This window comes from Amblyomma maculatum, chromosome 1 (assembly GCF_055883805.1).
Source record: "Amblyomma maculatum isolate TAMU_Amacu chromosome 1, ASM5588380v1, whole genome shotgun sequence".
Classification (NCBI taxonomy): Eukaryota; Metazoa; Arthropoda; class Arachnida; order Ixodida; family Ixodidae; genus Amblyomma; species Amblyomma maculatum.
The window spans coordinates 202,382,493-202,514,252 of NC_139344.1; the positions used below are offsets into that span (position 1 = coordinate 202,382,493).

General features: G+C 45.0%; 2 protein-coding genes, 1 long non-coding RNA gene and 2 pseudogenes across 4 annotated transcripts; 4 read left to right on the forward strand and 1 right to left on the reverse strand.

Moving 5' to 3' along the window:
• The first annotated feature begins 7,591 nt into the window (after positions 1 to 7,591).
• On the forward strand, positions 7,592 to 49,778 carry LOC146205366 (uncharacterized). Its single transcript, XM_084590023.1, has 5 exons — positions 7,592 to 7,689; positions 23,180 to 23,299; positions 36,292 to 36,437; positions 37,799 to 37,869; positions 44,316 to 49,778. The coding sequence occupies exons 1-5, from the start codon at positions 7,647 to 7,649 to the stop codon at positions 44,404 to 44,406; spliced, it is 471 nt and encodes a 156-aa protein (XP_084446149.1). The 5' UTR covers positions 7,592 to 7,646; the 3' UTR covers positions 44,407 to 49,778.
• A 1,064-nt stretch (positions 49,779 to 50,842) lies between these two features.
• On the forward strand, positions 50,843 to 55,999 carry LOC146205367 (uncharacterized). Its single transcript, XM_084590024.1, has 3 exons — positions 50,843 to 51,576; positions 51,650 to 51,811; positions 52,113 to 55,999. Exons 1-3 carry the CDS (start codon positions 51,031 to 51,033, stop codon positions 52,617 to 52,619), a joined length of 1,215 nt encoding a protein of 404 aa, XP_084446150.1. The 5' UTR covers positions 50,843 to 51,030; the 3' UTR covers positions 52,620 to 55,999.
• A 12,421-nt stretch (positions 56,000 to 68,420) lies between these two features.
• Positions 68,421 to 81,451, reverse strand: LOC146205368 (uncharacterized). The gene is made up of 4 exons (XR_014703191.1): positions 81,412 to 81,451; positions 75,933 to 76,130; positions 75,118 to 75,172; positions 68,421 to 68,622 (listed from the first exon to the last, which is right to left on the reverse strand). It is a non-coding gene; the product is annotated as an uncharacterized LOC146205368 (long non-coding RNA).
• Positions 81,452 to 85,007: 3,556 nt separating this feature from the next.
• On the forward strand, positions 85,008 to 86,507 carry LOC146205369 (uncharacterized; annotated as a pseudogene). The gene is made up of 2 exons (XR_014703192.1): positions 85,008 to 85,223; positions 85,845 to 86,507. The product of XR_014703192.1 is annotated as an uncharacterized LOC146205369 (transcript).
• A 731-nt stretch (positions 86,508 to 87,238) lies between these two features.
• LOC146205370 (uncharacterized) lies at positions 87,239 to 88,499 on the forward strand (annotated as a pseudogene).
• Positions 88,500 to 131,760: the final 43,261 nt, after the last annotated feature.

The window sequence follows — 131,760 nt, forward strand, 5'->3', positions numbered from 1 at the left end:
ACTAAAAAATACTGACTTAAATGTCAGTACAGTAAGTAGCCTATACGTGTCAATTTTTAGAGTAATACAAAATGAAAGAGCTAAATGATGTAAATACCAAAGCCCACAATATAGGGAAAAGGCAGGTAACCTAGAATCAGTTTTACATGTGCATTTAACAGGGAACTGAAAGGGAAATGAGCGGCTCGTTATGAAACATGAATGAAAGAAGCCAACTGTTGGTGAGGCCAAGGAAAGCATAGGTGATCTTCTTAATTTTGGTTTTTGCTATATTCCGGAATTGGGGCTGAAATCATTTTGGAAAGAGAGGTAATTCACTACAAAGTATAAGGAAAAACAACGTGCAGGTGGTGGGAACTGAACTCATGACCTCGTAATATCGCGTCCTGTGCTCTTAACAACTGAACTATGTCGACGGCTGTCTAACCTGCTTCTTGTTGGGTATCAACGTTGCCTGTAAACAAACCTTGAGAGTGTTCACCAGCGCCACCCTTCTTTCAGTTCCCTACTAATAGCTTATGAGGTCTCTGGCAGTCTTCAAGCCACAGGCAGCATAAGAGGGTACTTGCACAGCTTCTGTCCTCTCTGTCAATCACGTTCTACGTGAAGCTGGTGGTAACACAGGACATTCCACGTCTGCCGCTAAGGAGGGTGGCGCTGGTGAACACTTTCAAGGTTTGTTTGCAGGCAACATTAATACCCAAACAAGTGGCAGGTTGGACAGCCGTCAGTATAGCTCAGTTGAAAAGAGCACCGGACGCGATGTTCGGAGGTCGTGGGTTTGGTTTTCACCATCAGCGTATTGTTTTTCTTTCCACTTTGCAGTTAATTATCTTTCTTCCCAAAATGATTACAGCACTAATTTTGATCTATAGCAAAAACCAAAGTTAAAAAAAAAAATACCCTACGTTTTCCTTGGCCTCGCCGACTGTTGCTTCTTTCATTCTGCACACGCTGGCACACATAGCTATGTACAAGCTACAGAATTGTGACATTACAATCTCTGCTACCCAGATTTGCACTGATCAGCACCTCTGCACACAGAATTACTAAAATTTTCTATTTCTGTGAAGCCTCATCTGAGAATATTTCAGGCTAGGCTACAGGCATTAAGATAATCTCATTTTGAGTGTGTAACTAAGGTAACGATGCTTACAAGTATTTCAAATAGTGCTTGCTACAAGTCCACAGCACTCTACATCTGTACTACTTCCAATGGTCAGATGATTTCTCATTGTTCTGTGTTGCCTCGTTAATCCTGCTCGAATTTTCGTACTGGAGCCATACAATTGTTTTCTGCAATTATCCACGTAGACGGAACAGCGAAAACTTCAGCCCCATCTTGAAAATGCACAATGCTAAACATTTTAGAACCTGAAAGCACGCATTAAAAAACGCAAATCTTGAAACCCCAACACCAGAAGTACACCAAAAGTAGTTTCACTTGAAGCTCAGGTTCTACAAATCCTTCTGTAATGTTGCTAGCTGGCCCACTACTATCTGTAACTTCACCCTGGTCGCTCTCGTTGACAACATAGTCCAGTTCTTTCTCAATGGCACTAGTTTATTCTCCTTCGCCTCTGCTGGTTTCTGACCTCGCTGAATGAGTTCCTCTCTTCATTTTGCCAGTGAATAATGTTCCTGATCATTACGCGTTAGTACAGAAAAATGAGTGCATGCTATTTCGCAACACCAAAACATTAACGTACCATAATACGTTAGCATAAAAAAATGAATGTCGCTGCTTGCTGCAGCTACAAAAAAATGAGTTCCCACCACTGGTACAGTGTAGGTGAATAAATATCAGAAAAGGCACTCACCGTCACAGTTATTCGCCGCACAGTTCTACTGTGGATGATGTTGGGCAGCATTTTTTCTTTTCCTCCGTGTTGGGCGGGAATGGTTGAAAGCCAGGCAATAGCCAAGCCAAGTCAAACAGAGGCATTCACGATGCCACTGGCGATTAGATTGACTAGCTAAGCGTTTTTTTATGCGAACATAGAAAGTAAATCTTAAACACATGGCACAATTAACTCTAAATGCTCAGAAATGCATCAAAGTAACAAACATTTTTTGTTGAGTTAATGAACTTTTAGAAAAAAAAAGAACAGGTTTCGGTGTCAGGTGATTGATTTTTGGCTTACTCATGGAGTCCTATCATTGCACATTAAAGAACACCTGCAGCACCACTGCAGTGTCTTTCACTGTGTGCATGCAACTTGATGGCACCATATATATATATATATATATATATTAAGTGCAGAGATAAGTAAACGGAGCACGCTTTTCGTTTCAAATTAAAATCACGCCTTCTGTAATGGAGATAAGAAAACAATATTTGTCTAAGAAAAGGACACTGACGTCTACTATAGGGACCGGACAGCTGAACGGGTGGCGCCGCCTCTCGGCGCATCGCTCAATCGCCGGAATGCGCCGACCCTTGCCAGCGCATTGGAAGGTACTGTTTGTCGTTGGTTTGTGTGGAAACTGGAAATCCTAAGGTTTAGATGACGTGCCTGGATATATCCTCAAGAGAACAGAAAGTTGGGGTAGTTAATTGTGTGAATATGTCCAGTGAAATGAAGTCTGGTCGAACAAGGCTGGCGAAACATGGTGCGTTGTTGGCTCCACTGGCAGCTACGCAAACTCGTCGGACGTTTTCAAGTCGATTCATTTCTACGGGTTTCCACAGAAGCGTGAGTGGCGGGTGACCTAAGCATGGTTCTTTGAAAGGCAAAGTCACGAATCTACGTATTTGGTTACTGTGTGGTCATGGAAAGCGCCGAATGTTTAAAATTCCGCTTGCTACCGGATGCTCTGTGCCTTCTGTTCCCCAGGAGTGACGGCACGAGAGTCTCGGAGCCGAAGCCGCACTCCTTCATCTGTAGTCACTTTATTGACAATTGGAAATTGAAGTAACCCAACAGCGTAAGTTACAACGCTAGCATTTCCCCGCCTGTGTACAAGAAAACCCCAGCACGGAAAAAGAAAAGGCAGCTCCACCATTGTTGTTCGGGCTGCGTTATGATCTTCAGTGATGGGCAGAGACAATGTTTGTGCTGATACTTTCGCTGACATAGTCATAGATAATTTAATTTTTTCTCTTAACAGAAAGAGCAGATAGGAGACATGAACAATTCCTATTGCCATAATCTTGTCATTTTTCCTCTTTTCGTTTGTCAACCAATGAAAATGCGCTGAGAGCTCTGCGTTGATACTCTTAGAATTTGTTAACATTTGTTCGTGGCATGTCCATTTCGCCTAATAAAATCGCTCATTTCACAGCTCAATCAATACCGCATGGTCACAAAATCTGCTATCGGCTTCATATAAAAGTCGAACAAGAAAAAAAATACAATTTAATTTGTGGAAACGAGCATAAACGTAGCATTTTTTTTATTTCGAAGGCCGTGTAGCAGTTTTTTTTTTCGCATTCACGTTGCATCTGACACGGCTTTACGTATTTTCTCAGCAGTGTCCATTTCCTGGCCCGCCTAAATACATGTGTTTCTCATCGGCGTTTTAGTGAACTTGAGATTTCCTGATTGTGGCGTAGTATGACAAGACCGTTTTACCTCTCTCAGAAATTGCTTCTAGGTAGGGCCAATGTAAGCAGATTTAGCAGCAGTCCGGCAAGCTGCAGTGACAAAGTTGTAAAAGGAATGGCTTTCAGTTATCCGGATTCCTTTGCGTACAAATAGAAAACTACATACATGGTCGTGTCCCCTCACACTCATCAGGTATCGAGGTCAGCTAGGTATCGGCCCCGCAAGTTCGTGGTACGCTGAGAAAGTAGACCACCTTAGCGAACGAGCCATCAGAGGGATTCATTTAACAATAGAACGCTCTCTTGGTTGTCGGTGGCTTATCTTACAACACATCACACTGTTTCTTTTTTTCGATTGTATTCAACAGTTTGACAGTATTGGACTATTGCCTTCAGATGTTCAAGGCAGGTGCGGTCAATCGCATTGAACTTCCTGTGCTGAGCTAGCAGGAAATTTTTTTTTTTTTTCACAACCTCCGCAGCATGTCGGGAGAAAGGCATGCATAGTATAATATTTTCTAAGTCAATTATATGTAGCAGCTCCGACGTGTTCAACAAGAGCATTGCCGTATATGTAAAAATGATGCTGAGGTGGTATTACTCATTTGGCTTATATTATGATTAAGTTTGATGGTCTCAAGGCCGGGTTCAGTGAGCTTTGTAGCGTAATTGTGCAGGAAGTCCTGGAAGTATATGTGTGTTTGCTATTCCAACCATAAATAGGATCCTACTTTTGTCTTGCTTGTTTATTTTTCTCCTTTTACAGCTCTCGTTGCAAGGTTGAAACTGGAATGTCATTTGCTATTTTTCTGCACTGAATCGTTTGAGCCTAGCTATTACCAAAAAAGACAGATGCAGCATCTTTTTCATTTTACATGAACGCTGACCATTACAACTACCACTACTACACGGCTCGGCGGTATTTGATCTTCAGGCAGATTCCGACTAGACCTAATATAAGATAGACGCGCAGTGCAGGCGCAATTCCCGTCTTCGAAGTCGCCTTATCAAGTGCCTAACGAAGGTGTTCCTAGCGCTTGGTGAAATCACGCGTGTGGCATTTTCGAGTATATAACAGAAATACCATGCGCCGGGCGGTTTAAAAAAAAAAAAAAACACGCACGCACGCCCTGCCGAGAACGGCCCTTTTCTTTTTCAAGATTTCCCCGTCAAAAAATACTCCTTGCGATTACTCAAAGCAGCTCAAAGCTCTCAAAGCCACACCGCAAAACGACGGGTTGGGACAGGCTCAAAAACACCTCGCAGAACGGAAACGACTGCGCCACTCAGCTGCCTCGCCATTCCGCTATTTCGGCACTTCGCCGCGGGCGGCGCTGTTCCACCGAGGCGACGGTGGCGCCATACAACGGGCGCCCGGTCCCTATAGGTTCCCATATACCACGACTGCCAGTTTAAATTATGCAACGCGGGAAAAATTTTAGAAGCAAATAGCGGGCTCCGTCTACTTTTGTTTTGCAGGGGTATATATATATGCGTGCACCTGACCACCCATACCAGTCACACCGTAGCCCCGTTTCGTGCAGCTTGAAAGAAAGCAGTACAGTTGAACAATGAAATTATTAACTTGTCCGTTGCACCCTACGACGCAAGTGGAAATAGCAGCGGGAACGATGTTTTGGGACGGAGGGTACACGGCAAGATCAATGCCGCATGCTTTGAACATTTCGCCGGAAAACAGCCGCAGAGCCTTTTTTTAGTTTTAGGCTACTGCTGGTTCACAATGATGTTTATGATACATGACTCTTTTCACGCTCACGAAGGGCAGAAAGAAGCATGAATCGACGGAGAAAGCCTGCGAGATACATGCTGCAGCATAGGCAGAACTGCCGTTGTACTACCCAGTCAGGCTTTTCTTGGCCGCCACGAGGCGGCGCCACCCTATTCAGGACTCCAGCACAAGGTTCCTATCATGCTCAGTACGAGCGAGCACGTGCCCTAGCGCACTTTCACTTTTTGGGGGGATACCTTTCTGAATTATCAGGTGAGTGTGGCTGTTACTGCAAGCCTGCATTACTACCACTCGCTTGTTCTCACCCTCAACCTCATTTGTTCTGGTCGTGATATTAGTTCCGGAAATGATAACCACAGCCATGGCTCGACACCCAAACTTCATGCTCAGGATTGTAGGCCTGCTTTCTGAAATCGACTATATCTCGTGGGCCACTTTTGCAGCATCAGCTGCATCTCCTACAGTTTAAGTGGGCACTCTTGGGGAAACCAGGGGGACCCCCATGAAGCCCCCATGAGCTCACCGGAGCGCTGTCTTGGTATTCTGCGCATGCATGGCGGCCTGGCGCATCAACTTGTACCTCTTGGTTCTAGGCTCACTTGCAATGCTGGCCGTGAACAATCACTGAATGAAACATAAAAAAAAAATAGTTTTGAAAACGGCAGATTTTGTTGCGTTCTTATTTTCGTTCACAGAAATGTTCTCATATTTTTGCAGATGCACAGAAAAAAAAAAAAAACAAACTTGCTGTGGCAGAAGTTTGGTGTGAACCAATGCATCGTCACAGTGTGTCATCACACACCATGTGATGGGCGCATAATAAACAAGGCAGATAGGAAGAAAATTGCATGCGGCCAGATGTAGAATTCGAGCCCACAGTGAATCGCGCAGCTTCGTTTTCCTGGCCGCTGCATTGGGCAGCTAAGCTATCGTCGCAGCGTGGCATTACCTGTGCTAAACAGCAGCTTTCTTGCTCTGCGCTTTGTCACCTTGATCAACTTTCATTCGTGCTAAAGTAAATAAAGACCATGCAGCCACTTGGGCTGTGCACACCTGCCAAAGATTGAAGATGTTGCACTATCCACTTGGACAGCCATCCCGGGCCATGCCACAAACGTTAGTGGCTCTCTGGACTGATCTACGCCATCGCTACGGGAGAGCGCAGGGATGTAGAAAAACGCTGGCCACCTGCGCTTGCAGCCTAGATCCGCAGCCTTCTACTAGTCCACACAGGAAACTGCTGTCTACCTAAACGTTTCGCATTAAAAAGCACAACAACAGGTGGCCTGTTGTAGATGCAGGATCTGCCCAGTCTACTTTTGCAAAACCTTTAACTTGTTTGCCCCACAGCTGTGGCTTTTTTTGCTATTCTGACACTGCTTACTACCAGGAACTCATGATCAAGCAAACGTAAACGGCTAACTGCTCATTAAAGAGCTGCTGCTAACTGAACTTTCTAGTAAGCGGCCAAGGGGTGGGCAGAAATTTCTACAGTTAAGTTTGTAATCCCAATTCTCGATCTTTTACTCACTCCTTCAGGGAGGAGGGGGGGTGCTGAACTCGTCTTGGAGGGATATACTGATGTTACATATAGCTGGGGTGGTTGTGGTGAAAGCTATTGGTTTCATGCCTTCAAAATAAAAAAAAATTTTTTTAATAATATGACCTTGGTTCACACACTCTTCAGAGCTTGCATATTTTGTCTTCATAATCGCAATCTTTATAAAAGTGTTGTGTACCTGTATACATTGAGTTGCGATGATTTAAGTGGGCTATAAGTTCTACATGTGTGATGCAAAAATGGTCAGTCTTTTTTTTTTTTCTTTCTATTATTATTTCAAAGCAGACTGCATTATGAACTCAGTTATGAAAATTAAGCTTGAAAATTATTACATCCAACCATCTTCTGCTGTCGTGGTGCACTGGTTAGGGCGCTCAGCTACTGAGCCTGGGGATCCCGGCCGCAGCGGTTGCTTTTTGTTGGCGGCGAAAAGCATTATGCCCGTGTACTATACAATACAATGCATGTTAGAGGATCTAGGTGGCCGAAATTGCCTGTAACCCTCCACGGCGGCGTCCTTTATAGCCTGAGTCGCTTTGGGGTGTACAACCCCATACATACCATTAACCACACTCAAGCCATATCTTTTGCATTTATAGGTATAGTTGCAATATCACAGTGGGATGAGCATATTTACATTACTAGTGTTCCTCTCTACTGAAATGGGCTCCATATAAAACCATGTACAATGTTTTATCATGTTACAACTTCCTTTACCCTAATAAATGCCTGGCTTTCTTTTATTTTTCTCCTCTGTCTAGGGCTACACACCTCTGCACCTGGCATACATGTTCAACCAGTACCACATAGCAGAGTTACTTCGGGCTTACGGTAAGGCAATTTGGGGGGTTTGCTTTTATTCTAGGGATTGTGCACGCTGCTACTGACAGTTTTGCGATGGCCGTTTCATTTTCTTCCTGCTTTTTTTGTGTCAGCTGTCTATCAATTTAGTCATCTTACGTAGCACATACGAATGATAGCTTATTAATCTCAACTGTGACTAGGGAGGATATGCTTTATGCAGAGAAAATGCGGGGTTGGTCGAAATTCTTATTCTGTATAGTGAACCATCCAGTTCTGATGCTCGACTATACTGAGAACAGCGCAGTTGGAAAAGGTGCCACCCATTTACTTAGATGAAGCTTTCCTATGAATTAACTATTTTGTTTGTGGCTTCCTTCAATCCTTTATGCAAGATTTGCTGAATAGAATTTGTTTTGAAAACTTGAAGGGGTGCATGCAAGAAGGTTTATTGACATTTATTGCTTTGTTAATGCAAGGGGTGGTCCCAGGGCTAGGAAACTACTGTGGAACCTCCTGTACAAGATTCACACAAAATGGTTTTAGAGAGAGATTCACAACAACTTCATTGTTAATGAAAAAAAATCTTTAACATAAACACTTTTATGAGTAACCTGTAATAACCATTTTTACTTGTGTGGTGATCACATCTGTGACGAACAGGAAGAATAAAAATGAGAACAAGGAAAAAACTAGGTTTACAAGCAAGCGCAGCACAAAATGCAAGCATGAAAACAATTCATGAAACAAACAAAAGTAGGAATACTGAAAGAGGAGGAATTAGAATTTACAGTATATTATATTTGACTTTGTGCTATTGCAGTTGACAGGTGTTATTTTATTTTTTTGTTAAGTAGCTCAGACATTCCACATGATTTAATTTGGTGGTAAATTTGCCACAATTGGCTTTAATTCTGGGATGAATTTTGGGTGAGTGGCTAGCAATTTGTTTAGCGGTAACCGCATGAGGCGGCAACCCCTAGGGATCTGTCGCGCAATGTTGCCGCTGACGCCTGTTGTTGCCGCTGGTGCATACTGCACGAAGCGACGGGGCTCAGCGACAGAGAGGCGCATTTTCAGCGTTGCTTTGTTACCTTCGTTTGGTCAAGGGGAGTACAGTTACGCTGTATTGCGTTTATAACACTAAACAGCATGAAGTACGATAAAGCACTGATAACATTTCTTGTAATGCACTGCATTAAAAAAAAAAAAAAAGTTCACAGTGCAGTGGTGCGCTACTACACTGCGATGCAGAGTTGCATTGCAAGCAGTGACTTTCTCCTGCTCCTTTCGAAAATTAACAATATCTAGCCAGACTGGCCTTTTTTTTTCCTTTACTACCCTATCAAGCTTTTACTGAATTGTCTCAATGTCTCATATATGCACGGATCAGACAAAGTGAGCGTCTGCAGGTTCTTCACTCCAACCAGACTATAAAATCACATTTCGCTCAAAAAAAAACAAAAGTCAGAACATAAGTTGAGTACCCTAAGGCCTTCCACGATTGGCTGCTTCGCAAGCTGCTTCCAGGCGACACGTGAAATTTTCTAAAAACCCAGAACCTGAGCAACTGCGACGAGTGGCAATGCTTTGGCGGCCCTCAGCCTACCGTGCGACGTCGTCGTGCGGCATGTCGCCGCGAATTGTCGCCTCATGCAGTTAGCGCTTTATGGTTATCTAGCAAAGTATTCCTTATGATGTTGTAACAAAATTTTCTTTTTAAGACCACATAAATGATCAGTGACAACTTATGCCAGACAGAGATATTGCAACTGTAGTGTAAAGAGAGGCACTGCAATGTATTGGGGGTTAAATCTAATGAGCTTTAGTGCTTGATTTTGCAACTGCGCAAGATGTTCAAGGTCCATGGCATAAATGTTCCACCGTGAGGAAGAGTAATGCTGCTAGTTAGCACTTGAGAGATTTCATAATGTGTTGTTGCTTTGTTGTTAACCTTTTAGCAAACACAAGCGTTTTCGACATTTTTATCATGCCATTTGTATCGCCTGTTTGTGATTAGATGAATAATGACAGATGACAGTTAAAACAGGACTATGTGTTTCAAGGCCATATATTAATTTGATTGGCATGTATACTAGAGCTAATTTTGTTGTATAGCTTGTATAATATCCATTATGATGCAGAGCACAGATCAAATTTATTTAAGTAGTGCATTAAACGAGTTGCAATAAGGTTCTCAGTTATTTTATTGAATAAGTTAGCATGCAGATATGTCGGCAGTTTAGGGACGCCGCCCTTGCACCAAATGTGCCAAACTGCGCCAGCCTGATGAAAATTGGGAAAATTGTGCCAAACTGCTTCAAACCCTCTGCTGTTGAAATGGGCAGTCCTTCCTGCGCACTGGCTATAAAGCCAGGCATAATGTTAGCTTTCAGCACAATTTCATAATTTTGAGGCTCATGAAGGCCATTTATAACTGATGTGGCTGTCATGCAGCATTTCCTCGTCATGTCTTGAAGTTTGCAGTATATAGACTAATAAAAGGAATGTCACAATGCGGACTTCCATGGTGTACTTTCTGTGGCATATGAGTGAGTCATGTTTGGTCCAGTGCAGCTTTTTGTTCGTTTTAGAGCCCCAGCCATTTTGCTCGCTTAGAAAGCATGAGCAGCAAAGACATAGAGATGGAGGCCGATTGACTTCCTGAGGGTTGCATGTCTAGAATTCTTTTGTCTGAACGATTCCGACTGATTGGTCATTCACCCCTAGCGAGAGTCAAATGGTCGAAGGTTGCGTTTAAATATTATGCAAATGTAATTTTATAATTCCCACACACAGGTATCGTGATTTCTACATATACGGTACATTACATCTGCAAGAATATTGCTTTTGCTTATCCCTAACAAGGTGCAAATATAGGGCGATGTATAGGCAATGTTCCACGCTATGCAGTCAGGTGTTTGAACCAAATCAATGGCAGTTGCTCCTTTAATCTACCTGTGTAATTTATTCTAAAAGCAGTGTAGTTGCTTGGGTTTTGTGGCAAATTTTTTTAGCTGTTTAATGAAATTTGCAGTTTGAAGAAATTTGTGATCGATGAATGCAGTTCAGGAAATCACTATAGTAAGACTGAACACACTGCAGTGTGCAGGACGATATCGCGTTAGGTCCGGCACTATGGTTTAGGCATAGTGAGATCATATATTACATGCTGCGAAGTAGAACTCGGCATCCCGCTCATCTCCGCTTCTGTCTCACGAGCTTCACATATATAACTTGGATAGCCTTGCAGTGAGCTGTTCTTTAAATCAGTGGTTTGTGGCTCGAATATACACCAGATTGCAAATTCTAGTGCTCTAAAGTTTGCTCCAAACGGCGTTAGTGTGACCGAGTAATCCTCCTAACTCGGACAGTTTAGCTTAGCTACAAATACTGATTTCAACGTATGGCAGGCACATGTTATCGCATTTAAAATTGATAAAAGACGTGTTCGAGACTGTTTGGTACAACTGTTTATTTATATATATAAAAAAACAAAAATCTTGTAAGCATGATGCATGCATTGTATTAGTCTCTGCAAAGACTTGGTTAGTGCTCAGTATTGTCAGCCTTATTTTTGGAAAATGTAGCGCACTCATTTTGCTTCTGAAGAAACAGCTCAAGCTTACTTTTTGAAGAACAGCAATCGTCACACAGATAGAGAACAAGGTTTGTCTACTGCGACAGTGACATTAACATGCAGTCTAATTCTAGGTGGTATAGTAGATGCGTCCTCCACGTCCACCGTGGAGAATATGGATGTTAGCGAGAACTTGCCAGCATCTAAAAGTCATGCATCCGCAGCGTCTCCGCGGAAATCCAGCATGACAAGAGTGGCGATGGATTCAACTCCTGGTTCGCCACCGCTTCAGTGGCGGCAATACTCCCGCGCGTTACCCCTCCCGAGAATAAATAACTGCCCAACTCCCTAGTCTATTACAGTGGCATATATAATACAGTGGAACTGTAGAGGTTTACACAGAAACTATACAGACATAACAGATATACTCAAAACAATGGCACCCACAGCTGTGTGTCTATACAGGAAACAAACCTCGGGCCACAGCACAAAAACATCTTAAAAAAATATAACATTTTCCTGAAAGAGTGCGTACAAGCTAGCCGACTCTCAGGAGGCGTCGCTATCATAACACAAAGCGACATCGCTGCAAGAGAGGTAGCATTAAAAACAAACTTACAAGCAGTCGCAGTAAACAATCAGCCAAAAAACAATAACAATATGCTCTGTGTACATACCACCTCACTATACAGCTACCCTACACGACTTAGAAGAACTTATTAAACAATCGCCTGAGCCATATGTAATAACTGGAACGCACATTCCTCTTTCTGGAGCAGTGAACACACTGATTCAAGAGGCCAAATTATGAAAGATTTCATTTTGCCAAATAATATATGTTTAATGAACACGGGGAAGGCTACTTATTGTTGTCCTAGCTCAGGAAAATTGAGTTGCATTGACCTAGCTTTTGCATCATCTATTTTTATTGATTTTAATTGGAATGTTTTACATGACCCCATGGGAAGTGATCACTTACTAACAGTTTTAACGCTATCATCTTCTGCACCCATCATCCCTACAAGGCCACGGCGCTGGAAAATTCACCTTGCTGACTGTTCAGTTTTTAGTGAAAATGCTACTTTAGATAAAGAATACCCCTAAGACCTCGCCATAGAAGCATTAAATGAAAAGTTCACAACATGTATAATATCAGCAGCAATCCGCCTTTTGCGCGAGTTTTCTGCGCATGCGCGAAGTCGTAGCGGCGACCGATGGAAACACATTGAGCGGCGTCGACGGCATTTCTCGGCACCGCCAGTGCACGGGGCCTGGCGGCACCGGGCGGCACGGTGGCTGTCACAGGCGTGGCTGTGACACCTGTCACCACATCTGCCGCGTACGGTTGCCACTCTCTAAGCGCGCCAAGATGCAAGACGTGGTTTTTCAGGTTTCCTTCGCCGAGCCGCGGCCAACAACGACGTGAAGCTACAATTAGGGCCACCAAGCGTCAAGATGTGAATGGCCGACCTTAGCTACCTACTGCGTACTCTCGACTGTGTGAAAAACACTTCGTTACAGGTATGTATGCATCTAAAGGAAATGTGCATAATGAAAAGTATCTACCGGAGTTTGCACCAAGCCTGTAACCCACCAGTGATAGCCGCAATGAGCATTTGTTCGGCGCGTCTGATGGCAATGTATTTTGTCATTTGTTTTCTTTATGTGCGAAGCGGCCGGGTAGCGCAGATATCACAGGTGGCTGTGTGCGCTAGACCGTAATATTTAGCATGTTTTATCGCGACTGCCGCCTGACTAAAAAGAAAAGAAAAATTGGGCGTTTGTTGTGATGCACCACCGTTCGCGAGCCGAGTGGTTGAGCTGGTCATGAGGCTCGCGAACGGCAGTGCATTAAAACGCCGTATTTCTTTTTTGTTAGGCAGTCACGATAAAACATGCTAAATATTACGGCCTAGCGCACACAGCCGCTTGTGATATCTAAGCAACCTAGCCCTTTCGCACATAAAGAAAAGAAAGGACAAATTACATCGCCTTCAGGCCCCGGCGCAACTAAAGAAATCACGCACCGAAAAAATCCTCATTGCAGCTATCCCTGGTGCGCTACAGCCTGGGTGAAAACTCCAGTAGGTACTCTTCATCATGCATATTTCGTTTAGATGCATACATACCTGTAGTATCTGTGTTTTTGCCGCTCTGAGCATATGACGCACTTGACACTCTTGCACAACGCACAGTTTATTTTTTTTTAATTAAAGGCTCGCCTTCGTGCACGCCAAAGCATCCGGATTTTGTTCCTTTGGTGTACGCAATCAGATGCACTTCGTTAGGGAGCTTGATAATCGTCGTCTACGTCCAACCGTTTGCAACGACAAGGAAACCGCCCGGCACAATAAATGAGTCTCCTTGAGGGTTCATGCTCGTTCACTTGCAGAGTGGATCGCTCTGGACGTAGAACAGGGTTCGTTCCTGACCGAGATGCGCATCCGATATGTAGGAGATTCACATGTGTCACCAAGTTGTTGATTCCGCAGAAATCGCAGCGGAGGCAGAAATGAACGTTGGAGATCTTTTCACAACAGAATGACCATTCTCTGCGCACTGAGAACCTTTTCACCACTGCGACCTCATCCGTTCTGACTCCTGAGGCCAGAAACCGGCTACAGCTCTGAATCATCCATTGCCAGAAAAAGGCAGCGCGTTTCCTGCAGGTGTGCATTCCGGCCGGGACAATGCCCTTTTCACGGGGTGTGTATATGTGCCTCTCTGCCGATCTTCGTGGATGAAATCCTATAGCTGCACGGTTGTAGATGACGCGAGGAGGAAGCGACGCCCATTGCACCATGCCGGCGCCGCGGTGACCGCATTGTGCTCGGTAACTCAAGACACCCCGCGCATATGCGCCGCTCAAAGTCACAGGAGACGATTCCACCTAGCTCTGCAGCATCAACAAACCCCTGGCTGCTTTGCCCTTTGAGATCCCTCTCTCTCTCTGCCCCCACGCTCTCCTGTCTGCCGAAAACCTGCACGCTGAGAGAGTCTCATTCTGTCACGTCGAACACGGCCCGCGCTGCACGCTCTTACAATACGAAGATAGTATATGCGTACGTGCGTTATGAGTGGATTGTGAAAACGCTCTACCTTCCCCCATACTGCGTGAACATGATATGCTGCAATCACTGTCACTACTTTCTGCTCCGAGGCTATCAAAGGGAGGAAGCTTTCGCTTTCTACCAGCGTTGGCGTGGCCATTTCGTATGGTGCGCTTTCGCGTCGTCTGCTACACTGCCGCTCAATGTGTTTCCCGCCCGCTCCCGCATGATGGCGCCACATCCTCGCGCAAAAGGCGGATTGCAGCCATCCCACAAACTTCAGAATACTCACACAGAAAACATAGTCTGGTGGACAAATGAACGCAAATTGGCCAAAAAACAGCAAAATAAATCGTGGGGCACCTTCGTAGGTACCCCACCATAGAAAACCTACATAACTTTAGAAGGGCTAGAGCTAAAGCACGGCACACCCGACGGCAAGCAGAAAAAGCTTTATGGCAAAAATATATACTCTATAATAATTCCGTCACACCAAGAAACTATGGGAACGGGTTCACAAATTCACTGGCTATCACACTCCGTTCACATTTCCTATGCTTACAATGCCTGGTACACAAACTACACTTGAAGAGCAGGCCAACATTTCGGGCGAGCATTTTTCCAAAGTGCCCAGCTTATCCATTTACACCTAAACATTCATTAAGTGGAAAACTATAGAAGAAAAACAGACTTCCTTTCAGAGCAGGCAATCATGGAGTACAATCAGCTGATTACTTTGCAAGAAATAAACAGAGGGTTATCTTTAGGGGAAAAAACAGCACTGGGCCCAGACAATGTACACTACGTCATGCTTGCCTACCTTTCTGAACCCGCTGTTGAAGCACTGTTAAAATTATTTAATAAAATATGGATAACCGGTAAGATACCTGAGGCATGGAAAGAAGCAGTCGTAGTGCCCTTCCTTAAAACTGGCAAACCGTCAAATAATCCTACCAGTTACAGGCCAATAGCACTCACCAGTTGCATAGCCAAATCATTCGAAAGCATTGTAATCATCAGACTAACCTTCATACTTCAGTGTGGATATAAAAAAGCCTGTTCATCTACAGATCACCTTGTCTGTCTCGGGAACACTATCCGGGAGGTGTTCATCCACAACCAATACTGTATCGGGGTCTTCTTCGACCTGGAGAGGGCTTACGATACCACGTGGAGGTTTGACATCCTCCCTGACCTAACAGATCTAGGTATGTGCGGCAGGATGCTGAGCTGTTTGAGTGTCTTCCTGGCCAACCGTACATTCAGAGTCTGACTAAGGCGCAATTTTCACAAACACTTTTAGTCAAGAGAATGGTGTACCCCAGGGGTGCATCCTGAGCACAACCCTCTTCGTAGTCAAAATGAACTCCATAGCAAAAGTCATCCCTAAATCCATAATGTACCCTGTTTATGTAGGTGACCTGCAAATAGCGTGCACCTCTGCCAACATATCTGCTTGTGAGCGACAGATTCAAATGACAATAAATAAACTGGCTACCTGGGCAGATCAAAATGGATTTAGATTCTCTCCTCAGAAAACAGCAGCGGTCCTGTTCTCTTTGAGACGAGGCTACAGGCTGACCCCACACTATATCTTAATCAAACCACATTACCACTCAAACAAGAACATAAATTTTTAGGCGTCACTTCTGATAAAAAGCTAACATTTTTACCACACATACACGAAAACGTTGGGGTTCTGACAGGGCATGCTTACTTCATATCTATTGTTCCCTCATTCATTCTAAGTTAGATTATGGGTCAATAGTATATGGCTCAACAAGACCATCTTATGTAAAACGATTAGATCCAGTCCATAATCTCGGTTTACGGTTGTCATCAGGGGCTGACAGGACATCCCCAATATCAAGTCTGTGTGTGGAATAGCAGCATGAACCGATGAACAGCACTAACATGCACATATGTTCTAAAAATCCATTTTCAACCGAAACACATTTGTTACAATGTAGTTAGAACTGCACTTCAAGAACAATCTTCAACAACAAGCCCCGAGCGATAAAGCCATTGCTCTTGCGTTTGGAATAAATATGCCAGGACTTATATGTAACAAATGAAATGCCCAGTATTTCCACAAACCACAAACCACGAACCACTGCCTCCATGGTACACCTCCCTGCAGTTTTTGACCTGACGCTAACAAAATTATAAAAAATGCGCACTCCACATCAGCACATATTGCAAGAATACCTGGCACTGAAAGAAAAATATACGAACTACACTGCATTTTACACAGACGGTTGAAAAACTGATGAATATGTTGGAAGTGCTATAGTACAAGGTGAAACAGAAGAAATAACAAGACTACCTCATTGTGCATCAGTTTTCACTGCAGAGTGTTACGCTGTTTGCGCTGCTGTAGAGAAAATATGGAGTGAACACATCAAAAATAGCATCATCTACACAGATTCTCTAAGTGTCGTCACCGCAATAATCTAAAAAAATGTAGTTGAACCGCTGATAGGTAGTCTAGTACACAACATAGTAAACGTCACATCACAAAAACATCAAATAAAATTCTGCTGGATTCATGTTGGGATAAGGGGCAATGAGAAAGCTGACGTATGTGCTGCACAAGCAAGAACCGTGCAAATAAAACATGTGAACTTGCCTCACAAGGATTGTGGAAAGTTAGTACGCAATAAACTAAAAGCCAGGGTGCAAGCTGCTTGGGAAAACGAAACAAATAACAAGCTGCATTCTGTAAAGCCCATTTAGAAGAATGGAAATCATGTCGTCACCAAGAACGTTTTATCGAAGTTATTTTATGTCGTCTACGCATAAGACATAATTTTCTCCTGACAAAAAAAAGACAAACCACTGTGTGAAATGTGCAGAGATGAGCTCACGGTGAATCACATTTTAATCTCATGCCCGCGACTTGAGGAAGAAAGTTGTCATGAAACGGCAGCCGTATATACTACGCCGCACCCACGACACGTGTCTAGGAGAAGAGATATTGGCAATGGCTGTCTTTTGGCAATTATGGTGTTGGACAAATGCAGTGCGTCTGCGTTGCCTGGCTGTTGTGGCAGGCTGTTGTGGCACGCATGCACACAATCTCACGAAGGGGTGAAGGGCACTGCCACATTGGGCACTGGGCTGCTCTCATAGTGCAGGTTGATGATTGCCTACCTGAACAGCCCAGTCTCAAACCGGCTTTTCTGAGCGTTATGAAAAGGTGGTTAAGTTTAAGAATCCAACATAAACGTAACTAACTGTTTCTCCCATCTTTTTTTTTGTAACTAGATATTTCGCTCACTTCAACATGACTTTTGCACATTTGAGTTGGTGTCGGATGCAAAGCTGTAGTGGATGAATCTTTGAACAGAACTATCCCACGTAAACATGATGACAGCTCCAGAGTGACTGGTCTGACTATCGACGTACAAAGCGACGATGCCACGAAAGCTGGGATGGATATCCAACCCACTGTAAAATTGGCAGTCGGTGCAGGAGTGTGACAGCAGTTATATAAGCAGAATGATGGAAATTTTAGTGTAGCAAGACAATAGTTGCAGCCATGCAATGTGTCGTCCAGCTGCGAAACGCAACACAATCTAGCTAAAGGAAAGAAAACTGCAGCACATATGAATAGGTACGACGGCGGCTCCGTCACTAGACCTTATGCAAAATTGCTGCCGTCTATGGGACCTTCAGCGAACCACGCTACACGACGCCATGTTGAAGAGTTGAGTGAGTCGGCTGCGCTTACGGCTCCTGCCATTGCGCTAGCTGCGTCTGCTTTGTGCTGTAGTTTCCGTGCTATTTGTTCGCATTCAGGGCAAAAAAAAAATAATGGAATAATAGACTATCTACTTTTCCACGCTGCCTACATTACAATTTTACTTCGTGAAGCGATACTGCACTGCCAAAATTTCTTGCGAATGGTGGCATCAGCGTAGCTACAAATGGCAAAACCTTCGTTACTGCTCCGGCGCATTCCTTAATACACTGCTCATATACGCATCCATAAAAGTGCAAAATATATTGATATTGCTTCCGGGTGTAAAACATGTCTGCGATGTCATTACTCTGCGTCAGCCGCCGCAGGATGTTTTCGAGTCCAGCACGGGCAAGGCTCAACTTGTTACTGCGCCTGGCACTTGGCCATGATCATTGTCGTTTCGTATTGTATGTTGTACGAATACGCGTACACAAAGGAGCTTAATATTGTTTTTTTTTTTTTAAATATAGGACTGATGCCTAATAAACACTGCGTTCCGATGGACCTTCACAATTCTCAGTACAGTGCGCGCACTACTGTTCCCATCCTCTGTCTGGACGTTTAGCCGCTGATGTATCTTGTTAGCATGTAAACAGCCATATATAGCAGATCTGATATTCTATAAGCTATTGGCTAAAACCCCCGACCGCGTGAATTTGCCGGCGAAACGTAACAGGTCAACGACATGATTCCGTGCACGCTGATCCTCCTCAGATATGTAGCTCCTGTTGCCGTCACATTGTGGCTCTATTTCGTGAAAATTAATATATTAGCAGATACTGCTGTCTGCGAAGTCACATCGCACAGGTCTGCCTTATACCCAGCCGCAATGTCAAGCTCCGTCGTGGACGCGTATTCGAGCAGTGCTTTTTGCAATGCGCTGTTTTTGCAGCAAAGTCATTCTCCTCTCCAATGCCGCATTTCTTTTGATTTTTTTCCGGTAATTTCTGACGGAAATGAAGTATTTCAATTTTATTTTTCGTTGTCCATGTCATGGATGAGCTCAGTAGTGAGACAGGAACGAACTATCGGAGCCTATTCAGTCTGTATAGCATTTGAGAAAAGCTGTTTTTTTTTTTAAGTTCCGAGAGAGGGTGCGAACAAGGTTTTAGTGGCTTTCTTTGCTTGTGAAGATTTTGATTGAAAAAACTAATAGCATTGCATTCTCATGCAATATTCGACACACGACAGTCTTCACGAAATCGTTTTGTGAAAAAGTAGCGAACACATGTGGGCTGTCTAATGTCGAGTGGCGGTTTTCTTTTTATAGCTGTTAAACATATTTTGCAAAGTCCGAATTTATGGGGAGTGCAGTCAACACCAATGTCATCAGTGTGGAGCAGTGATGCATGGCATTTTTTTTTCTTTCTTGCCATATTGCAAAACGGCAAACATTATTTGCCAGCAGCAATCCAGGGAAGTAGTAGAATGTACATAGCAAGGAGCATACAGAAAATGCGATGCATACATTTATAGCACTGGGTGTATTTAGACAAAATAAAGTTGGAAGACTTGTGTGCTCATCCTTGTTTCTACTGCGATAGCCGCAGTATCAAACCTCACTGCTAAGCGTGGTAAGGCTCGCTACAAACGATATCGCTCTGTGGATAGTGTCAAATGGTGGACAGTTTCAATTCTTGCCTCATTTCACTGTTTTGATGCAGGCACCAAGAAGGTTAAACGAAAAAATAGCACTATTAAGCGATATGGATGGGAGAAAACAAAACTGGCGTGGTTCAAATTAAGGCGTAACTCCTTTTCGATGCACCTCGCATAACTCGCTAAGAAAAATTCTCGCACTAATATAAAAAATAGTAATGAATCGAATGCGTAAAGATGTTAGAATGCCGCGCTGGAATTTTAAGAGAACAGTCTGGTACCTTTGAAGTGCCGAAACGTGTTCTATCTGGATACCTGGACGTACACATATGGGCAAAATCTGTTGACACCTTGTATGCATGAAACCATAAAAGCTGCTATGAGTTGGCGCAACAAGGAAATCGGGAGCAACCTTCTTAGATATCTTTACGCGGAAAGGCGATACGCAGTCCGTCTACGGACAAATGAATTTACAGTGGGGGATATATTTCGTCTGCCTTAGCATCGAGTACGGATTTGCAATCTTCCAAAGCACGCTAAATAAGATACCATTTGACAATTTTGGCGCGCTGTTGATCAAAAGTGCACCTAGTGCGACAGCCATGCGAGATAACATAAGCTTCAAGAAGAGAAAAAAGCTCAAGGGATATAACTTGCTGCTTTTTTTCTTCTACACCCTTATTTTAGTTTTGCGTACAATAAGGGACATAACAGTATGCCGATATCTGCGACAATGAGCATTAAAGCAGACGACCACGCAACCCCTTACTGTGCCGCTTGCCGCTCCTCAATTCAGCTACCCTTAAACATGGCGGAAACGCGCACGGCGGCCAATAGATGGCAGCAATTTTGCATAAAGTCTTTTGAACATGTCTGGATTGCGTCTCTTCCAAATAGTGAAGAATTTGCTCTAGGCACATAAAAAAGTTATCCTCAGTAACTGGGTCTCTCTTGCAACCATGTCTCTTGTCACGAGATTTTGCTTAAATGGAATAACCATGGCCACCCCATTCATTTATAACAAATGGGGAGACGCACAGACTCGCTGCCGCATTGTGAAAGACGCACACTTTCTGGAAATGTGAAAATCGAAATGCATCTCCCAGGTCCTCACAACCTTCCCAAAAATCTGTTGACCCTGCTATAAAACGGAGAGCCCATAATTAAATTGGTGGTAAACTGGCGGCCAAGTGGGCCCCGACAGACTACAACGTCAACCAGTGCGTGTGTGCACCCAGTTTAGGAGAAGGGTCGTATGTGGAAGAGGTTTCAATATTTTAAGTTTCAATATTAGCCATGAGGTATGCGTTGCTGGCCCACCCGTTCTGTGGTGTGCGTCGCCTGCCCAGTTGTATCTCTGCCTTCTGTGCTGCTGCCACATAAAACAGCGCACAGTTAGCAGACATGCAAAAAATCCATCATGCGCTGTTGTACGTTCCTGAAGCGGCTAGTCCTCAGAACAAGTCTTAGCCATGTGATAGATACTATCATGCTGGAGAGCTTAGAATGCGGCTTGATAGTGTCCTCCTTGAAGGGACAAACGTGCATTATTGATGTTTGAAAGAAATAGAAATGCCATTTTGATTGATCTTTGTGGGGCAAGCCCACTTACTGCGAACTTTGTATATAATGAATGGAATCCGTCTGACCATCAACTTTGTTATGTGTGAGCTCAACTGTAGTGGTATGCACAAGTGAGTGTGATTTTTATGCTAAAATGATCATGCAGCTATATAACATCTTTTTTTTTTTTTTTCGAGCTACTGCTGCAGTGCCTGAAGAAAAAAGAAACGCAGTTTTAGAACTAAGAAATTTTTCATTCTAATATCTCTTTTCTTTGTGTTGGGGCTACTATACGAGAGAGATGTATCTGAGGAAAATGGCTCTATATTCATATGAATGTGTTGCCATGTTGCTAGATGGAAGTGTATGTACCAAAAGGATTGTGTACTGCCATTTTGAAACATTATCACTTAGGGTAAAGTGGCTGTGTGTGAGTTGACCGTTTAAAAAAGAACAGGAAAAGTCAGTGATGACAGTGTCAGTTCCAGTGAAAGGTTCCACTGGTGTCCTAGAACATTTTGTATTGCTACAGAGTTCGGTAAGTATCTTTAAGAAACCAACCCAAGTAAAAGAAAAGGTAAACATGCATGCTCGGTGTCCGGTTACATGAATGCCGAAGACATGCAGCAGTTCCCAAGCTTGCTTTTGGTGTGTTGGTGCATGCTGTGTCTAACATGGTCAAGCCTGATTGCTAATGTCTCGCCTAACAGGCGTTTCTGTGTTAGCATTCATTCAGCTGTTGAATTGCACTAGTAATGTCCGATGGGCCTTTCTCAGTTGTGATGCGAGCTCCAGAACATTTACTGTAGTCTGTTAGCAGAGCTTTTCTGCAGCTTTGTGTAGATGCTTCATGGCTAGTAGTAGCTAGTAGTTGCAACCCCTGGGCTACCACACTTACCCACCACCCACTGTTGCTTCATTCTTCCAGCATTGTCTACCATGTGTGCCTTGCCCTACTTTCTTAAGAAGAAAACTAGTCTGGATGCATCCAATAGATTACTTGCTTGTGTGACTCTCTTCAACCAACATCAACCAGTAAGCTTCACAAGAGCAAGGTGCCGGGCTAGTTGGTACTGCATACCTAAAGCAAGGCAGCGCTCGTGTTCATCCTTCTTCCCGTGTTTCATCTACTTTCCAGCACTGTTCTTTACGTATTCGTACACTACACTCGCTTGAGTATCAGCAGGGATTTCGGAATTTTTGTTTTGTTTTTGATTTTTTTTTTTGCTCTATTTTTCTTGTGCACTGTGATCTGCAGCAAAATATGCTTTTATATTTCCTTGAGTCCGCTATGCTTTATGGCATGAAGAGTGGCTGCACATATGGCTACCAAGTGATGGCATTAACAGATCGGGTTCAGCCAGCTGTTCTCTCTTTTTTTTTTTTTTTTTATTGCAGCTCAAGTTCTGAAAACCAGTATAGCATATTTTTTGCTTGTGATTTCTTTTTCCAGTTTGAGCCAAAAGCTGAATCCTGAGTCGACGTTATTAAATTTGTCCTGTCTGAGAGGTGTCATGTTTAAACTTTCAATGCATAGTTGGAATTCGTTTTCCTTTACTGGAATTTTCTTTTTTTTAATATATTGAAGGCGTCACTTGAAAATCATGCTTTTTCACTCGAGTAAACATTATCTAACTGGTATAGCAGGTTGTGAACCATCAAGTTCATGCCTTTTCTTGTGTTTAAATAAAATAAATCTGCTTTTTAAGCGTTGTAAATCTCTGGCAGTAAAACAAATAGTACAGTCAGCATTGTACTAACCTTTTTGATTTTTAGTAATGAACCATTAGTGCTAATTGTCTCTACTCTCTGTCTTGCATTCAGTGTTGCTCAAACCAGCATGATCATAGTTCTTATTGGGCTTTTCATAGAACTGCTGTGTCACTAATTCTCTAAATCAACATTTGCTGCTTTTCAATGAACCATCCATACTGAAAAGTAGCGAAGGTTTACAATGCCTTAATTGCGCATTGAAACATGCAGGAGCAGATCCTAATATCCGTGACCACAGCGGACGCAAGCCATGCCAGTACCAGAAAGGCGGAATTCCGCTGCCAGTCAAAGCCACGGGGTCATCTGGTGGTTCCAGGAGCGTCCCCCAACGTAAGCACCCGCCTCTGCCACCTGAGCTTGCTCTGTCCTCTGACATGGGTCCTCAGGCCATAGCCCCGGCCAAAGGGATCTCACGCAGCCAGTCCTTCCTTAGTCAGACCTTTCGTCGTGCCACCAGGCCTCATGTTGGGCTCAGGGCATCTGCAAGACCCCGAATCAAGTCCATCTTCCAGTAGACAGGGCTGAACTGCACCTGCTGTCTCCATGCACTGTATAATGCTCGCAGAGTCATTTTCTTCGCTGGCCGCCTTCTTGCATCATCTCTGAAATTCGCATTTTGTGTTGAGTGCTGGTGATAGATGACGGTGCTTATTCATTGTGGTTAGTCTTCTGCACTTGTTGTCAACTCATTTTTTCATGCCGCTGGTCTGGCAGGTTCTGCTTAGTGGTGGGAAGAGGGTGCAGTCAGCTGAATATGTTACTGTAAAAAGAAAAATGGATGGATGTTTTGTTTTTTATGTGGTGGCTTTACATATAAAGGGAAGGTTTTGCAGAACTGGAAATGTCTGTTTGTGCAGAGATGTGCCTGCTCGCGATAATAGCAAAAACAGTACGATCACCAGTGAGAAAAAATATCATTGTAAATTATCAAAACTGTCGCATCAACTTTTGACTAGCGTGAGCTGTACTTTGTCTAGAGCAGCCTTTGTTCTTGAGGACACAAAATCAATCACTTTTTAATTTGGAGCATCAGGGGTAGTGTAGTGTTCTTTTAGTATTGCTTTATGTGCAATTTCTTTTCTGTGCAAGCATGTTCTCCCCGAAATGCAGCTATTGGTTTCGCAGCTCTCGCAGCATTGAAGAATGCACCTCTGGAGTTGAATGCGATGAGGGGCAAGAACTGCTACTGTCTTTTATGCAGACGGGCTCACATGATGGCCGTGGGCAGTTCTGAACGATGTGCAGCCGTGGGTGTTTTCCTTTTTTTTTTTAATATGCCATCACGGTATTCAGTACTATAATTGGATGCAACTCACGAATGCTGCGGCACCTGCCCCTCAAAGGCGTCCCTCCAGCCATCGGTGTCAACTGGTTCAACGTTGGGGTTAACACCTTAGTGTGAAATTGCAAGTGAGTTGGAGACATGCTCCTTAAATTGGGATTAACCGCGACGGCATGAGAATCGCAATCAATGCCATGGCTCCTTCTTTTAGGGGTAATTACTGCTGTGTTCATGAGTTGCATCAGACTATAGTTTTGATCTCCTTCTACCGCATGTCATAGACAAGGTACCTCATCCATAGCAAAGGAGCTGAAATGACTTGAGAAATCCTGCAATACTTTTGTTGTTTCTTTTATTCATCCTTTATTTTTGTGGCGTGGGCTCGCTAATGTTTTTATTTTTATAATATTCCAAGTTGAAAAAGCAGTCTGGCCTTCTTTATTGCTGACAGAAAATGCAGAAAGAACTTTCTACACACGTGCGTAGATGTTTCACATGTGATGCTTTTCAGAATTTGATATATTCAAAATCAGGATGCATACTAGGCGCTTGCTTTCGTGTGCAGTTTTTCACATTTCTACATTACCTAGCAGCAAATTATTAGTTAATAGAAAAAAAATTAACTTCTCGTTTATGTTAGGCATAGAAAAATGTGTGCATTGAGCATGACTGTAAGTCATATTGCTTTGACAGTGTTCATTTTTATTTTTTGCCTTGTGCATAGGAGCATTTTACATATAGTAAGCATTTGAGAAACCTTCTGTGGTCAATTTAATGAGATGTAGCACTCTTGTAAAGTCATCATTATTTTTGCTTGCTTCTAAATGGAATCTTTATTTGTACATACCTCTGCAAGCTACTTAACCAAATCGTTGACTCTCGGCAGGGAATCCTGCAAGTTAAGTGAGGCGTATTGTGCTTTTATTGGACAGCTTTGAATACCTCTCGTTAGTCAGAGTCGATAATTCATCGTGTTAAGAAGCACCAGTTTCGCGCTTATTGACGACAGGTCCCTCGCGACTGTGCAGCATGTGCTTCGCAGCTTGAAGCTGAACTACGGGTTGCAACTTCACAACGTACAGTTCAGCAGAAAGCTTAATGGCGGAAACTGTGTACCGTAAATATACTGCAGGTTTCAGCAAGGTATTACATAAAAGTGGGCTTTTTGAGGTAAAAAAATGGCTTCAGTGGTTCGAAGTACTTGGTGTGTCTGATGTCCTTGTATGTGGCTTTTGGAAGCTGTGAGCATCTGTTCGACGCTAATGAAAGAAAAAAAATAGTAAAGGGCATGGCATATACTGCTGGTATATATTGTTTGTCACATTGCTTTTTTCTGGCTACTATATTTCGATTTCCACTTGTGAGCTCTTCTTTCCGGTAGTGAGTGCAGGGCTGTTTTTGCTGCCACTCAAAAGGCATCTTTATATTCAGGAGCGCGAATTCACATTTTGCCAGATTTTTCAGCATTTGGTTTCTGCAACAAAGCACTAGACTTTGCCTGGCACTAAGCCTGCTCCAAAACCTGGCATAAAGCCCGCTGCATCATTCCCGTTGTCGTGGTCTCATCCGAGTTTTGTTGTCAGTGGTCCGAAACCAGGCAACAGATTATTTTTGAAGTTGTTTAAAATCTACTACTTGACGCACCTAGTTTCAATAGAAATTAGTACAGAGTGGTTAGTGCATGAACATGAGTTCTAATTCTTTATAATTCTTTCTGTCTGGGGCCAAAAAAATTAAAGCCAGTAACACAACAAGGTGCAGCTAAACTGTCTGGCGTCACGGTGTCTGCATGAGCTATTTTGTTTCCTGTTTTTGGTACTGTACATGCAGAGAGCCGAAATTCATATTTCAGCTTTGAGTCAGTCATATTTTTCAAAGTCTAGAGGTTATAATACTATAGTCAGATAAAACTCTATACTGCAACCACAAGCATCAGTCGATTTTTATTGCCTTAGAGGTAGCCTATGTGTAATTGCCTGTCAGGCTATTGGTAAACTTCCTGTTCCACTAGATTTATAGGGGAATAACCACAGGTCAATTCACAGAAAATGTTTCCCAGAGGGCCTACTTTGAAGGAAGTTTAACCCTTCATGCTTGAATTGAATGACGCTGTCGCAGAAATGTTTAGGTATGGATGTTTAAGTGGATGGAATCTGGTGCCCATTTCCAATAGGGATGAAGGAAGAATTGGCAGTTTTTGTTGATTAACGCAAAATTATGACAGGAGTAGTGTGCTCCCCCCTCTCCCTCCCTCTCCCCCCCCCCCCCCCCCTTTTTTTTTTTGGCATTTGCCACAGCATCAGCTGCTCTCGCAAGGACATCATCTCTTGTTTTTATCCAGGGACTGAAAATAGCCAAACTCCCCCTACGTTCACTTCTCGCTTGGCTGTGAAAGACTTGAAATGGTTTGCCGGGTTCACAGTATAGATATCAGTGTTAACATCTTCATGCTAAAAATAGGCAAAAGCGCTTGGAATGCTTTTCTTTACCTCAAAAAGCCGTTTTTTAACTTTTGTTTAAGGTCCTTGCTCAGATTGCTTACATGGTGTTTGGATCTTTGTATTTGGCTGTTAACTTTGTCGTAGTTCTTTGTGGAAGAACTCTAGTGTGACAGATTGCAGTAATGTTGAGGGAAAAACCTCGAGCACTGTATAGGTATTTCAACGCACTCTTTTTTTCTTCGGTTTTTATGCCCATTTGACGTTGCATGAGTCATTGTTTATACGAGACATCCTGATATCCTCTGTTGGAATGCATGTAGAGTTTACAACTGCTTTCTGCTTGTTTTTACGAACATGTTATTATACCCCCCCCCCCCCCCCCCCTTTTTTTTTTTTTTTTTTTTTTACGTGACTGCTTACTAGGGCCATCTTGGCTGATGGTTAGGTTGTGCTTGAAATGTCTAGGTAAGGTTGTATGCTTCAAGAGTTTAATAGTATGTTTCTATATTTCATAAGAGTTTATGACTGTTGATGATGTGTAACTCGCTGGAATTTTATTTTCACAGAAGACAGATGTTGTTGTTTCCTGCATTTGTTTTGTTTGCTTTCATGAGGTTTATGATAGTACTATGCTTTCTAGGACACTCAACCTTAAAGTTGAAATAAATATACAAATGCTAATATGTATGCACTTAGGGGATGAAAAAAGAAATTTTGTGAGAAACCACATTTTTCTTTGTTTCTGCAGCAAGGAAGGGGTGCCTGTCTACAGCGTGTACAAGAAATGCATACTGCGTGCTCTTACTCATGGCCATTAGAATGATTTGAAAGTGCTTACAGCACTTTGCTATGAAGCATAAAATTAACTCGTTGAGTCAGAGGATCCAGATTATTTGTATTATATCAGTGGCAAGTGTTGTTTATTATCCTGTTAATTAAAGCTTTTATTCATAATTGACGCCAGGTGCTCTTGATATCATTGTATCAGTCATTTTGTGGGATACTTGTTATGTATCTATAGGGGAGATGTTCTAGTGTGTCTTCTGTTTTTCTGCATACGTCATTTCGCACATCATCTTGAGCTGTTTGTAACAAAACAGACACAAGCACATTCAGAGCATGTTCTCATTTGTCCACGCTGTTACTTGTGGATAAGACAGCCACAGTGGGCTGTCTTGTCTGCTCATTATTTTTGGAGCATTTGCAAGACTTATTTTGCATCAATACTTTCTCTGCACTTACATAAAGACTTTGGTTGCAATGCCGAAGTCATTCTCTCTTAGAGCCAACTTCGTGCCTTTCTTACTAAACAGTGTGTCAACAACTAAGTGGCAAGCTAATTAGTTTGCTAATTACTCCTTTTTGAGTAAGAAGTACAAAAATTAAAATTGTGCCCGTATTGACCTGTGTATTGAAGATAAATTGCATTGATATTTGCTTGAACTCCACTTGGTCATGCCTTTCATGAATGTGATTGTCATTTTGTAAATGATATTCTGCTTCAAAACTCTGTTGGTCATCAGAAACAGTTGTCTTCGTTGGTTAAACTTCCAGGAAGAAAATTTTTTCACTGAGAGAGAGAGAGAGAGAGACAAACTTTTATTTACAGCAGGGGAGACATAGTCATACAAAAAAAAGGGCATTTGTATAATTCCTGTACCATTCACTTTCATTAATTTGACTCCTCTTTGTAACTTTTCTATTTAACTTGCATTCCTTGAGTACCTACCTTGGATGTCATTACAGCTATTAAGAGAAATGGAGAATAATTCAGGTTTGCTTTGTTAAGAAAGTCAAATATTTTATTGCATTAGTAGTCAAGGAGTGCCTGTGACGCACCTATCTGTGCAAAGTGGGCTTGCTTATAATTTTCTATTCTGTACTTATTTCACAACCATATTCGAAGTGTTCGTAATGTGGGCTATTTCTTACAAGGTCACTGAGACGTTTTATGCCTCTGCAAGTTCTTCACTTGAATGACTGGCATTCCAGACGTCTTGTCACATCTGCCTTCAAAAGTGGCTTCTTTTTTCTTTTTCTACTTGTGCCTTAGAAGTTAACCTTGCATAGCTTCTATCCCAATCATTGATGTGTACTTGCAAGTTGTCTCTGATCTGTATGCATTTGATTTCTGGAGAACTATATATAGACAGGCACTCTTTGCTTCGTGCTTTAGTGTACTAACCCTGGCCAGGGACCGCTGCATTGAGACCAATGACAAATTTCTGCAGAGCAGCATATGGCTTTTACTAGCATTTATTCTAATGGTTTATTTTTGTTTTGAAGTGCACTGCAAGCGAAGCAGCTTTGGACAATATTTTATGTGCAGCAAGCTATCTCTTTTGTTTACTTTGGAGTGCATCCTCCTTGAATTTCCTTATCTAATGCTAGCACAAATCTTGAGCAGGACACCTGAGGTTATGTGTAAGTAATAAAGCTCATGTTATAAGAAAAGGGTATGAGCAGTTCTGTAACATTTTTATTTGCGCTGTAGATTACCTAAGGCTTGGTTCTTCATATTTAGATTTTTTTTTTATATGCGGCCTTAATACTTTCTGTAGAAGCTGTTAGAACAGGAAAATTTAAATAGAGTCTGAGTTGTGGAAATGGAGATTGGTTAAAACATTGCACTTAATGCTTGAAAATTTGCTTTGTTGTGCCTCTTTAAATGGAACAGTGTAGGTGGCAGGTGCGGTCAAATCAGCTGCAGGTTCTAAATCTGGAAGTTCTCCCGTAATTGTGACGTCATCATCAGCATACAGCTAATTGTATGGTATTGAGCCATATGAACATTATGAAAAAAATTCCCACAAGCAGTTTTAACAGTTGTCCTGTTGGATAAGAGCATCATTCCATTTTCCTAGCAACATAAAATTTTTTTGTTGGTGAAGTGCTCATAGTTTGTAAACGACAACTTTGAGACTAGTTGAGCTGTTTGCAGATGCCCTTATTTTTTTCACAAGATCTCATTTCTGCCCTGCCTTCTTATTGCTGTTGCTCAGTGCTGAAAATTTTGTTTGGGGAAACAGTGAAATGCTTTGTAACCAACTTTAATATTTTGCTGTTCAAATTTGTTATCTTTTAAAGACATTGCATTATTTGTCATCTTGTAGTCCTTCTTGACTTCTATATTTGTGCTGTTACATTTCTTAGCTAAGCGCAGCTCACCTTCATTAATAGTAGTTATGAGTGAGGGCAGTAAAGCAAGAAATGTTCTGATATTTTTTAAAAGCTTCAGTGCCTTGAAGAAAGTTGCGTTAATAGCGTTATGCACATCATTAGCTGCATGCATGTCTCACATGCATACAGATGGTAATATTGCACTCATAATGGATCTAAAAATCGAATGAAGTTTTTGCAAGCCATTTTCACCATTGATTTTGTAGAAAAAAAGGGGTAAACATCTGTACCAGTTACTTGGTAAAAAACACCTCAAATGTGGCTTCTATCCTTACTTTAGTCTTTTCAGTGTACAAGAAAACTTGCATTAGTTTTGAAGCTTGATGAGGTTCAGTATTTTTCATTTTACTTTTTCCTGTCAAAATTTTATTATGTAAAATTTTTTTTTATTCTCTTATGTATTTTTTATTGTTTTTGTTTTCTCCTTTTTGTATAAGGTTTAAAACTGTTCAAAGGTGACGAAGTCTTTATGCCTGACACCTCCTGTCTTTATTGTCATTCTATTTGGTGTGTATTCTGCTTGTATCTTTTATAAACCACATCCATAATATGTAGTTGTGAGATGTGCTTCTGTATACATTGCCTTTTGTGGTGTTTGTGAACTTCTTTCTAGAACAGTGAAAGATTATCAGGAGTCTGTTTTAAATATGGAAGTCTGGGCAGAGGATGCCATTACTATGTCCAGTCTTGTTAATATATCTAGAAATGGAATATAATGACATCACCAGTCTTGGTTGTCTTACCTTTATACTAGTTGCTGTTAACAATTTTCAGTATCCAGCCATTATGTATATTTCAACCAGCCAGAAATTCTGAAGGGTATTGTAGGCATAATGCCTAAAACTAAACTGACAACTTTATGAAAAAAATTTGTTCTTTGTGGAAAATATTACAATGCATACTTATTCAGAACGAGGACAGATGTTGCAGTTTCTTTCTTAAACAGCGTAGGAGCCATAATTTGGACATAATGGTCCGTTTTTGACAAAGTTCTTGTGTTAACAATTTTCAAAACTAGGAATAATTGCCATGAAAAAAAAACTTCAATGCCTTTTTTCTATGTGCATAATTGGCTCAGTTCAACATTTGCAGTCAACTGATTCGTTACCAGTGGAAAAATGGCTTTATTATACGCTTCGAACTAACTGTTTTGCTGCAAATTATATGAGAGACAAAAACAAGTAACAAGTAAAGTGCATACCAGTGATGGAAATAGAATGCACATTAGAAAATTATCTCTTTTAACACACTCAGTGTGAATACTGAAAAAAAAAAAAAAATATCCAGGAAGCACAAATTTAGTTAGATAGGAATAAAAGATTTGAACTGACAAGATAATAACTAATGAAAAAATGAGTAAAATAAGTTCTAAAACATGCAAAATGTTCCAAACCTTTTTTGAAACATTCCAACAAAATCTTGAAGTTATGCCTCAAATGCGTTTGGAGATAAAAAATTTTTTCCTCATTCTACCCGAAAGAAAGACTATAATTTCAGCGTTCAGTTTGATATGAATTGTACTCTTTAAGAAAACAAATTTAGAGTACAATTCTTTTTTTTTTTTTTTTTGTTTACTTAGGTAAAGTTTGATAACAGTACTTTAGGTCATTTTCACTTTTAACTAAGATCGCTTTTGAGAACACCGAAAAAAATTACAGAAGCACGAAGTATAGCCACCCTAACGTTTGTGATGAACCCTTGATAAGAAGACTAGAAACAAAACACGATGAAATGAAATAAAATACAGAGACATTTTCGTTGACCAAAAAAGTCTATTGGCAAAGAATTCAATGGCTGTACTGCCGTTAACACATCACGAGCAAACGCGCAAGCTTTGACGATGTACAGACGCGAAAGTGAACCTGCCTCTGCGGGTTCACTGAACCCTGCTGCATTTTGTGGATGCTTCACCACATGGTCCTCACAATCCCTGCGATGCAGCCTTCTCAAATAGTAGCGGGATGAATAAAGTCCGAAAAATTGAGTAATCAATCACATTAATCCATCCAAAAGTTCTGGTGCTCATATACCTTACCTCTATGGAGAATATTGCGAAGCTGCGAAAAATTCGGACTAATGAGGACGTCCGAAAAATCTTGAATTGATATTTTTGGTCGGTGTCTGTAAATGCATTGCTTGTTGGTGTTCAGGAATGTGGCATATAGAAGAACTACCGCAGTGAAAAACAGCTTGAACAAGTCTGCTGCTTTGGAAAACCTTATACTGATGCTCCGTAGAAGCCAGAATTCCTGCTATGGAGTGTCAATCTAAGGTCGATGCCTGAACTTACACCCGGCCAAAACAAAATAAAACTCTTCTTCACGATGGCAGAAAAACGTCTCCCCCGTTTACTGCTGAGGCACTAGAATTGACAAAAGTATCAATCGTGACATATTTGCCTGCAGTGAATGAGCTCCAAGGAACAAGCAAATGAAAGGCAGAAGCCGAAATATATGCGCATGCAGCTGTCAACGTTAGGGCTGTTGTTGCCGAGTTTCAATATTGTAATCTAAATCCGAGAATGTGACGTCTTCTGAGCTGCAGCTGCTGACAGCATCCAACAGTTCTGCTACGGAAGCAACAAATTCGCCTGAAACTGTTCTTTTTTTTTTTTTTTTTTTTTTTTTTTCTGCGGGCGAGCTCGAGGTTGATGCCATGTTGGGAGAATTCCACGCTGCAACTTGAACATCAAAGGCATTTGAAAAATAGCCACCATGTGTAAAAAAAATACAAACCACCCCGAAAACAAAAGTATAATGTCTAAAGTACAAACTAGATGGCGCAGCAGGGTTGTTACGGCGCTGGTGGCACAAAATTTGAATTTCGAGTTTTTCTATCACCGTTGATCGAGTCACGTGGTAACGAAAGAGTTGAGGCAGATGATTCTACACACTTGTATTCAAGCAGTTTGGGTAGGTCATTTTTTTTTTTTTTTTTTTCATCAGAGAAATGCATTTAAGGAACTTGAACAGTTTCTTTTTTATCCTGTAAAGTTTTTATTACTCATTTGGAAGAGCAATAAAAACTTTGCAATTCAGGAGCGATTTTGTCCTAATAATAGATTTAGGTATAGGTGTATTTTGGAAGTTCATTTGTGGTGTCATGTCACATGGCCTATTAAACTTCAGTGATCTCAATGGTGCTACTTCACAGGTTGTTGGTCCATTGTGCATGAATGATATTGCTGTGAAAACAGAACAGGAGCAATTAAACGTGTGCCCTAGCTTGTACAGGCTGTCACTTCCAGCATGGCCACTTACAGCTTGTCAAAAAAGCATTTATAAATGGCCTCCAAAATTATGAGAAAAACAAGGTACTATATGATTCCTTTATAGACTATCATTAAGAATGAGCCGTGGGGAATAGAGTAAGGGTTAACAGAAACATTTGCATGTGGATGGAAGCATGCAGGCATAGTTGAGAGAAAAGGTTGATGTTTGTTGGAGGGGCATAAAGAGGGAACTTGAAGAATTTTGAAAATGTGTCAAAGTCTAGCAAGTTGAACAATATTGAACGAAATTATGAATTACAAGTGAATCAGCAGGTATCAAAGGCAATGACACACAAAAGGCTGCAGAAAGATGCACAAAAGAAGGAAAAGATTAGCAGTCGCCTGGTCAGGTTTTCAACATATTAGCATGAAGAAGCTAGAGAATAATGTATTCTTTTTAAGGAACTGCTCCAGTTGCTTCCATTTTGCATTGTGTAATGCCTTAATTGTCTTGATGTACCCAGAAATGTCGAGTACTGTCAACGGCTGTATCCTGCGAGAGTTCAGCCATGGTACAAGTGTAAATTTGGTGATTTTCATTTCTGCTTGTAGAACTACATGAATTGCTAAAGTGCTATTATCAATTTCTTGCTGGCGTTTATAAATGCAAGCATTACAAGCTATGAACAAGCAATTTTTAAGCAGCATAGTGTGTATTGTATATGTTTCTTGTCACCATGCTCTTTGTACTGTACTTTTTTTTTGTGTGTGTGTTCAGTGATCTCATTCAGGTATAAATTTATGTTGGTTAAGGCTGGTCCTAAGGATACAGAACACATTCCTTCAATAGACCTTTATTTTTTTATTATTTTACAAAATACTGGATTACACAGACTATCCTTTTAAAAAAGGCAGCATATAATTTGATATTGATGCTCCAGTACCTGGTTGCTTTTCCTTTCTGTGTTATGTAAGATTGGTCGTTGCTCTCCTGACTGTCTCATGTTTTAACCCCTATCATGAGAATGTCGAGTTTGAAAATAAAAACATGCATTCTATTTTTGTGATGATGTTTTCACTTTGAGTGTCGCAAGCTTTGTGACTTGGGGCTGCAGTCATGAGCAGGTGTGTATTGTCACTGTGGAGGCAAGCCTTATATCCAGGCCCATTCTGTGACACATTTTATGGAAGCTGCCACAATTGGCACTTGGGCGTCATCACCTTGAGGTAAGGAATGCCCTCAGCACTGTGGAATGTGTCCTCCTTTTGCCTTTGGTGCTTTGTCTGTTTTTAACCATTTCTGCCTCCTGCATTACATTACAGTGCACCTGATCGTACCATGTCATTGCTGGTTGTTTTGCTGCACTTTTTTTTTTTTTCGAGTTTTTGTGTTCATGCAGGCGTCTTTCTTTTCTTTTATTTTTGCATGCTTTTGATGGTGGCAGCGTTGGTGTACCCAAAACCCTCTGTATTGCACCCACGACTAAACCTTCAGGTTTTTGGCTGTTATACTCTGTGGTCAACAGATGTTCTCTAAGATGCTGTTGCGTAGATTCAACCGGAGTTGGCTGCCTGAGCAGTGGGAATTGGCACCAACTTTAACTCGAGAGAGTGTCATTACTGCACCCCCTTGCTTCATTTCTATTCCTGTACCTTGAATGCTGTAGCAAAGGTTTTATTATCGTAGGCAAAGTTATTGTTCATTTACTAACGTGTTTTGCACCATAATACATTTTCGGGAGACTGTCTATTTCTTCTAATACTTTTTCATTGATTTTGTTTTCTTGAACACAAAGCTATGATGTTAAAGCTCACAGTAATGGCCTCATGTAGCATTCCCCTTTATTGCAAGAATTATTGTTCTTGGCTGTGATTGGGGCAGTGCCAGCTCTTTTTTCTAGTTACTGAATATTTATTTTAAATTTTATAAATTCTTTTATAAATTTATAAATTTATAAATTATTTTTATAAATTTATAAATTTTATAAATTCGTAATTCTTTTTTTATTATTTTCAGACCTTGCTGTGTGCCTTTTTCAGCACTTGATGTAGTTCTTTTTCCTGGCATTAGGGGGTAACTGCAGAAGCTAGCGAATCTTGCTTAAATTTGTATTTTTCAGTACTTCTGGGCCGCACTGTTTTGCTGCAGTTCAATAAGCATGCTTTGGATATACTTCTCATTAGATTACAAGCTATTCTTAGATTCAGAAAGAGTCTTGCACACAGAACCTAATTACCTTCCTCGCAGTGATGTTTGGAACACTCTTAATATAGGCACTTATTCATAAGCCATCACAATTTGAAAGCTGCTCATTCGTTGTTCAATTATTTGAAGACTACTGATGCAGCTGAAGCTGTCTGTTTTTGTTGTTTTAGTCTTCCAAACATTAGGGACCGTACGATGTCATCAGCACTGCATAAGGCCCAGCAGTCTGCACTTTCCTACACATTTTGAGATCTGTTTTTCAAAAGTAAGAGATATTTATGCAGTACCTTTCTGTAAGCTTTATTTTTGCTTATTTTGTTTTTTGCAAGTTGTCTGTGGCTTCACTGGTTGGCTGCAAATCTTCTACAGTTGCTTCGGTTGTACTGCATTTGCATGCCTAAGTATATGCGGGAAAGAGTAGTTGAAGCTGGTTCTGTTATCTCTGGAATTGTGTGTGGCTCTGTCTCCAGTCAGCCAAGCTCCGAATGCATTACATGAGTCGTTACATGGGAATGCTTTGCTGCTTTTAATGAACCAGTGTGTTTTCATTGCTTTTTTTTTCTTGCTTTGTGCCAGTGCAACTGTGAATTCCTTGCGTGTGCTGCTTTGTGCAGAGCTTGCTTCGTTTGCTGTAAGAACTTAAGAATGTTGGTTCCCTGCTTGATGGGGTATGGCGTTCAGCTGCAGAGCATGAATTCATGGCTGGCTGCATTTTGATGGAGCGGGAACACAGAAATGCTTGTTTTGAGATTCTTTTTTTCTTGTTGTTCTTTTAAGAACCCTAGGAAGACAAAATTGATCTGGAAGCATCCACTATGGCAAGTCTCGTCACTTAGCTGTGGTCTGAGATGCAGGAATCATTGAATTGTTTTTAAATTGTTTTGTTTATTTCTTGAACTCTACATTTGCTTCAGCAGAATGTAAGAGCTGTTGCTGGCTTTTTTGTTGTTGTTTGTGTGAAATCAGCAACTCTCCTACCTGGTTGGGTTTCTTTCTTCGCAGCCTCCCGGAATCTCGACAAGGACCTGGGTTTCATGCGGATGGGTTCTTTCAACAGTAGAGTGAAGCGTACAGCAGCAGCTCTTACAAGTCCTTTTGGCGTCCAGAAGCTAAAACCTTGGGGTTCAGCTGACAGCGTTGCTGATGGGGTGAGCATTATATTTCTAAGAATATTATAATAAAGAATCCTTAACCCTTTCGCTGTCGGCGTTTCTGGCTGTGACGCACCCCCAGTGTTGGCTTAGTTTCAGGGAACAATCATAGCGATTTATTTTTTATTATGATTGCTATACAAATAACATAGTCAATGAAATGTGCACATTTCAGTGTTCTGCTGGTGTTTTAAATATCATTATCAGCCTGATTATAAATTAGATAATTGAGGATATTATAAGAAAAAACTGCTCGATACTTCTTGAGAGACCGAATCCGAGCTCGGCTCACATTTATAATCAAAAGAGCTATCGCTCCAGTACGCAGTCGAAGGTCCCGCGCGGTCAGCCATCCGAGAGTAACCGCGCGCACGGAGGGCGCACTTTCGGTGACCGGCACAGCGGAGATAAGTCGCACATTGTGAAATCAAAATAACAGAAGGGAGATGGAATGAGGCTAAAACAACCTCCTTTGCTGCTGCTTGCCGCAAGCAAGGGCGCGGCAAGAGAGAGCAAAAGCAGCGGTCAGTCATGGGTCGACCTATTGGAGAGGCAACGGCGTGGGCCCCTGAACGCGACCCGTCGTAGCAGACACGCCAACAGAATAAAAATAAAAACCTGCAGACCTGCGGCAGATGGCCGAACAATCCTTGAACCCGTAACTGCACGCACGCGTCACGAAACCTGCGTGCCGCATGATCGCTTAGTGCGATAGAGTAGCGCACACAGAGCGACCACGCCCCCCAGCAAAGAAGGTGGCGGTGGTGGGTACGGTCACTATATACTCTTCAGTATATACGTTCCAACACAACGCGGGGCGAAAATACGATCTAGTAGAAAGGTTCGACAGATGGTGCAGCCTGTCCAAGCGCACCAGCTTCTCGCTCAGGCGCATTTTGAATCTACGATAGAGAGCGTACCGCTACATCGGTGACACTGTGTAGAGGAAGCGCGAAAACGTACCGGTACGTTCATGACAGCGAAAAGGTTAAATCGGAGTGTGTGCATTTGTAGTCAAGAAATAAATTCACATTTGAAGTATATGTGCTAAAATTGCTGCTGAGGGCGACACAAAAAAAAAAATAACGTCCAGATCTAAATTGGCTGCTTGCTTGATGTTTTCTTTCAAGGTAACCAAGTGTTGCTTTTATATGTAAAAAAATAGTACAGTAAAGTGAAAACGAAGTAGGTTAGCTGTAATTGCTGTTGCGTACATCGTCACTACTGAAACCGCAAATTTCATTTTAAGGTGACGAACAGTCAACAGTTTTTGCTTGTTTTTCAGTTGCTAGTTAAGTTTCAGGAATTGTAGGCTCCTCAGAATGCTTTCATTTCCAAACTCACTGTGTTGCTTACAGGCACCTCCCATGGGACCACCAAAAGGAACGGTAAAGAAGAAGAAGTCAAAGAAAGTAATCGACTTTTCCAGGTAACGCTGCTGTTTGCTGCTGTTAGCTTGTTACAGAAATCATTGTTCAATTCAAACCATTCTTTCAAATGCTCGTGGTAAATGTAGCATTCCCGGGCACCAGTTCTATCAGGATTGTGTGCTGATACTGTGATTGTCACATGCAAGTCCCGTGTGCTGCAGTTATTGTGGAAGTAGCCAGTGAAATACCTGCCATTACTGATGTATCTTCATAACAAACGCTACATGAATTCACACTGCATCAAACTGTTTTGCGAACCATGTTCAGTCGTGAGCAAAACTGGTATATAACACGCAGCCGGTGGCGGAACTCGGGAAAACTGCACTTCAATGCCATTTAGCAATAGCTATCTGGGATTGAGACAATCGTGATGGTGCTCCATTTTATCGACATGGATGTGTCGCTGTCGCTGTCGCTAGGTTACATTTAGATATAGTTTTTCTGAGTTTCATCACTGGCTGCATATTGTATACCACTTTTGCTCATGACTGTATCCTGTCGATAAAGTGTCGGGAAAAAATCACTAGACCCAGGAACTCTCGGAGCTTGTGTAGGGTAGTGGATGCTGGGAAGTCCGTAACAATTTGGACGTGCGAAGGCAATGGACGAATTCCTGCGCCGAGATGTGGTGGCCGAGGCACTCAAGCTCAGAAGCGCCGAAAACAGATTTCTTGGCTTTGACAATCAAGCCAAATTCCTGAAGGTGTTGAAAGAGTTCCTGGAGGTGACACTCGTGATCTTGGGGAATCAATGTAGGCAAATGCAGTCGAGAGCCCACGTGTTACTTCGGCAATGAATCCGGAAAGTTAGAGCTGCGTTGCGTAGCCTAAAGAGCATGCACACATACTCTAAACCGGCCGAAGGGTGTAGTGATGGCCGTCTTCGGGATATCGGCCGGTTCAACTTAGATTTGATGGTACGCTTTTACAAGGTCCACTTTACTAAAGATCTTGCATCCGTCCAGATGTCCAGTGAAGTCTTGGATGTGTGGAAGGGGATAGCTGTCGTGGACCATGTGAGTGCTGAGAGCCCTGTAGTCGCCGCATGGACGCCAGTCACCCGGTTGTTTTTTGGGCACCAGATGGTGCGGTGAGGCCGAAGTGCTGGGCGAAGGACGAGTAACACCCTGCTGCAGCATGTGTTCGAATTCCCGTTTAGCAATCGCCAGACGCTCACCATAGAGGCAGTGCAGACAAGCTGTGAGGAGTGGACCATGCATGACAGTGTGGTGGGTTATACCATGCTTGGGTGGTTGGTGGAGATTACAAGGCTTCGCAACCTCGAGAAAGTCTGTGAGGACTTGGGTGTACGGGCATGACAGGATCAGTGTGCGGACGCCAGTGTAAGCGACAGCCAATATAACACCAGTGATGGAAAGGCACGTTGTGCTGGCGATGAGACGGTGGCGACACATGCTGCCGTCCAGATAAAATGCGTCAGGAAGTGGGATCCTTGGATGGGTTGGTGGACATCGGTGACGATGAAGACCCATCGAAACATACACCACAGGGCAAGGTCCAGAGTAAGGGACCGGAGACCGTACATGGCGATAGAAGTTGAGTTGGCCGCACGGAGAGTGAGCCCAGGTGACTTGGAAGTACACTCAGCCTTGGTGGACGGCAAAATGCTGACTTCGGCACCAGTGTCGATGAAGCGCAGGCCGGAAATGCGGTCCATGACTACGAAAATGTGGCCAGGGTGAAAGGCGAGGGCACGTGCCACCGTAAGTGATCTCGCAGCGCGTTTTCCGACCATTTGCATGGTGGAGTGCATTGGCGGGCGCGGTTTTGAAATTTTCAGTGATACCAGCAAATACGCTGACTGCGAAGACCGGAAGTGCGCAAGCCTCTCAGCTAAGACGCATGGCGGTGAGGACTTGAGGAGAACCCATGCTGGACATGAGAGGACGTCCGAAGGGCATTAAGAGAAGCAGCCAGCTGATCGATCCGGGTCTCTAATCGTGAAATGACGGATGACTCTTTTGGAGAGGAGAGGGCGGTAACAGAAGGAGAAGTCGCATCATGGCCTCGATCAGCTAGCTGAGCGAGGCGGTCAAGGGTCAAATTCCCCGCAGCAGTCATGACGAGGTGGGTGAATTGCGGCAAGCGCTGCAGGAAGAGCTCTCGCCACTGTGCATAGTTCGAGTCGGCATTGCTTTCGCCCAGGAGCTGCCGCATACTAGTGAGTAGCTGGGAGTGGCAGTCTCCCAGCTCTTCATAGGTGAACTGCTGGAGACGTGCAGTCTCAGACATAGTGGTGCGGTCCAAAATGCACTGCGTAAGTTGCTGGTACGGAGATCGCCCACGGGTCTGAGGATGACATTCGCCACCTCTTGAGTCATCTAGCAGGCAGGTTGGAAAGTAAGTAATGAAACCGAGATGCATCCGAGATGATGTGGTGCAGATGGAAGATGGCTTCCACCTGGGTGAACCAGATCTGCGGATGCTTGGGCCAGAATGTCGGCAGGTGGGCCTGGATAGCTGCGACGTCCCGTGGGCACTAGGTAGTGTCAGGCGGAAGATCGCCTGAGGGCGGTAGGTTGCTGGGGGTCGGTTATTTCATAGGTTGGAGTCACCACTGTAAAGAATTTACGGGGTCGCAGCAGAGCATCAGAACAAAACAACCAGCATGGCAGGCTTCTCGAACCGAATAACGCGTTCAGTGCTTGCGCACAAGCATGGACTAATCATTTTTAAAAATGATGATTCGGCTCCTCTACGGAGGCCTTGTCAATGCTTGAACCTGTCCCGCCATGAACAGACCCGACCAGACAGGTTTCTGTCAAACCTTGGATTTCATTCCTGAGCTCTGCATCATACGAGTGGTTTATTGGAATTGATCTTTTCGCATTACAGTCCCTGCGGAAGGTATTGAAAAGCTTATCGATAAGCTGAAATTATCAAGCAGCCCTGGTCCCGATAGCATTTCTGCCAAGATACTTAAAGCAACCAAAGTCACAACCAGCCATGTATTGCAGATATTTGCCCAGTCCCTCGCTCAAAGCGCTCTTCCGACAGACTGGAAAATTAGCAAAGTTGTCCCGGTATTTTAAAGTGACCTGTCCGATTCGTCAAATTATCGCCCGATATCCTTAACATGCATCGCCTGCAAAATAATGAAACACATCTTTTATTCTCAAGTTGCCCAACACCTTGATTACAACTCATTGTTCTTCACTAATCAACACAGTATCGCCCTGGTCTTTCTTGTGAATCGCAGCTGTTTGCATTCACCACTGATCTTCATTGGAACCTTGATTCATTTTTTACTGATGTTATATTCTTAGGCTTTTCAAAGGCTTTTGATTGTGTTCCTCATTTGCGACTCATCTGTAAACTTTCTTCTTTCAGCTTGGACCCATTAATCTTATCTTGGATTAAATGCTTTCTCACCGACCGCTTTCAGTTCACTGTCATAGGAGGACATTCTTCAGCCTCAACTGAAGTTCTTTCTGGTGTACCACAAGTCTCATTTCTTGGCCCGCTTCTTTTTCTCATCTATATTAACGACCTCCCCTGTGGCATTTCATCGTCAATAAGTCTCTTCACAGATGACTGTGTCCTCTATCACCGAGTTTCATCTCATATTGGCCAGAACATGCTTCAGGATGACTTAACTTTAATAGAGGACTGGTGTAATAAGTGGCACAAATGCCACAAATGCCACAAATGCCACCTATTGGTGTCATGGATAGGTGGAACATCGGCGTGAACGCCACGCCCCAGTTGATGTACACCTCCCCCTCTAGGCAACATACCTCAGGCTGCAATTCTTACCCGTTTTGTAAAGGCCGCATGCTTGTTTTTCTTTCTTTTTGCACCCTCATTTCCTTGATATCGACAAAATGACTGCGTTCGCATACAATGCCCTCTGAAAAGAGAGAAGAAACAGTATGTGTGAAGAAGTTTCACACGAAAAGCTTAGTTTCTGGCTTCTGCCAAAACAAGGGTTGCCCAATTTTTACCCCCTTCCTGCCAAAAAAAATGAAAAATTGAAATGAATAGAATTAAAATAGGACAAATATATTAAAACAAAATAATCAACAGACAGTGAAGAATATATTGTTAAGGTTTAGAAAAACAGAAAATAGTCATTGAAATTAGCAGGCAGCAGTTAACTGCAGCAGTTGAGTCTTTTATGGTGTTAATTTTTTTTTTCACTGTCTGCTTCTCTATTCAAATGTTGTTTGTTTTTTCCACCTTATGCTCGAACATTAATTATACAGCTAATTGACATTTTTTCTTCCAATGTCATATGCTGTGTTTGTTTTTTTCTCTCTCTCCGCGGTTTTTTATATATTTGATGATTTCCCTGTAACTCCCCCTCCCCCATCAACAGTGAGGGCCTTTAGGGTTATTTTGTAAAAATAAATAAATATATAAATAATTAATAAATAATAAAAATAAAACTCACTGCTACTACTAAATAGTATCCAGACGTTTGTGACCTTCGATGAGGACACATGGAATCGCTAGATTTAGTGTACAGTTTTGAAAGAAGACAGTAGTTAATGACAAAGGGGATAGCAGGCGTGAGGCTCACCCATATATACTGGCCTCGTCAAATCTGAAATTTCACTTTATCTGGATTTTGTCAGTATCTGTTGCTGCATTTTTTGCAGTTAACCTTTCTTTAAATGAAAGTATTTGCAGACATTATTGTTGTCTTCGTAAATACTTTATAAATTCCGTGCCCTCATTTTATCACTTTTTGTTGCTCAGTCAGAAACGACTATTTGTAAATCTTTAATTGGGCAGTGTTTCTGAAGTTCATCTTCAGAATGATGTTTTGTACTGCTTGATTTCGTTGCATATACTTTTGGTGCGCTTTATGTAGAGTGGCATGCCTATTGCCTGAAGATACATTTAATTTGTCCTACTGTGCTGAGGCTTGGGGGAGTCACAGCATAGTAGTGTACTTCCCTGTGCCAAATTTAGTTTGTGCTGCCAACTTTGAAGGGTTTCTTTTTCGGTAAAAATACCTCAAAGCTTTTGGGCGTAGAAAAATTAGTGCGATTGTTTTTGCCACATAAGCTGTCAAAAAGTGCTAACCTCAGACAATGACTATTGTCATTCTAAAAAATAGCGCATTTCATGGCAGCTTTGTGTTAGTATCTGCAAAATCTCAAAACATCGCCCTCTGCATGCGAAATAATTCTGCATGTCATCTTGAGGCCAGCTGCGTTGAACTCGTCATATGTTTCATAGCAGTCGAAACTGGCTTGAAGTAATAGTGTCTTTTATCAGAGCATTTGGTATCTCTGTAATCTGAGAGTGGCTTGTTGGGCTCACTCTGCAGCTATGGCATTTGGTTATGCATGACAAGATGCCCCTGCACCTTCAAATCAAATCAAAATCATTTTATTACTGGAATTCCTTTTGGAGACAGGGACTAAAAGTGAATATTACCTGGCGAGGCCCCTGCTTCCATTTAGTTGATACAGAAATTGCGATTTTCGCCCGATATTTTTCTGCCGCAGGGGGTGGCAGAAAGTTAGGTGGGTGGATGAGGTTAACTGTTTCGCAGGGGTCAAGGACCGAGTTAATTGGAGGAGTATGGGTGAGGCATTTGCCCTGCACTGGGTATAGTCCAGCTGATATGATGATACAGAAGAAAGATATGTTACAATTCTGCAGATGACAAGAAAAAGATAAATAGAGCATCTATACATAACGTTTGGACAGAAATCATATACTCAGATTGTCGCTGTTCACTTGAATCCTTCTACTATGCCACACCTCATAAAGCAGCTGTCTCAACTTGAGCGTATAGAAAGTTAGAAACCCATTAGTTGCAATATAATCAAAGGCGAGAAAAATGTAGTCGGTAAAATGCTGCAAGCATCCATCTTGAAGTTACATTGAAAAGTTTGAAAAATATGGGGCATGCTCTTGTTTAGGCTTATATGTTCTATACCTCTTCTTAATTGAAATAGCTGGGTTTGTGCTTATGTTTCATAGCGGCCTTAGACAGATTTTAATGTTCTGACATCACCTGATTTATTTCTTTGCACTCTTTGGCTGATAATGACCCTCACATTATAAAAGCTCATATGTTGTCATGCTGAGGGGCTTGATTTCTTTGCTGGAAAGAAGTATGGTGAGGGTACGACAGGTAAATATTTTTTTTTATAATCTTTTAAAATGCTGATAAAGCGTGAAGTTCATCGTGTTGCATGCTTTCTGGTCACTATCACAAATTTTATGTAGCTGTATCTTTTGATTGTATCCTGAAAAAAAAAAAAAAGAAAGCTTTACAGCTGATTAGGAGATTAATTATTGAGAAACGTAATACCTAGATTGTTGCGTATTGTCATGCCATAAAACAGGTATTCAGACGTTACCTCCGTGCTCTAATGCCTTCTCTTGTGCTTTCTTTGGTAGGCATTCCTTGCTGGGAGCTCACAGGCCCACGTGCATAGTTATTTTTATCCATCTTTTTGCAGCTCAAGCAGCTCCGAATCGGTGAAGCCAAAGTTGAGCCTGACTCCAAAGGAGGAATCTGATTCAGACAGCGTCTACGGTTTTCCATCATGACCACACCTACGCTGTGTTGTCATTTTGAGAAAGAGTTGGTAAAAATCCATTTTGGTTAATGTGATGGGACACTGACACTGTGTCTACTGCCGCTGACCTTGCATGAACTTGTGAGAAAGCAAATTCAGGTACACTGTGCAGGAGGTTAGTTGTAGTAATGTGTACTATATGTAAATCTCACTGTTTATGTGTATGTGTTCAAACAGGCATGTTTCTTCTTTATGAACACAGTCACTTTTGTGATCCTGTATTGTTGGTTGTTTTTTTTTTTTGCTTTCATTGATGTAATACGCTAGGCCCACATAGCATTTGACAATACAGCATGCTGCATGGATTTTGCTGTTGCTACGTCTGTCTGGCTTCATGAATTCATCTGCAGTAGCAGCTGTTATAGATTGTGGGGCTGAGCAGAGTGGATTAGGGGCTCTAGTATTGCTCCAGCAACCTTGTGTATATATCTAGGACAATTTATTTACTTTTATCTATGACAGTTGGCAGACACAATGCTTTTGAGATTGCATTTTCAGCAGTGATGAGGAAGAACAACACTGCTAAAGTCGCACTTGTTTGCTTTTAGTTCATGTGAGAGTGACCAAAATACTTTGTTGTTTTACCCACCAAAATAATGATCTACACAAGCGCTCAGCCTAGCCACTGCAACTTTCAGCATTCTGAATGTGTAAAAACTTTACTTGCTTTATATTTGCATGTAGAAGGAAAGTTTTATTTTTATATATAGATTTTGTATGCATTTACAGTGAAGTAGTATATATACACCTTTGTTAGCTTGCATGGTTACTGTTTTCCGTTCAGATCACTGGTATAGTTATAACGGTTTAAACTAGTGGAGTCAAACGAAAAGCGTATGGTGCAGAATTGTGCAGAAATGCTGGTGGACAGTGTATTCATATGCTTTTAGATGTCTACTGAATACTGTTGCATGATGTGGAACTGTAGCACTAGAAATGCATTCAAGGCACATGGTATATGCTTTTATAGGTTATCTATTTTTATGGAACATTTTACATTCCTCAATCTAAGCATCTCATTTTTTTCATTGCTTTGTTGTTTGTTCAGACAGCCCAATCCCAACAGGTGTACATAGACATAGCAGTTGCTTAAAAATGCATGTTAACTGCAAATCTGCAAAATGCGAAGCTTTCATTGCTTTAATTGTGAATCAAGGCACCAGTGGTTTTTGCCATAGTTATGCCACCAGGGTCAGAAATGAACTACTGATAAAAAGTATCTTTGTTTATTTTGAGCAGACTTTTGGATCATTTCAGCTTTAGAGCAAAAATATGTATAAGTAACTGCTTTGAATGTAGGAATAATCGCTTGTTGAGGTTGGTATGCAAAGCAAGCTTCTACAGTCTTTACTCTTGAAAACAGCAGAATGCTTTTTGTGCATATGTGCGTGCGCGTGCGTTAGAGCACTGCACGGGCTCGGGTCGGACTGAAAAGGGCTGTTTTTACCGGGCCTGGGTTGGGCTCGGGCTTGATGTTGTGGGCCTGGCCTGGGCCCAGGCTTGAAGTGGCGAGTCCAGGCTGGGCTGGGGCTGGCTGTGTACGGCTTCTTTTGAAAATGAAGCGCTAAATGCGGTCCAGTGGTTTATGAATAAACCACTGCTAGTACTTTTGTTGACATCAAATGAGAGAAAGCTCATTTGTAGACAGAGTTTAATCAGTGCCACTCACTGGTTTGTCCAAGTAACTTTGGACATGCACGCCTGATGGCGTTCAATGACACAAACGAAAAAGTTAAGAAGTGAAAAACCGAGCAGCGTGCTGTACTGCATTGCAGGTCTTATGGAGCGCTGTAACGCGTGACACGGGCTCATTTGCACGAGCCGTGCCTACTAAAGTACACAACACCATTAGCTTAAAATTTCTCGGCTGTCAGTGAGTGCACTCTATTAGATCTAACAGAAATTGTTCTGCATGTTTTTAGCTTTGTGCTACCACTAACGAATGAACATTTTTGAAGCCTCATAAGAGCCGCTAGAGGACCTTCAATCGATTGCTTGGCAGGCAGCTGTCTGTTCAAAGGCAGTCTTTGATTGTCTGCCGTCACCACCCCCCCCCCCCGAAAATATCCTATTATATGAGAAACTGCATTGGATAAGTGTGTATTGCTTTTGGAATCTGCATGTTTTAAGCAAAGAACTTGACCCAATAGCTAATTTCTAATAAGGAGCCGTATTTAAAATGCCTGTAATCCATAGCTTTTAAACGTACAATGTGGACGGTAACTTTAAATAAAATGTCTTCTAAAAAATTTCTTGACCAAACCTTTGCTTTAGCGGGTACTATATAAATGTGCCCTTCTTTACTGAGAAAAATATTAATGCGATAGCATTAAGGGCCCCGTGTCGCAGAAAAGTCGGTGTCGTCGGCGGCGGCCGCCGTCCCACGTCGTCCGGCGTTGGCCGTGAGCGAAAAATCCCAGAAGCATTAATAAATGAAAACGAGTAGGAAAAATCGCTGACCTGAGGAATCAAGCGTGGGCCTCCGGGGTGCAAGACGAGCACGCTAACCACTCCGCTACGCCAGCTAGATGGTTTGAAATGAACAAAGGCGCGTCTATTGATTGCGGTGTTATCTCAGAAATGTCCCTTAGAGAAGTGTATTGTGGCGTATAATAATAATTATGAACATGTAAATTACAGAACACGAGCAAGTGGCAAATTACTTTTCCGCTGTACTTCCTCTTCGCTTGGCGTGCACGTAGCGCCATCATGCGTGTAGCGCACGGAATAAGATAGACAGGGCATGGCCTCCGAGATCTTCATCGTGCCGGCTCGGATTGGCAACTTTGTTGCCGACGAACTACGACTGCAACTTGAGGCCCGTGCGTTTCGGCAAGGTGGCTGGCAGCGCTTCTACGTCCCGGAAGGATTAATAAATAAAAATGAGTATAGCAAAACACACAAGGAAATGAGTAGACGGTGCGAACGGGGCGCGATAATGCTATCGCGTTCCATTCTTAAAGGCGAAGCTTAAGTGTCCTCCAATTTTTTTTGTAAGGTTTTTCTCTCGTCTTGCTTTATTCTTATGTACTGGTTAAGCAGTACATTTTCTAGGCATCTGTGCAGCTTTGCCGAGCCTGGGGCTGGCTTGGAGCCATAGACCCAGACTCGGCTCGAGCTTCGAAAGGGCCTGGGCCCGGCCCGGAACGTCGGGCCTGTGCAGTGCTTTAGCGTGCGGGTGCAAGTTACTTTCTTTTAGCAAGACAGTTTTCATTTTACCTGTTATCGGTTATGCGAGTGTGTTTGCACAAAAAAAGAAACTGAAGCAATTTTTCACTGTTTGTAGGCCAGTGTATCAAGAATGCAAAGTGAGGAGGGCGAGACATTGTGTGTTTAGAGTGTGTCGTGCTTTTGCGATACCTTGCACCTCTAAAAAATGAAGCCAAGAGATGTGCATTTAATTCAACAACCTATGGAGGGCAGCATGTCATGGAGAGCCGGGCCAGTAGTAAGGGATACGTAAAGTCATGTGATATTTCCTGTCCTCTCTTTGAAGGAATAGTAAGTAAATTCAGTCTTACTACACCTGAAGGTATATAATAATGTAACAGACGTCAGCATGTGAATTATGATTTTCTTTGGTGAGTGAGAGATAAGTATCTAATTCCTAGGACTGTGGTAAGGTGACCATTAAGGGAGCGCTAGTTTTCATGTGGAGCACCAAAGCATATTGCTGGCCTTGCTTATTGCGAAGCAGTCAGCCTTCTTGGTTATACACCCGCAGCTCTAATTAGGAGCTGGCGGGTGCCATACCACCATACCAGTGCCATACCACCATCACACACGTTGTGTGTGATGGTGGTATGGCGCTGTGAAAGTTTATGCGGGCAGTCTTTGGAAATGCTTTTTAAAATCAACTCTGTTCAGCTATTATACAAGAACTATAAGAACAAGAACTGGTTGGTGGTTTATGTTGCCGAGAAAAAGTATGTCAAAATCATAGGTCATCTTCCAACACAGAATGTTAAAAAAAGTCACTTCATTCCCAGATCAAACAAATAGTCATGACAAATTGTTTTGGTGGGTGAGAAATTATACTTGTTAGAAACAAAGTGGTACATCAAAGGTGAAAACAGTTTCTTACATGACCATAAAATTTTGGCCAAAGGTGCCAGTGTAACTGAAAAACTACTGCAATGTTGGGGAATTTTAAAGTAACAGGATCATTGATACAAATTGTCTAAAGTATAGCCCGCTGTCTACTAGTTTTTGTCAGTAAGGTTAGGTGAAGTGGTTAGCTCCACTGTGATTTTGTATCGGTCAAGCTAGTAACGGCATCATTGTTACATTCTTCATTTCATTAACAGTACGGCTAGCTTTACCTTTTATTGCATTTCTAATTCTTGCCTTCTTAATTTGTCATGAAGCAATACTAGTAGAGCAATTACAGTAAAGTGAGTGTTCTTCATGAAAACGGGTATTCTGGACGCGGTTTTTGTAAACAAGCCAAGTAGCTTAATGCTGCCACCTCTGCTAGCTTGATCTTCATAGGTCTTGGTGTCATTCCTGAGGATTGTACTGTAGAAACTTTGACATGATTGTGTCCTTCGCACTGCATCTAGAAATGTGACTTATATAGGTTCCTTTTGAGTTTTCTCATCTGTCGGAAAAAGCCACACAATCGTATTTGGAATAAACTGTTGGATAAAGAAGTACAAAGATCTCTGAACACTTTTGTCTGGCCATCTGCTTCCCTTTCGCATCTCATATTTTTCAGTAACCATTGCATAGAAGGAAGGTGAATACTGTATGTGGTCTGCAAATCATCGGGATGAAATCATTTTTTCTTGACTAATGAATTGCAATGGGCAAAATTTTGTGACAATATTTTTAATCGTAAATAAACGGAAGGTGTAACTGATGAAAGCGGGAGACCTTGTGGCATTTTCCACCTGTCGTTTGACTTTTTGCGCTGTTTATAACTATTTCTGCTATAGTTTTTGCAATTCACTGCTATTAACCATACAATGCCTTTCTAAGCACTGGAGTAGGCATTAGTGTGGTATGCTGTAATGCTTTGTTACTATGTTATGTTACGGAATGACAAACTGTGCAAATGAGAAAGAGTGATGCTGGTAAACAATTGATGGCAGTGATGAAAATGCTGAAACTGATTGCCAGCAAACAAATAAAAAAGTTCATAAATGTCACTCTAGCTGGCTTGTTCTTAGCTTTGTCTCAGGTTACGTCACTGGAGCAATTTATCCTGCTAACTCAACCATAAAATTTCTTTCATTGTATTACTGCCTAACTTGTCATCTTTTGATGCTTTTTCCACATGTTGCATTGCAATTTGGGTACTATATTGTCTTATACGAATAAATTTCATGCATTGTGATACTAGCCAATGTGTCGGCCTCCCATATTGTTAGCATGATGCCAGCTTGAAGGCAGAAGTCATTTATGAAAATCCACGGTATATATTCTGCCAAGCTTTCTGTCATTGTTGCTTTATTTTTAAGCAGCGGGTAATAGCTAGGTGATCCGGCACAGCCGGCATAGCTGACTGGCAGGGCTGCGACAGCTGCACTAATTGTGCTGGTTTCTTTAGGAAACTGCAGTCTGACTAGCATGCATTATGTAGAAAGAGGTTCCCCAGCAGAAGTGTAACTTAAACGAACAGTTCATGAAGAGCGGTGCACCACAGCTAGGTGAAACTGTGAAATATTATTTCCTACTGTATAGTGCTCCTAGGAGTATGTTTAAATGCTTACTGAAATTAGCTAGGTAATTATACAAAAATTTTATTTAGTGAAATTTAAAGTAGTAGAAGGGTTAAGGAAACAAATTCAGTTTTTTTTTTTTCAGCGACATAACTATCTTACGTGGTTGTTCTCCCCAGTATTAAAAAAAAGCACTTTAAATAAGAAATCAAAATCATTACTTCACTTCAGTGCTAATGTATTGCAGCAATACCAAATGCATTTTCAGTGAATGAAGCATGTGCGCTTACCAGCATGAAGTGACTATCCGATGCTGCTGTAGTCTTGTGAGTGCGTCGTCACATTTTGCCGGAATATGGAAAGTGTGCATCTGTGCAGCCAGTAATGGGCAGGCTACAAACAGCCAATTCAGACGTAGGTTTTCACCTGTCGTAGGGAGGATATTTTTGCAGGTCCTGAATGCGCAATCAGGTGACACAAAAGTGACGTAGAGCTACGTCACTTCTGTTTTTTTTTTTTTTATTATTCTACTGGGGTAATTAGAAAAGTGCTTGGCCGTCGAAGCGCGGCTTCAAGCTGGAGGAGGGAGAGCATCTAGCCATCCGCACCACGGTGTAAGAATAATATACTAAGGTGTTGACACTCTCCTCCCGCCGCGAGCAAAAGCGCGGCCCGCTCGCGGTCTGAAAATGTTCGGGGGCGTGGCCATGGCAACCGGTCGCTAACTTAGAGGGCGCTGCGAAACGCGGGCCCACGCTAGCCCGGCGTGGCGCGGCGGCGCGGCACTTCGCACGGGGTTTTGCATATTTCGGTGTGCGGCTGCACTTCCGTGCTGTTTTAAACGTGTTCTTTTATTTTGCTTAAACACCGTCTGTTTGCCTACCGTCAGCAGAGTAGCCCACAACGGTTAGTGTTGCGCAAAGTGATGCGCAATGGGAAGAAAGTGCTTCGTGCCAAACTGTAATTCGGGCTACCGGATTTGTGCGGAGCGTGTGGCGTTGTTCAAAGCTCCGTCCGACAATGTTCGTTTGGAGAAGTGGCGCCGTGCAATTCCTAGGGCAGACCGGATGTTGCCCACGTCTGTGCTAAGCATTTTGCAGAGGACGCGATATCCCGGGCATATTACGCGGAGCTCCATGGAGGAGTGCTGCTCGACGCGTGTGCTTTCCAAAGATGCTGTGCCTACTTTATTTCCGAACTGTCCCAAATACCTCACGCGGCCAGAGAAACCTAGGAAGCCACCTCGGAAGAGGGAACCTCAGGCGCAAGCACCCAAGAGACGTCGGCCGAATGTCGACGACAACGGTGCGATGCAGCCTCTCCAAGCTTCCTTGCCTGCTGCGATGCCTGCAGAACTTGAAACTGCCTTAGAGCCAGAGGTTAAGCGACAGCATCTTGGCTCTGACTCTGCCACTCTGATGCCATGTCTGGCTTCTACAAATACATCATCTAGTGATGCTCGACCAAGTGAAATGCAGGTAAGCTACTCGCTTTATGTGCGCTCGTTTTTTTTAGCTGCAAACATTTTATACACAATTTTGTTTCATGCAGATTGACAGCACGATTCAGGACTACACTGCAGACGGCACCGTCGCTGCTACTTCGTCTGATGATTACGGTTCTATGAATCCAGAAGCGTACCTGAAAGAAGGGAACATGAATTTGCTGCACCACATTACACTTTCCTTCGCTCAGGAGAGAGAAGAATGCCAGGTAAACTAGCTTTGGCTCTGCGATGACTCCGTCCTTTTCCGGTTGACAGAAAACTGTACTCAGTGTTATTTTTATTGGCATCCTGTCATATCTCACTATATGAATTACCTGCATCATTGTGAAATGAGCTCTATCAGCAATCTGCATTATCGGTGTGGCAAGTGAAATTTTTTTTTCCGGTGCAGTTGTCGGGGCTATGTAGCTCGGATTGTTGCCGCAAATTGCTCGCTTATTCCGATATTCTAGCTTTGTTTAATATATCATCATTAGATTAACCTTCCTGCGCACTTTTGTCATCTAGATTGGCTGCCCAGCAGGCGACGACATAGCAGCCAGTTCCTGTCAAGTCAGCAGCGTTAACAGGATTCCTGCTGAGCCAAAAGGAAACGCAGAACACAGCAAAGACAAGGAACAGCACATTGTCACACCTTCGTCTACCCTGGGCAGAGAAGAGGCACTGTCATTTTCACTGCTTTCTGAACACGCATCAAGTATTCAACTCCCCAGCAAAGCATGGGCAGTGCAAGTAGTCGAGAACTTTGGACTGCATGCTGTGATTTTTTCTGAAGTGGCTTTGCCAAACACTCTAGACTGTAACCACCCAGCTTATCTCCTCAAAACACTGCAGGTAACACCTTCCACTGACTGCTCTATTTCAGTGAGGACATTTGTTCATGGCCGCTCTGTAACTATCGAGAGTGTGAGCAGTGACAGAAGTCTGCATTCTATAAGTACAGTAGAAAGTGGTCTTCAATATTTTCATGACCTGCATGTGTGCCCTGGTGGCCCCCTCCAAAGAAAAATTTAATAACATCCATCCAGAGTGTGCATATGTAGACATCTGTGGAATGTGGCGGCACAACAAATGTACACTGCTTACTGGGCTTGTGAACGATTGAAAGATGTGCTGCGTATCCATCATGCCAGGCAAAAGAAAAAAGCCCAAGTAAGGCGTGTTCGGCTCCTAGCAAGTCCATCAAAAAAAGCCAGAGTTGAGACGATACGCAAAGCGAGAATTGCCTGTTATAAATCTAAGATAAGGCTTCTCAACGGGAAAAAGAAAACTGAAGCAGAACTTGCTAAGTGCCAAAGAAAGCTAAAGAATCTCAATGAGGAAACCACTGAACGTCTGCTTAAGGAGGCAAACCTTCCCTAGGCTCAGAAGCTCGTTTTCAAAGAGTGTGTGGCAGCCGAAAAGGTTCACTCAAAAAAGGGCCGGAGGTATTCTGACAGCTGCATACTGCTTTGTCTGCTCCTGCATATTCGATCACCTGCAGGGTACAAATTTCTAATGGAAAACGAAATTGTAGCATTGCCATCGGTCAGAACAATACGTCGTTACATGGCGACGGTCGGCTTCAAGTCTGGATTTGACAGCAAGTTCTTTGCTGCTCTAAAGAAGAAGTCGGCGAAGAAAGACAGTTTTCAACAACATGGTATAATAATGTTTGACGAAATGCAAGTCTGCAAAATCAAACGCGTCAATTCAAGTACAATGACATATGTAGGATTAACTTCAGAGACAAAAGACTCAGGCGAGCTTGCTGACCATGCTCTGGTTTTCATGTTTTGCCCTTTTGGTGACAGCTATGCCCAACCAATTGGAGTCTTTGCTGCCAAAGGTGCAACAAAAGGCACCGTTCTTGCACAGTTGCTACTTCAAGCACTTGTGCTTATGGAAGAAGCTGGTGCCAAACTTCATGGATTTGTTTGTGATGGGGCATCAACGAATAGAAGTATGTGGAGCACACTAGGTATAAGCGGAAGTCTTCAAGACTGCTGCAACTCGTTCACCCATCCAAGTGACCCTACAAGAAAGGTGTTCGCCTTTTCGGATGCGCCACACTGATTTAAGTGTTAGGAACCGCCTCAAGCAGCAGAGGTACCTGAAGAAGGAAGGCAAATGGATTAGATGGGAAGATTATAGTGCAGTTTATAAGGAAGATCAGGACAAAGCTGGAGGCTTACGAGTGTGTCCAAAAATAACACACAGTCACATATATCCAACTACATGTGAAAAAATGCTCGTGAAATTGGCAGTGCAAGTGTTCAGCCGCTCCATGGCATCGGGCATTAAATTCTACAGAGAACAAGGTGTCCGCCGCCTGAGTGACAGCGAAGCAACTGAGGAATTTACTTTATTTTGGGATGATCTTTTCAATGCACTAAACTGACGTTTTCCGGCTGAAGGCATTACAAGGCAGAATTCAGACCTTGGAGTTATCAGCCGCGGCATTCAATGGCTTGACAGCTGGGAAAAGGAACTTGAGTGTGGCTTGATAACAAAAGACATGTTTCTCACTAAGAGCACATCCGAGGGCCTTCGAGTAACACTAAAATCCACAAGAGACCTTTGCAATGTTCTCTTGCAGGATTTGAATTTTAAATATGTTTTAACAAGCAAGATGAACCAAGATCCAATTGAACGCTTCTTTGGAAAGATAAGACTGGCTGGAAGACAAAATGACCATCCCTCAATGCCTACTTTTTTTGCAGCTGTATCAGGCATTGTCTATTTACACCCTTCTAAAGCCTCCTAAATTTGGCAACTGCAGAGTAGATGAAGGAGAAAAGCCACTACTAGATGTATCCGATTTCAGGGCTCTGATAAGCACAAACAATGCCAAAGCGTCATCAGCCGACATTGTAGATGATGTGAAGTAGAAACTAGAGAGCCGTATCTGCGTAGACAACTGGGAATGTGATGACATCATCAGGCAAACGAAAGGGGCAGCAGAAACTGAAGTTGAAGACTGCATTTTCTTTTATTTAGCAGGATTCATAAGCAGAAAAATGAAAAAGATCACCAACTGTCCGACATGCAAATCAGCGTTCAGTTCAGAAACGAGCATTACTCCTGAGGCAGCACTGACAAATGCAAAGAACAGAGGAGGCCTTACGCTTCCAAATATGCACCTTTATAATTTACTGAAGCAAACTGAACGTTTGTTTGCAGCATATGCAGACACCCAGACCGTGTACTGGGACACAATTGATGGTGTTCTTGACACCTACACCATTACTTTTCCATGTGATGCGCACAAGGAACAAACAGTGGCTCAGTTGCTTCACTGTTATGTTAGCATGCGGATGAGGCAGCATTGCAGGCATGTTAACATGACCATGAAAAAGGAGGCTCAAGAAAAATAGAAAATGGCTAAGCTTTGCTCCTCTTAGCTGCAATTTTTATTTATATGCTCCTATGTACAGTTCTTGCGACTTTTCCTGGGTACATTAGATAAAAAACTGCTGCTATTGCGCAGTGACACTGTGTATATTTTTAACATTTCGCCCAGTGACTGCATCTTTTGTTTGCACTGGGCAAATGGTGTGTAATAAAGTTCTGTAAGTTTTCATTTCGTTTCTTTTAATTGTGGGAATACTTGACAGTTTAATCTTGTGAAGTGGTGCTTCCCTTGTATTTTTTCACTCCATTGTTCGTTTTGAAAACATACTTAAGTAGTGCCGAAAATTGGGCGAGTTGGTGTAAGTTCATAACAAAAAAAAAAAAACGAGAGCACCCGCCTCGCATTCGGGAGGTACCGGATTCGATCCCCGGTGCCGCCGGGTATCCACCGGTTTCCAATGGGTACAAGATTTCCCCCGGCCTGGTTGTCGGCTGTTCTGGGGTGAAATGCTTAGGAAAAGGGGCCATGAATAAAAAATGTTGGTTCAAGAATAAAAAAGGGCCACATAACGGGCGTTTGCCGCGAAAGGCGGACTTATTGTTGACCGATGGCGAAACGGATCTCTGTCACAACGGCGCAACTATTTGGGCCTATAACCCCTTTCCCAAGCATTTCACACCTAGGAGCCTAGCACCAGCCCAGGGCCAAGCTTGTACCCATTGAAAAACCGGTGGGTACCCGGTGGCAACGGGGATCGAACCTGGTACCTCCCGAATGCGAGGCGGAGGCTCTCGTTTTTTTTTTTTCGATGCACTAAACCGCAAGGCCACCACTTCGGCTTTTTTTCTTTCATCAAGAAAGCGTTCTTGGCTGAACGCTGAGCCCTGCACACTTGAGTCCTTCAAAATACATTTAGCCTCCAGTAGAAACGAGCTTATTGAAAATTATGCCCGTTCTATGATAATTTGCATCGGAATAAAAATGCCGTTTTCTCAAGTTTTCGTGTTGGGTCCATGTTGTTGGGTCCATCCGACGCGCCCTTTCATCCCTGTGACACATTTCCCGCATGAGAAAGTTTTTACCTAATACGCAGCCTCTTCACAACTTAAGTCGTAATAAGCCGCTCTATACTAGTGCGCTGCGCCTTGAATATTGTCCCACTCAACGAAACGATGTTTGAACGGTCTTCATACAGAGTGAAGAAGCAACGATAAGCGTGAAGCAAAAAATTTCCTGTGCAATAATATTCTACCATTTTGAGCGGAAGGAAGGGAACACGAGGACCCCCATTTATATTTATTATGCATATAAATTGTTGGAAACAAGAATTGAGCGCGGAAGAGAAACTTGAATGGGATTCAAGTGCTGCTCGACCGTGTTCGTATCATTAACTGCTTTACAAAGATAATTTCCAACAAAGTTTTAAGACGGGCACACTGCTGATTTTAATTTCAAGCAATGAATTTCCTTAGCGTTTTGAATTCAAACTACGCCAGCAAAGCGAAAATCAAGCTTGGGCACCGGAATCACAAGGCGCCAGCACCGCTCAACTGGGCCCGCTGGCATCCGCGCCATCTGTCGGCTTGCAGCCGAACTGCAAGGCGCGCTCCGCCACGGCTGAACATTATCTGGACGCTCCCGCGGGCGCAGTGTCAACACCTCAGTATTCTTGCACCGTGGTCCGCACTCAACAGCATGCTTGCTTTCTTCTGTATTTTTTTTTCCCCTCCTATTAGTGGGGAAAGGTTGAAAGGAGGGGTGGGCAGGCTAGCCAAAGTAGACAGCGTAGTTTCAAACGAGTGACGGCTTGGAGCTGCCCTCGGCAAAGCAGTGTGCACGCTTGCTTCCTTTCTACGTTTTTTTTGTTTTTCCTAGCTATGAGGTATAGGCTGGTTTGGCCTGAGCGGCAGCGGAGAGGGGGCTGAAGATTTGCTGTGCTCGTGTACTTGGCTCAATCGGCCGTTTTGCACCTTAAAATTTACGCCTCAATTATGTGAAACAACTATATATATATATATACGTAGTGACGTAAAATTGTTTGTCCATAAGATAAGTACCATCTTGTATAATTTCACAGCTTAATTCCAAACATCGTTTACACGCAAGATGCTCTCATGCAGTTAAAGCTATTTGCTTTTTGCCACTACAAAACTGCATGTTTGTGGGCGCGCGTGTGTGCAAATAACTCATGCGCAGGTACTTAATATATTTGCGGCCCCGCATAAGGCCAGTACTCTTGCACGTTTTCATTGTAGTGAGGAAGCAAACTCGCAATCCCTGCAGCGCGCTGCGAAGAAGCAGACTCGCGACTCGAAGTCCCTGCGTCTCTTCGAATACCAGCTCTAACCCCGCCAGACCACCGGAAGAAAGAACAAAAGCAAAAGACTGCGAACGCACAGAATCTGTGCTCACTCCTTCCCCGGGGGAGGGGGGGGGGAGGGAATTCTGTTTTTCTACTGCCCATAGTCATGTCAGCACTGCTTGGAGCCATGGGGGAGGGGAGAAGACTGTTGAAGGAGGAGCCATGGCGTGGGCAAAACAAACTGCCGCGAGCGCTTCCTCTTACAAGAGAGAGAGAGAAACATTTATTATCTCTTCCTCTTGCAAGGAAGAAAAAAAAAAGGACTCTGCGAGATACGCGTACGTGACGTGTAGGCTACGTCACCCATGTGTTGCGTGATTGCGCATTGACGACTTGCAAAAACATTCTCCCCCTGTAGTATGCCTACAACGGTTGCAGCACCTATGGGGCTGAAACGTGGAGGCTAACGAAAAGTGTTCTACTTAAGGTGACTACGCAGAGAGCTATGGAGCGCAAAATGGTAGGGGTAACATTAAGAGATAGGAAGCGTGCAGAGTGGATCAGAGAAATAACTCGAGTTAATGACATATCTAGTGGAAATCAAGAAGAAGAAATGGGCATGGGCAGGACATGTAGTGCAAAGAGAGGACAACCGATGGTCGCTTACGGTAACAAATTGGATTCCAAGGGAAGGAAAGCAAACCCGGGGGCAACAGAAAGTTAGGTGGGCGGATGAGGTTAAGAACTTAGCAAGGGTCAAGTGGATGCAGCTAGCACAGGACCGGGCTAATTGGAGGAATATGAGAGAGGCCTTCGCCCTGCAGTGGGTACAGTCAGGCTCATTATGATGATACCTATAGTGCAGCCCGTCTGAGTGATGGCCGCTCATTTGGACATGGTCGGCGCTTGCTTCATTCTTTCAAAACCTGATTTGCAGTGATGGCCACAGCTAGGGTCCCTAGAAATATTGCTAGTCTGTCGTCCGCCGGCCGCGGCGGGGGCTGCCGCTGAATGATTGCCGCGGTGGCGCTGCGGTGAACCGGAGTGCGCCACTGCTGACGGAGCAGACGACGCGCGCGCCCGTGCGCTTCGAAATGCATTCGCTGCATGCTCATTGTCAGGTGCCTTGTACATGCGATGCCGCTCTTTAGTCTTTGATTTCAGTTTAGTCGTAATATTGAATTTGCAGCGGAGTTGTTGGCATAACCACGGATGCGACTTTTTTTTTTTTTTTTTGTGAGCGAAGTTTTGCGCGCATGCCCCTGAGCCGATGTAGAAACGAAGCTGCTTTTTATACCCTATTATCCTGCTGAAGCTATCGCCGTGCCATATTGTAATGAAGACTTCTGAGGATTTTGTGCAAACAATTGCGCTTGCATGGAGAACTATACTAGACGCACATTCTAGGCTCCAAGAACCATGTGTGCGAGCAACAGAGCGCTGTCGCCGGCGTTTTCATTCACGCTATAGTTTCATCTTAACTTCTTCGGACGTTTAGCTAAGTTATAACACGTACGTAGAACTAGAAACTTTCGGATGCATGCACAATTAAAGCACGCAAGATGGGAACCCGAGCCCTTCAAATCGCACCGCGCTTCAGGCAAACTGCTGATAGGCATTCTTTGGTACTTAGGAAGCCTAGTAGCCACTCATCAGAGTATGCCATCACTTTTGTTGACTTGCGTTTAGCAACCTCTAAAACATATTTTAACAGCCAGCTGTCCTCTGGCTTACAATACCAATACAATACAATACAAACTCTGTCCTTGAAGGTGTTCATTTTCATTTTTCATTTCACCGAGAGCTTTTACCAGCTTTGCCACCTTGTCCTTCGTACGACAAACTGCTCGAGGCATAGAAGTCTGTTTCTTAATTTTTTCTTCTTCTTGACAGGGTGTTCTGAGTTAACTTTCGCAAGTATTTGCAGGATGTTGCATCAGAAATAATGGTACAGTTCGTCGCAAATTAAGCAACGCCCATTGTAGGTGGGAAAGGTCTTTTGTAATAGGCTTCAATCCGCTGCCAGGACACAAGCTGAGTTTCGCAATGTCCTGAATAAGATTAATTACCTCTTCTGTCGACTTTACAGCTATCTCCTTGACTTTGTTTCCTCGAATGCACACAGCAGCATTCATGGCAGCTTCACCACTGCGATGGAACGGAACTCGCCGATGGCAATTGCCTCCGGAGATTCGTCCTCGCTTGAGTGGCACTATGCGAATGTTCATTGTTCAACATCAGAAAGATCGACATTTGTCCCCAGTGGCGGTGGCATGCAGCTTTCTGCATTCCTGGAGCAGGCTCACGTCACACGATCCACCACCGCTGTATTCTTCAACTGGCTCCACTGATGCTTCAGGATCAGTGCACTTTTTTTCTTTCTCTGCAGGTCTCCCTGCTGACTGTTTTTGCTCGTACAAGTTGCGCTCCTTTCTCTTGAGAGGCAGGGGCTTCAACAAGTATTTTGGAGTGTCAGGAAACAGCGCTGAGATGGCATCCTTCGTGAGTTGCGTAACATCCCGTGGAATCTCAATTACCTTTACCTGTCTTAAAACTTCGCTCAATAAAGCAGGATTTGAAGTGTCGCTCACGAACGTCGACACTATAGCTTATTCGTGTTACAGTAATGTGAAGGCAACCCCGATCCGGATCATCCGATATTTATATATACCGATATTTATATCAACGTCCAGGATTTCCTGTCTGCAACTCACAAAATAATGAGGAAGATATTCACCACTTGTGGGTTTGCCCGCCACTGAAGCCGACAATATCGGCACCTGACGGCAGTGGGCCTTTCACCGAGCAACCCATCTTCGTACATTGCTTGCACGCAAGGGCCTTATCATCGTTCTCTCTTGAATTTTGTTAGAACACAGCCAGTCTATTTTCTTTCATTTATTACGCCTTTTAATTTTCGTTTTGCATGTTCCTTTATGCCCTAGCTGTGACAATAAACAATGTTATTGCCTTTGCAGCCGCGCTTGATGTTGCGCTCCCACTCTTGCCTCTTCCCTGCGTCTTTCGGTGTCCTGAAGAGAGAACATCTCACCTTGCACGAGCGCTACCCGGTCTTGCACCCGGGCAAGAAACACGTGCTATCACGCTTACCCCGTTTTCTGGACATGACGCGATCACATATCCATAAAAAAGGCACACTTGCACACATGCTAGCTAATTTGCGCGCATTCCGGCTCGCGAGCGAAAAAAGTGCACGTGGTGCACGAGCCTTGTCACGGCACCAACGGATCAGCGCGGCGCAGATTCGCAGTACGGCACAACCGCCACGTACAGCACCACGTACACAACGCGACCACGCTCCGAATGCGTACAGCGCCCCCTGCGCTTTCATCCGGGAAGCGGCCAACCGGTTCCATAGGGAACCCCGCTCGGACGGCAGACTAGCAAATACTTCTAGGGACTCTACCACAGCTGCTCGTCTTTGTTTGTTATTGTTTTTTTTATATTTTGTGAGCGGTCTTTAGATGTTCGAAAATGGACCAGGTTGGAGATACATTGGAAGGAAAATCGTATCGGTTGTTTCTTAACCACTTTATAACTAATGCCCTAGTTTACCTAGTTTACCTAGCCAGCTTACCAGTTGTTACGTTTAACCACGGTTAATGCGAATTGCAGTTTTTTGTTGTTACGGTATGTGAATAGTACTTTTTTGGAACCCAGTCGGATATTAATAGTGTACCTCCACTACTGAATCGAATGTTTTTACTAATATACTCTACTTCTGTAAATAATCATACAAACATGCAATAGCATGAACCATTGAAGCGATGGCGCTGCGGTATGTTCCTCTAAGGGGCCGCAACACGAATTCAGTATGTTAATTCTATGAGCATCAAGTTATGCGTGTAGTAAAATTGCCTGTTCACATTGATGAGAATAAACTAGAACCCCACTGCCTAAGCCTTTCTGTGCCATGCAGTGTTAGTCCATGTATGAGCATTACAAAGATGGGAGTGAAAGAAGGAATATATAAAGAGGTATCATAGTAGAGGGCTACGAATAATGTCAACCCACTGGGGATCTTCAACACGCATTGACATCTCGCAGCACACATACACACGTATGTCTGCGTTTCGCCTCCATCGAAGCGCGGTCAGGTTCGAACCCCGCATACTCCAATCCAGTAGCCGAGCGTCTTGATCACTGAGCCACTATGTCATGCTTAAAACCCAACCATATTTTTAAAACCTTTTCCTAGGCTGAAAAAAGTTTTTTTTTTTTTTTCAAAATTTCAATGTTTTTCAACCTTCACATCTCTCTTGAGAAAGGGGAGTACAGGATGGCGTACGTAAAGGAGAAGGGGGTAATAGTAAGAAAAAGAGAGGAGACGAGAGAATGCGCATTTTTCATTTGTGCCAAAAGGTTGACTCGATTGCTGAAGGACTTGTGTGGGGAGGGGTATACTGGAGGCCTACGGCAGCTGCTTAAGGTGTGGACATGCTCCATCATAAATCCCTAGTGAAAAGCCACAACAGCCAGGTTTAAAGAATGTGGGACTAACAGCTACGTTGAGTGCGCGGGCAATATGACAGTGCAAGGGAGCAGCAGGCGAGTCAGGTGTGCAAAGAGCAGGGACCTGGACTCTGCCTCATACAAAGTTAAGGATTGCAGTTTTAATGTAGGAGCTTTACTAGCCCCGTCGAGCTAAAGTCATCGTCGCGACAAATTTGACCTCGGGCACAGCGTGAGGAGCAGGCGCCTCCCGCTTTTTCACACGTGCAACGCGAGGAGCAAACGGCTTTGTTTCTTTTGCTGCTGCTTCGCTTCTTCACACACCTGGCAAACTTCATTCGTACCGGTACCGATCTCCACAAATATACAACATTGCCTGACACCATGCCACACAGCCTTCAAGTCCTCTGCCTACCCTTTCCCTCCATCGCCATTGCTGCCCATCTGGGTCGCCTCTTGGAGCCGTCCCCTTTAAAATGCCTTCGAGACCTTCGTGTCATCTAGGCCCGGCTGGGGTGTGCTCCAGGTTTTGCATACAGCCATGGAGGAGTTAAACCAGACCAAACCCTGTCTGACTGTGTCTTGTGGCTTAAAGGCCCACTGTCCACCCTCCGGTCGAAAATATTTTCTTCCCCGGTGACTGTGAGACTTCGCCCCCAGAACGCAAGGCCGCAAAATGTTTTTGAAAAGAGTAACTAATAACGCAGTTACAGCCACCGCAATCACCTGATTCTGTCGTGCTTCTCTCCTTTCGTTCTCTCGAAAAGGTTTTTCACTCTCCTGCCCGGTCGTCTAGCCTCCGCAAGACAAATTCCCCTTCCTCCTCCGCGTTTGGCGGGAGGTGGGGCGTGGCACTTCGCGTGCGCAAAAAAAAGAAAAAAAAAAACGGGCGAGGGAGCGCGCGCCGCTGGATTCAGTCTGGCCGTGGCGAGGGAAAAGCGCGCAGCGAGCGGTAGACACCCATCCTTCACCCTCAGACAGCGAGACGGACCAATGGACGTCGTTCCCGAGAAATACGTCATTGCTGCGGCTCGACGGGCCAGCGCAGGGAACGGAAAAGCTGGCTTCCCGAAGGAGAGCATGAGAGAGCTTTGATTTGTATTTTCGTTGCTTTGCGGCGCGCGTGTCACTGTAGCATTTTGCAAAGACTATCTTCGGTACCTGATCGAAACACTGGGCTCCTTCGCTTGATAGGTCCTTCTCTGGACAGTGGCCCTTTAAGCAACAGAGTTAAACAAGCATAACAAAGCTTTCGCTTGTATAATCGTGCTTAGCTAGGGCTAAGCCACAGTAATTTTTTTAATCTGGTAAAACACATCTGGCTTTAGTGTTGCCAATGGTGAAAACAATGGCAGTTACCTCTTCAGCTTTATGGGGAGTAACCGTTTTCGCGGCTGGGAGGAAATTAACCTTGAACTCGTGAGTGCGCACCACCACTCCTCTGGTATGTGGGGATGCGGTGGTATACTATAGCAGCAGGGTGCCAGGGCATACTGCGCAAAATTTAACGCATGCACTACACAGTCTTTTGCACACGTGTCTTGAATAGCCGGAAAGTGTAACGTATTAAGCTAATACGACAATAGCAGGCGATCTGCGCACTGTCTGCAGTTTTTTATATTTTTTATATTTTGTATAGTTTTTTACATACCACTCTCCCATCCCTTCTTTCTTTCCCTTCTCTGTCTCCTTCCTGTTCGTTTCATTTCTGCCGGCCGTATCTAAATATAAGAAGTGCCGCAGCTAGGGAAATATTTTTCTTTACTTGTTCGAATTAACAACAGAAGACAGATGATTGAAAGAAGATAAACAAATTAGCAAAGGTTATTCAATTAAAACTTTACAGCATACTTATGCTTGGTAGAACTATTTCTTAGCCCGGTTTAACTGGCATCAATATGACGTGCTAAGCACAGCATCCTCACCACTGGCGTCCATGTCTGGCTCCGAGTCGAGGCGCGGTTAGTCATCGTTCTTATACCCATCAATTGACGTTGTGGCTGTTTTCATGGTGCGCCGTGACGTCATCTACACGATCAATCACTTGCTCCACTCCTTTCCTCTCTCTCAGCTCCAAGTTTGAAATGCCATTCAAAAGTCAAAGCCATGACCTTGTGGTGCAACTCCAAGGTAGTCCATAAGCTTACACTTTAGGTGGTTGGATGTTTTGGACAAAGATGCAGTATATTTATAGATGCTTTACGAGTGCATGGCACTGCTATATTTGCTCACGTGACCCTTTCGCCATTACCGGCCTTCTGGTTTCGACGGCTACCCGCACTGCCGCCCGGATGTGAGGTGCTGCCTACACGCTATCTCTGGGGTCAATGAGGTGTGGATAGCACAGAAACTTTATGTGAATGCACATTGTGTGTATAGGTGCTACAAATTCTTTAATTTAGCCCCCTTGTTAATTTGATGCGCCCTTCCGACTGCCTAGCCTGCATTGGCTAGAACGTGTCGACAAACCCGTCGGCTGTTGGAGCGTGATTTGCTTTTAAATCGATTCTGTCTCCAACGCTCGTTGTGGACAACATATTTTACTGTCAGACTGAATAAATTACAAGCCGAGTACCACCTAAAACCTTTCTTTTGCTGTGTTCGTCCCTAGTCTTCCTTCTTCTTTTCTTTGGCTGCGTGCCTTTCTTTTCAGTCTTCTTGCCACAAGAGCAAAAGTGCATATTCAGGCCATGCTGGTTGAGGCGTAGATTATGTTCACCGTTCAGCATTGTGCACAATATTTACTACTGAATATGCATGCGTATGTAGTCCCCCGTCAACTGTCCAGATATTAGTTTACCTCTCGTAAACGTCCTAGATTTAAAAGGCTATTACGCTGCTCGCTTCATAAAGGCACTCAGCGGCGTTCACGCTCGGGTGTTATTGGTAAATTTCACCATTGACCCATGCATTAGTTTGGTAAAATAAGCAATTATTACAAGTGTTGCATCATGAGCTCACGGCTGCTCAATGGAAGCATTGAGCTGCCATGGTGTTAAGTATATGTATAGATTCAGACATGCACTGACCTTCCTTCTTTGCACAATGAATTCATTATGCATGCGTAGACATCAGTCCCATGAAGATACTTTTTAATATCCTATGAAAATAATGCAGCAGTACAAAACTCCTGCGAAAATGTCAAGGTCGTTCTCGCATTCCTGCAGCTACTGGCAGCACTGAAATCGGCTAGCTGGCTCGAGTTGCTTATAACTGTCCTTTCCCTATAACTCACAAACACTCTCTTCTCCAAAAAGAAAAACATTGCAGCTCGTGGTACACATTCGAAAAAAAAAAAAAAACGACGTCCTAGGCCATGACATACATCATGCATATGCAGAAAGCGTCTCATATTTTTACGCCAATAAGCCCCAGGGTCATTCCCGCAAATTGCTTCGACAAGACATTATACCAGCACCAAAGCAGTGGTGCTAAGAACTCTGTCGGAATTCTTACACAAGCAGTGCAGCAGCAGTCCGCACAGCACACTGATGCATTCCGATGGCCAGAAATGACGGCCATCCTAGTGGCAACACCTGTTAGGGAGACTGGAACTGCTCTCTGCAAATGGCCTTATGCCACACTTAATCCTGTGGTTTCGTGAAAGTCAATGGCTTTGCCCACGCTGACGTGTGTTGGTTTGTAGGAAAAAAAAAGCCACAGTATCTGTTACACTTCTCTGTGGACACTTGAACCGCATAGCAACAACTTGTCCTCCTGCTCCTTGAACGTCAACCTGAAGCACATGTGCACATGAAGACCGGCTCTACCTAGCATAATGAAGCTTTCACTTCAAAACATCACCAGCAGTGTTATGCGTGTGGCTGTAAGCTATTCCCGCTGCAACTCTCTCAACTCAGCTTTGTGCTTCTTAATTCTCTCGGAGAAGTACTTGGTTTGGCCAGTGTATGAAGCCAAGCACTACAAATGGGAGCTTTTTCTTTCGGGGGAGGGGATAAGGCGTCTGATGGTGGAAATTATTTCTGGGTCATTTGTAGACCTTTTCCGAGGATATGAGTCAATGTTTTACCGACACCTTTCTGTAGCCTTTAAATGCGACTTGTGTTATTTGAGAGAAGAAAGAGTGGCTGGTACCCTACTCTCCTCTGCGTTTTCACCCTTTTCTTGTATAAAGGAATCTAACTGCTTTTGCAGAGTTAATGTACAGTCTTTGTCAAAAGTATACGGCCCAGGGGTTTTCCTTCTAAGCCCCATAACGGGGCTCGTATCGCAACACTGGCGTTCAAAATCTCATAGATGACAAAGCTCGTCCTCATTCTGCTCTTGCTTACATTCATATTGCAGTATTGCTACCAGGCGCTGCGTTACTGGACTTAAAAGCGAAACCCTTGGGCCGTATATTTTTGACAAAGACTGTACATGTAGGTACATACAAAATATGAATGCATTTTTGCCCTTGACTTGTGCGCTTGTGCCAGAGGTAGAATTGTTTTTGTTAATCGTCCACTTTTGGACGATTACACAGAATGAAGTAGGTAGAGGAACCGTTTTTGTGAAGGCCAGAGACAATTCGGTTCTTTTCGCTCCTTTTTTCTGGAGAGCAAGACATGGTGTCCGCTCTCTAGAAGGTTCTACAGAGATGCCTTGCGAGGCTAATTGGAGGCACCGTCCTGTGTGGATTGACTCTAAGAACCACAAACCTTTTTTATGCCTCGGAACTATTTTCTTCTTGGCTCAAGGTCATTCGTGCAGTCAGCGCCACGGCGGAGATGAGACTACGCTGAAGAAGCGAAGCGGCTGGTGTTGCAACAATAACCGTTGTGACTGAAATGGACACTCTCATAGCAGTTCCTGTGGGTTGTTTAAAACTGTCCTGAATACAGTGAGATAGTAGGTACTGCGGGGTGCAGCATTGCAGATATTCAAAATCGGCATGTCGGCAACAGATGTGTCCTTAACCGACAGAGAAGACTACACTCCTCACTCACATTTTCTTTGATTACAAGGGTGCGCGCCAGGAAACACATAGACAGAAAGGGGGACAAGCGTTATGTCCTGTATATGTGTTTCCTGGTGCGCTGCCTCATAATCAATGGCATACCAACTAGCCCAATTATCCGCTTTACATTTTCTTCCTCGAAATTCTTAGCCAGAGCCGAGCCATTTAATGTTGTTAAACCCAAACTCTCATCCACATAGTAACGTCCTTTTCCAGCTTCACCTCAGGAGGCAGGAAACGGCTAGAGTGAGCAGGTGTGAGCCAAATATAGCCCAAAAATAACCACATAGCAAAACACAAATTTTATTTTTACGCCTAATGGAGGGTATTTGGCACCCTACCCTCTGTTAAAATTATATGCAAGTTTCGTGTACTCATATTCTTGTTAGGCCTTGGGGCACATTGTGACAGTTTTGAGATGCATATAGATTAGGGATATGTAGCATGGCTGAGCACATTAATAAAGCTGCTTCCAATTGCTGTTCCGATCGCAGCTAATGCCCCAACGCACAGTCCAGTGAGAAGAGAAATAAGAGTTTTCGGGGAATTTGCAATGCTTTTCCACGCTGAACATCTGCACTCTGTTGGACCCATGCACTCTGTGCAGTCAGCTGACGGGGCTACATGCGTGGATCTAATGGTTCACAATGCGGCTGCTACGTTTGTAGCGGCCAAACTTGTCATGAAATCGGAATAGCACAATGTATATGGTTCCTGGCCATATGTTGCATATGATCGTAGTTTTGCATCATAACCGTTCCGAGCATCAGGGAGTGGTACGAGAGTTTTCCCGCTCATTCTCCCAAATAGGAGTTCGTGGAGGGGAAGAAAAATGCAAAAATGAGGGGCCAAAACCAGATTAAACATGGTTTAAAAAAAAAAATCCAGTTGCATTATCGGAGAGGAGTATGAGTTAACGCAAGCCATGAGCAACCTGCAACTGAACTAAATAACATGACGTTTGTCTCTTGCTTTGTTTTCTTGATAGAAAGGCTTCCTATTTGAAAGTTACGTTGGTGAAAAAAATTAAGGGCTAGTGATTAGCTGCAAAGGCTTCTTCGAATTCTACAATTGCCATCTTTTCGCAGTGTTTGAGAATGGCGCGCCTCTTAAATGGGCGTTGCCACACAACACGCTCAGCTCTGCCATTGCACATTAAAGTGTTTTGTAAAGTTGGCTTTGCCGCGTTACACTGATGGTGATAGGAGAAGGGGTACGCATACTAATACCCAAATTACGGCAAATAGATTTAAGTGGGTGACAAAGAATGCACCATAGAAAGGTAACCCTCTGCCAACAGCCTCCCGAAAGCAAGCTTTGGGCCGCCAGCACTTTGTTGCACAAGGAAGGAAGCCCAGACCATCAATTCGTGCCCCAAAATATAATCTACCCCTAACTGGCTGTGTGGAGTGTCAAAGCTGGCTCGAGTTCCAAACAACCTGCAACAAAGCTTCAGTACGTTTTTCATGCTTCTCTTGCAATGAGGGAGAGTGGGGAGGGCTAGTTTTATGTGCTGGATGGCAAAGACTGAACTTAACAGCAACCTCTGATTCCCCAAGAGTTGTTTCCCCCAATACCCTTATCATCTGGTTGTGCGCATGATAACATTAAAATTTCCATGTGCGAGAAGAGCTCTTTGTGGCTGAAAAGGCTTTGCAGTACCAGGCGATGCAAGAGCATTTCACAATGACAAGATCAATGCATTAAAGATGAGCAAATATTAGAAAAAAAGATTTACTCGGTGGGATGGAAAATCAAAAATGTGTACAGCAAGGAGGGAAAGAGACAAGTAAGAGGGAAGGGAAGAACATTGAAACTTTTAGGTGTGTCCTCCACGGATCCGTCTGGCCTACAGTATGTCCTTTGGTGTTATGGTCTCTCATTTGGCTTGGAAGGCACAAAGGATGGTGTCTCCGAATTGGCTGACCAGGTATGCATCACTCAGTTCCTGCAAGTTGGACAAAGACAAGCCACTGAGTGAACATAAATGAGAACACAACCTTATTTGGCTGAATAAATAACGAAATGTGCAGCCCATCAGTGCTTATGCATGAAGAAAGAGAACAGGCAAGGCATGTGCCACTGCCACAACAAGCATTCACAATGTTGATATAGCAGCCATCAGCTTGTGCAAGAAGTTATGGATATTTGCTTGATGCAGCTTTGGTTGTGGTGCATGCCTGTGCCTGTCCGTGAGGAAGTTCTCCCAGAACAAGTCATGTGCAAGTTCAGTTCCGTTGTGCACTTCGGAAGATTTTGCATTGGAGTCAAACAAAAAGCAGGAATGCTGCAGTAGCTCTCTTAACACTCCACAAGGACAACTGGTAAAGCAGTGCTTTCATGACATTTTCTGTGCCACATGGGAAGAGCAAGTGTATTTCTTGTGTACTGCAGTATCTTTCACAATCTGCATGTTACCACAGTGCATCCTAATGCAGTCCTGTCGGTCCTGTGCATGTGGCTCAACAAACAATGCTCTGGACGTGTGCTCCTTACAATGGTATGCTGAGGAAAAAAAAAGAGCACTTTCACAATTGCCCCATTAGCGCCATCCTGTGCCAGGGCACACCATCAAGAACCATGGTCCGGTTGGGATGCGAGACGAATGGATGGACGTTAAGAGCGTTCCCTTTGAAACGGGGAGGTGATAGTCATCATCATGCTCAACCTTTCTTTTTTATGCTTTTTAACCTCGATAGCCCCTCAACTTTAACGACTTTACTTTCAGACACGGGTTATCTTTAAATACCCTTGTTTAATTTCGGTCATCTTCCATGCGTCTCCTCCCTGCTATTTTATCCACCAATCTTTGCTATATCTCTACCACTGATTCATTCATGCTTCCTTTGTTACCTCTAAAGCCCAGGGCCTCGGCTATAGTGACTATGTCTGCATCGACATCTGATACTGCATCGGATACTGCCACTCTCCAGTATAAGATGTTCAATTGTTTCTGGGCATCTACTGCACATATAGCACAAGTTTCATTTTCTTGATTAGGCTTCTTATTGTAACTTTGAGTTCTAAGACATCCTGATCTAGCTTCAAAGAGAAGGCCGCTGCCTCTTGAGTTGTCATCAAAGGTCTCCTTCTTAATCAGAGCTTTCCATTTCCTATGTACATCTAGGGTTGGCTTCTTTTCCATTGAATTATTCCAGTTTTTAGCACTATGTTCTTTACCTGTCGTTTAATGTTCTTTATTTCTCCATCCTGCTTTCCTAAATACTTATGCAAAACTGCTGTCATCTATTGGACCTTCAATGAACCGCGCTACCCAATGACATGTTGGAAGGTTGAGTGATTCGGCTGCACTGCAGCGGCGTGCTGCCGTCGCGCTAGCTGCGTCTGTTTTTTGCTATGATTTCCGTGCTATTTGCTCGCATTTAGAGCAAAAAATGACGGAGGCATAGACAATCGACTTGTCTACGATGCCTGCATTCCCATTTTGCTTCGTAAAGCAGTACTGCACTGCCAAAACTTATTGCAAATGGCAACATCAGTGTAGCTACAAACGAAAAAACCCTCCTTACTGCTCCTTAATTACCCTCGCTGCTCCGGCACATTCCTTAGTACATTGCTCAAATACGCGTCCATGAAAGGGTTTTATATTGCTTCCGGGTGTAAAACATGTCTGCGATGTGTCGTTACACTGCGTCAGCCACCGCAGTATGCTTTCGAGTCCAGCACTAGCCAGACTCAACTTGTTACTGCGCCCGGCGCTCGGCCTTGATCACTGGCATTCCATAGTATGTTGTATGAATACGCGTATACAAAAGAGCTTGGTATTGTTTTTTTTTTAAATGCAGGACTGGTGCCTAATAAACACTGGCTGCGATGGACCTTCACAATTGACAATACAGCATGCATATTATGCTCCCATCCTCTGTTCGGATGTTTAGTGGCTGATGTATCTTGTTAGCGTGTAAGCGAAACCCAACAGGTCAACGAAGTGATTCCGCACGCACTGGCTGTCCTCAGATGTGCAGTCCCTGTCATCACATGATTCCATTTCTTGAAGATGCAGTGTTGAGCTCCTTCGTGGACGCGTATTCGAGCAATGTATTGTGGAATGCGTTTTTGTTTTGCAGCACAGCCATTCTCCTCTCCAATGCTGCGTTATTTTCTTTCCATAATTCTTAACAAAATTGAATTATTTCAATTCTTTTTTCATTGTCTATGTCCTGGATGGGCTCAGTACCCAACGTTTGGAGCCTAGAGTCTGTACCAGTTTTTAGCATTTCAAAAAATGTTTTGCTTTTCTATAATTCAATGTGTGTGTGAGTGGGGGGGGGGGAGGAAAGGAGGGGGGGCTAAAGAGGTTTTAGTGGCTTCCTTTGCTTCATAAAGTTTTGAATGCAAAAATTGATAGCACTGCATTGTCATGCAATATATTCGGTGCATTTAACGATATCGATGGGAGAAAACAAAACCGGCATGGTCCAAATAATTCGGCATGGTCTAAAATACTGTTGGCGGAGGGTCTCAAACAACCTCCCCTCTAACTTTTTTTTTTAAAAACACAACAAAACCAACACAAGGAACATTGCAGCAAGCATCTGGATCCCTAGCTCGCAGGCTAGTTGGGATCCATGCACATAATGTTAAAAAAAAATTATTTAGTAGACAGCACAGACATTTGGCAAAATTTCAAAATGAGTAAAAGAGTCAAAACCTATTGCAATAGTATGACTTTAGCAGTGCAGAGAAGTTGGTATTTTGCTTTATTTCTATAGGGATTTCATTCCATATTGTAGTCCCTACAGACAGAAGAGTTCTTTTGCCATACACATTTTTGCTAATTGGGATGAGAAAATTGTTTTTCGCTGCTCTTCGTGATCTGTATTGTGAGGAGACAAAGTAAGATGAGGGTAAAGGATAGTTGCTGGTGATCGAACGGTGCACCATTATCACAGTTTTATGCTGAATTATTAGATGAAGAGGAAGTATCTTTAAAGATATGAAGAGAGGCGTCGTATGGGCATGGTAACTAGAATATGATATGAACCGAATTGCTCTTTTTTGAATTTTGAAAAGTGGTTCTAAATATGTTGGATAGGTATGGTCCCAAGATTCAACACAATATGACAGGTGACTGTGAAATAAAGAAAAGTATATTGTTCTTAGAGTCACAGAATCTAAGTACTGTTGACATTTTAACAGTGTGAAGTAGACACGGGATAACTTTTTGCAGAGAGATTCAATGTGAGGTTGCCAGTGTAATTGCTCATCAAGTATAATTCCTAAGTAAGTGATGTGATCAACTTGTTTAATGACAGAGCCTTGAATGTTAATATGCAGGGTCTGAGTTGGTGGCAACTTGCGTGGGGACATGAATAGAACATACTTTGTTTTAGCAGAGTTAAGCGCCAACTTATTGCTAGTAAACCAATGCGAGATAGAGTTAAGTTAAAGATTTGCACTTTTGATCACATCCTCATATGATTCACTAGCGCAAATCAAGGCAGTGTAGTCAGCATACATGAATGCTGTAAATTTATTTAGTATTTTGAGGAGGTCAATAATGTATATGGAAAATAGAATAGGCCCAGGACTGACCCCTGTGGCACGCCGGCACCAACAACCTTGTACTCTGATTTTAGATGGAGCAATTCAACACACTGTTTTCTATTTCTTAAATAACTGCGAAAAAATTCGAGTGCTATACCGCGAAAGCCACAGCACTCTAATTTGCAAAGCAGGATGTCGTGATCCACCGAATTAAAGGCCTTTTTAATGTCTGAACACGCCCAAGACAAATTTGTTATCATTTAATAGCTGATTTACGAGGTTCGAAATTAAGAGGACCACTGTGCCAGTTGATCGATTGCTCCTAAAGCCATGCTGACAGGTGGAGAGTATAGCTTCACGTTCCACCAAAGCTGTTACTCGCGCCGCTAAAAGTTTTTCAAATAGAGTATTAATGCTGATGAGAATGGAAATGGGGCGATAATTTTCAAAAGCATTATGATCCCCACTTTTAAATATAGGAATAACTTTAGCTACTTTTAAAGAGTTTGGGAAAATAGCTTCATGAAAGGTGCGATTAAAGATTTTTTTTAGTAGAACGGCTAATATATTAATGCATTCCTTTAGTAAAAAAGCAGAGGTGTCGTCTATTCCAGCTGAATGCTTCGCTGGCATGGCCTTAACAACTGCGATGATTTCATCAGCGGTTATATCAATATATCGGAATGATGCCGAACTAAGAAATGGCAACAGGGCTCTCAACCAAAGGGCATGCGTCCGCAATCCATGAGCCTATTTCACAGAAATAGGTATTAAATGAAGCAACCAATGAATTCAGCATTATTCCCAAAACTTCAAAGTCAGGCATTACAAAACCAACAGCTGTTAGTTTATTAACAGAGTTAATGATTTGCCATGTTAGCTTTGAATCATTAGAACTTCTGGTTATTAATTCAGAGTAGTATTCTTTTTTTACACTTTCTTATGGCAGGAGTGACTTTATTTTGTGCAACGTTATATTTCATTCTATAGCATTTTTTATTCTTCTTCTGTTTAAGCTTAAAATGCCAGAAATCCTTCTTTTTTATAAGTGATAGAATCGTTTTGGTCATCCACAGAGAGATGGGAGTGGTATAGTACTTCTTGGAATGTGTTTCTGTTGACTGAGAGATCGCATTTCTTATAGTTCTACTAAGCCCGTCATATTGAGCATTTGTGTCTTCTAGGTGGGATGGTTCTAAATTCACCTCTTGTAGACATTGCTTTAGAGTATTAAAGTTTACACGATTGTAAATACATCTTGGGGTATTTTTAATACTATCATTAGAGGGAAGAAGAAAGCCAATCGGAAAATGATCTGTTACAGGATAGTCATATGTACTGCACCAGCTCAAATCCGGGCTGAAGTTACGAAGTATATGGTCAATTAATGATGACGAGGTAAGGGTTACTCTTGTCGGTAATTTTACAACATTATGGTACCCATAGGCTTCCAGTAAATTGAAGTATTCCGTCGTACGTCGTACTCTCTTTCATTGCGTCAATGTTGAAGTCCCCTGCAATGAATGTTTTCATGCGAAAGCAAGATAGGGATGTAAGCAAGCGCTCAAAATGTGGGAGGAATATATGCATGTTCCTGTTGGTGGCGCGATATATTACCGCTAAGAGCATATCTGAGAGCTTTATAATGAGTATATCAAACTCATTATTAAAGGTATAAGAAAGTTCGGGTATTACGAGACAATGTAAAGATGTCTTGACAAATAAAGCATTTTATTACCTGCCCTTATATGCTTTTATTACCTGCCCTTGGTACATGAAAAAAAAAAGAGTATCCTGGAATGTTGTGAAATTCCCCGGGGTACAGCCATGTCTCAGTCAGAGCGATGAAATCAAACATGAATGAATGTTGCACCACCAAGGAACAAAGGCAGTCAATATTTTTGTGAATACTGCGGACATTGCAATACATAAGGGAGCGGGTTGGGTTGCACACTAGACCACGTCTTAGAGATAAGAAAAAAAGACTTAGCAGATCAAATCGAGATCGCTTTCCTTAAAAATGTGAATGACAGTTGAGTTTTCTGCTTTCCGCGCAAGAATTCGACCGTTCACAACCCTTAGGAACTTCCATTTGTATTCCTTTTTCCTTGTATTTGCTTTCCCAAACAGAATCTTGTTTTCCGGGCACATGTGTTCATTAATTTACACCCTGTCCTCACCTTCTTATCCAAAATCTTCTGGAAACAGGCTGTTCTTTTTGGCAGCGTTGAGCAGCAAGTTACGCGCCCTACGTGATGTAAATTTTACAATGACGTTAGGCCTTTCTTTGTCTTTGCAGGGAACTCGAGGTACCACATCAATATCCGTGGGACACACTGAAGCATTTAGCTTTTCAAAAATTTTCATTACAGCCTCGACAAGGTTTTCATCTGGTCTCGAGGGAAGTCCTTTAATCTGTTGGTTCTGTGAACGGGAATACTGTTTTAGCTGAATTTCATTTTGAGCGGACTAAGGCGGTTCATAGTTCATTGTTTTCTTTTTTCAATGTTTGCTGCATGCTATTTATTATCTGCTTGAACTCCTCAAAATGAGAGTTCATGAACTCAACAGAGTCGCTAATTTCACGCATCTCATTCCTGAGCTCTGTCTGGAAGGGATCAAATTTGTTCTCTAGCTCATGTAATATCTTAGCTATTTCTTTTATCGTGGTAGGTGATTTCTCATTCATGGCGGCAACACAAAACACCTGTCGGGCAGCCCAGGCAGACTATGCGATCACAAAACAAGTGCACGTATCTGCACAGAAGAAAACAGTCGATTCAGTGACCGCACAGCCAGTAGCTACGCATGCCAGGGCTGCCTACAGAGTGCTGAAGATTTGGAGTTGACGACGGATTTTATAGAGGAGAGGTCCAGAAGTGGGCGTCGCACCTACGATAAGCAGATCAAGACATCAATGGATCTTACCACGCACCTCGCTCTACTGTTCACAACCACAGGCAGGCAGTCTCGGTGACGAGTTCTCCGCACTGCACAGAAGAAAACAGTCGATTCAGTGACCGCACAGCCAGTAGCTGCGCATGCCAGGGCTGTCCACAGAGTACTTCAAGCCCTGTGTCAGAGTATATGTATAACCTCACGAGGGAATTTCAAACCCTTCACAACCCTGATGTTAAATGCAACGTCAAGCATGGAACTGAATAAAATATGATATGTAATGCAAAGGGCACTGCATTGTTCGGTCTAAACCCGAAATTGAGAAACATGTATCAGAAAAAAAATACACCCCCACGGTTCGAACCTAGGCCCCGGAGCACTACAGGCGGGCACGCAACGCATAGGCCATGAGGGTTTTTTTTTTTCTTTACTGCCTGTTTTCATATAAATTCAGTACAACCAGCAAAAAACACAGGGACGTGCCAAATGTTCGTTTTCGCATCACATTAAAGCTTCTCCAATGGCGCTAATTTGTCAAACAGGCTCAAGCATTCAGGCGGATTGTACCCAGTTTGAGAGGTTAGCTTGCCCCCTTGCCACTGTCGTTTTCCATTGGAGTCCACTGGGGCCACTGGTTGGCTGCTCTCTATAAGCCCTGCCTATTTCTTCCTTTCACTTAATTATGTTTACCCCTTGTCTTCCTACGTCACCCCCAAAATTTCCCTTTTTGCAGGCTGATCCTATAAGCTTAAATATATCACTGTTAATTAGCAACACATTTTTGGCCAATGCAGTTTAGTAGTTGGCTATGCACTAAGCACTCATCGCTAGGGGAATGGTGAAGGGTCTGACCTGAAGGGGCTCCAATGGCCGCACTCTGGATACATTCTGCGTTCTATGGCCCAAAGCATTCTCTGTGCCTGGTGACCGATCTCGCTGATGTTTTCAGGACCCACTCCACTGCTCGACCTAGCCTTCAATAAGGTCAGCTTCGGGGCCTCGCCTTCGCTTGCAGTGTTCTTCTTGAGAGGCATTGCAAAATTTTGTCACCTGCAAAAACAAACAGCATGTCACACCCTGCAGGTTCTAAAACCACGCTTCAAGTGGGCCGTTGTTTTTTTAATAGTGCAGCTTTGCAATTTTTAACTGTAGATACGAGGGATGACGTATGTAGCGAAGAGGTTCGGAGCATCTAGCTGGTCCGATTTAAGGTGCACTGATGTCACGCACAGACGTTTTGCGTTTCGTCCCTCGTCGAAATGCGACCGGGATGGATCCCACGTCTGCAGGATCATCTGTGCGCCGTAACCGTTGAGGATTGAGGAGCCGTGGGTGCAGTAATATGAATAATACACAATTTTTTATGTCTGTGCGTGTATGGGCCACATCTATGTTTTCCAACATAATTGTAGATTTTCCTGCATTACATTATACATTAAAGTATGAGATGCATTCGCAAACAACTGCAATATGATAGCAATGAGTAGAAACAACACCTACAAGCATGCGCAAGGAAGTGAAAAGTGAGACCCACGGCGTGTTGAGAAACTGCACTTCACCCTGTTTGTATGCAGACTATGGCGGCTGATAGGAAAGCCAAAGCATACCGCCCTGGCGTCGCACACCTATCACGATGCGTACCATGCAGAGATTGCTACTATAGTGAGCAATGAACAAAAGAAAAATTCACGGGCAAGTATGCTGGTTCCAGATGAGTTGCTACCGGTGACACGTACAGGCAGAGGTCTGTTAATCGAGAGAGAAGTAAAAGGAAAGAAAGAAGAAACACTCGTTGCAATAGTCGCGTTTCCCGAAGCGTAGACAAGGAGCATGCTTCGCTACCAGTCAAATGCTGTGAATATCAGCCCTGAAGGGCCAGCAAGACTCCTCGTAGCCGGCGCCAACAGCATAGCTTTAACTAGCCAGCTGCTCACAGCGCGCAGTCGAAATCTGCTCAAAAATTTTGGGGAGCATTTTGGACCACTAAAGTGCGATGTTGCCGAGCCTTTAGCGCGGGTGTTTGCTGAACTGTAGTAATACACTCCGAAAGGCTAGTTGGTTCATAGTAACTGAGCTAGTAAAACTGCGCGGAAAAGACGGGACGTAACACACAGGCACAAACAAGGCCTATACGTCCCGTCTTTTTCGGCAGTTTTACTCGTTCAATTAGTGCTGAACTGTCATGCTTAAACCTGCGCTCTCTGGACCAATGGAGGCGAAACGCAAAAGCGTCCGTGGGCTGTGCGATGCCAGTGCACATTAGAGAGTTTTAGTACTGCGTACGCAAGCATACGCAGAACCCTTGCGTACGTAGGCGGCCTGCGTGCTGCTTACTGCGCATGCGTAATACGCAACACGATTCTTGAGTACTGCGTATACGTTGCTTGCATACGCAGAAATCCCTACCTCTGCGTACGTTCGCTGAACCGTCTGCGTGTTGCTCTCGTGTATGAGAAAGCTCGACAGACACGTTTGGCTATATAGCCGCGCATGATAAGCAGCAAACACGCAGCACGTTCGTTTCTTTTCTTTTTATTGCAGACAATTTGGCGTTTCGCGAGAAGTAAACACTTCTAATTCATTTGTTGCTCCGCAGTAGAGGGCGCGAATTGTGCCTTATGCGGCGCACTAATTGTTTTCTATGAATGCATTGCGCGAACGCTCCTACTGCTAGCTGGTGTATTTCCTAGCCAGGATCGCTGAAACCTGAAGCAGTAAGTATCAAGTTTTTCGTGGGCTTTACATTTATAAACAAACGCCGTGTTTACAAACAAAGGCGCTCGAGACCCCGCCGCAGACTGGGGGTAAATGTATAGGCTTACCACCCATGAGAATCCCAGTCAGAAAAATTTAATGGGTCCAATTGGGAATTTCCCAGTTGAAATGAATTGGTCAAAAACCAATTGTGTTTTCGCCACCCATTGGGCCTGACCATTTGATATGAATTCGTGCTCCCAATTGGGAATAACTGGTCACCCATAAAGACCAAATGGTTCACCAATTGAACTCAAATGGCATACCCATTGAGCCCAAATGGTTTGAATGGTTTGAACTCACGTAGCTGAAAGCTGAAAAAAAAAGAATGGAGAATTTCAATGTTTTCTGTACAGAATTAGTTATAAGGGAACCGACTCTTATACAAGTGGAATGAAATTACCTTTTTTACAGAAATCATGAGAGACAAGTAAGAATTACACACGGAACTAACACAGATTCAATGTATATATCCACAGGTTGCAGACTTCTATATTCCATTCTTTGAACAGGGCTGCTGGGACCAGTGACACATCTTTGTTATTCAGAGTTAACTTATTTAATTATACCTGCACTTACAGTGGACATGATATAATCAATGAATAAGATTAATCGGCATATACTTTTTATAAGAACTTAAATTTTTCATTGTTGTCGCTTTATAGAGGTATGTATATCTGTGCACATCTCAGTCAAGGATATCACTGACTTGACTTTCCCAATTGGGAATGTTTGCTTAGGACCAATTAGAACCAATGGGCAGCCCAGTTGGAAGCCCAATTCGTTTCAAATGGGCGTCCCAATTGGGAGTAAAGGAATCCCAATTGGGATTGAAGTAACCCATTGGGTTTCCCGTTAACTCAATGGGTTTATTCAATCCCACTTGGGATGCCCTGTTGGTTTCTTCAGTCCCAATTGGGAATCACGAAACCAACTTGGCTTCCCAATTGGGAGTAAAGAAATCTGTTGGGTTGGACAGTACCCATTGGACAAACCATTTGGAATTGGCAGAACCAATTCAATCTGACTGGTCTTCCCAATTGGACCCATTGACTTTTTTTTTACTGGGATATGTGGAAGCAAAAGATTTCAAAGCCGTTTTTGTCTTCATGGGGCACCTATGATTATTTTGTTTTTTGTATAGAGCAGCTACGAACATCCTAGAACAGACTGTGAAAATATGAAATGTGATTTCAAACGCGGAGTATATAAATAACCCTGCGAGACTTACATGGGTACGAGTTGGTAGGGTCCTTTGAAAACATGTAAACACAACATACCGGAGTATCTTTCTCGTTTAGTACAGTACCAATGGAGGCTGCCTATCATTAAAAGTTGGCGAGCGCTTTGTATAAATGTGTGACATATTATTCTAAGTCATTCTGCGGGTAATCTATTTATAAACACCGCTAAAATATGTGTTGTGAAGCCACATACCGCATACACGCGCGCTGGGTGCTTCTTCCAATCGCGGAAGCTTCTTGTATACAGTTGCCGTATATACTAAATTTTCTTAATACCTGTCATTCAAAGTAACCGGCCCATACACAAAACTACATTCAAAAAGCATTTTTAAACGTCGGAAGGGAACGGTCGCAGACGGCGGCGCAGCCGACGCTCTATTAAATCGCAGACGACGCCGGCGACCGCGAACGATATTCGTGTGAGCAGACGGACTGTTGGTCGTCTGCTGCTGTGCACGGTTCGTTTTTCGTGCCCAGTGATGACTACCTTCAGCTTAAAAGCTTGTATCATTTGAGCGGCCGCATTCAAGAGGGAACGTTGAAGCTCTCGAAAGAGCGGACAGCTAGATTTCAGGCGTATGCAGGTCTTGACAACGCAGTTTCATCGAGGCGCGTTAAATATTGTTTGGCTCCAAAAAAGCCGTAGCATATTTTGTCATACTTTTTCTTCAAAACATTCGCCAACTTTTAACCATCTGCTGTGTTCATTGGTGCTGGCCTAAACCGGAAAATTATTTTGGTAAATTTTCTTTGCATATGTTTCCATGGGCCATGCTCCCTACTTTTACGGCATACCTTTCGTCGCATTTTAAATATACTCCGCTTCTCTAATGAGACTTCGTATAATTTCGCGATGTGTTATCCGAGGTTCATAGTATACTTTGCATTGAATGATGACATAATAGGCGCACTGTGAACTTAGAACACTGCTTTGACATAACATCGTTTCTATCAGAAAAACTGTTTGCTTCTTCGGATTTAAATTTTTCACGGAGTTGTATATACTGTTTGCTTTACACTACGTTTGCAAGGGGTAGTGTCCCGATTCGATCAATGTCATTCATTACCCTCATCCTCTGCAACAACGACGAACCAAAGCAGCACCAGCATGGGTTCCATCTCTCGCCTGTCGGAAAAGCAAAGAAGCAGGAATTCCTGCGCTGGTAAATTCATTTTTCGGATGGCTGCGAGATGGCACTACACAGGCCATTGCGCTTGCCGCGTTAGCTTTCGGACCTCTGCGTACGTATGCGTTTCCGCCCTACTAGAGGTACGTGGCATGTACGCGACCATGCATGCCGTAGCGTTCCGCAAAGTACGTGGGCTGTGCGTTCGTAGCGCTCACCACGCAGTACTGAAACTCTCTATTAAAGATTCCCAGGTGGTCGAAATTACTTATAGCCTTCCACTACGGCACCTCTTTCCGCTTTTACTCTCACCTTCCTCCCTTCCCTTAAGGCGCGTTTAGGGTTTTCGCGGAGTTCTTCTCTAGCTGTAACAGATACTGCGCGTTTTCTTTCCGGTAAATCAATTTGAAATGTCGCTGACTCCTGCTGTACTTACTGCGTCTGTTTCTGTATGCTGTGTGGTGCGGCGTTCCAGAAAGCGCCAAATGAAAGGCACAGCACGGACACCTGGATCAGACGCCCGGCGACGTAATCTCGCGAAATGTGACACTTCTCGCGGATGCGCCCACGCACGGAGGGACACTCGTGAGCCTAAAGGCTTTCGCCTTAAAAGGCAATCACCACCCTGGGTGTCAATGGATGCGCAGCCGATTCCTTACAACTGAACGGGCGCCTATTAAAAAACAAAAAAACAATCTGCTAGAATCTTTGCAATAAGTTATCATAAACAACACAGGGAGCCAACATGACAGCAACAGCCTGCTTGGGCGGAAAATTGAGCCATATATATCCTCCTTCCGAACAGACGGGAAAAGCAGCCTGCTCGAAGTTAGGTTTAGCGAAGCCGACGCCACCCCCGACGCGATCAGCTAGCAGCACGAAGTGAAGCCTTCCTGGGCTGAAAGGCAAATACGACGCTCGTTCTGGCCCGTTGGGCGGTTCTCGTGAAGTGATATGTGTAGCCAGCAAATCATCGCGACGACTGCAGCCTGCTCGATCGAGACAATGTCCAGTAGTTTTGCTTCAAAATGGCTTCCTCGGCAACTTTCCCAGCGGAAACACAAAGAACACGGGAGCGACGCTGCTAGGGACGGCCGGCGTTGAACCACGGCAGAACCAAGACACCGGAAACAAAGGCGGAGGTTTGAAAATACACAGAACAGGCTACAAAGCTGATGGCAAAAATAAACGAAGTATAGTACTAACGAGGTCGCGGTGTGACACGGTGAAGCACAATTAACACAGGTACAGCAGTAGAGCAACACTGCGTAAAGGCGGGGGGGGGGGGGGGGGGGGACCTCTATGGTGATCGTGTCTGAACGCTACTGGCTGAATCTGACGTCAGTTTCTATTGGCTCCGATAAGTTTGCTTCTCATTGGCCAGCTCATACGCCGCAAGCGAACACCTTCTGTGGCAATGTAGCCAAAGCTACGAGGGTGGGGCTTTCATAACTGTGTTACTACGCCATGTAGTTACGAGTACCTGGCCTCGGATGCGGTTTCGGCAGCGCGCAAAGTACGCTGTCAAAAACAGACGCTCGTTACGAACGCGCGGCGCTGAAAAGCGGCAGACGCATCCCACCCGGCCCCGCATACGCTGCTTGCACTTTGCGAGATTGTCGACAGGCCGCGTATTAAACTCTCGCTGTACCGGCTAGTACTGTAGTATAAGCCTGATACAATAATAAGGTTAATAGTTCTATAATGGTATAACATTCCAGAGCTTCACCTGCGAAATTTCTGGCGGCACTATATTCTTGTGCGGAGCGAGCGGGTGTGTTTCGGCTCCGTAGTTGTGGCTGTAGGAAGATGGAAAAGAAAATTCATGGGCCTGCTACTGGCTCTGTAGCTGAGCCACCTCCGCTGCCTTGATTAATTTATAGGAAGGGAAAGGCATGGTAACTGTCTCACATCTTTCCTGTGGACACCTCAACCGCGCCGTAAGGGAAGGACGGAAGATGGGAGTGAAAGCGGAAAGAGAGAAAGAGGAGCCGTAGTGGAGGGCTACGGAGTAATTTCGGCCACCTGGGATATTTAGCGTGCGCTGACATCACACAGCACACGGACGCCTCTTCGTTTCGCCTCCATCGAAACGCAGCCGCCGAGGTCGAGTCGAAACCCGGGCACTCCGGCACAGTAGTCCTTACCACTGCACCACCCCGGCGGGGCACTCCTCCTCCGCTGCCTTGTGCGGAATGAAGAAAGTAGAGAAGAAAGAAAAAGAAGAGGGAGAGAAAGACGCGCTCTGCAACAGCCGTTGTCCACCACCTAAGCGGTGGCGGGTGCAATGACGGCCTACAACAAATAAAAATTTGGTGGCAGGCTAGCAGCCCCCGCTGCAAGCGGCGATGAGTTCTTCCACCACATTGCCACAGAAAGTTGCGAGGGTGTTGCGCAAGCGGGGCGTTAGAGAATTTCCTCTAGGTGGCGTTGCTTTAGCGCAAGAGCTAAGAAAATGGAGGAGCCTTAGCAAGAGCAAGTGCGCCTTTTTCTCTTCCCTTATGGGGAGAAGGGTGGCTGCTCCTGGCCCATAGGGTTAATACAAAGACTCTAGAGGGAAAGCTGGACAGGGAAACGAGCTTCCCACTGGTTCGTCGCCGTCATCAAATTCGTCATTGTGGCCAGCACAGTTTCTGCTCACTGCGTCAAAAATGAATAAAGGTTTGAAGAAAAGTTTTAAAAACCGCTGCAGATAACACAACTGTAGGAAATTTCTATACATTGTTTTCAAGTTTCAAGCACATTATATGATCTTTCAGGCACCTTCTTAGTCGTTAAGAAATGATGTAGAACGATTGAAAAACCATGTTTGCGAGCAGACGTAGCAAACGCCCTTTGAGTTTCGGTTTCAAATTTCAGTTTTCGAGCGCCTCGGGGTCAGATACTTGAAACAAGGAGAAGTTTATAACAAACAGGTGCTTACTCTTTCATGCATCGCGATGGCGCCTTCCTGCGCTGTATGCAAGGCAACAGCTATAAAAGGATCCGGCATATCGCTTCACGTGTGAGTAGACGTGCCGCATTTTATATTTGCAAATTTCATAATAGGTGTTAATAATAATACCTTCTACAAGGAGAGGTATGCGTGAAAGTCAAAACTATGGATTGCAAGGCGTGTACGTGAACAAAAACCTTCCTGTCTTTGAACTGTTTCTTAAAGGCAATTAAATGACACCAGGCGAGCTGAACATTTTTATTTGTAGCTTTCCTCACAGGAATAAGGAATCTCGTTTAATGCTACATGGCTGTGTAATTGCACACTATGAGATGACTAAAATGCTCAGTCCCTAACTTCGGGCTGCAACTCGAATAAAAGGTCTTCAGTGATATGCCTTACCGTTGTGTGCATGTCTTGCCATGAGATGCACAAAAACCACTATGATCCTGTTTATTTTTAAGTATATTCAGCTTCCTTAAAGCTATTTCCCCAGCCTGCTAGGGGACACATTATGCTAATTTTAAAAGGTGAATGATCTACTGTTTTCAGTGGCATCTAAATTTGTTTTAGAGCAATGTTTTGCATCGCCAATACATGCGGTAATAAAGACGATATTATTTAGCGCATTTCTGATTTCTCATAACTGCTACTCCGTATACTGAAGAATAAACAGCTGTTAAAATCGCTGGAGGTGATGCTGTGGTGCGATAATCCCATTGCGACATCGTCTTGCGCCAGAAAAGATACGTCAACTTAATCCTATGCGAAACGCAAGGTAAAAAATTCACAAGATCCACAGGAGTTAAGAAGCCTTTGACATTTATAAAAGGAAACAAAATAAAAAAAAATACGCACACAAGGCAAATCAACAATAAACACGTACAAGCGCCCTTTGACATTTACTGTATGCAGCACTAGCCATCCCGGATAGACCAAGAAGGGCCGTTGCTGTGGAATTCGTCACTGTTTTTTTTTTAATATACTGTGGTCGCCGTCTTGCGCCAAAGCAAATTTCTGACGTGTTTTCAGGTGATCGGGTACAGAGGAGATGCATGTGTCCTCGACAGACGAAATGCATGCGAAGCGCGTAACAATCACTGGGATGGCCCGCCTTACGATGACAACTCAGAAGAGGCAGGACACCTATGTGATGTTACAGTAGGTACGCGACGCAACATACCACCAGAAATGCTTCAGACGCGACGATTGTGCCGTTTTTTACAGCACCTACTCTACAGTAGCACTGTAACAGTAGCACAGTAGCCGCCAGTTAACTGCACGTCGCCATCTTCCCACGATCTACGTTGCCAGCTTCAAACCATCTTCATGTGCCCGATTTAGCAAGTAAAAATCATCTGGCAACCATTAAACAGTGTGATGATGGCGGCAATCACGCGGTCACCACTCGAATACATTGGCTGAACGGGCAGCTTTCCCCTCTAGAGTCGTTGTATTAACTCTGTGTCCTGGCCTTACGGAGCGCTTGCCACCGGCGGTTGTACCTTGTAGGCTGTCACTGCACCCGCTTCGGTAGCTTCGGTGGCGGACGATGGCTGTTGCGACGCGCGTCTTTCTATCTCCTCTTCTTTTAGAGCGCAGCTCTGGCGCCCGTTCCTGGGTTCCTCTTCATATCCTCTTCATATTCTCCTCCTCCTCGCGCCTACGTCATCACACTACGACGGAGCTCTTTCGTCGTCTCCCGTTTCGGCGCATATCCGGGAGGCGGGTGCGAGGGGTGCGAGTGGTTAGTAGTCTAGGTGGCGTTGTTCATGCTCCAACTGCAGTGCGAGATTTCGCCTTTGTGCAACGTGTGCCGCAAAGGTTTGGCTGATTTTTTTTTTTTTTTTTTAGAAATAAGCACTGGATGAGTGGCGGTGACAGGTCTGCGCTGATGCTGCAGCGTTTTCATCAACTGTGCATGTTTTGAGAATGCCTGGACATTGCCGTGTACCGCGGTGCCGCGGAAACTATGATGGTGGGGATATAGTGAGTCTTCACGTTCCCATCGGACCAAGTGAGAAGGGCTCAGTGGATAAAAGCCATCCATCGTGCCGATTTCACACCAGGAAAGCGATCGGTGGTAAGGCAAATATTCCGCTTTACTATTTGTTATCGACAACTTCTTTGCATCATTAACAATACATATATACTCCGAGATTATGTGTACGTGATATTTACCTTAAAAATAACGAGGGACTTTAGCGAGTAAAGTAGTGGAAGCCGAAAGCCCGAGAAATCTCATCTTGTCTGGCGTGCCTGACATCTGCAATCCCACACTTGAACGCGCGCCAAGGAACGCCACGCGACAGGATCGCGATGGCGTACCATCCAAGCGCACACTTGTCGGAGAAAGTGCGACGGATACTGCGCCTTTCCTCCAGAAGTTCCTGCAACTGCATTCCACACTTGAACGCACACCGAGGAACGCCAAGTGACAGCTGCCGCAAAAGCGGGACACACTTTGTCCACGACAGTATGAGCCATTAAAGGCTTCCGCCTTAAAAAGAAAGTTTCCATAGCTATGGTGCGAACCTTATTTTATACTACGTGAATGTGACTTAGAGACACAGTATTACTGATATTTAGTGCGCGCGGACTTTAAACTAAATTTTGATCATTAGAACCTTAAAAGATATGGCTGCTGTTTTTTTTTTTCCCCTTCAGGTACTGCATCCTCCTAATGTCTCATTTCATATTCTAGGTCTGCGAGCGTCACTTTAAGCCTGCGGACGTGGTCGAAAAAACAAGTTACGTGGATGTGAACACAGGAAACGTGATTGAAGCTAAGCTGAAACTGGTAGGACTTCTACCTGACGCAGTACCAAGCATACTCCCAAACTGCCCAGCGTATCCTTCTGGTCCAGCTACAAGTGCCTCTCGAGAGGCCCCAGATGACAAGAAGGCGCGTCTTGAAGCAGCTGCAATACAGGAAGCCATCAACCAGTCCATTGAGACGCACCGCGAGGAAGAACACAGCAACAGAATTGACAATTTTCAGGCTCTGTTAAGCGGTCTTCCACGCATCCAGGTTTCGGAATTTCGGAAAGTTGTTTCCTATCCTGAGTGCATACTGTTTCTAAATCTCGGTCTTGATTGTGCTCCAGCTATCAGAAAATCAGTTAAAGTAACAAATGACTTGTCCATAAGGCTGTTTTTTCAAGACGTAGAGGTAACCAAAGTTGATGGTGTAAACATTCCAGAAACTGTAAATGACATTCGGTGCCTAACAAATCTACTGGAAGCCATTGAGAGATTTGATAAGGTGTCTGCCTTCAAGCCCGTGGATAAGACAGATAGCACACTGACGCTTGTGCAGTCCCTTCTTGAGGATGCTTTGAACCAAGAATTGCAAAGCGAGGAGTGACAGGATGCTTTGACCTTCTTGTTGGAACAAGTATCCCTTCTTTCCTGCAAATCGCCCCGCTACTCTTCTGAGTTGCTCGTATTTTCGAGCCTTTTATTCACCATTTCTCCTCACGCCTATAAATACTTGAGAAGCTACGGAGGTCTTATTCTGCCGCATGAATCAACTATCAGACGTGTCTGCTGTTCATATGCCGTCAGTCCAGCAGCTGAGCAGCAGGACGCCTCATTCCTGTCGCATGCAAAAAAGGTTGTGACAACAGTGAAAGATCATGAGAAATGTGCGGTTCTAATGACGGATGAAATACGTCTACAGACGGTATTTTGACTATAAGGGTGGCACTATTGTCGGCATGGCCAGCAACAGCTCAAATGCAGCGAAAACGGCACACGTTTTCAAAATTCAAAGCCTCCTTTCATCACAAAAAACCGTCGTTCACATTTTACCAGTTGAGCAAATAAATGCACAACAATTGAATACTGTCCTCCGAATAATCATAAATGAACTTGAAGAGGCTGGACTTCGCATTGTTGCTGTTATTACAGACAACAACTCCATCAACCGTAAAGTAATGTCTTTCTTTGGAACTTCGTCAAAACTCAGCAGCTCATACTGTCATCCATCAGATCCCACACACGGCCTCTTTTTTTTTTTTTTTTGTTATTGACCCCGTTCACCTGCTAAAATGTGTTCGCAACAACTGGATCAATCAGAAGAACTGTGGAACATGCATGTTTTTTCCTGAATTTCTGAACCTATGCACAACGCCGAAAATTCTGACCGCATCATTCATGTCATTGCATGACCTTCACCTAAAGGAACAAGATCTATTGATCTAGGCTGCTCCGACGCTCTCAGCAAAAGCTCTCAACCCATCAAGTATCGAGAGACAGAATGTTAAGCTTGCACTGAAGGTCTTCATCCCCTCCACCATAGCTGTCATTGAAACATGTGATGAACGCTACGGTCTCCAGCATGCAGCTGGAACAGCAGAGTTTCTGAAGAGCATTTAAAAGTGGTGGAAGATTGTAAACGTCAAGTCACCCAAGAAAGGACAACAGCATCGTGATGTGTTCCAGAGTCCTGTAACACAAACATCATCTCCACAAGCTGAATTTCTTCAGAGCATCTTGAAATGGCTTGATCTGTGGCAAAGCTTGAAATTTGATACTGGAATTCTAACACGGGAGACGCACAGTGCGCTTCGACTCACTACGGAAGCGTTGGTAAACCTCATCAGCTACTGCCTCCACGACCTGGGATTTGACTATGTCCTTCTGGGGAAATTCCAGACTGACTGCTTGGAGGCGCATTTCGGCAAATATAGACAACTATCTGGATCCCAGTACCACATTTCCATTCGTCAGGCGTACGAATCAGAACGAAAGCTTCGTCTCCAGACAGTCCTGGAGCTTCTAAAAATGGATGAAGGAGCGCCGGAAATTAAAACTGACGAGCTCGTGTTAGGCAGCTTCAACATAGAAGTAAATGATGACGATTTCGAACGCAAGGAACCAACTATTGCTGCCGCTACATACGTGGCCGGTTACTGCGCACAAGCTGCTCTTAAGAAGCTCTCATGCACAGCCTGCAGAGCAAAAGCAAACCTAGTTAAAGACCGCGACATTCAAATTGAGATTGATGAAATTGTTCGGAACATGGACCCGCGGAGGTCTCAAATTTCCAAAACAAGCTGTCGTAAACGCTGTAGTGACAGCCGAGATCGTGCTTGATAAACTTCGTAGTGAAAATCATGCAATTCAATTCCATGCACTGGTGAACCAAAAAGCCCTTTTTACTTTGACAAGCAATCTGATGAAAGATGAAAATTTTGAAAGATGCGAAAATGGTCACAGCCCGCAGCAAGTGATGAAATATGTGCTCAGTGCAGCAACCAATGTCCTGCTAAAGAACTATTGCAAGACAAGAAACGATCGGCTTGTGCAATCCAAGATCGCTTAAAAGCGTAAAATTAACACTTTGAAGCCTTGATAATTTTGATTTTTTTTTTGTGTGACATTTGTCAAAGTTTTTCTCGAAACTTGCATATTTTAATAAATCCTTTCATACTCGATACAGTTTACGTATTTATTCAGCTGAAATCAATTCTAGAGCCAAAAATAAAGTCCTCTGCTGATCGTGGAGTTACTTGTTTTGAGTGCTATATGAAATCATTGTGAAACTTTCTTGCTATTTGTTTCCAAAACGAATACAGAGACTACAGAATAGAGCTGACTTTCTGAAGCTATGTTTATATCCGTAGCGTTATACTAACACTGGCACAATAAAAGCAGTGCTTCAGGATTTTCATAAATCCATTTAGATTATGTGCTGTTTCCTGAAACTTTAATCTTCTTTAGAAAATCCGCTGCACGAATATCGTTTACTTTCGATATTGGAGCCAACTGAAAAGTTATGTATTACCTTCCTCCCTTCCCTAACGGCGCGGTTCAGGTGTCCACAGAAACAAGTGTGACAGATACTGCGCCTTTCCTTTCCTATGAACCAATTATTATTATTATTATTATTATTATTATTATTATTATTATTATTATTATTATTATTATTATTATTATTATTATTATTATTATTAAACAACGGGGCTTAAAACACCAAAGAATGTTTTCGCATGCGGCAACAACCACAATTCTAGTGAAACAAGAATAAGCCCGCAGCAACGTGCAGCAGCGCGCAGCTTCCGCGTTTGTCGTAGTGTGATGACATCATGGAGGAGCGGAGAGGCCTTGAGTAGTCTAGGCGGTGTTGGTTGGCGTCGCCGTCGGCGTCAGCCTCGTAATCAGCTCCGCCCCACTTTCAGCCCACCTCTTCCTGCGTGGCGCCGACTGCGCGTGCGCGCACTCCCTCGTTCGCCGCTGCTTATAGACCAACACCGTGTTTACAAACAAAGGGGGCGCTCACGGCACGGCAGCCTAAAGTCCCTTGGGGCTTTACGGCAGCCCACTCGGGGTGAAAAGTAGGGTTAGCGCCCATAGGAATACATGGAACCGAAATATTTCAAAGCAGTGTTCTCTTTTCACGCGGCATCTACGATGTCGTGGTTCGACACAGAGAAACCATGAACACCCTAGAACAGATAGCAAAAATATAAAACCTCATTACCGAGGCGAAGTGTTTTTAAAATACTGCGAAACATGTGGGGGTGCGAGTTGGGAGGGCGACCCGTAGAAATACATGTAAACACAACTTACCGGAACATATTTCTCATTTCGCAGAGCATCAGAAGTGGTGGCCGGTCGTTAAACGTTGACCAGCGCTTTGAAGAAGTGTGTGATAAAGTATGGTGCGTCATTACGGAGGCCAGTCTACTTTTAAAACTCCCTGAATAACCTGTGTTATGAATCCAGACACCGCTAAAAGGCAAGCTGGGTGTAGCGAATCGCGCAGTTTTGCTTACCGTATATGATAGCTGCCGCATAGGGTAAATAAGCTTGATAATACTGTCGCTCCAGTGATACGTCCTAGACAGAATTACATTTAAAAAGCAGTTGTCAAACGCCATACAACAATATGGACCGAACGAGATTCGCGCATTGCAGCAGACGACAGCGCAGCTGGCGAGCTGGCGATACCCACCGCGGCCGCCTCCAGCTCCGGAGTCTGCTAGCGACAGCGCCGGTGGTGCATGGTCGTTTGCAACTGTGTGCGGTCAGTTTATCGTGTTGGGAAAGGTCCCGCAAGTCGTCAGACTTGCATTACTTACAAGAGAATGTAGTGTGTCATGCAACATGACGTCGGGGCGCCGTACAAGACGTTCACCAGAAAATGAGAAGGGTTCAACGCTGCTGAACCGAGCAAAATGTTGCGGTAAGTTGTGTTTACATGTGTTTCTATATGGGATCGCCCTCTCAATCCGCCTTTTGCGCGAGTTTTCTGCGCATGCGCGAAGCCCCAGCGGCGACTGATGAAAACAAACTGAGAGGCGTCGACGGCGCTTCTCGTCGCCGCACTCATAGCCAACGCACGGGGGCTGGAGGCGCGGTACGTTCACAGCCTCGGTAAAACGATGCCAACCACCTGTGCCGCTTACGGCTGCCACTCTCGAGGCGTGCCGGGATGCAAGACGCGTTTTGTTAGGTTTCCTTCGGCGAGCCGCGACTTGCAACGGCGTGAAGCTTGGATTAGGGTAACCAAGCGTCAAGACGTGAATGGGCGACCTTGGCAGCCCACTGCGTGCTCTCGACTGTGCGAAAAACACTTCGTTACAGGTATGTATGCATCTAAAGGAAATGTGCATGATGAAAAGTATCTACCGGAGTTTGCACCAAGCCTGTAACCCACCAGTGATAGCCGCAATGAGCATTTGTTCGGCGCGTCTGATGGCGATGTATTTTGTCGTTTGTTTTATTTATGTGCGAAGGGGCCGGGTAGCGCAGATATCACAGGTGGCTGTGTGCGCTAGACCGTAATATTTAGCATGTTTTATCGCGACTGCCGCGATATTACGGCCTAGCGCACACAGCCGCCTGTGATATCTAAGCTACCTAGCCCTTTCGCACATAAAGATAAGAAGGGACAAAATACATCGCCTTCAGACCCCGGTGCAACTGAAGCAATCATGCACCGAAGAAATCCTCATTGCAGCTATCACTGGTGCGCTACAGCCTGGGTGAAAACTCCAGTAGGTACTTTTCATCATGCCTATTTCGCTTAGATGCATACATACCTGTAGTATCTGTGTTTTTGCCGCTCGGAGCATATGACGCACTTGACACTTGCACGATGCACAGTATTTTTTTTTTTTTAATTAAAGGCTCGCCTTCGTGCACGCCAAAGCATCCGGACTTTGTTCCTTTAATGTACGCAATCAGATGCACTTCGTTAGGGAGCTTGATAATCGTCTTCGTCCAACCGTTTGCAACGGCAAGGAAACCGCCCGGCACAATAAATGAGTCTCCTGGAGGGTTCATGCTCGTTCACTTGCAGAGTGGATCGCTCTGGACGTAGAACAGGGTTGGTTCCTGACCGAGATGCGCATCCGATATGTAGGAGATTCAAATGTGTCACCAAGTTGTTGATTCCGCAGAAATCGCGGCGGAGGCAGAAATGAACATTGGAGATCCTTTCACAACAGAATGACCATTCTCTACGCACCGAGAACCTTTTCACCACTGCGACCACATCCGTTCTGACCCCTGAGGTACCTGAGGCCAGAAACCGGCTACAGCTCTGAATCATCCATTGCCAGAAAAATGCAGCGCGTTTCCTGCAGGTGTGCATTCCGGCCGGGACAATGCCCTTTTCACGGGGTGTGTATATGTGACTCTCTGCCGATCTTCGTAGATGAAATCCTATAGCTGCACGGTTGTAGATGACGCGAGGAGGAAGCGACGCCCATTGCACCATGCCGGCGCCGCGGTGACCGCATTGTGCTCGGTAACTCAAGACACCCCGCGCATATGCGCCGCTCAAAGTCACAGGAGACGATTCCACCTAGCTCTGCAGCATCAACAAACCCCTGGCTGCTTTGCCCTTTGAGATCCCTCTCTCTCTCTCTGCCCCCACGCTCTCCTGTCTGCCGAGAACCTGCACGCTGAGAGCGTCTCATTCTGTCACGTCGAACACGGCCCGCGCTACATGCTCTTACAATACGAAGATAGTATATGCGTACGTGCGTTATGAGTGGATTGTGAAAACGCTCTACCTTCCCCCATACTGCGTGAACATGATATGCTGCAATCACTGTCACTACTTCCCGCTCCGAGGCCAAAAAAGGGGGGAAGTTTTCGCTTTCTACCAGCGTTGGCGTGGCCATTTCGTATGGTGCGCTCTCGCGTCGTCTGCTACACTGCCGCTCAATGTGTTTCCCGCCCGCTTCCGCATGATGGCGCCACATCCTCGCGCAAAAGGCGGATTAGCACCCTCATACGTTTCGCGGTATTTTAAAAATACTTCGCCTCGGTAATGAGATTTCATACTTCCACGATCTATTCCAGGGAGTTCATGGTTGCTCTGTACCAAATAACGGCATCACAGATGATCCGTGAAATTAGAAAATTGATTTGGAATATTTCGCTTCCATGTATTCCTATGGGCGCTAAACCTATTTTTCACCCCCAGTTGGCCCACGCTGGCGATAGAAGCGCCACCGCATCGTGCTTACGTCACAGATCGGTGTTGGTCTATCCCCCTCCCCCCTCTTCCTGCGTGGCGGCGAGGGTGCTCTCCGGTTGCCGAAACGTCGGCTCGCTATCAGCGGATCAGGGTGCGTGCATCCCAAGCCGAAACGCAAGTCACGTTCTCTTCACTAGCTAGTGACGTCAACGGCATCAGTCAGTCGCTGCTATCTGTTCATCGCGCAACGTTCCTATGGGCCCACGCACTGCCTCCCGCAACCTCCCGATAACTTAATTGCTCTTTTCATTTCTCCGACCACAAAGCTTCTTTCATGACAGCCAAGAACAGTTAGTGGAGTGTTTCTTGAATTAATACGTGTGGAAAGTTTTTAAAAAGTTGTCTGTAATTGTACATACGTGTCTTGCTCGAAATCTTTGCCTCAATCTATCGAAGAGGTGAAACAGCTGATGAGCTGCGCTCAAATTTCGCATTAGGAAGTAACGTAATCGTCGGCAATTTTTTCTTTCTTTCTTGTCTATTTTCTCCTTTGTCCGCACAAAGCAGCTGAGGTGGCCCAGCTACAGAGCCAGTAGCAGGTCCGTGCATTTTCTTTTACTTCTTATTACAGTCGCAACTTCCCTTACAGCGCGTTTCTGGTGTGTGACAGATACTGCACCTTTCCTTTCCGCAGAGAAACGCGTCGTCTGCTCGGGCAAAAGACGCGGTACACTCGCTGTTTTGTAGCGGGCATCCGAGGCGCATCAAGTGTTACTTTGCCTTATCTGGCCAACTAAATAACAATTGGTTTACAGGAAGAAAGACGCAATATCTCACACTTTTCTGTGGATACCTGAACCGCACCGTAAGGGAGGAAGCTTGTGGGAGTGAAAGTGCCGTAGTGGAGGGCTACGCAGTAATTTCCACACTTGGGGACCTTTAACATGCACATCGCACAGCACACGGACGCCTCTCCGTTTCGCCTCCATCGAAACGCAGCAGCCGGCGGTAGGGTCCGAACCCAGGTGCTCCGGGACAGTTATTGTCGGGCGTCTTAACCACTGTTCCACAGCGGCGGGTCGGCCAACTAAATAGCCGTCTCGTGATGTGCCGCTAAGAAAAGTCCTTGGTTGTGTGATTGGTAGCTCAGCTGACAGGTGTGTCGATGTGCGGGATGATCTCGCACATTCCATTTTACTGCATCTGCTGATACACGTTTGATCCGCTGTCTTGAAAATTTGGTACAGTTAGCTACTGAAAAAAAAAAAAAAAAAAAAAAAGACTATAATATGCGTTAACTTGGGAATAAGTGCTTTGGACGTGGCTGAAACCGTAACCATTCCTTCTGCAAGCAAAAGATCGTACTGAAGATGCCACAAATCAGTAAACATAAGAAGATGTGCCAGCAGCAAATCGTGGAAATTGAGAAAGCAAGCTACCGTTCTTGCAGTGGGATCAAGTGTGAATAATCATCTTGGTTTTTAAAATGGAAGCGCATCTCTCGCGTTTATTACTAGGCTCTCCACATCTCCGGCAGCGCGCGGTAACGCAAACCCGATCAGCTACGCACCAGCCTACCATCGGTGTGTGCTCATTGATAGTTCGCAAGTCGACTGCCCACAGCGTCAGCTGCTAGTGCGCGCTACACGACGGGATTGCACCACGCGTTGGCGTGGTACCGTGTACTCGTATCGTGCTCGTCCCTGCTCGGGCGATTGTCATGCACTGCGCGAGTGGCGGCCAGCAGAACGTGTGGCTCCCCCCGAGTTCACAGAAGGCCACAGGTGACGTTAGATGAACATATGATTTTGTCAAGATATTACGCATTTCATATTCACACCTTTAGTTTACAGGTAAATTATTGAGACTAAGGATGCCGCTGGTAGTGTGTGGGCTTTGCCTTTTGGTTGCGAGTACAAAACACAGGAGCAGCATGCTCGAGCGCGCTGCCATGGCAACGTGAGTAAACAGTGTTTGTCATTCTGTGGCCGTTAAATAAGCATTGTCGCAGTATTCGACCTCCCTTGCGTAACATCGATATGCGTGTTAAAACGGTTGTACCGAGAGGACTCTCGGTGCCTGCGCCTTCCCTCCACTATCTAGTGTCTAGCGGGAAAGTCGCTTCTGGAAGATAAAGATTGAATGGTTGCTCACATATTTTGAGCGCGAAAATGTGATCCCATGAATCCCACGAGGAAGCTTTGGGGCGGCCTTTCAAACCTTATTTCAGTGAAATGCAATAGATTTTTTGACGTTGTACTCGCAATATCGCCATGACTAGGATTCAGAAAAGCGAGCAGCAGCAACCAAGCGTGGTTTCAGCTCTGTTCGAACTTATATTGTTCGCTCTTACTTCCTGCGCCTGAACGCTTTATAAGAGTACAGCGCTTGCCATTGCAGCTTGAGAGTATGCGTTTATGTCATTGCTATAGTAGAATTTCCTTGGTGTATGTGCATCGTTCGTGTTTTTGCGAACAGCGTGCAAAATCCTCGTGCAAGATATCTCGAAAGGATTTGTCTGCGCCGTGTCCTGTCAAAGCCTTCGAAAACTTTCAGCCGGCCGGGGACACGTGCATTTCTGTTCGCGCGACGCGTGCCGCCGTCGCATTCGCGTTCGCGTGAGTTTTCGCGCACATGTAACTCAGCCTTTGAATCATGGGACTAGTTCGCAACGCGACTGCAAAATTATTTTATCCATTATTGCAACAGTTATGACATTACTTCTCTGGAAGAGCTGCGAGAGCTCGTAATAGCAGGCAAATTGAAGGAGATGTTAAATTCTGATGCCAGGGCCTAATTGTGTTTGAAAACGAGACTACTGGGAAGGCAATGCGTCCGGATGAAGTAGCCAGCCTTTTGTTCCTGTGTTTCGCGCCTTTGTTCCCGCTGTTTGTTTTGGATAATGTATCACCAACTCGCCCGCATAACTATACTGTTGAAGTAAATTCATTTAATCTAGAATTGCCAAGTGTAGTCGGTCTTCGTCGGAGAATGCCCGAGGGGCGGAGCGAGGGACCTGCCTGACTGAGCGTCGCAGGAAATGGGTGAAGCCTAGTCATAAAAAAAATATAGAAATTATCATGGGAAATTGGCCGTCACGTGACACGGCAAGCGGTAGGTGGTAGCTGGTTTCGATTTTGCACTCTCCGCTCTGGAGAAATGCCATCGCTATGCGACGCCTGCATTAGAAACCTGAGGCGCGCGCTGACGATGGATGTAACTTTGTACCATTAGACGGGCTGCCGCCACCACAGTGTACCCGTGTATTTCGCGTAGTGTGGTTGGGTCCCCTCAACTACGCCATATGAAATGCTTACGTGGCTCGGGGCACAAATTCGAAGCACAAGCACAAGAAGGACGTATGAAGCGCCGAACCGCTTCGTCCTGTCGTCCTTCGTCAACTTGTGCTTCGGCGTTGTACGCTGAATCCCACAAGCATGGAATTAAACCCACTAGACCAACAACAAGTACTACCATATGAACTGCTGCGTGCCGGGATGCTATAGAGCTACACGGATATATACCGCCCGGAGCTGCCGCTCCAACGGTGAGTATCCTGTTATGCACACTCTACGAGAAACGAAACGTCTGCTTGTCAGGGTATGTGCATGTACTGTTCGAGACGAAAATCGTCTGTTGCATTAAGGAAAGGCAGACTTCAAATACATGCACTGCTGCAGCCAGTTCCCCAGCCATGCAACGTCATTTCGAATCCCTAGTCTTCCTGACGAACCCGTGGAAGAAAAGGCTATAGGGACCGGGCGCCCGTTGTATGGCACCACCGTCGCCTCGGTGGAACAGCGCCGCCCGCGGCGGAGTGCCGAAACAGCGGAATGCCGAGGCAGCTGAGCGGTGCAGTCGTTTCCGTTCTGCGAGGCATTTTTGAGCCTGTTCTTACCCGTCGTTTTGCGGTGTGGCTCTGAGAGCTTTGAGCTGCGTTGAGTAATCGCAAGGAGTATTTTTTGACCGGGAAATCTTGAATAAGAAAAGGGCCGTTCTCGGCAGGGCGTGCGTGCGTGTTTTTTTTTTTTTTTTTTGAAACCGCCCGGCGCATGGTATTTCTGTTATATACTCGAAAGTGCCGCGCCCGTTTTTTCACCATGGGCTAGGAACACCTTCGTTAGGCACTTGTTAAGGCGACTTCAAAGACGGGAATTGCGCCTGCACTGCGCGTCCATCTTATGTTAGGTCTAGTCGAAACCTGCCTGAAGATCAAATACCGCCGAGCCGTGTAGCCGTGGCGCCGTAGTAGTGGTAGTTGTAATGGTCAGCGTTCATGTAAAATGAAAAAGATGCTGCACCTGTCTTTTTTGGTAATAGCTATAGCTCAAACGATTCAGAGTAGAATAATAGCAAATGACACTCCAGTTTCAACCTTGCAACGAGAGCTGTAAAAGGAGAAAAATAAACAAGCAAGACAAAAGTAGGATCCTATTTATGGTTGGAATAGCAAACACATATATACTTCCAGGACTTCCTGCACAATTACGCTACAATAGCTCGCTGAACCTGGCCTTGAGACTATCAAACTTAATCGTAATATAAGCCAAATGAGTAATACCACCTCAGCATCATTTTTACATATACGACAATGCTCTTGTTGAACACGTCGGAGCTGCTACATATATTTGACTTAGAAAATATTTTACTATACATGCCTTTCTCCCGACATGCTGCGGAGGTTGTGAAAAGAAAAAAAATTAAATTTCCTGCTAGCGTTCTTTCAGCGCAAGAAGTTCAATGCGATTGACCGCACCTGCCTTGAACACCTGAAGGCAATAGTCCAATACTGTCAAACTTAAATATAATCGAAAAAAAAACACAGTGTGATGTGTTGTAAGATAAGCCACCGACAACTAAGAGAGCGTTCTATTGTTAAATGAATCCCTCTGATGGCTCGTTCGCTAAGGTGGTCTACTTTCTCAGTGTACCACGAACTTGTGGGGCCGATACCTAGCTGACCTCGATACCTGATGAGTGTGAGGAGACACGACCATGCATGTAGTTTTCTATTTGCACGTAAAGGAATCCCGATAACTGAAAGCCATTCCTTTTACATGTATTTAGGCGGGCCAGGAAATGGACGCTGCTGAGAAAATACGTAAAGCCGTGTCAGGTGCAACGTGAGTGCGAAAAATAATAACTGCTACATATCCTTCGAAGCTAAAAAACAAAAATGCTACGCTTATGCTCGTTTCAACACATTAAATTGTATTTTTTTTTCTTGTTCGACTTTTATATAAAGCCGATAGCAGATTTTGTGACCATGTGGTATTGATTGAGCTGTGACATTATTTTATTAGGCAAAATGAACATGCCACAAACAAATGTTAACAAATTCGAAGAGTATCAACGCAGAACTCTCAGCGCATTTTTATTGGTTGACAAACGAGAGGAAAAATGACAAGATCATGGTAATAGGAATTGTTCATATCTCCTATCTGCTCTTTCTGTTAAGAGAAAAAAGTAAATTATCTTTGACTATGTCAGCGAAAGTATCTGCACAAACATTTTCTTTGCCCATCACTGAAGATCCTAACGCAGCCCGAACGACGATGGTGGAGCTGCCTTTTCTTTTTCCGTGCTGGGGTTTTCTTGTACGCAGGCGGTGAAGTGCTAGTGTTGTAACTTACGTTGTTTGGTTACTTCGATTTTCAATTGTCAATAAAGTGACTACAGATGAAGGAGTGCAACTTCGAATCCGAGACTCTCGTGCCGTCACTCCTGGGGAACAGAAGGCACTGAGCATCCGGTAGCAAGCGGAATTTTAAAAATTCGGCACTTTCCATGACCACACAGTAACCAAATACGTAGATTCGTGCCTTTGCCTTTCAAATAACCATGCTTAGGTCACCCGCCACTCATGCTTCTGTGGAAACCCGTAGAAATGAATCGACTTAAAAACGTCCGACGAGTTTGCGTAGCTGCCAGTGGAGCCAACAACGCACCACGTTTCGCCAGCCTTGTTTGGCCAGACTTCATTTCACTGGACATATTCACAAAACTAGCCCAACTTTCTGTTCTCTTGACGCACAACGTCATCTAAACCTTAGGATTTCCAATTTCCACACAAACCAACGACAAACTGTACGCTCCAATGCGCTGACAATGCGCCGGCCGCCGGCCAGGGCCGGCGCATTCCGGCGTTTGAGCGATGAGCCGAGGGGCGGCGCCGCCCGTACAGCTGTCCGGTCCCTTCTCATCAATGTGCTTATTCGCCGCGAAATCGACCCAGAGATGGCGCTAGCGTCGATTCAATAGCCAGCCTGCCACCGCCATGGCTATCTAGACCATGGCCGCCGCAGAGATAGAGTCACTGGAGAGGCTGCGTTTAGAGCCCCGCGCGGCCGGTTCCTCGACCCTAACATGAAGACCACGGTGATGAAGACTCCCTCCGCGTCTCCGCAGGGATGTCATCTGTTAGCCGTGTGCCGCTGATTGTAGAGACGGGATTTGGATGTGCTAATGGGGTTGCAAAATTCTTTCGAGGTGCAAGTATCAGAAAAGGAACGAAGCTTTTTGAAGCAGGCCATGTACACGAGGTGAAGGAGGTAATTTCGTGTGATGAGATCCACGTAGCAGCCCGGTGCGTTGCGCAGACAAGCATCAGTGTGCCTTCGAAAACCGTCAAATGAATGGTAAGGAATATATTTACCTGCTGACTTACAGCATGCTGATTGCTGCGCTGCTAGCTTTATACAATGTAACAACCACCCGGATTACCGAAGTATGATAGGAATGGCAACAAAAAAAAGGGAAGAACTTGCACACGACGTTTCGGAACCTACTCGGTTCCTTCATCAGGTGTAACTGCAAACGAGTTCTTTGTTGTGGTGGTGGTTTATTGAAAATAATCAAAGAGGAAGTAAAGGAATGTTGCCGGCTGCTGCAATAGACCTCTCCCTGTTTGCAAACAATGTGAAATCAGGGAGGCACACGACGAGAGGGCGCACCACAGGAAACCCGGCTTGGTGGGCAAAAACGTCCCTTTCAGCCGGGTCTCCCTGCCATACATGGCAATATTACTTTTGAAAAGGAATTAAATTACTAAATACTTTGCTGACAATCGCAGAAAAGTAATTAAATTACATTACTCATTACTGCTTCCAAAAGTAATGAAATTACATTGCAATTACTTCTGTTGAGTAATTCAATTACTTTTAAATTACTTTCTAGTTTTCATCCATGCAAAAACTAGTAAAGCTAGTGAACTAAAACTAACTTGTTCTCCAGACGTGAAGCACACACATTCTTTCATATTCCCGCGAAATTCCGTCTCAGAAAGCTATTCCTTCCCTCCTTCCTACAGCGCTTGTCATTACAAAAATAAGACAATGACAAAAAAAGAGAATAAAAGCAACAACAACATAAGCAGAAGAATGGTCGAACGGTTGTGAAATGAACGGCGAACCCACCGTCTTGCTGGCCCGTAGCTGTCTTCGCCATTTGAAGGGCTCAAAGAAGCTAGGTTATTTATTGCTTCCGCAGTCTCAAGAATCGACGTCGGCACCTTGTACTCAGCAATGTTCATGCCAAGGTGGCTCACGTCATGGGCCCTTCCGCCTGTCTTGCGGACGACCTGAAGTCCTACCAAAGGCTTGAAACTCATATGACGTAAGCATGCTGGAAAACGGGTCAATGCAGGCATACAAGCCTAGTTTTCTTTTTTTTTTTTTTTAATCTTCACAAAATCGACTCTAAGCCCCACGAAGCATAGGCAGTTATGAGCGAAAACAGCAGCGCATGCGCGAGCTTTCTGCTTGGCTGGATGATTTCCATCCCAGGTGCAGACATTTTTAGTTTTTGTTATGTTCGGCCAGACAAAGAAAAAAAAAATTATTTTCTATCTCCGCGACACTCACGTACCTCGGGCCCTTAGCAACGCTGTTGCTAGTAGCCCGAGTTCTCATAGCATCAGCGATGCCGTTGCTAATTGCCCGACTTGGCTAACCCTAAATTTTGACGTCACTTCCGCCACACTTTTTTCAATGCATTGGGGATGGTAAGGGCCTCTCTTAAGTTGTTTTCTCACGTGGTCTAATCACGTGGAGACCGACTCACTCTCTTTTATTTTTTACGACTAGGCTTCAAGAGTATTGCCGCGCGCTCCCTCCTAGTTTTTCTTTCACCCATGGTCTGAACCTCTGAACTGGCCCCAGTTGCCAAGTGCAGCGAGCACAGCAAACGTGCAGCGCCAGCGGCGCTAGCGGTGCCAGTGTCCCGCTGCACCTGAACCACCGTGATCTGAAATAAAACTGAAATAGCTGGTCTAGCGCTGCACGCTCAAGGTACACCCTTGGGTCATGTGAGAACTATAGTGCAGAAAGTGCAGCCAAATCGCGTACGGTTTCGACCTTTTTTTTTTTTTTCTTGATACTTGCGCTCACTTTGCTGGAAATGGGGTGTCGTACTCTGCTTCCAACTATACGGTAACTGAACTAGAACGCGATACAAGATGTTCCGAGTGACGTCGAGTTGGGAACGGCAAAAACAGTTGGCCGTTGCGATCCCCGGCTGACCGTCGACGGCGAGGTGCACGGGCAACTGGAGGCTTTATTTCGAGTATTTTGTGAATGGCGTGTGTATGTTAGCACTGTGAAAGCTATAGAAAATTTTGTAACGTATGTTGTTTGCTCTCGTTCAGGAGCACCAAGTTCTTGCTCGGGGAACTTCGGCTGTGTGCTACCGCTATTTTCGCATGATGACGGTAGCAGCGCGCGGTCCCCGTTCCGCGTCTTCAAAATATTTGCAAACTGTGTTTCTTTTTTATTCGGTCAGTACAGCGTGGTATGATGTTATAAGCACTGAGCAATTTTCTTCGTCAGACATTTCTGCTACATGCAAGTTTCTAGAATTAAGGCCAATGCTTGCCAATCAGCTGTCAATGTTTTGTCTCGTTGCCTGACTAGGCCAGCGTCTCAACGTGAGCACTTGTAAAATTTATGCATTGTTGTGTAATAAATTCTTTGTTGATGTAACTCTCAATAACAAACATGCTTTCACATGCGGAGCAATTAGCATTAGCACGCAGAAATTGCGGATAAATACAAGCAAGATGTTAAAATTAAGTTTCCTTTTTTTGCAGACATACGACACGGTGCAGTGGTATTTATTCTTGTCCTGTGTAAAAAAAGACAGTTACAGACGGTTAGCAAGATAAAAATTAACAGCATTTTTCTATACTCAGCTGAGTCAGTGTCATATGAAAATCTTCACCTCAGGACAACACTACATTGTCCAGCTATTTTTCATTGTACGGTACATAGAAAAGATGACAGCTGAGTGAAATGGTATTAAACCAAATTGTTTTGTACGACAATGCAGTTTCATAATGGCGCAGGTGCTGCTAAACGTGCATGTGAAAATTAAATGAACGTATACATCTTTATAGATTACTTGTGATGCAGTGCATGGTTGCATATATGTATAGTGCACTGAGTGTTTTTAAAACGCTGCGTACATGAAGTTTATGTGTCACTCATTTCATTCGGGAAGTCTCCTGTGTGGCCTTGAAAAGGACAACACTGCACAGGTGGCCATGGGCTATCTCAAGAAGTGCGAAAGTTCGCAAGGTAGGCAGAGTCTGGCCTAGCTAGCAGCTTCTACTTCCGTAAGGATCAGAAGTATGCAGTTGTACTAAATCCTGAAACCAGCTTGCATCAAGCTTCTTTGTGTGATGAAGAAACCGAAGCAAGATTCCTGTGTACCATGCATTTTCTTACACCTTGCTATTACTCGCTACACGGCTCTATTGAAGTTCATTTCTCTAGGCTGTACTACACATTTTGTCACAAGTTACTATTTCTCACTCGCAGCCACGGCTCGCAGCCCTGCTTTGAGGTCATTAATTACATGGTGTAAAACTTGCGCTGCAAAACTTTTGCTAGAGAAAGGTAATATTAGGGGTTATTACTCACAGTGCCACAAAGGTTTCCCATTTACACCCCAGAAACTTTCCTCTTTCATGGTTGTATAATTAATACTAGTTACTTTTACTTTTGGCTGTTTTCTTTTTGCCCGTGTGCCTGACTGTTTCTCTTGGTGACCGTAGCAAAGCTGTGCTGCAAGCGTCCAGACCTTGCTTTCACTTGAATTTTTCATTATGAAGAACTACGAGACAAGTTCACTTTATGCCTGCCTTTTCGTACTTAGCTCCTTTACCTTGAACACATTGCATATTGTGCAGAAGTTATACTTTCCCACAATCAGTACGTATGCATTAACAGCCTGTGTGCCTACTGGAAACATCTGTATGTACACAATCTAGTATTTCTATTCAACCAGACCCATAGCCCTAAGTACACAACAGCAAAATAGTAACAGGTTCTTCTCAGCTTTGATCGGAAGCAACAATGGTTTCAAGAGACGATATTAAAACAAAGCTTTTGTTTACTTCCCTTTTTTGACCGACATAATGGAGCAATTAGTATTGGGAATTCAAGCATAAAAATTTAAATCATGGAGAGCTTCCACAGTTGTATGTGAATGGACTAAATGTGCCACATATTACGGTTGGTTAATTTTATTTATGAGTGGGGTTTTCTCGCATGCACTGCAACCTCAGCAAGTGGATATGTCTCTCTCACTGACGGAATAGCTACGTCACTAGCCCATCCAAGTCCTCAAACGCCTTAGTAGATGTTTCCGACCGTATATATAGTCTTGGCTGCACACACGTTGGGATATAATGCATGCAAGTAGAATGAATACAGCAGTACTAAAAATGTGACTCGTACATTATGCAGTTGCATTTTTGTAATACAACTCCAGTAAAAATCAAATGCTTGAGAATGATTTTTGTTTCTTTCATTGTCCTCCTAATGTTTTCATTGATTGATAATGTAATGTTAACCATGATAAGTTCTTAGGCATTTCCTAGTACAGTATTTTTCAATAAAACTAGCATATTTGTGAGCAAACTCAAGTGAGTTGTCAAAAGAGTTCTAGCGGAATGCAGTGCTCACCGGAGAAATCACAATAAATCAGATTACATTCTACCAGGTACAAACCATGGACATCGACATAATCATGAACGGTCATCCTATTCGTTAGACAGACAAAATGAGAGTACTAGGGCTGTGGTTACAAGAAGGAGGCAAGCGTGATCACAGATCAAATCTCTTACCACTGTGACAAACCAAACCTCTAGAACGATAAGCAGGATAACAAACAAAAGAAGGGGGATCAAGGAACAAGACGCAATACGGATAGTGACAGCCCTCTTCATCCCGCGCCTGACCTACAGTCTCCCTATCTTAAAACAACCAAGACGGAAAGGAACAAGCTAAACGTGCTAATCAGGAAGGCATACAAACTGGCTCTGGGATTACCACCATATGCCTCTAACAGCAAGTTTCACGATCTGGGCATGCACTGTACCTTCGAAGAACATAGCGAAGCTATGCTCGACTCCCAGATCAGAAGACGTAAGCAGACCAAGACGGGCCGTGCTCTCCTTACGAACTTCGGATATATCCTTAAGGGTGACAATAGCACAGAAACCACAAATATCGCACCAGACAGCAGGGATACTGTTATGGTCAGACCACTGCCCAAAAATATGGACCCTGTCAATCATAACGGCAGAAGGAATGCCAGAACCAAAACTCTTGATAAACGCCTGAACACTAAACATTTTGCGATGTATGTCGACGCAGCGAGGTACAAAGGCAGATAGGCGACCGCAGCGGTCGCTGACTAACGAGGCAAGCTCATATACGGAACAACTATAGGAACCAAGTGCATCCGCACAGCGGAAGAGGTGGCAATAGCCCTGGCAATCTAGGAAGCAAACCGAAGACAACAAAATCACTGGATAGTCTCAGACTCGCAAGCCGCCTGTCGAGCCTTCCAAAACAACAGGATTCATCGCATAACAAGCAAGTTCCTGGCCGGACGGCCTGAAGTAACAGACCCAAGTAGGCAACACACGATTGTTTGGGTCCCGACGCTGGGGTGGAGGGTAACAATAGAGTAGATGCCGTCGTCCGAGGTTTCACTAGCCGGGCAGCGGAGCCGTCGATAGAGCCTGGGTCCGACTCTGGTAGATCATTCCACGACACCAGAAACATACGGGGAAACATTACGAACGTGTACGGAGAGGCGTAGAAAGTACGAACTTTCACATGACCCACTAAGCCGAGAACAAGCTACTACACTTAGGCGCTATACAAACAAACAAATATCCAAACAGAGGCCGGTACCACGGTACCACAAGATATAGCCAACACAATACAAAAGCGAATGTGTCTGGTGCGGAGACACTGCTACACTCTGCCACACAACACGGGGATGTGAGAGGACCTTCTAGCCGACTCGGACGCGCAGCATCAGCTCATGCTGGTGCGGCGAGCCAGAACCGCTGCTGAGGTCAACGGACTCGTGGACAGAGGACTGCCATTGCTCTTTAATAACCTACTACCCCTAACCCCTAATTTTTCCCAATAATGTTTATCAATCAATCAATCAATCAATCAATCAATCAATCAATCAATCAATCAATCAATCAATCAATCAATCAATCAATCAATCAATCAATCAATCAATCAAAAACGAGCATGTAGCTTAAAAAAGCTAATATTATGCTCCCTTCTAAGGTCTCGAAGCACTGGTTAGTAATTTCAGACCTTCGGGAGGAAAAGCACAACACACTGTTAGAATCGCGTCTCACTATTAGCTCGGCAACTAAAACTCGATGTACCGGACGTGCTTGCGGGCAACTAAAGTACACTGCAAGGCAAGGAACACTAGCTGCTCTGACTCTCTCAGGCGGTGCAGCATAACACGAGAAAGCTTTGTAAAGGCTTCAAAAAGGTTTACAAAGTCCTCCTGGGATTTACTTGCTTTCAGTTCTTTGCCGTCGCAGCTACAACTCATGCAACAGTCGGCTCGCACGTAACGCTGAACTACGGCTGCTGGCTTCTGCTAGCGCAATACCCGTAGAAAATGTTTTCTCTAGTGTATTTTGAGATATATGTAGCGACTGCATGATAACAGCAACGGCATGCGAAGTTTGGCCGAATGTATGATGCATGCTAAACTTCAGCGCGAACACACGATACACGCTGAAATATGGTTGCACTTGCAACAATGTTTCGAAATTTTCCTTCAAATACCAATAGTTAAACACAGTCATAATATGTGCGCAGATCATTATGATGTTTTAAGACTTCATTCGCGCTTATAAAACAAAAGAAGAGTCGAATTCAAGCTTGCAAATGCCGAGTTTCAAGCACTGCGTAGCAGACGCGCGCCTCGCCGATCGGCCAGGAAGTCGGAATACCCAGCGTTCTTTGCGGCTCGTTCAGATTGCACCCCGCCTATTCCGTCCTCGCTCCTGCCGACATATAGAAACCGCGTTCAAGGTACAAAAAGAGCAGCATTGATTACAAGTCAAAGCTTTTTTATGAACGTTCTCATCAAGTACAGAGTCATTTCTTCTCCAGGTCTTGGACGAACTCCTTCCAGAGATCCCAAGCGGTATCACGAGCTCGATGCTTTTGAAAGTCGATCCTATTTATATACACTTCATTTTCCAAAAGGAAAATTAAGGCGTCCTGATCTCCATTGTCCCGCTGTTTCGCACGAGCTTCTTGAAGCTGCCTTTCCGCACGGCGAAATTTCCACTCGGCAAAGTCTACGCAGGATGCGAGAATCTTCTCCTTCATGTCTTCGAGTAGGTCATCACGTGTTTTGGCAAACTTGATGAGCAAGCGTCGACGATCAGAATCTGTCCTAGCCGCTTGCATTCGGTCGGAGAAATCTTTGATGAGCTTTTCGTGCATGTCTGAAACTTCAGCCTTAATCTGCTCACGGCATTGCACCCACTTGGAGTTCACATACTTTTGTCTTTCACGCCTCTGGCGTAGCGTCCGCTCAAGAATGCGGGGCTCGATTGGCTTCCACGTCTGCGCAGCCCCTGGACGTTCGTACCGCTCCGGTGCAACCTCTAGCGTGATAGAGTTCGCCGCAGGCTGTCTGAGAGGCTCATCTCCCGCCGCCGGGCTGATCGCTGGTTTTGGCTGTCCAGGTGGTGTACATACGTCATGTTCTTGGCTCATTGTTCTTGTGCCGTAAGATAATGCCCGGATCTTCACAGACGTCTGCGTCGTCGTCTTCTACTTTGGCTCTCGCGCGTGCAGCGGATCAAGTACCACGTGGCACTACGACTATAGAGATTTTAAATGATGACTGCGCATTTTCAAGGGGACGCTGAAAATAAAATGAAGTGGGTCCTCTTACAGGCAGAAAAGAGCAAAAGCAAAAAAGGTACAGACTGCGCTTACGTCTGCTTAAAATGGCGAAAACCAATTTACAGTAATGATTCTCCTAACTGCATCGTCATTTTCATTCATCCTATCATCATCATCATCATTTTCAACTTCATGCGGCGGACACTTCCGGCGAACGGACACAGCAGGGAAACACATTCAGCGAACGGACACGAACGTCACCATCGGGACCCTATACCATAAGCCTAGAAAGGTGTTCGCCTTAAGGCAGTGGCCATTTAAACGCACGGAAGTAACGTCATGCCCAGACGTGACGTCATAAACCAGCAGTGACGTTTAGACCAGAAGTGATGCTAATTCGAATGACGTCGTTGTTTTAATGGCGGGTTGCTGAAATTTTTCACTGTGTAAGTCGTCGACGAGATGTATTTGCATTTTCTCTATCTAGGCGTGTTCGCCTGTTTGCAGCGCATATTATGGTTTTTAGCATTGTTTATAGTCACTGTAGCGCTTTATTTGAAGCCCACATAACGGGTTTGTACTAGTGCTCTTTGTATTTGTGGTGCCATGATGGGGCGTATGTGATCTCTGCTTTCTGCAACTATAGTTGTAAGCATAAACAAATTTTTACTTCCGTAGTGAACGGTCCTTTGTATTTGTTTATTGCCGCTCTCTAGCCTTAATCAAGGCCCTCGATCGCAGGCCCACGCTTCTACGGCCTCGCTGAACCTTTGTTGCGACATTTCCTAGCTCGATCGGGGCCGTCGCCGAAAGCAGACCTACTGGAGAAGATACCCAAATGCAGCTACTCAGTTACGGTTCATCCTGTGCTCGACCCGCGCGGAGAGAGTGCAGCGTACGTACGCTTCGCCGCTCGAGTTTGCGCCTATTTCAGTGTGGACTGTTCGCGGCTGCAAGAACGTAGCTTTCGGGCACCATCGCCGTTGGAAAGCTGATAATTTTCTGCGTCTACCGTGCGCGATTCTTCTGCTGGTAACTGTGTTCTGGCATTTGTGCACGCAGAATTAGCTTCAAAATAGAGATGTCACGCTTAATTGATAACAGGACAAAAGCGGATAAAGTGCGACTATCTTCATATTTGTCCGACGGAATTTTGCTTCGATCGTGTCACGACATATATTGAAAAAATTCTTTCTGCCAGTGCCCATGTCGTTTGGTTGTATTCACAGCGCTTATTTATTGCTCGGTAGGTCCTGAGTTTCCGCAACATGCGATTCCCAGATGTAAAGTAAGTTCTTCTGACTTGCTGAATTCAGGTACGTGTAAGTGAATGTTGCTTTTCTGTATTTCAGTGACAGATACCTTCAATGGGAGAACTGAAGGGCTCTGGTTATGAGTAAAGTTTTAGTGTCCAGATGTGGTAGTGCACGGTCCAGCTGCCTGCTCAGGAAAGGGCATCATCTGAGCTTTCCGGCAATAAGTTGCTGCCCAGAGGACTTTAGCTGGGCAACATAGTGTATAAGTATCTAGGAGCCAAGCGTGTTTGCCGTTAAAATAAGAGAAATCTTAAAGGTTCATTCATCCAACCTTTCTTCATATGCTCGCTGCTGATGACAGTATCTGACTGTGCCATTCACTCTCTCAAAAATGATAAATTTGCATTTTACATATTGGTGAATGAATTCGTTTTCGCGGCACTTCCAGTGTGCTAACTGGTGCTGCTTAAAGTCTTAAGAAGTTATCTCTTGCTAGCAAGGGCACCTTGAGTTTCGAGAACAGCACTCTGCACCACCACGTACCCTTGTCGAGATTAAGCTCAGTGGGAATTGTTCCATAAGTCAGCTGCACCAGTTACACCGTAAAAAATTTGCGTGAAATTGCAGGTATTTTTAAAGAAAATTTCTGTCCTGGTGCAGATAATATCTGTTCTACTTCATTTAAAGAAATATGTTCACGAAAAAAAACAGCAATTTTCGGTTTTCCAGCCGAAACCTCAATTGGAAGGCAAACAATTCGATATATTTTGGTCGTCTGTTCTATTTTCTACCACAAATTCATTTTTACTTGAATTGTAGTTTAATGCTGAATGGAAAGGGAAATATTACGACAACCCCGAAGGCACTGACCGATGAACGGTAGCGTAACAATTTCGATTCGAAAGAATATAAATAGTGGCGTCACATTGAGGTCCGCTGTTGGTTGGCTCCCTGCTACAGTGGTATCTGTTAGGCATTTTTCATATGCCTCTTTTCGGTGGCTCGGCAAAGACTGTTGAGCGGCCAACTTTATGGGTGCCATCAGGTATTGCCAGCGCCACGAGATATTTGTGAGATGGAGTTGGCAAGGATTTCGCCTTAGCAATGATGTTCATTAAAGAAATTGGCGGTCAACACAATTTTGTTGTTGTTACAGACAGAAAACGTGAAATGAAAGTCGAGTAAAAAAAAAAAAAGATATATTTGGATCACACTTTTCACTGCGACAGAAAAACAAAAAACAAAAAACGCCGTATAACAGAAAAAATTCTGCCAATTTACAACAATTTTCTATCAGTTGTAAACAGAAAAAACTTTAAAATGACAGAAAAAAAAATTAAAAACAGAAAACATAGCAGAATAAAAAATTTCTGGCAGGACAGCTGCCAGAAAATTTCAGTTTTTTTCAACAAAATGTTTTACAGTGTACGATTTTCACTGGGGTCTTGGCTCCAACTTCCCGCCGAGTGGCCAGCGGCTGCACCAGTCTTTAACATATTCCAGAGGTCAACACATAAACGTCTGGTTCTTAAACGACAATCTGTGGGACTCTGAACCCTTGTAACAAATAAATTCCTATTGGCCTCCGAGTATCGATTGAAGGTGTTGGAGGTGACTATATGGACTTCTCCACATCAGTGATGACCAGGGGGAGCCCTAAAATGGGTGTTGCCTCCTGGACTGCCACAAGCCTAAAAAGCAGCCGCCAGTCCAGCTTTTGCATAAAAGGCAATATGTTAAAATTATAGCCACTCGTTCTCTCTTCTCCACTTATTATCATGCCTACTGAGAGCACATTTACTGGAACCCCTGAAGCTGTTGAACAATTTGGTTGATATTTCTGAAATATTTATAGAGCACCAGCTCAGTATAGTTTCCCTACAAAAAACACATAAACTGACTCACACTAATTGTGTGACTAATATTGTATTCCACAAGGACAAGCAGAGCAGAGCTCACCGATCAGGTGATGTAGCCATTGTAACCCAGAAATCCATTTCATGTTGAAATTTGATAGTAATTTCTAGATAGTAGTCTGCAGGGGTGGTGGTAGTTTGAGCCTTTAGTTTTGTTGTAACAGTATACAGTATTCACTCTTCATTTCACCAGATTATATGCTTAGCAAAACTTCTTTTTTGGCTATTTGGTGCACGGCTTTATTGTTAAGGATGAGTTGCGCGCACATAAAATACAAACAAAGGAAGAGAACAATGGAGCCGGAACGAGCGCAAACTATCAACTGTTTTATTCATATCGGTAGGTGCTTATATAGGCAGTGTGCACACTGTCTGAGGGGGGACCGGTTTCCCGTCGGCGGGAGAGGGAAGGGGCAGTGGGGGCAGCGCACAGGGAGTGCCGGGAAGCGGCGCGCCCTTCAAATACTAGACGGTGCGCTGCCTTTAAAGGTAAGTAGAGCAGGGCCCCACATCTCCCCTCCCCCCCCCCTCTTCAATGTCCGACCCAGCGTCCGCCAGCAGTAGTTCGAATTCGTCCGGATCCGGGCTGGCATCCATGTCTACCGAGGGGGAAGTGGAGCCTGTCCGAGGTGCACTGCTGGGGGCCCTGCCGGCGCCTGATTCGAAAGTGCCCCGATAACCGATTCCGTCGCCGGGAAGAGCAGATCGGGACGGCTCGCTTGAAGGAGGCGGAGGGCTGCCTCCTCCGCGCTGCCCCTCTGGACGGGCCACCCGGCCGCCAAGGCGGTCACCGCGACCATTGCCTTGTGCCGCCGCCTCTGCACGGCTCCTGTGCAGCCTTGTGGATGGCGCGGCATACCAGCAGGGTGCCACAGAGGCCCCACAGGCTCGCCCGTTCCTCTTCCGTGTAATGGGCCGGAGGCTCGTCGTCCCGGTCGTCCATGGTGAGGCCCCGGGACTGAAGGGGCACCGACTGTGGAGCCTCCCCGCGGAGAGGCTTGACCTGGTCTCGCCACCTGGACCTCGCGCAGTAGGAAACAACCGCCCCGTCGGCGACCGTGGTCCAGGTGGCGGTGTGCCGCACAGTCCTCCTCCGCTTGGATTACGGCTCCTGGGCCGGAGGTGGGCCCCCAGATCTCTTTACTTGCCCTGCACCACTCGGGGGGGGGGGGGGGGGGGAGGGGGCTCCCCTAGTGCTTCTCCGGGCCGGGAGGCCGGCGGCGGTGGGCACCGCGCCCGCTCGTTCTGTGCCACTGGCGCGGCCTTTGCCGCTCGTTCACCTGGTGGATGCCCACGACCGGGACGCCGGGATGTTGTTTGGGTGGCATGCTGTGAGGGCGAGAAAAGGTTAGACGAGAGACACGGGTTTTACTTGGTCCTCAGGTTGTAGCGTCGGTTTCGAACCGTGCCATTACCTGCTCGCCTTCCTGGGGGAGAGAGCACAGCATCGGCCTGAGCTTCCACCGCTTCGCAGTTGTCGTCCTTGCGAAGGTGGTAAGCTTTCAAGTCAGCGACGTGCACCGGACCGGCGGTTTCACCGTTTGTCAACAACCGCAGCTGGTGTGTGAGCGGTGTGGTCCGTGCCTTAACTTCGTACGGCCCAACCCACTTGTGCGCTAGCGACGCGGCGAAACCGCGCGCTGCGTTACTAAGGGGGTGAGTTCTCTTCAGTACCAAGTCTCCCGCGTTGAAACCGACGTGACGACGACCTTTGTTTTACTGATCTGCCTGCTCCATGCGCTGTACATCGAGCTTTTCACGAGCCGCGTTGCCCATGGCGCTCGCGGAGCCTTGCCGCGTACTGCGTAGGCGGGGGCACAGGCCCCACCGCGACAAGGAATTCTCCAGCGGAAAAGCGATCTCTTTCCCAAAATTCAAGTATGTGGGCGTCGTACCCACCGACCTGTTCACGGGTGTTCTAGTGGCGGACGCCAGTTCGGACAGCCGTGCATCCCAGTCTCCACGCTTCTCGGTTGTCGCGACCAGCATGCTCTTGACATTTCGATTCATTTTCTCGGTTGTGTTACTCGGAGAGTGATAGGGATTCGTTCTCCTGTGGCGGATTTGAAGCGCCAGACAGGAATCCATAAAGACTTTGCTTGTGAAATACGTAGTATTGTCTGTAATCAGGTGTGAATATGTCAAACAGTTTCTCATAAATTATTTCCGACACAAGCTTCCTAAGGGGGAATACCTCAACCCGCTTGGAATAGTGGTCCGTCGTTACGAGGATATATTGGTTTCCGCGTGCGCACCAAGTGAGGACGCGACCACTTGCCTCGGGTAGTTGCTAACTACCGACTTCATCATGCCAGCGGGCTTGCCCGCCCAAGGCTTGGTTACCTGGCAAACAGGGCACGTACGGGCGTATCCCAGTACATCGTTTCTCATATCTGGCCAGGTCGCGACTCGGCATCACTTGTCATAAGTCTTACTGTCGCTGCAGTGGCTAGCTGCCACGGCGCTGAGTCATGAAAGTACCGGGGTAATCGTTTCCGCAACTTCCTCGGGACCACAACTTGGAAAGAAGATGTAATCGCCTCTTCCTCGTCAAGTTGGGAGATGTAGCGGATCTGTAAGCCATCATCGCCCTGCAGATACGCGTCGTACTTAATTGCCCTCAGCGTTCCCGGTGCAAGCTGCACTACTCGCAAGCTCTGTTAGCACCCGCTGGCATAGACCGTCTGCTTTCTGGGCCTAAATCAGCTCTTCCCTACTGAATGCTATTCCCCAAGATAGATTTCTCTCTGTCTCGCTCCTTGACAGATGAGCAGTCGCCGCCACCAGCTGCTGCGCATTCACTCTCTCGCAGCACAGCGCGGGACCTCTCTCAACATCCTCTAGACCTTGTGGTTCTTGCTTCGTCCCCTGAGACACGTCACGTAAAAGAGGTCTACAAAGAAGTTGCGTGCAGCACGTTTCGAAGCTGCGAGCGGCGCACGTGCGTTTAAAGCGAGGCCAGGAAGGTACACGGTGGTTAGCCCCATCAATTCGGAGAAGTCAAATGGGGGACGACGGCGACGACAATGTGATCAGTTCCGGGAACACGTGGCACTCGGGGAAAGAAAAGTGGTGGCATTCCAGGACATCCTTCCGAACGCACTTTTTTTTTCTAGACGTCAACCACCGTGCACGCATAGCCTACGCCTCGTTCTGCGCTTGCTGCCGTGCCCATCAAAATGATGTGCTAGTACCTTCACTGCAGTGGGATGTGGATTGCGCTTCTGCCAGGAGATGCCTAATAAGTGCTGCGTGCCAAATTGCCGGAGCAATTACGAATATGGGCCCAAAAATTGTGTTTTCAAGTTTCCGAGGGATGAAGAACAGAATGCCTTGATCAGGGCGATACCACAAGCCAACCTCGTTGTGTCACCGCACTGTAGAGTAAGTCGTTCGAAAATTCTTCAAAAAATAGATACCTTTTAAACATACGATAAACTTAAGCGCTGCATTATAAAAATTATTTAAACCAGGAAGCCGGTTAGAATTGTAGGCAGCGAATGCAGCCTTTCAAGCAAACTCCCTTGACAAGTTGCAGCTGCTATTTAAACAAAATTTAACTTCTCTCTAGGTTTGCACTTCACTTTACCAAGGCCGACATTGTGCGAGAGGCCTCCTACATTTAAGGTTACAGGACATACCACCACTGCACCGCTTTCGCATCTACGCCTTCACCCAGGCGTAATCCCGTCAAGTTTCCAGAATGCCCGTCTTATCTTTCTAAGACAAGCGCCCCAAGGGATGACCGAGACCAGGTTTAACCAGAGCTAAACTACTGCAATCTTTTTTTTACTGCGCATCAATGAAGACGAAGCTCCATGTATAAAATATTCAGTTGCAGTAAAAGCTGACCTTAGCATGACGGTTTATTTCGTCAAGACGCCGATAACAAAACTGGGCACCGATTTTTCAGTTCCAACTGCAGGTAGAAAACAGCAAGAAAGCAGTAATGAGCTGCTTGAGAGCATTGGGAAGAGCAGTGCTGACCTCAATCAATGTCCTGAACCCGCCAACGAAGACATTTGCCAGCAGATTCTTCTGCTGCTGAAAGAGTCTCTCCCACCGATGAAAGCTCCAATGTTACACAATTTCGTACCGAGTAGTTGAAGCTACTCTCAACGGAAAAATTTCGAAGAAGGTGTTCAGCTGACTTCATGGATTTTTGCTGTCTACTCTTCACTGTATCACCTCATGCGTGCAAATATATCCGCGGGTCCGGAAGCATGATCCTGCCGCATCCAGTTACCATTCGCTCAATATGCTCATCGCACGGTATGAATCCTCAAATTGAACATCAGAGTGAATAGTTCATCCGGTACATGATGGGAAGGATCAGAGACCTGAATGATCGCCAGCGTTTTGCGACTCTCATGGTTGATGAAATTCACATCAAGCCTTACTTCGACTACAAGAGAGGCAATATTACCGGTGCTGCTCTGAATAGCTCAGGTGCAGCAACCAGCGCACTTGTCTTTGTGGTGCAGAGCCTACTGTGCCAGTTTAAAGAAGTTGCTTACAATTCCACAACCAATGATGAAAGATGCTTCTGCAGATAGCTAGACACTGAGTACTGCCAAGTTCCAGCTTCCGATATGATGGCTCTAAAAGGAATGTTAACCTTATGAGTCTTTACGGAGAAAAATAATTCCAACTCATCGCCTTTTGTCTTCAGAACCGCCGCCGCCAACGATTCAAGATTGCACTGGTTCAGTAACAACACAGCCTGCTCCTTTACACTTCCGCAATCCACACTTACACGTTTAAAGCACTTTTAGACAGCCTGTAAAGCCTTTTCGGCAAACAAGTCTTCCGGTGTTACAACAAAATGGCCTTCTTTATCCGACAGAACTAGTCGCAATCTATTGCACTCAAAATAGTCCACAAGGGAACGTAAGTCCTTACATCGTCGTGGTGCTGCCGGGGATGCAACCAGGGCGTTGACGCTCTCTTCTAGGAACCTCGGGCGTACTCCCTCGGCGACTTTTTTGAAGATGTTCCTCGATAGGGTCAGTCTTTCCACAGGGAAAAGGAGAGGCTCGTTAGCGTACTTTGGTCCCCGCTCAAGCGTCTTCCGATGTTGCGGAGGTAGATGCGCATCACCCAGCAGCTCTACTTTTCCGGTAGGCCCATCTGCCTTCTTTTTAGGAAGATGAGGAAGGGCGGATGCCCAGAAAAATTCCATCGTCTGTTGCGAAGTGGCGACCCACTCCTTGTGCGTCCTGTCTCGCTGTATCCTGTGGCATGTGGAAGATGTGACAGTGAACGTCAGCTTGTATGTTTGGTCGTGGTTGATAGGGTTTTCCATGTGGCTGATGAAGATATCTCTTGAACTTGCCTGGTCAAGGGTTTCCTTCTTTGTAACATCATGTGACATATTTTTTGTATAAGAATCCGCTTTCTTCCTGATAAAATGTTAGTTGCGAGCCAGCGCTCGTCTGCTGTGCTTCTCTTCTTGTGTGTTTCGTCTCTTCGCGCTGTTCCACCCACTATGCAGTTGTAAAGCAGTTATCAAGAAATGAGGATGTCGTCAATCTGCCGAACCAGCGCCATTTAGGGCTCGCCTGTGACGATTCCTCTGAGTTAGACACCTGCGAGGATGGCCACAAGTGTGAACTTGTGTTGAAGCACCTGTTGGGGTGCAGCACGAACATTTTGCTCAGAAACTACTGCTGCAAGATGAATGACAAGATTTTGGACGCTAACGCTAAGGCAAAAAAAAAAAAAAAAAGCTGAAACTCTGCAGGACAAGGCAGCTGTTCCCTTCTAAATAGCTACGCAAGTTTTTATAGGTCAGTTTCTAAACTCATTTGCTATGTTGTAAAAAAGTAGTGTACGGTAGTGTGTGTATCTCTAAAGAAACTTTATTCATTTGAAGTATAATCGTGTTTTGAATAAATGCATGTGTCTCCAATAAAACTGTACATATAAGTGGTGAAGCTAACCGCGTGTGGTTTACTTGCCATTACTGCTGCGCTCCATAAAACGGCGTTGAAAAATACGAAAAAAAAATGATTTAAAACAATCGTAAATGTATTTAAAATAGCGCATGAAGAAAGAGTTTACTGAAGACGAGAAAGCGCAGCGCGATAGAGTTGTTGACACCAGTGCCTATACAATCTTTACACAGCTGGTTTGTAGCTAGTGGCTCTAAACTAATGGCGCGTAAAGTGCCTGCTCTTTGTTCTAGCATTTTAACCGAATAAGGAGTGCGGATTGCTCAATGGAAGCTTGTTGCTCTTCAACCCCACCGAAAGTGGTGGTGACTGTGGGCCTCTTTTCCGTGACGTCACGGGAGGAGCCCCCCCCCCCCCCCCCCCCCCTGCAGGCCTCCTCAAATTTTTCTAGAGGGTATTGCTCTGATGCGCTTCCGCCAGCTTTCAACGGTTCGAGCGATAAAGCGTACGTCACCTTATTCATGCTGCCCAGGCGGTACTCGGTGGTGTGCGCGCAACGTTGGAACGTCAGCACCCATCTCGCGAGTCTGCCTGCGGGGTTTTTCAGCCTCTTTAACCACGAAAGTGCCAGGTGATCTGTCTGCACGGTGAAAACCGCTCCGTCTAGGTACATGTCGAATTTCAATAATGCGAACATTATCGCCAGGCATTCCTTTTCGGTTACGGAGTAATTCCGCTGGCCGATGTGAGTGTGCGGCTAGCGAACGCGACAGGGCGCAGCTTGCCCTCGTGTTCCTGCAACAAAACAGCTCCAAACACCGGCATCACTAGCATCTGTCTGCAAGACAAACTGCCTGTTCAGGTTGGGGAGGCGCAAACAAGCGGTATTCGCTATATCGCGCGAGCTAAGGCAACGAATGTGTCATTCTGTTTTTTGGCTCGGACCCACTTCGAGCCTTTACGTAACAGCAGATTCAACCGAACAACGAGGGATGAATTGCCTCTTGAACGCAACCATTCCCAAAAACATCTGCAAGCTTTTCACGTCCATCGGGCAGGTGTAGTTCAGAATTGCATGCAGTTTGTCATCGTTCGGTCTCAGAGTGCCATCATCAACCACAAAGCTCAAGAGGTCCACCCTATTTGATGCCAACTGCACTTTCTTTGGGTTGTTCGTTAGACCCGCACGTCTCATTCTTTCAAGAACGGAATTCAAGCGAATGAGGTGCTCTTCGAACGACTGTGAGAATATCACGACGTCGTCGAGGTACGCCATCGCGTAGTTGAACCTTGCATCGCCCAGCACGATGTCCATCAACCGCATGAACGTGCTCGGTGCAATAGACAAGCCAAACGGGAGTTGAGTAAATTCGAAGAGCCCGCGGTGGCAGGTGAATTCGGTTTTCTGAATGTCACCTTCCGCCACATCAATCTGCAGGTACCCTCTGCCTACATCCAAAACTGTGAAGAGCCTTGCGTTCCTTAATGCCTACATCACAACCTCGATTGATTTATTCTGTGATTCTTGAATGTTTTTTTTTTTTTTTTTTTTTTTTTTGGGGGGGGGGGGACGCGTTTATAGAATACACACCGTAAGCGTCAGTGAGTTGAGCTTTTGATAATCAACACACAGCCTGACCAAACCATCTTTCTTCGGCGCTAGAACGACTAGGGATGCCCAAGGACTTTGCGAGGGTCTCATCGCGCTGATGTCAATCATCTCGCCAAGGACGCTGTCTTATACCTGCTTAACGGCCGCGCGTTGCATCGAAAGGGCGCGCATCACCCCTTTTAATCTTGTGCTGAAGCACGTCGGTTCTGCCCGGTTTCTCTGTGAAGCAGTCCGAAAACGGGAGTAAAGCGTCCGCAAGCCTTCAGCGCTGACTACCGGGTCCTGAGAAAGACGCGATAATTGCTTGTAATGGGCCACCGTCTTTCAGCGTCGCAGGGGTGCCGTCTGCCACACAAGCATGGACGCCCGCCCGCTTGGCGATGCATTCCTGCCTGGGTGGGCTAAGGGAATGAGGGGGATGAAGGAGCTGTAGCGATAGCCGTTCTCCCATGTTCCCCTATGTCGAGCACAATACCTTCGCACGAAAGAAAAATCCCTCCCCAGAATGACTGGTCTGGCCAAGTCTGGCACGTAGACAAGGTGGTGCCTCCGCTTTCTGCCGTCAAAGTGCACCCCGAGACGCACTGCACCCTCCGCTTTTGTCGTCCCGGCTGCTAAGCTCAAATGGGTTTCGGCAGGCCTGACACGGATGTTACGTCTACGGCAGGCCTCGAACACGTCGTCACCGGCCAGGGACCACGTTGAGCCTTTGTCAAAGGGTGCAGAGTAGCTTTAACCGCACGAGCGTAAAAGGGCTTGAGCACTCATTGCGCTCTACAGGCAAGGGGAACAAAGGCTTCTGCGCCACCGGTGTGGTCCCGGTGACGCGGCGTGGGAGTACCCTTACCATTTTCCGCGTAGCCCCCGCGAAATTGTGCTCTGGACAGTGTCATGGGCTTCCTGGCCAACATCGGCCTAACCTTCTCCAGTGGCAAGACCAAGGCACTAATGATACACCCCCGCGGCTACGATGCTAGTTGCGGGCTCACCAAACTTCATCTCGGCGGCCAACCTCTCCCGTGGAGCCAGCAGGTCCAATATCTGGGCCTTCCCATGGATTGCTCCCTTAAGTGGTCTCCCGCTGTCAACGCTCTCCTCAAAGAGACCAAGCCAGTCGCTGCTCAAGCACGTCGCTTCCTTGCGCGCGGCGAAGGTGCCACACCTGCACTATGCCAGCGACTGTATGACGCTGTTGCTACGTCAAAGGTGCTCTACGCCCTTCCTCTTGTCAACCTCGCGCCATGCAAATGGCACTCCCTCGACGCAGACTACCGGATAGCTCTTCGGCTCTTCTATGGCCTGCCAAGCCTCTTATACAATCCCTGCCACATATGCGGAGACACGCTCTTCCCCGTCTCCCTCAGAGCGCTCCAAACACTCCTCAACCATGTCGAGCGTTTCCACCGAGCACCTGAGTGCGCGCCTCTGCTCCACTACCTGCGCACCAACAGTTGTTCACGAGTGGAAAGGGCTGTCCCACTCCTGAACAAGCTCCTCGGTATTCCTCCCAACTCAGCGCACCTCTCCAGGCCTCCCCATCTTTACCGACCAGCACAAGTTGCCACAAACCTCACGGGTGTAACAGCTAAACGTTTCACCCCGCTCTGTGCTCTCCAGTAAGAGGTAGCCGCAGTGTAACATGAACTCTACGCCAACTTCGAGTTCATCTACACTGACGGATCTATTTCCAACCAGGGAAACTCTGCAACAGCAGCTTGTGTCGCCTCTACCTTGGGATTGAAGAAATAGTGCAAGCTTCCTACGCCCACCTCCTCAACCGTCGCAGAGCTCGCCGCCATCGACCTTGCTCTCGACCTAGTCTTTGAGATGACGCATCCCATCAATTCAGCAATCATGACTGATTCCCGTTCGGCGTTGCGGTCTCTGCTCAACCACGAGAGAGGCCACAACCTTCCGCTCGTCATCGCTGCCAAGCTCGAAGAGTTGGAGCTATGTGGAGCTCAAGTCGTTTTCCAATGGACGCCGTCGCATGTTGACGTCCATGGAAATGAGACCGCCGATCAGCTGGCCAAGCAGGCGCACCACCTCCCCGTACCCCTCTCGACACCAGCTTCGCACTACGATGCAGCGAGGCTCATCATCGCTCGATACGTTCGCCGACACCATCCTGACAAGCGCGTAGCCGCCAACCAGCGCATCGGCCTACTCGACGCGCGAGCCTTCGACCGTGGCGACTTTGTATGCCTACTGCGACAGCGCATCGGATGTGTGTGGACTGCCGAAAGAATGTTCCGCTTCCGTCGTGCTGCCAGTGTAGTGTGTGTTCTGTGTGGTTACCCCAAGAAACCCTCGAGCACTTGCTCTGTGTCTGCCTCTCCCTGCAAAAGCAGCGAGCCTCCCTTACATTGGAATACCGTCACCTGGGACTTCCCTCCTTGACCCTTGGTGAAGCGCTGTACCCGAACTGTGCGCCAGCAAAACAAGCGGCCGCCCTAAGGCTCCTTCTAGTGTTTCTGGAGGACTCCCATCTCCGCCCCCGCCTCTAAACATCGCGGGTGTGTCCTTCCGGCGTTGCCGTGCCATCTCCTCCCCCCTCTCCGTCTTTTGCATATCCCTCCCTCCTCCCCCACTATTCATCACCTTTCTCCACTTACCCCTCCCCTGCACAGCCCCGTCGCGGTGGTCCCTAATTTCTCCTAGGAGACAGTTGTAGACCGTTTACAGAGAGTAGTTCCACTATTTCTAACAGGTGGCGCCACTAGGACGGCCGTCATTGCTGGCCTTCGGAACGCATCGGAGCGCAGTGCGGGCTGCTGCTGTGCATCTTGTGTAAGAATGCCGGCTGACTTTTAAACACCGCTGCTTTGATGCAGGTGCCATCTATATTGTCGAAGCATTCTACAAGGAAGTAGAGCTAATGACCCTGTTGTTTATCGGCGGAAGAACAGACGATGCTTTCTACATAAGGTGCACATCATGGCCTAGGCCACCGTTTTTCTCGGAGGTGTAGCATGAGTTCATGTTCCTTTCTGGGACAAGAAAGCGCCTGTGAATTGTAGAGAAAGGCTATACCTCACGCACCAGCTCATTTTAGCACAGGCAGTAGCCATGGGAATGCGAGAACGACCCAGACGTTTTCTGAGTAGTTGTATATTGCGTCTTCGCACTGCTGCCGCTTCATTTTCACAGGGCGTTAAGAAATACCTTGATATGACTACTAATGTCTATTCATTTATAAGAATTGAATATGCAGAGAAGGAAAGTCAGTGTGGGCATGTCAGTGAATCTGCTTGCTTTAATTAGGTACATTTCCCAAGGACATGGGGGATCGAATCCCGGCCTCGGCGGCTGCTTTCCGATGGAGCCGAAAACCCAGGCGTCCGAGTGCTGTGCGATATCAGCACACGTTAAAGAACCCCAGGGGGTGGGGATTTCCGCAGTCCTCCACTCATAGCCTGAGCCGCTTTGGAACGTTGAACCCCATAAACCAAACCAAGCTTTAATTAGGCAAGCACTGCTGCAATACATGTAATGACTGCTGCTTTTATGAAACTAATGCACAGGCCAATGATGAAATTTACTCTTATAAGATTTTTTATATCCCCGCTTGCTTGGGTTCCCTACTGTGGGTTCTGAACTCCGGTACAGTTTCCAGTCACTTTTGCCCGAGCGCAGGTGAACGCCGCTGAGCGTCTGATGTGGCCTTCAAGCAGCGTAATAGCCTTTTGAAGCCAGGATGTTTACCGGAGGTAAACCTATAACGTATCAATTGTTCAGGGATTACACGCGCGTCCACATTGAGCAGTAAATATTGTGCACAATGTTAAATGGTGAACATTCATAATGCGTCTCAGCCAGCATGGTCTGAACATGCGCGTTCGCCCTTTGCGCAAGAAAATTTAAAAAATTAAGTTTGAGGGGATAATCAGTTTGTAATCTGTTCAGTTTTACCGAAAATCATATTTTCCATAAAGAGTGCTAGAGAGGGAATAGATAAAATAATAAAAAAAAAACGAGTCGACGGCTGACTGGTTTGTCGAAACGTTCTAGGCCAATGCAGACAGTTAGGAGGACGCAATAAATGAACTGCATAGTTAAATTAAACATTTTTAGCACCTACACATACTATGGTCATTCACATGAAGTTTTTTGGCTGTCTACTAGCTCGTTGCCCCCAGCGATAGCGGGTACGCCGCACCGTGCAGCCGAGTACCAGCGCGCCGAAAGCCGTCAAACCAGAAGGCCCGAAGGCCGGCGATGGCGGAGGGGTCACATGATCAACTATGGCAGCGCCCATGCGCTCGTGCTGTAAAGGGTCTCTGTGCCCCCCAAGGAAGATTTTGAGCCAGAATTTTCTAGCCGCAGGTCGCATTTTGGTGAATTCATGAATATATAGTGCAATGTGTAACTTTGAAGAACAATTTTTTTATTGCTTGCCACTCTTTTTGATTTTGTTTAACTGTTTATGCCCATTTCCTTGATTAAAAGTAGTCGCGAGACTACATATACATCTTTTTCAACCGACTGATATGTTTTGAACGAAGCTAGAACAGCCCACTCCACTAGAAAAGTAAAATTTTTACTATATGAGTAAATTTTTGTTCTTTACTCTGAATCTGAGACGCGCCATAAATTTTTGCCGGTGCCTTTTCTGATCTAAACGAAGACGTAGCGGTTGACAGAATCTCCACCCAGCAGTTCACCATGCACTCACGTCAGGTCGCGATACACCTGCTTAAAACATTCAGGGGCAGATTGCATAGCCTGGTAAATTTATTTTTATACAAAACTTAGGGGTAAAAAATGTTGAAGTGTACCCGAAGCTTCATTCGACCGCGCACGGCAGCACTGACGAAGGAGCGCGCGCGTGAGCGGATTGTTGGCTGTATTTTATTCCTCGTACACGATAAATGTTCGATGTTGACGACGGACATTGTATAAACCATAAGGGGCGAAATGTCAGGACCTGCCGGTTGCAACTGACGCGGGCGAAGCTAAAAGCGAGCGCGCGTTTCCCTTGCGCGTGAACGGCTGTAGCGGAGGAGCAGCAGTGGGGCGGTGGCGACCCCACTGAGGCGCGGCGGGCGGTAGAAACAGACCCCATTGGAGAGGCCGTAAGAGAAGAGAAGCGCTCTCTCCCTCGAGACCGGCCGTGTTCCAGGAAAGCCGATCGTTCGCCTGCCGCGCGGCCGGGGGATCCCGCGTACCACGAAGCGGTTGGGGACGCCTTTCCCCTCTATCCGCGCCTAAACGGACGCCGCTGATGAGCCCAGCTCGACGCCGCTGCTCGAACAAGTCGGGGTCAAGAGCGCGACGAATAGCGAAGCCTTCCGCTGGCCTTTCTTGCCCTACCGTCATTACGTCTGCGCCTCTGGCGCGGCACGGAGTCTTGGCCTCCGGCCCAGGCGCGTCGCGGCTTTTACTTCATCTCACAAGATGTTTGCAGCACTGCGAAAAGCAGAGGCACCCCGGCCCAATCAGGATCACGCTTCACTACAATAGGCAATTGTGCTCCTACACGCCTCTCGCCCATGTAGTATTTTCTTCGCAACGAAAGCTTTCCGGCTTATGCTCGAGGATAAGCGGTGAAATAGATAAACGAAACGGCTGCAATATAAAACATGCAGAAACAAGTGTGCCGCGGGAGAATCCCGCTGAAGTGTGGACGTGCGTAAATTGGCCAGACAGGCCGCTGCGTGAATGAACGCACAGGGGATTCAATTCGGTCGAGAAGGCACTGAATTGCATGCAAAGGTTGCGAGCCACGGTTCAGGAGCATTAAGATCCTGGGCAGGAGCAAAGAAGCCCGTGAGCTGTTAGAAGCGTACCACATGAAATTAAAAGGCTATGATTGCATCAATGACACTTCTGTAATGCTGTATAATGCTGAAAAGAACTTCGTGCGCGGCTTTCGATGACTTGTGCGCATGCTTGATTTTCCATTACCCTCCTCCCTTTTCCCCTTTTTAAGGCACGTGTGCACACTGTCTATATAATAAGCAACTACCGATATGAATAAAATGGTTGATAGTTTGCGCTCTTTCCTGCTCCGTTGTTCTCTTCCTGTGTTTGCCTTTTTATGGCGCGCAACTCGTCCTTAATGACAAAGATTATATGCTGTGCTGCAAAGAGCTTGAAAAACTAAGTGACCAGCTTCCAGAGCCGTACTTGGTCGTTGCAAGCTTATCTATGCACGTTAGCTATTCTGGAGATAACTACCCACGAGGTGTACTTATAGGAGATCTGTTATCCTCTTGATCCTGCTTATTTAACAAGCAAGATAAAGCAACATATCGCACTATATAGGTACGCAGCAATAGGTCTTGTCATTGGCTGTCGACCTCTATTTGCTACCAAGGATTGGGCTATTATTAATCTCCATGGAAGTGATCACTTTCCCACTTCTCTAAAACATAAAACGTAATGAATCCAGGCATAAATAATACTAGGTAGTTTAAAGAACATGCTGCTAACTATTGTGAAACTCTCGGCATCGTCCTCTTCATAAACCACTGAGCTAAATGCGCATTAATGTCAATTCGTGGTCACACATAACATAAACGGTGCACGGAAATACATTACAGAAATATCAGTTAAAGCACAAAAATGATGACCATGCATAGCTGTGCACTCTAGTTTCCAGTCTTAAATGGCCCCCACAAAAAGTGCAACTGTTTGAAAATGCAGGCTGTATTATATCACTTGATGTCCTTGCAGGCAGAATACGGATGCTGCGAGGTTTACACAGATCCCTCCAAGTTTTCTGGTCTTGTGTGCAGCATATATGGGCCCGGTTCTGCAAACCAAAGACAATGAGCAAACACGCACGCATTTATTGCCTATGTAGTGGCATCCTATCAGCTACAAAAAGCATCATAGAAAATAAAATGCGTATGTCTGTCATTTACGCAGAAGTGTAGCAACTGTCTTTATTCCCTGTGAAATGCCATAAAAATGGATAGACCAAATTCCTTTTTAAAAACCTGATGTCAAGCTTGCAAATCTAAGTTGAAATTACTTTCTGCTGGGTGCTACATTACGGCAACATGTCTAGAAATGAGGCAGCCAGCAAACTGCCTGTGTCAGTCACATCCTACTACTACGTTCACTATACTACGTACATTGAGGGCTTCTAGCGCGTGGGTTGGAGCGAGCTGACGCGGTTCACCTCGGCTCCGTGTTTTTCGAACTGTGTATGCGGATTTTAGTCCCAAGATAGCCTGATTCCACTGGAAACGATCAGTGAAAGTGTTCGACACCTGTTTGCAACAATTTTGTTTTTGACTCGCTGTTGATTCTAGCGCGTGGGTTGGAGCGAGCTGACGCGGTTCACCTCGGCTCCGTGTTTTTTGAACTGTGTATGCGGATTTTAGTCCCAAGATAGCCTGATTCCACTGGAAACGATCAGTGAAAGTGTTCGACACCTGTTTGCAACAATTTTGTTTTTGACTCGCTGTTGATTCCAAGCTTTTCAAGGATCAGGATTTTCTGACAGACTAAGCCTAATACATCTCAAGGCCTAGCACGACCACGGCTGCTGGGCCACAGCCGGGTGGCGCTGCCACCACAGCGAATCCCGAAGATGTGACCTTCAAGCTTTTACGTCCGGCTACCTTCACTTCGGGCCAAACACTGACGCCCGAAGCCAAGCCAAGTTACAAGGAGTTCCAATTATCCGCCCTTATACCGGCGGGGCACGAGCTAGATGCACGTTGCGCCGTACTTCGCTTCCAGCCGAACGCTGATTCCGACACGACAAACGCCAAAGGCTACGGTGCGCTTTGATATCCGCCCTTGCTGACGGTGCATGAGGGAATGGACGCTGCCTCTCTGACTGTCTCTGCAAGCCCTCCTGTCCAGGTTAAAAAAGCTACAGGATGCAGCATGACTTCGACATATCGCAAGCGTCAAGTGTCCCCGCAACGCACGCCACATATATATAACGGGTGAGTCGTCCTCATTTCCCGACTCTGATAAGGCCGTTTAACAAAGTTGATGTCACAAACATCCCGAAACAGGCTATTACCGACGCCATAGAGCAAAGTGCTCTGTCTCGGTACTTCTCCGATATGGCCATCCTCTGCTTTGATTCTGCTGCTGACTGCATCCACATCACCGTCGGGGACGCTGAACATCTCAAAAAGCTGTGCACACTGACCCGCCTAGTCGCGCGAACGCGGGATTTCGTCCAAGCGTTCGATATGAACACGTCCCCACTGTTGTGGGAACATGCAATGACGACACGGAGACACTTTCTTGAAAACAAAACTACGAAACTGTATTGAACTTTTACATTATATATGGGTGGTTAAACAAGGGTACAGCACAAACATCTTTAAACCAGGGAATTGAGCTAAAAAAGACACGAACGAGAAGAGGACATGGACGGGCGCAAACTCGCGACTGATTTTATTCAGAAAGAACACAAATATATATACTTTGATGCTTATCCAATCATTAGCTAAGCGCACATGCCAGGAAAGTTTTCTCTTTCTTATACAATTTGATAGTAAAATCGCTTACGCATTCATCACCCGACTTATCAGTGAAAAAAGCCTCTGCGAGTTCACACGCTATCTGGTTATACGACAGCGCCTTAAGATTTAGGCTCTAGACAGCTAAGGCTGGCATGCTTTATCAGGCGTAGCCAAAGGGCATGCGCCGCAATGTAAGGGCAAATTTGACCCTTTTCCGTTATTCATAGAAAGCTGATGCTCCCTTAGTCGTTCATTTTTACAACGACCCGTCTGTCCGATGTAAACTTTTCGACATGTCAGGGGAATTTCATATACAGCCCCGACATCTTCTGTCTTGCTCCCGCGCCGCGTACAGAATTAGGTAACACCCCTCACACACAACGCAGAAAGGGGGTATAGTTGTAAATCACTACACACGTTCGAACTTCCATCCCAGAAGAGAAGAAAGCACAACAACATCCCGGCCCCCAGCTATGGTAGCGGGCAGCAATAAACACACAACTCGAGCGGATATATGAGTTGAACCGGCCGTCGCAGTGTGGTTCCGTTGGGCAGCTTCACGACGCATGGATCTGATGTGGCCATCTCTTTCTGTTATCGCTCCCACTACCCTGACAGTCTTCCACATTTGTCGAGGCGACTTTTCGTCTTGAATGAGAACCAGGTCGCCGACAGAAGTCTGTAGTACGCTGGCTGTTACACGTGTGAGCCGAGCTAAGAAACAAAAGGTACTCCTTACGCCAACGCCTCCAAACCTGCTCAAGCAATAGTAAGGTCATCAATGCGGGCCAGAGGCTAGACGTCTTTTCTCATGATCTTGCTAATACGGTGGTAATCGACGGAAAACCTGACGGAGCCATCCTTCTTCTTCACGAGCACAACCGGTGATGCCCATGGACAATTGGAGGACTGAATAACTCCACTTCGAAGCATTGTGTCCACCTGTTTTTCAATAACTTGGTGCTCGGTGACGGAAACGCGATTTGGACGCTGACGCAGAGGTATGGTGTCAATGTGGTGGTCGAAAGTTGACTTGCGTCCCAAAACAGGTTGCTGGCAGTCGAAGGAGGCACGGTACTCTTCAAGGAGTGCAAGAAGCTGGTTTTGCTGAGGTGAAAGAAGTGAGGCATCAATATAGAGCGAAGAATTAAGAGATCTGGCGACAACGTATACCGGGCGCAGGAGTAGGTGAACAGAGCGCGTTAATGCCGAAGGGAGGTGAGCCTCTGGCGCAGTTGGTGTCGAAAACAGAACTGAAGAGCTGCACGATGCCGATGCATTCACCGCGGCGCAAAGCGAAGTGGCTTGAAAACGGGTTCGAGACCCATAATGAGGTGATGCCGGCGGATATGGTGAGCAGGGCATAAGGCAGAAGCAGACAGTGGCGGCGAAGAAAAATATCAGACGGTGTGAAGATGACACTTGCATCGCGAACAATCATGGGAGAGACAAAATCACAGGTGAACACGCAAGAACTTCACCGCTGTCGGCGACAAGAACTTTAGCAGAAACAGAGGCATCAAAAAGCTCAGCGTCAGGCACGGAATTTGGCAGCGCAGCTAGTTGAGCCCAGGCACAGTCTATGACCGCGTCGTGAAGCGATAGGAAGTTCCAGCCCAAGATGATCGCATGCATGTGAACATGACGGCAAAATGATGAAATCGGTTACAAAATGTCTTGGATGACTACTCGAGCAGCACACGCAGGTGTGCACTCGCAGTTCGTAACGACATGACAGAAAGGGGCGTCTTCACTTTTCTCAAAGAGCGGCAAACCGCTGCATCCATCACAGAGACTGCAGCACCGGTGTCGACAAGCGCCATCAAAGAATCAGCCTTTACGAAAACTTCAATTAAATTAACTGCAGATAACCGGGACCTTTTAAATTTCTACAACAGCACAGTTCTTGCTTCAGGAACTGCGGCACCTAGTTTTCCTCTTGGTTTGCCGAGGGACGGCGTCGTATCAGAGTAATGGAACGCCGATGCGGCGAAGGGGAACGACGACCAGAGGCGATGTGCTCAGGAGATAGTGGATGACTTTGGGATGGCTGAACAGGAGGAGAGTACTGGCGCTGGCTCCAGTAGCCGAAAACGTCGGAAGGCGGACGAAAGACGCTCATGCGTCGACGGCATGCAGTTCCACACCACATGACCTGGAAAGCCGCAGAAGTAGCTGATCGGACTATTGTCAGTCGTGCGCCAGGAGTTTTCCAGTCGACCAGGCGGTCGAATAAACTTTGCAGGCTCTCGATCATGACCAGGAGGCGGAACGTGGGCAGGTTGTCGAGGTGGAGCTTATGTAGGTAGTCGTCGGGAAGCAACGACCGCATATATCAACGGGGCAGCGACAGGCATGGGTTGAGGGGCTCAAAGAAGAGCTTCAGCTACTTTAATCTGGCGCAGACTGGGAGCTGATGAAGGCTTTTTATGGCGGGATATAAGGGATATCTGTCGAGCAACTTCTTCCCGAATGCAGCTCTTGATTTGTGGCAGGAGCGCAGAATGTTCACCTGCATCTGCCAGGCCAGCAAGCGACTCAGTGTACATGATGTTCGCGCGAGTCAGGGCCATTGTTCATGAAAACTTTGATAGTGTGACAACTTCTGCGATGGTGCGAAGGTCTCGCGCTAGCAGCATCTGAAAGGCGTCATATTCGATTCCTTGCAGAATGTGCTTGATTTTGTCGACCTCTGACATCTGTGCGTTAACGCGCTTGCACAAGTCGACGACGTCCTCGATATAACTGGCAAAATTCTCGCCAACGAGCTGAGACCGCGCACACAAGCTCTGTTCAGTGCAGAGTTCCAGGCCGACAGGATGGATCCTAACTGGCACCTCCACCAAATGTAAGGTGGGGGCTTATTTCCAGAACTGAACTGAACTGAAGAATTGAAGAGATAGCAGTAGTCACCGATTAGCGACACCAACTAGGCGCGGGAGCAGGCGAAGACCACGCGGATCGAGCACGAGCTCCTCTTCTTTACAATATATATATATATATATATATATATATATATATATATATATATATATATATATATATATATGTGTGTGTGTGTGTGTGTGTGTGTGTGTGTGTGTGTGTGTGTGTGTGTGTGTGTGTGTGTGTGTGTGTGTGTGTGTGTGTGTGTGTGTGTGTGTGTGTGTGTGTGTGTGTGTGTGTGTGTGTGTGTGTGTGTGTGTGTGTGTGTGTGTGTGTGTGTGTGTGTGTGTGTGTGTGTGTGTGTGTGTGTGTGTGTGCGTGTCGCGAAGTCGGTATGTGAAGCGAAGTGTTCGAAATGACAACGCATTGTGTCGCTGGAGAAATACTATCCTCGAGATGTGTCATCTTCTTATCTTCAAGGTATTCGCGAAACGACACAAGCGAAGAGAAAAGCGCCGGACGGTATACGAGAAAGGGCTTCACGGTTGCATATCAGTTAATTAGATGGTAGTTATTGCTCATTATCCAAACCAGTTAACTTATTACTGACCGTACGTGCCTATCAGCCTACAAATGAAGTCAACGAAGTCAGTAACAGAGCACTGCACGTGCCTGAATTTAAGGCACGAGCCCTGCCCGAGTCCGTGGCCCAAAGCCTGAGCCCGGTCCAGGCCTACGGTTATATGCCCGGTTCTGGCCCGGGCCCGCTAAACTATAACTGTTCAGCACGGCCCGGCCCGCGAAGCTTAAAGTGGGGCACGGCCCGGGCCTGTTCTCAGAATAACCCATTAGGTAAATCGCTCACTGCGGGTATGTAGACGCTTACTACACAAATAAAGAACTGGCCGAAAAAGAAGCTCACATCGCATTAACACTTGAAATAACTTTTTATTAAAAAAAAAGCGATAAAGAGTTCACCTGGCCTGCTTTTTGAATACTGATTTCGCAGATTCGTGGAGAAAGTACAGAGGGACTCGGAAGTTCCAATTAAGAGTCAAATGAAAAGGGCTGCATAAGTGAGTAATAAAGTACTTCGCGTTTCCTCGAGATCTTTGATCGGTCATATTTTGCTGCTCGCAGCGTCGAAATAGTGTCCGTGCAGCCAGTGAAATGACATTCTTTTTTTGTTCTTGTTTTTTAATGAACAAGGTTGAATTCATGGCCGAACTGGTCACATTTCAAAGAGAGGAAAAGCAATATATCTTCCGTATTCTGTGGCATATGTTTGAAGACGTATAAATGTCCTTACCTAATGGATTTCTCCCCAATGGAGTTTTAATGGCGTAGAAATGTGTTTTGGGAGGACGAACAGTCAAGGGGTAAATGAGAGTGGTGGAATTTCACTCTGAATGGTGAAACTGAAGATAATGGATGAACCCCCTGATATATTACAGAGGAAAACGTATGCTACGTGAACCGTGCTCAAGATGTGTGGAGGGAGAGCGGTGAATATTGTCCCTAACATATACGTAATGTGTCCTCAAGATAGCATTCAAAATCCACGTCAGCATTGACTACGATAATAATCTTCATTTCGAACGAGAAGGGTTGTCGTGTTAGGAAGGAAATAAACAATGCTTAAATCCATGCAATTGCTTTCGAACGGCTTAAATCGCATATACTGAAACTAAAACCTAATCGCTTGACAAGATACAGTTTTGGCAGTCATTCATTACTACAAAGTCTTAAAAACAAAAGTGCTTATAATGTGCTGATATATCGCAAAAGCACTCTAAGCCATAAATTGTTAACTCAAAAATAATATAACTTGCCCGGCAGACCGTGATATGATCATCAAAGCCGTGCTTTGAACAAATGGGTAGGTTTTAAAATAAAATAAATCTAAATGTAAGTTATACAACAGAAAAATTTACTTCATGAAGAGAATGAAAATAAACAAACCTAGGCTTAACCAAAGCTTCATATTTTGCGTAGATAGAACAAGCCAATTATATGCACATTTTTTTTGTGCGACAGTTGTCAGAAATTTCGGGCTTTAAGCATGCTCATCGCTTCTGAATTTTGGAGCCTGTGGCACAGATATTTCTTTCACTACTTTCCCTCGTGGCTGGAACGCACAGAACGTTTCGCACAAAAAAATCTAAATTCAAGGAAATCGACTCGGCTGAGTTTACCATAACTTTTATATTATATTTTTATATTTTTGATTATATTTTTCTATAGTTCATCACCAAATACTTGTGGTCCAGCGTCATCGCACCAGTTGCTGAATTCATTATAAAGCCTATTGCGTTTGAGTGAGCTTTCACAAGCAGGTTCATCGTCGCGTTTCTCCCCCAAGGAAGATGGACGCAGCTCAAGCAACACTTTAAGGGCTGTGTCATAAACGGTTCATCACTCGTTTCCGCTGAGCATGCTTCTAAAGCTTTTGCTACGCTCACACCAAGGATTTAAGTGCTTTCCTAGGCTCGTATTCCGAGTTCGCGTCGTAAACGAAGTGTCGCTATCTCATGTGACCGAGTCATCTGATTGGTCGAAACGCCGGAACCGGGTGTTGACACTAGGGAACCGGAAGAGGTGGCAACATGATGTTCCGGCGTTTCCACCAATCATTTGACTCGAGGTCGGGGAGACAGCGACACTTTCGATAACGACGCAAATTCGGAATACGGGCCCTAAAGACCGATTGTGCTTTTGACAATGGATAAAATCATGAAATTACAAGCGTCCCTAGGAGCATTATAAGGACACATTGCAGCATAGTGCTATGCTACCATATACGAAAAAAATGCGTTCAAATGTAACTGCTACAGAAATAAAAAATGAGCTTGTCCAGAATTTTCGAGTCTGTGCATGTAGTGTTCGAATATCATGCATGCGGACATGACAATGAGAGAAAAAGCTCCCCCTTTTCAATGCCGTATATATATAGGCTAGCATTGAATGAGTGCATACTAAATATTTTCTTCAGAAGTCTTCTCAAGACA

What these genes read in the sequence shown, in the direction of transcription:
- LOC146205366 (XM_084590023.1), top strand. Translation starts at nt 7,647, where the DNA reads ATGTTCAACCAGTACCACATAGCAGAGTTACTTCGGGCTTACG. An exon ending in AGAGTTACTTCGGGCTTACG is followed by an intron (nt 7,690 to 23,179) that starts GTAAGGCAATTT and finishes TGAAACATGCAG; the next exon opens with GAGCAGATCCTAATATCCGT. An exon ending in CTGACAGCGTTGCTGATGGG is followed by an intron (nt 36,438 to 37,798) that starts GTGAGCATTATA and finishes TGTTGCTTACAG; the next exon opens with GCACCTCCCATGGGACCACC.
- LOC146205367 (XM_084590024.1), top strand. Translation starts at nt 51,031, where the DNA reads ATGGGAAGAAAGTGCTTCGTGCCAAACTGTAATTCGGGCTACCGGATT. An exon ending in CTCGACCAAGTGAAATGCAG is followed by an intron (nt 51,577 to 51,649) that starts GTAAGCTACTCG and finishes TGTTTCATGCAG; the next exon opens with ATTGACAGCACGATTCAGGA. An exon ending in AGGAGAGAGAAGAATGCCAG is followed by an intron (nt 51,812 to 52,112) that starts GTAAACTAGCTT and finishes TTTGTCATCTAG; the next exon opens with ATTGGCTGCCCAGCAGGCGA.